General features: G+C 43.5%; 1 protein-coding gene across 3 annotated transcripts; it reads left to right on the top strand.

Annotated features, from left to right (window-relative positions):
• SNX31 (sorting nexin 31) lies at window positions 52,415-135,749 on the top strand. 3 transcript variants are annotated; one of them, XM_018058308.1, is made up of 14 exons: window positions 52,415-52,622; window positions 52,720-52,794; window positions 65,214-65,328; window positions 71,144-71,208; window positions 86,315-86,425; window positions 91,102-91,192; window positions 93,301-93,388; window positions 97,227-97,296; window positions 110,913-111,005; window positions 114,805-115,008; window positions 122,653-122,766; window positions 126,207-126,284; window positions 131,898-131,953; window positions 134,669-135,749. In XM_018058308.1, the coding sequence occupies exons 1-14, from the start codon at window positions 52,557-52,559 to the stop codon at window positions 134,712-134,714; spliced, it is 1,272 nt and encodes a 423-aa protein (XP_017913797.1). In that variant the 5' UTR covers window positions 52,415-52,556; the 3' UTR covers window positions 134,715-135,749. The 3 variants fall into 3 exon arrangements, with proteins under 3 accessions (XP_017913797.1, XP_017913799.1, XP_017913798.1); XM_018058310.1 differs by having other exon boundaries at window positions 131,898-131,957; XM_018058309.1 differs by lacking the exon at window positions 114,805-115,008.

Below are 144,179 nucleotides of genomic sequence, written 5' to 3'. Positions count from 1 at the left end.
TAACTAATTGCTGTACAAATACACAGGATCATGAGAGACTACTATGACAAATGATTTGTCAACCAATTAGACAACCTAGACGTAATGGCTAAACTTCTTTAATTACACAGCCTACTGAGACCAATCAGAAGTAGAAATCTGAACAAATCAATAATGAGTAAAGAGATTGAACTGATAATCAAAACCTCCCAACGCAGAAAACCCCAGAACCAGAGAGCTTCACTGGCAAATTCTACCAAACGTTTAAAGAAGAATTTATGTCAATCATTTTCAAACTCTTTCAAAACATGAAGAGGAGGGATTGCTTCCAAACTCATTCTCCAAGGCCAGCTTTACCCTGACACCAAAGCCAGATAAGAACACTATAAGAAAACTCTTAGGTCAATATTCTTGATAAACATAGATGCAAAAATTCTCAACAAAATAATTTAGCAAACTGATTTCACAAACATATTAAAAGGATTCACATGAGCAAGTAGGATTCATCACTGAGATGCAAGAATGTTTCAACATATGTAAAACAATAAGTAACACTTCATATTAAAAGAATGAAAGATAAAAATCACTTGTTCATCCCCCTAGATAAAGAAAAAAACACTTGAAAAAATATAACATCCTTTCAAGACAAAAATCCCATGACCCAGCAATTCCACTTCTGAGTATATACCCAAAGGAAATGAAACCAGGATATTGAAAAGTATGTGCATTCCATATTTATTAGATCCTTATTTACAAAAGTCAAGATATGGTGACAGCCTTAATGTGCATCAACAGATGAATGGATAGAGAAGACGTGACATAAATATAATGGAGTATTATTCAACCTTAAAAAAAAAAAGAAACTCTGCAATTTGTAACCAAATGTATGGGTTTTGAGGACATTAAGTGAGATAAGTCAGACAGAGAAAGACAAATACTATTATGATCTCACTTTTATGCGGAATCTATAAAAGCCAAACTCATGGGGTTCAAATGGCAATATAGGAATATCCTGAATATTCACCCTCTCCCATGGATACATCAAATCTACAGCTACAAATGGAATAATTTCCTCTGGGAAATTACCCAAAAGTAGGCTGAGCAACTCCTACACATCAGGTAAATGAGGGAAAAAACCCACACTGAAGCAGGAAGGTTAAGACATTATCTTACCATAAGCCCCACCCCTTACACAGAGAACCCTGAATTGGGAGGAAACTCAAAATTTGGAGGTTCTTCTTAATACTAATTCTTTTCCTAATATCTTCATTTGGGGCTTCCATCATAGCTCAGTCGGTAAAAATCTGCCTGCAATGCAGGAGACCCGGCTTCGACTCCTGGGCTGGGGAGATCCCCTGGAAAAGGAAACAGCAACCCACTCCAGTATTCTCACCTGGAGAATCCCATGGACAGAGGAGCCTGGTGGGCTACAGTCCATGGGGTCGCAAGAGTCGGACATGACTTAGCGACTAAACCACCACCACCCCCCCGAAGAATGAAGGGTTTGAACGCCATAATGAGCACCCCAGTTTTAAGATCTGCATCTTACAGATGAGCCCCCAAATATCTAGCTTTGAGAAACCAAAGGGGCTCACGTCTGTGATAAATACAAGGAGTTAGTGAACAGAGAAATGACTCTTAAGAGGCATGTGTATTCAGACTCACCCAGAGAACAGCGCAGGCCACCAGCTGAGAGGCGCTGAGATGTCCTGTGATAAAGCTTTATTTGCTTACCTTGAAACACTGACCTGAGGGGCAGGCACCTGTTGGGGTTCTCTCTGAGAATGGACACGGGCGGGTGTCATCTTTGCTGTCTTCTTCTGGCTCACATCAGCTTGCTGGGATCCCTGGGAAAGGAGCTTGTCCCCTCCTTGAATGTTGCTTTTTATGGCTGCCACCAGGGACACCTTTGAGGCTGACTGGCTTTGGTGACCTGTCAGCTTACACTGGCAGGTCCCATAGGCATGTAACCAGTGGAGAAGATGTTCTTAATTGGCTGCCACTCCCTGGGCACAAGAAGCAACAGACTGAGGCGCCGAGTCCTACTATGAAAGCAGCCTACTAGCTTATCTTACTGCTAGGTGACCTAAAGGGCAGGCTTCCAATGAAACGCACACATGTAAGGGTCCACTGTAATCCTCTGCAGAGACCCCCAGGTGTGGGCACCGTCTTCGTGCTGTCCCTCTGCCATGCTCCTGAGTGCCAGGATCTCCCAGAGAGGCAGGTGCACATGCATCTGGTGCCCTGGCTTTTTGTGGCTGCTGCCCAGGGGCTGCCATTGATCGCCGAGCTCTGATGGCCAGTGGGGCTTGGGTTCCTCGTCCCCTGGGACTGTAACAAGTGGCGAGAGAGTTCTGGGTGGCTACCATGCCCAGGGCACTAAGCAGAGAAGCAGTCTGAAACACACTCCCACACTTTCTGTGAAAAAGACCTATTGCTTATTCTGGAGCTTCAACCTTACGGGCAGGCTTCTAGTTTGACACACATTTAGGATCCTGCTCAGGCTCTAAGGATGAGGTCAGTGGATAGCATTTTTCATGCTCTTTACCTTGCTCCAGGCTACCAGTATGTCCAAGGAACTAGTATACTCCTCTGTTGCATCGGTTTTTGTGACTACCACCCAGAGAACATCTCCAGATCACCTGGATCTGGTGGCCAGGGGGACTTATGTTTGCAGTTCCACAGGTCTGTATATGTCTGCTTACTTTAGAAGCTGCTACTTGGGGGTCTAGCTTTCAATCATCCTGAATCTAGGTGCCGAATGAGACCTGTCCCCTTGGAGTACTGACAGGTCTTGACATACCCTCAACTACTGGGAGCTACAAAAAATAAAATAGGCTGCTTGGACAATCACAAAGTTTTGAGAGACAACTAAAAGAGGCCAAGGTCAAATGATAAGGCTCATCCACTACACAAGATTACTCCAAGACAAAGAGATGTGGGTCTCTTATCTAATACATAGAAACTAACACAGAATGTCAAGGAAAATGAAAAACCAGAAATAAGTTCCAAAAGAAAGAACCATATGAAACCTCAGAAAAAGCCATTAATGAAATAAGAATAAGTGATTTATCTCATAAAGAGTTCAAAATAATGATCATAAAGGTGCTCACCAAATTCTTGAGAAGAATGGATGAACGCAGTGAGAATGTCAACAAAGATAGAAAATATAGCTTCAGCTCTAGAGTCATAAGAACTAAGTGGAAGAAGAAGCAAACGTGCAGGCTGAAATGCCAAGAAGAAAGAGGCGGAGGTTCAAGTAAATGTGAACACCTATGGAAGACACAGGAGCAGCCGCGAGGGTAGCCAGAGGCCAGGGCTGCTGGTACAGACTGTTGGACTGCAGTGCCTACTGTCTAGAATTTGTCTTAAAGGATCTAAAACACCTATGGCCACCCTGATCACCTAGACCACCTTTGAGAGACCCACCTTGCTCATATCAAAATGGCTCAAATCAAAGGACATTTTGGTCCTTTGTCCTGGACCTGTGACATTCTGGACTAGTTCTGTTCTCAGCTGTGGCTGAATGTACCATGTGTATAATAAGTCATCTCTTTTGAAAACACAAAAAAATCAGTTTTTTTAAAGGATATGTAATATAGAACAAATATAAATTATGGGGCTGAAGAATGTAATAACTGGACTGAAAAATACACTAGAGGTGGAGGTGTTCAACAGCAGACTAGATGAAGAATCAGCTAACTCAAAGACAAGTGGAACTTACCCAAGCAAGGAGGAAAAAAAGATAGCGTAAGATTAAGAGACAATATCAATCAGACCAAAGTTTATATTATAGGGATCCCAGAAGAAGGGGAGGGAAAAGGGGGAAGAAAACTTATTTGAAGAAATAATAGCTGAAAACTTCCCATGCCTGGAAAAGGAAACAGAAATCCAGCTTTAGGAAGCTCAGAGAGTTCCAAAAAGGATGAGCCCTAGAGAGCAACACCAAGATGTATTATAATTAAATGATCAAAGTTAAACAAAGAAACAAAGATAGAGTCTTAAAACAAACAAGAGAAAAACAACTTGTCATATTCGAGGGAACCCCTACAAGATCATCAGTAGATTTTAACAGAAGCTGCAGGGCCAAAAAGAATGACCTAATATATTTAAGTGCTGAAAGAGAATAAAAAAAAAAAAAGAACTTGCCAACTAGTAATACTTTACTTGGCAGAGTTGTCACTCAGAACTAAAGGAAAAGTAAAGATTCCTCCAGGAAAGCAAAACCTAAAGGAACTTACCATCCCTAGAAAGTCCTTCATCTTCATCATTAAGATGAAACAAATGGTGCTAAAGAGCAACAGGAAAATACATGAAGGTGCACATCTCGCTGGTGAAGGTAAACAGTAATATTCAGAATAATCGAATGTTGTAAAGGTGGTAGATTAGTTACTAACAAAGCTAGTATGAAGGTTGAAAGACAAAAGTAGTAAAAATTACTGTAACTACAATATTTTTTAAAGGGAAATACAAGATAAACAATGTAAAATGCGACATCAAAAGCAAAAGATGGGGAGGAGAGGTACAGAATAAGAATGTAGACCTCCAGAATGTGTTCAAACTTCAGTGGCTATCAGCTTAAAAAAGACTGTTGCAAGTTGTTATTTGTAAGCATAACAGTAGTCACAAAGCAAAAACTTATAGTAAATACACGAAGGAGAAAGAATCTAAGCATACCACTACAGAAAAACCTTCAAATCACAAAAGAAAGCAAGAGAAGAAAGGAACAGCATCAAAACAGGTAATAAAATGGAAATAAGTACATACCTGTCAATAGTTAAATGTAAATGATTAAAGTCTCCAGTCATAAAACAGAGTGGCTGAATGGACAATTTACAATTGCTTCAAAAATAATAAAATAACTAGGAATAAATTTAGCTAAGGTCGTGAAAGACACGTACACCAAAAACTATAAGACACTGAGAAAAAAGTTGAAGAAGACACAAATAATTATCCTTTTAAGATGTCTATACTACTCGAAGCAACCTACAGATTCAATGCAATCCCTATAAAATTTCTAATGGCATTTTTCACAGAAATAGAAGAAACAATTCAAAAACTTTTATGGAGCTAAAACACACACACACGCACCAAATAGCCAAAGCAATCTCGAGAAAGAACAGCAAAACCAGCGATAGCCTGTGCTCTGATTTCAAAGTATCTAACAAAGACCTATAATCAACACATCATGTGTCTATCTTTATGCCAAAATCAAAGATCAACAGAACAGAATTGCGAGCCCAGTAATAAGCCCAGGTGTATATGGCCAATTTATTTAGGACAATGGAGACCAGAATATACAGTGCGGGAAAGGACAGTGTCTTCAACAAATAGTATTGGGAAAACTGAACCGTTTCACGCAAAAGAATAAAGCTGGGCCACTATGTTACAGCATACTGCCAAATTAACTCAAACTGAATTAAAGACTTAAACCATAAAATTCCTAAAGGAAAACAGGAGGGAGGTAAGCTCCTCGACTTTGGTCTTCCTTCGATACGGCAAAGGAAACAATGAACAAGGTGAAAAGGAAACCTATAAAATGGGAGAAAATATTTGTAAATCATATCTGATAAGAGGTTACCACTCAAAATATATAAAGAATTCATATATGTATACATGTGGAAATTTTCACATGTATATAAAAATACAGAAAATATTATAATAAATCAAATGTTCCTATCATCCACTTTCAACACTTACTGACACTTAGACAATTTTGTTTCATCTACCTTTCCCTGAAACCACATGCCTTCAGATTATTTTGAAGCAAACTTTTTCTACTTTTTAATATTTATTTTTAATTGGAGGATAATTGCTTTACAGTATTGTGTTGGTTTCTGCCATATATCAACATGAATCAGCCATAGGCATATATATTTGAAGCATACTTGTAACAGTATATCACATTACCTATAATTATTTCAGATGGTATCTATAAAAAAGACTCTTAAAATAACCACAATGCCATCACTCCAGCTAAAAGAAATGAACAGTAATTCTTTAATACATAAAATATCCAGTCAGTATTCTTGTTTCTCCAATTGTTGAACTTTTATTTGTGTGTGTGTGTGTGTGGGTTGAGTTTGCTTTTGTTTGTCTTTCGGTAACAGCTTGTCTGTCTGAATCAGGATTTAAATAAGTTTAATTTATTTGTCTTGGTTGACATGTCTCTGACACAGCTCTCACTCTCCTTAGTTGCTCAGCCATGTCTGACTCTTTGTGATCCATGGACTATAGCCCACTAGGCTGCTCAGTCCATGGGGATTCTCCAGGCAAGAATATGGGAGTGGGTTGCCATGCCCTCCTACAGCGGATCTTCCCAACCCTGGGGTCGAACCCATGTCTCCTGCATTGCAGGCGGATTCTTTACCAAATAAGTCACCAGCGAAGCCCAGCACGTCTCTTAGCGAAAGTCGCTCAGTCATGTCTGACTCTTTGCGACCCCATGGACTATGCAGTCCCATGGAATTCCCCAGGCCAGTATACTGGAGTAGGTAGCCTACCCCTTCTCCAGTGGATCTTTCAGACCCAGGATTTGCATCTCTTAAGCCCCTCTGAATTTAAAGTTTCCTACTACTGTGACACTGGGCACTTTTTCCTTGCTTATTCACCACTCGTATGTTTATCTTATTTTGTGAAATATCTGTTCAAGTCCTTTGCCCAATTTTTTAAAAACTGGGTTTCTCACCTTTTTATTGAGATATAGAAGTTCCTTATATTCTGAACACAAGGCCTGTGTATATGCGTGTGAAATATTTTCTCCCGTTCTGTGACTTATCTATTCATTCTCTTGAAAGTGAAAGTGAAGTCGCTCAGTCGTGTCCGACTCTTTGGGACCCCCTGGACTGCAGCCTATTAGGCTCCTCCATCCATGAGATTTTCCAGGAAAGAGTACTGAGTGGGTTGCCATTTCCTTCTCCAGGGCATCTTCCTGACCTAGGGATCGAACCCGGGTATCCTGCATTGTAGGCAGATGCTTTTACCGTCTGAGCCACCCTGAAGTCCATGAAGTTCAATGTATCAAGTTTTTCTTTCTTCATGCTATCTGGGTCCTTCTCTGTACTCAGTAAAGGTACTATACTTAATATTATCAAATTCCTTTATGATTGTTGGAGCAGGGTGATGAGGGTCACTGATTAGTAAAATCATAGAGGCTAAGATGGTAAGTTATGGCACTTAAAAAAATCGAGGTGTAGTTAACACATTAGTTTTAAGTGTACAATGATTCAATATTTGTATATACTGAGAATTGAGCACAATTGTTGCTAGTTAACATCCATCACCACAGGTAGTTATAATTTTTCTTGTGTCAAGAACCTTAAGATCTTCTCTCTTACCAACTTTCAAGTATATAATACACTGTTGTTAACTGTGGTCACTATTCTATACACTACATCTCCATGACTTATAACTGGAAGTTTGTACCTTCTGATTCTGTTCACTCATCTTGCCTGTGGCATGTTTTCAAAATATGTCTGTATTATTTTGTCCTTTCACTTATTCTAAAAATAGCAGCTCCTCTTAAAAATGATTCAAAATAAAGCAGAAAGTAAAAGCCCTTCTTTAAAACAAGACCAGAAGCTGACTGTGGCTCAGATCATGAACTCCTTATTGCCAAATTCAGACTGAAAATTGAAGAAAGTAGGGAAAACCACTAGACCATTCAGGTATGACCTAAATCAAATCCCTTATGATTATACAGTGGAAGTGAGAAATAGGTTTAAGGGCCTAGATCTGATAGAGGGCCTGATGAACTATGGAATGAGGTTCGTGACATTGTACAGGAGACAGGGATCAAGACCATCCCCGTGGAAAAGAAATGCAAAAAAGCAAAATGGCTGTCTGGGGAGGCCTTACAAATAGCTGTGAAAAGAAGAGAAGCAAAAAGCAAAGGAGAAAAGGAAAGATATGAGCATCTGAATGCAGAATTCCAAAGAATAGCAAGAAGAGATAAGAAAGCCTTCTTCAGCGATCAATGCAAAGAAATAGAGGAAAACAGCAGAATGGGAAAGACTAGAGATCTCTTCAAGAAAGTTAGAGATACCAAGGGAACATTTCATGCAAAGATGGGCTCACTAAGGGACAGAAATGGTATGGACCTAACAGAAGCAGAAGATATTAAGAAGAGGTGGCAAGAATACACGGAAGAACTGTACAAAAAAGATCTTCACGACCCAGATAATCATGATGATGTGATCACTAATCTAGAGCCAGACATCTTGGAATGTGAAGTCAAGTGGGCCTTTGAAAGCATCACTACGAACAAAGCTAGTGGAGGTGATGGCATTCCAGTCGAGCTGTTTCAAATCCTGAAAAATGATGCTGTGAAAGTGCTGCACTCAATATGCCAGCAAATTTGGAAAACTCAGCAGTGACCACAGGACTGGAAAAGGTCAGTTTTCATTCCAATTCCAAAGAAAGGCAATGCCAAAGAATGCTCAAACTACCACACAATTGCACTCATCTCACATGCTAGTAAAGTAATGCTCAAAATTCTCCAAGGCAGGCTTCAGCAATACGTGAACCGTGAACTTCCTGATGTTCAAGCTGGTTTTAGAAAAGGCGGAGGAACCAGAGATCAAATTGCCAACATCTGCTGGATCATGGAAAAAGCAAGAGAGTTCCAGAAAAACATCTATTTCTGCTTTCTTGACTATGCCAAAGCCTTTGACAGTGTGGATCACAATAAACTGTAGAAAATTCTGAAAGAGATGGGAATACCAGACCACCTAACCTGCCTCTTGAGAAATCTGTATGCAGGTCAGGAAGCAACAGTTAGAACTGGACATGGACCAACAGACTGGTTCCAAATAGGAAAAGGAGTATGTCAAGGCTGTATATTGTCACCCTGCTTATTTAACTTCTATGCAGAGTACATCATGAGAAACGCTGGGCTGGAAGAAACACAAGCTGGAATCAAGATTGCCGGGAGAAATATCAATAACCTCAGATATGCAGATGACACCACCCTTATGGCAGAAAGGGAAGAGGAGCTAAAAAGCCTCTTGATGAAAGTAAAAGAGGAGAGTGAAAAAGTTTGCTTAAAGCTCAACATTCAGAAAATGAAGATCATGGCATCTGGTCCCATCACTTCATGGCAAATAGATAGGGAAACAGTAGAAACAGTGTCAGACTTTATTTTTCCGGGCTCCAAAATCACTGCAGATGGTGACTGCAGCCATGAATTTAAAAGACACTTACTCCTTGGAAGAAAAGTTATGACCAATCTAGATAGCATATTCAAAAGCAGAGACATTACCTTGCCAACTAAGGTCCGTCTAGTCAAGGCTATGGTTTTTCCAGTAGTCATGTATGGATGGGAGAGTTGGACTGTGAAGAAGGCTGAGGGCCAAAGAATTGATGCTTTTGAACTGTGGTGTTGGAGAAGACTCTTGAGAGTCCCTGGGACTGCAAGGAGATCCAACCAGTCCATTCGAAGGAGATCAACCCTGGGATTTCTTTGGAAGGAATGATGCTGAAGCTGAAGCTCCAGTACTTTGGCCACCTCATGAGAAGAGCTGACTCATTGGAAAAGACTCTGATGCTGGGAGGGATTGGGGGCAGGAGGAGAAGGGGACAACCGAGGATGAGATGGCTGGATAGCATCACTATGGACTCGATCGATGTGAGTCTGAGTGAACTCTGGGAGATGGTGATGGACAGGGAGGCCTGGCGTGCTGCTATTCATGGGGTCGCAAAGAGTCGGACACAACTGAGCGACTGAACTGAACTGAACTGGGTGTATGTGGGGGCTGGTATTGGGGATGAGGAGCTATGAACTAAAACTTAGAAATGTCTATTACATCCTAAAAGGATGTTTTTTACACTTTCAAGCAAACAATCTTGACCTGACCAAATCAAAACAATCACGCCCATGTTCAAGGTTCCAAATCAAAATATGTCCTACTGTGGAGCAGCTAGATGGAAAAGTCCTGTTACTCTGCTGAGTGTACTCGTTTTTAAGCTTTTTGCTTGGAAACAATCAAAAGTTAAAGAAAAGTTAGAAATGTAATATAAAGAAAAAAATTTTCTGAACCATGTGTGAGTTGGTTGCCAATCTGATTGCCCCTTTCCGTAAAGCAGTTCCTCTTGTCTATGAAAGGACATTTTCCTACAGAACTGTAATATCACTGTCTGTAGTCCTGATGCATTATGGCCATCCAGCCCTCAGATCCCGTGTAAGTTTCTCCAATTGTTTCATTGATGTCCTTTATAGCAGAGGGTCTAGTTTAAAAGCTTGTGTTACATTGAGTTGTCATGCCCTTTTGTCTTCTTCAGCTTGGGGCAGTTTCTCAGTCTGTTCTCAGCTTTCCTGACCTGGATGCTTTGGGACCCAACAGCATGTCCCTCAATTCAGGTGTATCTGATGTCTCCTTTCTGCGAGATTGAGAGTGTATATATTTTTGGTGGGAATGTCACAGAACTGGTGTTGCTTTCTTCCCAGCACATCCTGCCACTTGGCCCCAGTTTCCATTTGTCCCAACACTGATGATATGCAGTTTGAACAGCTAAGTTGGTATCTGACTCTGTAAAGTTGCTATTTTTCCTTTTGTATTTAATAATATTTTCTAAGAAGTACTTTGAAACTATGTACATACCCAATTTCTCCTCACACATTCCATTTATTCACTGATTCATTCATATCTGTGTGCAGACATGGTTCCCTACTTTATTCAACAGGTTGTAATCTGTTACTCTTATTATTAATTATTATATGCCAACTGTCCATCATGTGGGGCTTCCCCTGGTGGCTCAGAGGTTAAAGCGTCTGCCTCTAATGCGGGAGACCTGGGTTTGATCCCTGGGTCGGGAAGATCCCCTGGAGAAGGAAATGGCAACCCACTCCAGTATTCTTGCCTGGAGAATCCCATGGACAGAGGAGCCCACGGTGGGCTACAGTCCACGGGGTCGCAAATGTGACCAGTGGCAGTCCCTTCAAGCTGGCTTATGTATCCTTTTGTTCCCATTATTTTTTGAGCAGTCTCTTGGTTGGGGAAGGTTTTTTTACCTTTCTTCTGTTCCAGCCCTAAATTGAGTCTTTTTCTCTAAAGAGCCCTGGTTTCTTTTAGTGGAAAACAGCATTTATAAGATGAGATTTGTGTATATATATTGCATATATGCTTGTATATTTTAAGAGGGTTTCTGCTCTTAAGCTGTCTCAGTGAAAAGTGCGAGGGAATATACCGAAGGCCTGTGAATTAGAGTGTGCATTTTTACAAACCCCCTGGCTGATTCATGCATGCATGAAAGTTTCAGGAGCACTGCCCACCTACTGAGTAATGACTGCCGTGTCCTAACCAGCTGTTGGCGTGCCAGCTGTCGCAGCTCCATCTAAGGCATCAGGAAGGAGGAAGAAGGCAGAAGGACTCACCCCCTGTTGCCTCACTTTCCTTTAATCCCAGAAAACCGTCATGGCAATGCTGCTAACATCTTGCTTAGAACTCATTCACATGGTTGCATGCAAGGGAGCAGGAAAATCTAGTTTTTCAATTGAGCCCATCGTCACCTGGGATAAAACTAGTGATCTATTTCTAGGGATGAAAGGGAAGGATGGATATTGGGGAGGTTACAGGAACCTGCCCCTCTGGCTTATTCGGTTCTCTCTCTGTGTCCTCTCAGCATGAGGGGAAGGCGTTGGTAGCAGAAGTTGACACTGGGCACAGCTGCCCATCACCCACGTGTGGACAGCAAGGAGGTCATCATGGCCAACTCAGAGATGCAGCACAAAGGTAAAATCAGTCTCTTATTTAGGCTCGGCTTCCCCAGTGGCTCAGTGGTAAAGTATCTGCCTGCAATGCAGGAGACACAGGTTTGATCCCTGGGTCAGGAAGATCCCCTGAAGAAGGAAATGGCAACCCACTCCAGTATTCCTGCCTGGGAAATCCCATGGACAGAGGAGCCTGGTGGGCTACAGTCCAGGGGGTTGTAAGAGTCAGACATGACTTAGTGACTAAACAGTAAGAATAACAACCATCACGTCTGCCCACCTCACCTTCTGCCCGGCCCCAGAATGGAGCGAGGGCCAGATTTCAAGGACCAGAAAGCATGGGCTGCAGAGTTTAGCACAGAGTCTTACCTGGGAGACTCTAGAAACCAACCCCCCCTAGATTCAAACTCCATCAACAGCACTTACCAGCTGTTGGGCTTTCAGTAAGTTACGTCTCCTTGCTAGACCTCAATGGCCTCCTCTTAAAAGGAAGGAGAACAGACCAACCTCACAGGTTCCTGTAACAATGTAATGGAAAAACCCATAATAATAATGATGATGATGTTTATGCACAGCTCTTAGAGTGCCTGGCCCACATGAACTCTACACGAACAGAAGTTATTATGACTGAGCAGAACTACCACAAGGAAAGACATGACCTCCGTGAAGACAGCTAGCAAGTCTGACGGTGGATTTGGGTCCAGAGGCCCGTCGCACAGGAAGTATGAAAACCACCAACTTGGAAGTGCTAGTTATTTACTTAATACTGTCATCCAATATTCCCACCAGCTTAGAGAAGGCAACCAGCTTCACTATTTAACACCCTTGTGACAAATCCCCAGGACTTTCCTGCTTGTTGTTATTTTATGGCGCAGTATCTTTTCTTTCCATGAGCTTGGTTTCCCTTCTTGACTATTAGGACTGCATTTTTTTTTTTTTTTTTTGGAACAACACTTAAGCAAACAAAAACCCAACATGCTAGATAGAGTGTTTGACCTTACACTCATCTTTTCCACAGTAAAGCCTGCAGCCACCACTGTCCCTTCACAGGGACTTAGCGAACGCTGGCAAACCCACATTTGTCACTGGGTACATGAAAAGGGACACTATCATTTTCTTAGACAAACATCCTGGGCAATCTGGTTTCTTTTACTTTGTCATTAACAACCGGTTTTGCTGAGGGCCTTAGGGGACCTTGAATGACCAGTTCTTATTATTTCAACCTCCTCATTAGCTTATCATTTGGATTTGTCATCCTAACATATTTGCCAATGGCTTCCAGGTATCATTGAAAGAAATTCCTAAGATAAACAAAGAGCATTTTTTTTTCTTTTCTTTTCTGAGACCTGCGTCTCCATAATAGGCAGTTGAAGAATGTCAACAAGTGTGTGAGCAGGTGTTTATGCAAAGCTAGGACTCAATGTCCCCGGCAGCCTCTGTTGAGCCCTTTTGGCCACTTCCCAGTTTGGCTGAAACAGTTGCAAGTAATCCCTTTGCCTCTTTAATCTATGATTTATTTAAACTGAGACCTAAATGACACCTGGTTGGCCACCTCATGGACCAGAGAAGTGAGAAGAGTAACAGCGCCCCCTACAGGTGTGTGCCCGTGACAGGGAACTGCGGCTGCTGCTAAGTCGCTTCAGCGGTGTCCGACTCTGTGCAACCCCATAGACGGCAGCCCACCAGGCTCCTCTGTCCCTGGGATTCTCCAGGCAAGAACGCTGGAGTGGGTTGCCAGTTCCTTCTCCGTGACAGTGATCTTGACCATCGGGAACCTCTCCTAGGGCCCCTTGAAGCTACAGGATTCTGTCCCCTGGTATCTGGCCTGACGGCAAGGGCAGACTGGTGATTAATGGCGACAGTAAGTGTGGGACTGATTGCCAGCGTCTCCAGGAGCCGGGAGACTGGGCGCTCTGTGCTGTCTCTGTGGTGGGCTGTGGCAGCTACAGCTGGGGTCTTTCAGCCAGTTTTCCCCCTCCTCTTTCCCGTTCCCTTCTCCTCCACTGCAGATGAATCTAGTGCATTTAACAAGCCACCATGTTCCACCCTGTCCACAGGGTAGGTTATGACCCAGCCAGGGCAGCCTTGGATCTGCCTGCCTTTGGACATGGTTGAGCAAGCTGGAGATCTGTATGTCATCCATGATACCAACTGCCCACTCACCAGCTGTATCAAAGCTGTCAAGGCCTGCCAGTCTCACTGCCAACATTTCTTTCTTGCCCACTCTCTGGTCATCCTAATCCCAGCTGTCATCGTCTTCTAACTGAAGTTCCCACATCCATCTGGGCCACCTCCATCTAGTCTACTGCAGCTAGAGTCTTTCAAAGGACAAATATGGGACTTCCCAGGTGGTCCAGAGGTTAAGAACTCACCTGCCGATGCAGGGGACATGGGTTTGATCCCTGGTCCAGGAAGATGCCACATGCTGCCGGGTGAGTAAGCTTGGGCACCACAATTACTGAGCCCATGTGCTGTTGAGCCCCACAATAAGAGGAACCACCGTAAGGAGCAGGCCACACCCCACAGCTAGAGAGTAGCCCCTGCTCAGCAAGGAAGACCCAGGAAAACAAAAATAAAACATGTAAACAAAGAAAAGGACAAATACAATTGTGTCACTCCACCCATATCCTGTGTCTATCCTGGCTTCCCATGGCTTTAGAACAGAGACAAAAAAAATGTTTTTTTAAATATTTATTTGGCTACATCAGGTCTTAGTTGTAGCATGCGGGGTCTTCTTGGAACATGCATGATATTTTTTGTTGCAGCACACAGACTCTCTAGTTATGGTACGGGGGCTCCAGACCTCACAGGCTCCAGTAGTTGCTGTGTGCAAGCCTAGTTGCTCCACAGCACGTGAGATCTTCCCCTAACAAGGACTGAACCTGAGTCCTCTGCATTGCAAGGCAGATTCTTAACCACTGGACCACCAGGGAAGTTCTGACAAAAATCTTCCTAATGTCACCCACAAGGTATTCCACGGACCGCTCCCTCCTGTTTTTCCTGTCTTTCTTGAACTGCTCTCTGCAGGGTATTGTTGTTCCAGCCACTCAGGCCTTCCTGCAGCCCCAGGCCTTTGTATTAAAACGCTGCTTTGTATTAACAGCAGTATTAACAAGCTGCTCCTTCTACCCTACATACCCTTCAACCTAACTCTTCACCTAGGCTATTCATCCTTTTGATCTTAGCTCAAACATCTTTACTTAGGAAAGCTTTCCCTGACCTCCAAGGTCAAGGCCTCTTGTACAATCTCATAATACCACCTCTCTCTTCCTCAACTCACTGGCCACAGTGCCATCTTGCCCTGTGGCCGTTGATTTATATTTGTCTCTTCCTACTGGTGTTGGAGAAGACTCTTGAGAGACCCTTGGACTGCAAAGAGATCCAACCAGTCCATCCTAAAGGAAATCAGTCCTGAATATTATTGGAAGAACTTGGCCACCTGATGTGAGGAACTGACTCATTGGAAAAGACCCTGATGCTGGGCAAGATTGAAGGCGGGAGAAGGGGGTGACAGAGGATGAGATGATTGGATGGCATCTCTATGGATGAGTTTGAGTAAACTCTGGGAGTCGGTGATGGACAGGGAGGCCTGGCATGCTGCAGTCCTTGGGGTTGCAAGGAGTTGGACACGACTGAGTGACTGAAGTGAACTGACTGATTTTGAGCTTCATGACTATGGTGTCATTTTATTCATATTTATTGAATGACTTACAATAAATTGGTCCAAGTGGTGAGCACCCAGGATAGGCCAGGCTTTTCCCTAGCTTTCCCAAGTCAAAGGTGGAGGAGAATGGTTCTCTTTTATTTTGGGCTCAGGAGGCAGGCTCTAGGTTGCAGATGACCATCTTCCCTACCTTACCTGTCTGCAAGATGAAACTTGGCAAGTGGAGAGGAGACACGGTCCTGCCAGCACGGCACCCCTCGCTCCATCCTCAGGCCCCAAGCTCAGAACTCTCCCCCTAGTTCTTCAAGCCTCCCCAAGTCATTCCCAGCAGTGAGAGCCAGGAAAACCCCAGGTTGTAAAAGCTGGTTGGGGTTTTGTGATTTGCAACAGAAAGATCTTTGGCTCAGGCAAGTTAACCTGGTGGTGTGAGCCAAGAGACTGGGGAGACATTAAATTAGGACTTTAACAATCAGCCTAAAGGCAAGCTAGAATTGTATTCGACATGGCAAATATTGCCTGCTACAGTTAGACGGCCTGAATCCTCACAGTCATCTGCCATAGGGAAGGTGGCCCTAACCTGCCATCAAGCTTTTGGGGAGCAGTTCAAGTATGTCATCCAAAAGCTGAGTCCATCTCTACAGCAAGTGAGCAGCCAATCTAACCAGCCATCTGCTCCTGCAACACACATGTATTGCGTACCTACTATGTGCACCAGAGATTCCACAGGGAACACAGGATGGATAGGATCCAACCTTCTTGAGAGACTTACAGTGTGGTTTGTTAGGGGTTGGAGCACGGATGTGGACAGGATAGAAAGTTCTCGGAACTACGGTCACGTAGCCAGCTTCTGACAGGCGGCATGACGGGTGGGGCAGCAGCATGCCGGTTAGAATCAGAAAGCACGGGCTGTGGATTTTGGCTCTTCTGCTCACTGACACAGAGCCTCACTTAGCTTCCCCTGCTGTCAATAGGGATAATAATACCGCTGCAGGTTATAAGGAGGATTAAAACAGAAAATAAGAAGTGCCAAGCTGAAAGGCTTTCAGCAAATTGGAGTTAATGTTGTTATGTGTCCAGATGTCACCAGGGAAGAGCCCCTGCCCAAATTACTCCTCCACACATCAGCCAAACACCTGAAATCCTAGCATGAGGGATTCGGGTTTTGAGTTCACGGTTTGATTGCTATAAGGTCCCTGTGAAAATGTACCTCTACTGCTTGAAAGTGTTAACACAATGAGTCAATGGAAGGGATGAACTACATCAGCAAAGAACAGGCTAAAACTGGAGAATAAGGCAAAGGATACTATGACCCAGCTACATGCAGGCGCTGTGCAGCCTGTGTTTTCATACCCAATTTCCCTCAGATAATTGACCTAAGCTCCTGGTGGCTCAGCGTCCTCATCTGAAGACCCTAATAATAACAGCATCTCTCTCATAGGATTGTTTTGACAGGTAATTAAGATATTATAGGAAAAGCACAGCCACCATGCCTGGGCACGCCATAACTAGGGGCCCAAGCCTGTCTGAATGGTTAGGAAGCATGTGGAACCTCAGTCCATCTAGTCGGAAGGGAGACAGCAAAAGGGGAGGGGGGAACACTCAAGTTCATCTGCGGCCAGGGCACTTACGATGCCGTAGTAACATGACCACAGAGCACGGCTTCACCGACTATCTTCCCTGGATGCAGGCCCAGAGGTGAGATCACTGGATCATATGGTAGTTCCAGCTTTTGAGGAACCTTCACATAGTTTTTCTGTAATGACTTGACCAACTAACACTCTCATCAATGATGTTATAAGGGTTCCCTTCCCTCCATATCCTCACCAACATTTGTTACCACCAACTGAAAATGGTCAGTGAAGGGATGAGGAAAGGCTGATGCAGCTGGATCCTTCCGTGATGGCAACAAGAAAGACGAGATCGTTACCAGATCTCTCTGACCTTGAGAAAATCTGTTCCTGAAATTCCACCAGTTTTGTAAATTCCACCGTTTAAGGTGCGTTCTCTCTTGTATTTCTAAGGACTAAAATGTGCTCCATGTGTAATATTTTAAGACGGGGGAACTGATAATAAGATGGTGTTGGCTAAAAGATCTCAAAGTAATGTAAACACTGAGATTTCTTGTTGCAATAGTCCACAGGGGGGCATTGCATGACAATTCATAATTTATGGAATTTTCTATTCCACCACTAGACACATGAAGATCACAAACTCCTACACATAAATGAATGACAACTCTCTTATTATCTCATTGGGAATTGATTCTCTCTTGTCTTTATTAACTCACACTCTTCTTCTAGTGGGAAGGGTTGATTTTTTTCAAAAAAGGTCAAAGGCAACAAAAGCCAAAAAAAAAAAAAAACACAAAAGGTGGGACTACATTAAACTAAAAAGCTTCTGCACAGCACAGGAAAACCATGAATAAAGTGAAAAGGCAACCTGACCATGGGAGAAAATATTTGCAAATCATATATCTGATAAGGGGTTATATTCAAAATATAGAAAGAACTCATACAGCTCAATGCTTTCCTGATAGCTCAGTTGGTAAAGAATTAGCCTGCAATGCAGGAGACCCTGGTTCAATTCCTGGGTTGGGAAGATCCCCTGAAGAAGGGATAGGCTACCCACTCCAGTATTCTTGGGCCTCTTTTGTGGCTCAGGTGGTAAAGAATCCACCTGCAATTCAGGAGAACTGGGTTCGATCCCTGGGTTGGGAAGATCCCCTGGAGAAGGAAAAGGCTACCCACTCCAGTATTCTGGCCTGGAGAATTTCATGGACTGTATAGTTCATGGGGTCGCAAAGAGTCAGACAGGACTGAGTGACTTTCACCTTCACTCCCCTACAACTCAATAGGAACAAATCAAACAATCTGATATTTTTAAATGGGCAGAGGATTTGAATAAACATTTTCCCAAAGAAGACATACAGATGGCTAACAGGTATATCAGAAAGTAATCAACATCTATCACTAACTGACAGGGAAATGCAAATCAAAACCACAGTGAAGTTCCAGCCACAACCAGGTTCCCAGTAGACAATCATAACTTAGATTTTGTGGAATTTCTAAAAAAAAAAAAAACAAAGCATACTAATTAAACAAAAAATTGACCTCACGGGTACAGAGAACAAATTGACAGTTAACAGAAGTAGGGGGATAGGGAGTGGGGAAAATGGGTCAAGGGGGTTAAAAAGTACAAACTATTAGTTCTAAAATAAATGAGTCTCGGGCATGTGATATACAGCACAGTGACCATAGTTAATAATGTGTGTGTGTGTGTGTGTGTGTGTGCGCATGCGCACGCTCAGTCGTGTCTGATTCTTTGTGACCCCTTGGACTGTAGCCTGCCAGCCTCCTTTGTCCATAGAATTTTCCAGGCTAGAATACAGGAGTTGGGTGCCATTTCCTCCTCTGGAAGATCTTCCCGACCCAGAGACTGTACCCATATCTCTTGTGTCTCCTGCGTTGACAGGCAGATTTTTTTTTTTTTTTTTACCGCTGTGCCACCTGGGAAGCCCCCATAATTAATAAGACTGCATCCTGTTTCTGAAACTTGCTAAGTGATTAGATCTTAAAAGTTCTCTTTACAAAGAAAAAAACATTGTAACTATGTGTGGTCATGGATGTTCACTAGCCTTATGGTGATCCTTTCAAGACACGTATGTATACTGAATCATTATGTCGATACCTGGAATTAATGAAAGGCTCTGTGTCGGTTAAATCTTGATATAAAAATATGTATCAACTTTGGAAACAGAAAAGATGGGGGAGAGATCAATATGGCAGAGTAGAAGAACGTGGAGCTCACCTCCCCCCAACGAACACATCAAAAATACATCTAATGTGTGGGACAGTTCTCACAGAGTACCAACTGAAAGCTGGCAGAAGATCTCCTATACAACCAAAGCGGCAAGAAAGATCCCCGCATAACCGGGTAGGATGAAAAAGAAAAGAAAAAAGAAAAATCAGGGTGGGACCTAAGCCCCTGGGAGGAAGCGGTGAAAGAAGAAAGTTTCCATGGCCCCAGGAAGCTCCTTTGCAGCAGCTGGGTGCTGAAACTCGGGCTACAGCTAGCAGAACTGGGGAGAGGACTCTGGCTGTGCCTGGGCTGCCACTATGAGTACAAGCAGGACAGAGCAAGGGTCCACCAGAGAAGCGCCTTTATGCCTACCTGAAGGGCGGGGTACAGGTCTGCCATTACACGCCTCACCGGCAGCATGATCATGGCCCAGCTGGGTTCCAGCCACTGGGGCTTTGGGAGGGCTTGGGCCCGAGGGGGAGCTGACCTCAGGGCCCATTAGAGGCATGCCCACAGCAGGCGGGCTTCAGCGGCCTTGAGGACCTCAGGCTGGCCAGAGGTGAGACTGATGTCTGAGCTGATTACCAGCGCCCCTCCGGAGGGTGGGTCTGGGAGCAGTCCCAGCAGCAGCACACTTTGGGGACACGCACACCAGGCGGTGGGGGCTGCCACAGACTCACACCTGGTGGACAGCTAAAGGAAGTAAGAAAGACTGTGGACAGAAATGCAGATGACTGTAACAAGGAATTAGAAACTAGGAAGAGGAAGCAATCAGAATTAGACAACTCAGTTGCCAGGAAAAAAACTGAGGTAAAGGCAACAACTAGCAGATGAGACAGTACAGAAGAATGAATACGTGACATGGAAAACAGAGTAATGGACTCACCCAATCAGAGCAGCAGATAGACAAATGGAAAAATCAAAGCAACAGACGAGATCTCTGGGGTAATATTAACAAAAAGCATGCCAACCTACACATAATAGGGGTTCCAGAAAGGGGAGAAAGAGAAAAGGGGGTGGGAAGTATATCTGAAGACTTTATGGCTGTAGACTTTCCAAGTGTTAAAAAGGTAAAGAAAACAGAGAGCCCACAACAAGATGAACATACACAGACCCGTACCAAGGCATATTGTAAGTAAAACGGCAGAAGTTAAAGAGAGGATTCTAAGGCAGCAAGAGAAAAACAAAAGAGTCAGTTACTAGGGAACCCCCATAATGCTATCAGCTGATTTCTCTACAGAACTTGGTAGGCCAGAAGGGAGTGGCAAGACATAAAGTCCTGAAAGGGAAAAATATGCAACCTAGGATACTCTACCCAGAAAGACCATCATTTAGAATAGAAGGAGATAAATAATTTCTCAGACAAGCAAAAACTAAAACAATACAGCAATATTAAACCTAAACTATAAGAAATTAAAAAGTCTTCTTTAAATAGAAGAGAAACAAGAATCTATAGGAAAGGGAAAAACAACAAAGGAAAGGCAAATTTATAAAAAGATTGAAGATCACAGTATATAGATTAAAAGATTGAAGATCACAGTATATAGATTAAAAAACAGTTTTCCTGAAAGCGATCATAATTATAACAAGCAGCAAAATGATAGATATGAAGATATAAAACAGAACATCCAAACCACAAAATGTGAGGGTGGGGAGTAAGAAAATGTAGATCATTTAAAATGTGTCCAGACTTACATGGCTATCAGTCTAGAAGTAGATAGAATTATTAGGTTAGCATACTTGAAAACCAGGGTAACCCCAAAGCAAGAGTATGTTGTGAATTCACAAAAATCTAGAGGAAAGGAACTCAAGCATAACACAGAAGAAATCCATCAAATCACAAAAGGAAAAAGAAGAAGAAAGGAAAAAAGAACTACAAAATCAACCCGAAAGCAAGAATTGAAGTGGCAACAAACACGTACTTATAATTATTTTAAATGTCAATAGACTAAGCGCACTAATTAAAAGACATAGAATGGCAGATTGATTGGAAAACAAAACAAGAACCTACTACAAATAATAAATGCTGGAAAGGGTATGGAGAAAAGGGAACCCTGGTGGGAATGCAAATTGTTGCAACCACTATGGAGAATAGGTTCCTTCAAAAACTAAAAATAGAGTTACCATATGATCCTGCAATCCCACTCATGGGCCTAAATCTGGAAAAGATGAAAACTCTAATTTGAAAAGATATAGTCACCCCAATGTTCACAGCTGCGCTATTTACAACAGCCAAGACATGGAAGCAAGCTAAATGTCCCCGAACAGATAAACAGATAAAGAACATGTGGTATACACACACACAAGAATATCACTCAGCTATAAAAAGTGACATTGGCAGGAACATGGATGGACCCAGAGATGTGAAGTAAGTCAGACAAAGACAGACAAATATCATGTGAGATCACTTGTATGTGGAATCTGAAAACTTGCACACCAGGGTGCATTTGGCAAAGTGGGGAGGCATTTCTGGTTGTCACGCCTGGAGGAACATGGAGTGGGGGAGATCAGAGCTGCTGCTGCTGCTGCTGCTGCTGCTGCTGCTGCTGCTGCTGCTGCTGCTGCTGCTGCTGCTGCTAAGTCGCTCCAGTCGTGTCCAACTCTGTGCCACCCCATGGACGGCAGCCCACCAGGTTCCCCCGTCCCTGGGATTCTCCAGGCAAGAACACTGGAGTGGGTTGCCATTTCCTTCTCCAACACATGAAAGGGAAAAGTGAAAGTGAAGTCGCTCAGTCATATCCAACTCTTAGTGACCCCATGGACGGCAGTCCACCAGGCTCCTCCACCCATGGAACTTTCTAAGCAAAGGTACTGGAGTGGGTTGCCTTTTCCTTCTCCAGGGGATCTTCCCCTCCCAGGGATCGAACCCAGGTCTCCCACATTGCAGGCAAACGCTTTACCCTCTGAGCCACCAGGGAAGCGCTACAAACCAAGAGAGTAGCGCCGACATATATCCACTGCCACGTGCAGGATAGCTAGCCAGCGGGAAGCTGCCGTAGAGCACAGAGAGCGCAGCTCTGCGCTGTGAGGACCCAGAGGAGTGGGAGGCTCAAGAGGGGATATAAACAAGCAAAGAAATATACACATATGGCTGATTCATGATACTGTACAGCAAAAACTAACATTATACAGCAGCAATTATTACTTTTTTTAAAGTGTGTGCATGTCAATTTTTCTGGGAAAAGTGTCATTTCTAAGTGGGTTCATGAGCCAAATCCTTTAGATCTTCTAACCTATTTTTCCTCCTAGTCAGTTTCCTGTGGTATCTCTTCATAGGCAGAAAATTCTGTTCTCTGATGCCAATTAAGACAGAATTGAGAAGAAGCCATGGTGCAAACAGGGAGGAGGTTAAGCCGTTTGTCCAAGGACACTGTTTGCTCGTGGCAGAGACAAGTCTAGACCTTCCCTCGGCGCCTCACGGAGAAAGGCTTTGCAAAAATATTCTAGCAAAAAGGCCAAGAGCACTGGCCTTGGAGCCAGGTGGCCTGGCTTGGAATTCCTGCTCTGCCACCTCTGGTTGTACAATTTTAGAGATTTTTAACCATTTTGTGCTTCAACTTCCTCATCTGAAAAATGGGGTAGTAATACAATCATCTCACACGGTAAGAATTAAGAGGTTAACATGCTTTGAATGATCCTAGCAGGAGGTAAACATTTCTTTCTTTCATATTTGTTATTTACACAGTACTGCTCTATATTTTTAAACAAATGAATATAGTAATCAATGTTTTTGACATGTCAGCATGAGGGTTTTTGGTTTTTTTTATTGTATCCTTGAAGGCAAATTTTTGTGTGCAAAATTAAAAACAAAAATCAACGTAATATCCAACATATAATCTGCCGGATAGTGTTGGTTAGTGCTATGAAGACAGATAATGAAGCAGGATGAGGGGGACAGAGGGTGAAGGGGTGAGCAGAGGGCATGGAGAATTTTGCACAGGGATGGTCAAGGAAGACATCTCTGAGAAGGTGACATCTGAGTGCAAGAAGGCAAGAGATGACCCATGTTGCCACCAGGGAAAAGAGCATTTCTGGCAGAAGAAACAGAAGTGCAAAGGCCCCCGAGCTGGGACGCTTGTCTCAGCCATGAACCTGAAGCAGGCAAAGGAGAGAGTGGTAGGAGATGTTGGGAAAGTCGGGGCAGTCAGTGGGTGGGAGTTAGCATCTTGAGTGAGAAAGGAAGTGCCAAAAGTTGGAAAAGTGTCATGACCTGGCTAGTAGAGGATGGGGTAGAAATAGGGACCACTTTGGAGCCTGTTTTTTTTTTTTTTTTTTTTAGCCCAGGAGAGAGACAGCGGTGGCTAGATCACAGTGGGTGTAGGAGTAAAGCTAAGTAGGGAGGAGGACTCTGGATATTTTTTAAAGGAAGTGCAAACAGGCTTTGCTGATCAGAATGGGATGTGAGAGAAAGGAATCAAAGTAAATTACTATTTCTAAAGTAAACACAAGCCCCTTCTGAAACTTAGTAAACATCTTAAGCTGTGTTTATACATTTCACATTTTCAGTTTAAAGCATCTCAAATGCTAGATTAACAAGGATAACCATCCAGTACTTAACACAACCATAGACAAATCTAATGAACTAGATGACTGATGGAAGAATTTGCTAGTTATCTTGAACACTAGACTATTGTTAACATATTTGGATAAATTCTATTATATTTTAACTTAAAATCTAAAGTCCACAATTGATTACTCAATTACACATTTCACACTGGAACCACAGGGCTAATATATTACAATCCCTTTAAACATTACAAACACTGCAGGCACCAACTGACCTACGTTACACAGACCATTTTCAAATTTAATGCAAAAATATTAATACAATTGCTTTAACTTCATCATCTCTAAGATGATGAAAGTAAAGATGATGTAAAGTCTAAGATTTTACAGGGTTAAATTTGCACACATTCAGTAAGGAAACAGTTTCCCCTCAGTTCACCTGGGGTAACATCTCCTCACTGACTAGTCTGAGATTAGTGGTGAATCAGATAGTATTGGCCAGGAAACGAGTTCTGAAAATGCAGAGATCCAGGGAGAGATGTGCGTTTGTTTTTTTAATAAGAAAGGGCAAGTGGAACTTAGATGGGAAGGACTCCTTGCCCTCCCCAGAGGCTTTGGAGGGGTGGGAATTTAATGGCCCACCTCCCCTGGACTCAAACTACTCAGTGCCTAAGTCTTTTGTGATTTCCTTCTATTTTATCTCCAGATTTGATGGGACCATAACCTTCCCTCCAATTATTTCACCACTTGATCAGACTCAATCTTGGGTGTGGCTCTCAAACTTGGCTGCCCAATGGATTCCTCTGTGGGGCTTTATCAACAGTGAGTCCAGGGTCCCATGCAGAGACTCTGATGTAATGGGCCTGGGATAAGACCCAGGTCTTGGAATTTTGACAGCTCTCAGGTGACTGCACTGCGCAGCCAGGGTTGAGATCCATTGCTGATGCTCATCAAATGTGGGTACAGGCTAAAATCTCCCAAGTCTTTCTAATCTTGTGGTGATTCAGAAGTTCTTTTTAAGTTTTGGGGTACTCAGGGACCAGGGTGGGAATACTCAGCAGCAGCAGATTTTTCCTCCAGTGTTTGTTGAGTGCTTATCCTGTACAAGCCATTCCTTAGGCCCTGGAGGTAGGTACACAGTGCTGGCTCAGACACATCTCTGCCCTCCTGGCACTTAACAGTCCAGAAGGGAGACAGCTGACAGCCAAATAAGGAAGAAAATCAGTCAACGACAGTGTGGAGAGCAGCTATATGGCCTAGTGGTTAAGAACATGGGCTTGAACTAGCTGGAATCTAAGTCACAGTTTGGTGTGACCTTGGACAAGTTCCCAGGTGGTGCCAGTGGTAGAGAGCCTGCCTGCCAATGCAGGAGACATAAGAGACAGATCCCTGGGTTGTGAAGATGCCCTGGAGGAGGGCATGGCAACCTACTCCAATATTCTTGCCTGGAGAATACCATGGATAGAGGAGCATGGTGGGCTATGATTCATGGGGTCACAAAGAATCAGACATGACTGAGCGACTTAGCACACACGCACATGGACAAGTTACTTACCCTCTCTTGCTTGTATTTCCTCATGTGTGAAAAAGGAATTGTAGGACTTTTCTGGTGGCTCAGTGACTAAGACTCCACACTCCCAATGCAAGTTGCCTGGGTTCAATTCCTGCTCAGGGAACTATATCCCACACTCTGCAGCTAAGAATTCGTATGCCGCAACTAAAGATTCTGTGTGGCAGAACTAAAAGATCAAAGCTCCTGCATGCTGCCACTAAGACCTGGTGCAGCCAAATAAATTAATGAATTTTTTTAATGTTAGAAAAATTGTAATAGCTAGGTCAGTACCAACTCATAAAGTTGTTAGAAGAATGAAAAGAGTTAATATATGTAAAATATTTAGACTAATTTCAGATGAATAGAGAACAGGGGAAATTAACCATTATTTTAACCTCAGAAACTGATCATTTTATAACAAATCAAAGTGAGTTAGGGAATAAAAATGGTGGGAGAAAGAGAACAAAAGTCTGGGAAGGAAAAGGAGGATTGTTATTTTAGCTAAGGTGGTCAGAAAAGGGCTCCCTGAGGAGGTGCCATTTATGCAGAGAACTAAGTGCAGAGAAACAGTGTCAGACTTTATTTTGGGGGTCTCCAAAATCACTGCAGATGCTGACTGCAGCCATGAAATTAAAAGACGCTTACTCCTTGGAAGGAAGGTTATGACCAACCTAGATAGCGTATTCAAAAGCAGAGCCATTACTTTGTCCACAAAGGTCCATCTAGTCAAGGCTATGGTTTTTCCAGTGGTCATGTATGGATGTGAGAGTTGGACTGTGAAGAAGGCTGAGCGCCGAAGAATTGACACTTTTGAACTGTATTGTTGGAGAAGACTCTTGATAGTCCTTTGGACTGCAGGGAGATCCAACCAGTCCATCCTAAAGGAGATCAGTCCTGGGTGTTCATTGGAAGGACTGATGCTGAAGCTGAAACTCCAATACTTTGACCACCTGTTGTGAAGAGCTGACTCACTGGAAAAGACCCTGATGCTGGGATGGATTGAGGGCAGGAGGAGAAGGGGATGACAGAGGATGAGATGGCTGGATGGCATCACCAACTCGATGGCCTTGAGTTTGGGTGAACTCCAGGAGTTGGTGATGGACAGGGAGGCCTGGTGTGTTGCGATTCATGGGGTCACAAAGAGTCAGACACAACTGAGCAACTGAACTAAAGTGCACAGAGGAAAGAGTGAAAGAAAAAGTGTTAGTGGCTCAGTTGTGTCCGACTCTTTGTGACCCCATGGACTGGATAGCCCATTGGGCCCCTCTGTGTGATTCTCTAGGCAAAAACACTTGAGTGGGTAGCCATTCCCTTCTCCAGCGATCTTCCTGACCCAGGGGTCAAACCTGGGTCTCCTGCAATTGCAGGCAGATTCTTTACCATCTGAGGTCTGACCCACCAATAAAGAGGATGGGATACCTCAAATATTCTGGGCTGAGAAAATAGCAAAACACAAGACCCTGAGGCAGAAGACAGCTAGTGGGGCCAGAAGCAAAACAGGAATGGAAACTATGGGGTGGAGTGAGGAGGAGGCGGGAGCAGGGGTGGGGAAGGGCCCATTGTGTTGTAGATCTGTCTGTAGACATGATCGCCAACTAGACTGTGAGTCTCAAGTCTTTGTATCACTAGATACTGTGCCAGGCCATGCAATATGTTCAATATATGTTTACTGAATAAAGGAAAATCAATTAGTAACCAGATAAAGCCCCCTCCATCAGCAAATTAGAATATCAGTATTCCAGGCTGTTGTTCACTCCCAAGTTCCATGCAAAACCCAACTGGGAGGTGTGACATTTATAGGTCTCCCAAGGCCTTCTTTTATAAGAGAGAGTCAGCAGCCCATGAGGAGGGACGTCAGATGGGCCACCAGTTGATAAGAACAATGCAGTCCTTTCCTTGGTACCTACAAGTGAGTGGATACAGTTCCCTAGAGGGCCATTATTATGTACAGTTGCTTCTGTGCAGCCAAGGGTTACCAAAATTAGTGCTTTCCTAGTGTTTCCTGGGGACCGATTTAACATTCAACGGAGGAGCTGAGCTGCCAAGTCTGGCTCTAGGTGGTCGCCATCTCCCGCTGTGTGTGCTCAGCATAGCTGGAATTCCTGCCAATTTTGGATGAAAGCTTTGTTACTATTGCACCATCAGTGCAGTTTAGACAGGGACCGTGGCTTTCTCTTGCAGTTTTTCTTGCATTTTAAGGGTAACTCTCTGTTCCTCTTTATCCTTAGGAATCTGGTTTGTTGTGGGTTGGTGTGGTAAGCTCTAGAGGCTGCGGCAGAGAATGTCCCATCAATGTTTTTCCATCACTTAGGTTCTAAGTCATGGGTAAACTGGTTTGTGAGCATAGCTGTCACCTTAGCCTAACCAGCTTCACTTCTGCTTTCATGCAGAAGCAGCACTCCAGCTTTATTCTGGGCACTCCTCCTCAATTCCACATGTCTCTGGTGGGGTGTTTAACTTGGAGTCTCGCTTCTCCTGCCTCTTTCCTGCCCCCTGCTCCAAGCATGTTCAGCTACCCAGACTAGCCAAGAAGAGCCCTTTCTTCTAGCCACAGTGAGTCTGGACTCAGGGGTGGGATCTGACCTATTCTAGATGATCAAGGTCCTCCTTGTGAAGTTGGCAAATTGATGCTCATTAGGCAGGAGAAGGCTTTGTCCTTTTCCTCTAGGACAGTGGTTCTTAAAGCCAACACTTCCTTTTTCAAAACAAATATTGTTATTATCCCTTTTACATACCAAAGAGAATTCATAGATAATCAGTTCAGTTCAGTTGCTCAGTCGTGTCTGACTCTTTGCGACCCCATGAATCGCAGCACGCCAAGCCTCCATTAAAAATAAAACAATGTTGCCCTAATTCTAATATGAAAGAGAAAAATTAAAAATAAAATTAAAAGACACATTAAAAATAACATAATAAAAATAGCTTGTAAAAAGTTTACAATGAAACAATGATGCATCAGTACGTACAAGCATGAGCACGCCTACTCTAGAAGACGACTACTAATATGATGACAAAAAAGAGGTAGGCAAGGGTTAACAAAAAGGCTCATCTCTAACATGAATTTACTCCTTTAAGGACGGACTTTTTGCCACTGACTCCTTGTGACACCATGGGCTGTAGCCTGCCAGGGTCCTCTGTCCACGGACTCTTTCCAGGCAAGAATACTGGAGTGGGTTGCCATTTCCTACTCCAGGGGATCTTCCCAATGCAGGGATCAAACCCACATATCTTGTGTCTCCTACATTGGCAGGCAGATTCTTTACCACTGTGCATCCTGGGAAGCCCTAAGACTGGGCGAGGTGGTTGTTTTATCTAATGTACAGAAATCAACTTCCCTCGTGGGTCAGATAATAAAGAATCTGCCTTCAATGCAGGAGACCCATGTTCAAGCTCTGGATCGGGAAGATTCCCTGGAGAAGGAAATGCTACCCACTCCAGTATTCTTGCCTGGCAAATCCCATGGACAGAGGAGTCTGGCAGGCTACATGGAGCTGCAAAGAGTCGGACACAACTTAGTGACTAAACAACAACAACAATGTATAAATCCTCTACATATGAATGAGCTCCGTTCAAAGAGTACATTTATAAGTCCAATTTGTATGTGGGGTGCTAAGTCGCTTCAGTTATATCCTATTCTTTTTGACCTTTTGGACTGTAGCCCACCAGGCTCCTCTGTCCATGGGATTCTCCAGGCAAGAACACTGCAGTAGGTTGACATTTTCTCCTCCAGGGGATCTTCCTGGGCCAGGGATCAAACCTGTGTCTCTTATGTCCCCTGCACTGGCAGTGGGTTCTTTACCCCAAGTGTCACTGGGGAAGCCTGAAATTAACCTAGGTACCCAACTAACACAATTGGCTATATAGTACTCTAATAGTTGTATAATAGTTTTCACCCAATAATACCTAAAAAACAAGCACAAAAAGAACACATTTAAAATCTTATAGTACAGTATCTTGAAAAGTGCAGTAGTACTGCAGTACGGTACAACACCTGGCATATAGGGGCTGGAATCGAGCAAGAAGAGTTATGAGCAGAGGAAGGAGAGAAGGTGGGAGACGGTAGAGCTGAAGAACCATCAGCAATAGGAGACAGAGGGGAAGCTGCAATTTCACTCATGCATGATGTTGACAACACACTTTCTGCTCCCTTGCTGGAACCAGATGCATGTTCACATCTTTGAAAGTTTGCACACTGAAGGTTTGGATGTAGGGGACTTATAGTATAATAATAGTAGAGAACTTTAATACTTCACTTTCATCAATGGATAGATCCATACAGAAAATCAATAAGGAAACATTGATCATAAACAACATGGTAGGCTAGATAGAATGAAACACTTCAGAACAAGTAACAGAATAAACATTCTTCTCAAGTATATGTGGAACATTCTCCAGGACAGATCATACGTTAGGCCACAAACAAGTCTTAATAAATTTAAAGACTGAAATCACATCAGCATCTTTTCCAACCACAATGGTATGAAACTAGAAGTCAATTATAAGAAAAAAACTGAAAAATTCACTAATATGTAGAGATTTACAACATACGACTGGACAACCAATGGTCAAAGAAATAAAAAATTACCTTGAGATAAATGCAAATGAAAATACAACATACCAAGACTATGGGGTGCAGCAAAAGCAGTTCTAAGAGGGAAGTTCACAGCAATAAACATCTACAGAAAGAAACAAGAAAAATGTTTCATCTTAAGGAACCAGAAAAAGAATAAACGAAGCCCAAAGTTAGTAAAACTAAGGAAAAAGCAAGAATCAGAGTGGAAATTAATGAACTAAAACCTAAAAAGATGATAGGAAAGATTTTTTTTTTAAACTAGGTGTTATGAAAAGAGAAAATTGAGAAAACATTCACTACATTCATCAAGAAAAGTAGGACTCAAGATCAGAAACGAAAGAGGAGATGGTACTATTGATACCAAAAATTATGAAGGATCATAATTACTATGAACAATCATATACCAAATTGGGCATCCCAGAATAAATTCCCAGAAACTTACAAGACTGAATGGAGAAGAAATGGAGAATCTAAGCAGACCAACTAGTAGTAAGGGGACTGAGTCAGGAATCTAAACCTTCCTAATAAAAGTCCAGGACCAGGTGGCCTAACTAGTGAGTTCAACCAAATATTTAAGGGAGAATACCAAACCTTATCATTTATTCTAAAAAACAGAAGGTACGCTTCCAAACTCATTCTATGAGACCAGCATTACTGACACCAGAATGAGATAAGAATACCACAAGAAAAGAAATTTACAGGTCTATATCCCTCATGAATACAGATGTAAAAATCCTCAACGAAATATTAGCAAACTGAACTTAACAATATATTAAAAGATCATACCCAATGATAAAGTAGGATTTATTCTAGGAATGTAAGGATGGTTCAGTATCCACAAATTGTTTATGGGATTCTCCAGGCAAGAATACTGGAGTGGGTTGCCATTTCCTTCTCCAGGGATTGAACTCGGGTTTCCTGTATTGGAGGCAGACACTTTGACATCTGAGCCACCAAGGAAGCTCATAAAATAAAGGATAAATTAATATAATCATCTCTAGATACAGAAAAACACTTGACAAAGTTCAACATCTATTTACAATAAGAAGCCTCAATGAAGAGGCTATAGAGGAATATACCTCAACATAATAAAGCTAAATGACAAGCCCATAGCTAACATCATATTCAACAGTAAAACAAACCAACAAAAAAACCACAGTGAAAACTTTTCACCTAAAATAAGGAACTGAACTTTCCCCCTAAAATCAGGGACAAAGCAAGAATGCCCACTCTTTCTATTTCTATTCAACATAATGTTGGAAGTCCTAGCTAGAGCAATTAGCCAAGAAGAAATAAAAGTCATCCAAATCAGAAAGGAATAAGTAAACTGTGGTTATTTGCAGATGACATGACATTATGTATAGGAAATCTTAAAGGTACCATCCAAAAACTTGTTGGAACTAAATAAACAAATTCAGTAAAGTTGCAAGATCTACACACTAGTAATGAATTATCAGAAAGAGAAATTAAGAAAAATTCCATTTAAAATAACATCAAAAAGAACAGGAATAAATTAAACTAATGAAGTGAAAGACTGATATACTGAAAACTGTCAGATATTGATAAAAGAAACTGAAGACACAACTAGTTGCAAAGATATTCTGTAAGAATGGATTAGAAGGCTAAATATTGTTAAAATGTCCCCATACACAAAGTAATCTGTAGATTCAACATCAGTTCAGTTCAGTCAGTCGTGTCTGACCCCTATCAAAATTCCAATGGCATTTTTCACAGAAATAGAGAAACTTCTAAAATTTACTTTGACCCACAAACTCCAAATAGCCAGTGCTATCTTAGAACAACAAAGCTGGAGGCATCATGTACTCTGACTTCAAACTATATTATAAAATTCTAATAATCAAAATAGTATGGTATTGGCATAAAAACACACATAGATCAATGGAACAGAAGAGTGAAGCCCTAAATAAACCCACATTTATATGGTCAATTAATTATGGCAAAGAAGCCAAGGACATCCAATGGGGAAAGGATAGTCTCTTCAATACATCATGCTAGGAAGACTGGACAGCCGTGTGCAGAAGAATGAAACTGGACCACTAACTTACACCACCCTCCAAATTAACCAAAAATGGATTAAAACCTTAAAAGACCTGAAACCATAAAACTCCTAGAAGAAGACATAGGCTGTAAGCTCCCTGACATTGATCTTGGCAATTAGTTTCTGGATGAGATACCCAAAGCAGGTAAGTCAGTGGGCTGCTGCTGCTAAGTTGCTTCAGTCGTGTCCGACTCTGTGCGACCCCAGAGACGGCAGCCCACCAGGCTCCCCGTCCCTGGGACTCTCCAGGCAAGAACACTGGAGTGGGTTGCCATTGTCTTCTCCAATGCATGAAAGTGAAAAGTGAAAGTGAAGTCGCTCAGTCATGTCTGACTCTCAGCGACCCCATGGGCTGCAGCCCACCAGGCTCCTCCATCCATGGGATTTTCCCGGCAAGAGTACTAAAAAGCTTCTGTGCAGCAAAGTATCAACAAAATGAAAGGCAACTTACCAAATGGGAGAAAATAATTGCAAATCATATGTCTGCTACGGGGTTCACACTGCAGTTATATAAAGAATTCATACAACTTAAGAGTAAGAAATAATCTGATTTTAAAAATGGGCAGAGGACCTTCTTTTCCAAAGAAGACACACAGATGGTCAACAGGTACATGAAGACATCTTCAATATCACTAATCAGGGAAATGCAAACCCACAATGAGAGATTGCCTCACTTCTGTTAGGATGCTTATTATCAGAGAGACAATAGTGTTCATGACGATGTGGAGAAGAGAAGCCTTGTGAACTGTTGGTGAGGCTCTAAACTTGTTCAGCCACTATGGAAAATAGTATGAAGTTTCCTCAAAAATTAAAAACAGAGCTACCTTATAAATGTGGCAATTCTACTTCTGGGCATTTATCCAAAGGAAACAAAAAACTAATTTGAAAAGATACGCACCCCCATACTCACTGCAGCATTATTTACAATAGCCAAAATATGGAAGTGTCCTTCAGGGGATGTACAGATAAACAGATGTGGTAAAAACAGAGCTATAATGTGAAAGTGAAAGTCACTCAGTCGTGTCCGACTCTTCACGACCCCATGGACTGTGCAGTCCATGGAATTCTCCAGGCCAGAATCCTGGAGTGGGTACTCTTTCCCTTCTCCAGGGGATCTTCCCAACAAGAGCAATAATATTCAGCCTTAAAAAAAGAAGGGTATCTTGTCATTGTGGCAACATGGATGGACCTTGAGGGCAATGTGCCCTCAGTGAGATAAGTCAGAGAAAGACAGATACCATACGCTTTCACTTATTTATGAAATTTAAAGAAAAATTAAAAACAACACTAAACACATAGATGGGCTTCCCAGGTGCCTCAGATGGTAAAGAACCCACCTGCAACGCAGGAAACCTGTTTGATCCCTGGATTGGGAAGCTCCTCTGAAGGAGGGAATGGCAACCCATTGCAATGTTTTTGACTGGAGAATTCCCATGGACAGAGAAGGTTGACAGGCTATAGTCCATGGGGTGGCAAAGAGTAGGACCCGACTGAGCAACTAAGCACAGCCCAGCAAGTGCATAGATACAGAACAGGTGGTGGTTGTCAGAGGCAGGGCTTGGACAGTGGACAAAATGCATGAAAGAGGTCAAAAGATAACAGCTTCCAGTTATCAAATAAATCATGGGAATGTAATAAAATGGTGACTATAGTTAATAATACTATATTGTATACTTGAAAGTGGCTAAGAACATAGATCTTAAAAGTTCTTATTACAAGGAAAAAAATATGTAACTCGGTGTGGTGATAGAACTTAGCTAGACATTGTGGTGATCGTTTCACAATGTATGTAGGTATTGAAACATTATACTGTATGCCTGACACTAAAGTTATGTCATTATGTATATCTCAATTAAAGATGACTGTGCAAATGGCTTTATATATAAAACAGGGTTAAGTCTAGGCTCAGTTCATTGTAAATAGGCTTTCTACCTACAGGAATGTCCAGTGGGACGTTAGAAACTGGCATAGAACATAAGAATTCTTCTTTGTATAGGAGTGGCCCATGCTCCGTAGGATGTCTAGCGTGAAATTCAAACAGTAGCTCCCCACCATCATCGTGACAACCCCAACCATCCCCACAAATTTCCAAGATGCTTTCTAGGGGGTACCCCCTCCTTCCCACTCCTCTCGAAGAGCACTATTCCAGGATGGTGAGCTTCATGCGGGGGCTGCTTGCAGTCACCTCACCCAGCTTCATGGACACAGTCATTTGTGGAAGATACATATGAAGCCAATGTGGAGAGGATGGTAGAATGGAGAGAGAAAGGCAGAGTCCAAGATATCTTTTGAGCTCCTGGATCCCAATATGCCTGACGTTAGATCTAACATCTGTACTTCCCTCTTTACATGAGCATAAAATTTCCTCTGAGTTTGGTTTCTGACATGTGCAACTAGAAAAATTTGGTCCAACATATGCTTTAAGAGGCAGCTGTAGACATAACTTATTTTCTTTTTTGCTTATTCAATGATATTTAATCATCACAACTTTTTTTTTCTTCTGCAAAGTAGGAATATAAGGGAAGTCTATTCTAACATGTCATGAACTCTAAGGTGTTATGTTCCAATAGGTCAGACTTACTAATGCCTGTGAGCAAACTGACTCTTCTCTTTTTCTCATGGAATTTATCTACACCTAGACACTCACACGCACATTCTAGCAGGCATATTCGTATACTTTGGTCATGCTTTCCAGGTATAGCTGATTGGACAATGGATGTTCATCGTTGTTCAGTCATTAAGTCATGTCCAACTCTTTGCGACCTCATGAACTGCAGCACACCAGGCTACCCTGTCCTCCACTATGTCCCGGAGTTTGCGCAAGTTCATGTTCATTGAGTCGGTGATGCTATCTAACCATCTCATCCTCTGGACCACTCATGGTGGACCACTCAAATTCTCTTTCCCTGGAATTTCAGCCCTAGGCTTAGTGAACTGAAGCTCTCTCCCTAGGGCTGGAGCTGTTACAGGTAACATGAACGCTGCTGCTAAGTCGCTTCAGTCGTGTCTGACTCTGTGTGACCCCATAGATGGCAGCCCACTAGGCTCACCCGTCCCTGGGATTCTCCAGGCAAGAACACTGGAGTGGGTTGCCATTTCCTTCTCCAATGCATGAAAGTGAAAAGTGAAAGTGAAGTTGCTCAGTCGTGTCCGACTCTTAGCGACCCCATGGACTGCAGCCCACCAGGCTCCTCCATCCATGGGATTTGCCAACATGAACGCTAGGGAGGGGCAAAAGGAGAGCTGCAAGGCGCTTTATTCTGTCAGATGATTTTAAAGAGGGAAACTGACTAGCAGAGGTGCAGAAAGAAAAGAAACAGTTTCAGAAGCATTCTAGTTCCAAGACCCATCCCTTCCCAAGATTCAACTATATTCTGCTCGTGGGCTGTTCCAGAAGCCTTATATCTTTAAATGAATTTCCACCCTTTATTTACATCTCCAGTGAGTTTCTATTACTTGTCCCTAAAGAATTCTAACACTTTATTCCTCTAGGTATTTTAAGTTCTCTCCTCACATCAAATCAGATCACTAGGAAGCCACGCTGTGTGGTGAGGGTAAGAGGGTGGGTCATCCCTGCAGAACGGGGGAGGGGGTTGGGAGAGTTGATGGGGAGGTTTAAGTGTTGCCCTTAGCTTTAATCAAACATCAACTCAATGTATGGCAAAACCAATACAATATTATAAAGTAATTAGCCTCCAATTAAAAAATAAATTTATATTAAAAAAATTAAAAATCTCAAAAAAAAGAAAAAAACCCCAACAACCACCAACAACCAGAGGCTTTCACAACCAAATCTGGAAATCCAGGCTCTGAGCCTCATCAGCTGTGTCTCTTTGGGTAAGTTACTTAACTCCCCTGATCTCTAAACTTGAGACAATAACAATAACCCACTTCCTAGGGTTGCAATGGACAGCTCAGTGAGATGAAGACAGAAATGTGCTCAGCACAGTCATCCAAGTTCAATAAATATTTCTCCTACATTCTCCCCTGTCCTCTTTGCCACCTTGCTCTTAGCAGCTGACCAGTCCCTCAGTATCAGCACGAGTAATGCCTCTCTTGCACTTGAATTTTAATCTGAAATTCTGACGAAGCACAGAACGATAGAGGAGGATTGGGTCTTCAAAGTTATCTGGTCCAACCTCCCCACCCCTCTTTATTTTTAAAACAATTAAAAAATAATTGTATTTGTTTTTGGCTGTGCAGGCGTTTCTCTGGCTGCGGTGCAGGGGCGCTGCTCTCTCGTTGCAGAGCATGGGCTCTAGGGCGCTCCGGTTCCAGCAGTTGTGGCTCCGGACTCTGGAGCTCAGGGTTAACAGCTGTGGCCCACGGGGGCTTAGCTGGTCCAAGGCATGTGGGACCCTCTCAGATCAGGGATCGAACTCGTGTCTCCTATATTGGCAGGCGGGTTCTTTACCACTGAGCCACCAGGGAAGCCCCTTTTTAAATTTTTAAAAGTTCACAGAGTTGCATATAGGTTAAAGAGTCAACTAATCCTATAAAGTTTATGAAGACAAGCAGCAGTCTCTAGACCTCATCCCCGTCTCACCCTCCAGAGAGGCAATCTCTCCTTGTATCTGACTGATGATAACCTCCACGTCACCAAATGTCACCCTTGCAATGCCACTTATTTTTCAGGATCAGGCCTCATCTATTGACCTCTCACAATAGAAAGTGAGGATCTGCTCCCTTATTTTGCAGATCAGGAAGCTGAAGTGGTTCAAGATCAGTGACTTTCCCAAGGCCTCACTCAGATAATCTAGGTGTGAGGTCAGAGTTTTGCATTTTTTTTTTTAAAGCTTCTCAGCATTTTCTCACATTCATGCGAGTTTGAGAGCCACTGCCAAGGCAGTGAGAGCTTTGGAGGCAGAACTTCAGCAAGACTTCAACTTCAGAAGTCTTGACTCTGATGCTATTGGCTATGTCACCTTGAGAAAACCTTTTCTGAGCCTCAGTTTCTTAGTCTATAAAATGGGCACATTTTAAAGGCCTTATAGGAATAAAGGGGATCAAATGCTGTATGAAGATGTGTGATGACTGACAGTTCCAGCTACAACAGCATGGGCATATCAGTGAGCTTCCCTGAGTCTCTTTTTCCTCATCAGTACAGTGGGCCTCACCCGACCCCATCTTACCTCTTCCTCCTCCATTCCAATTCAATAGCCTCAGTCCTATTTTTCTAAGAGAGCTAAGGGCTTCCTCACCCTTGCCCATTTTTCTACCTTAAACACTTCTCACTTTCATCTCTTCATCAGACTAATCCTGACATACTTAAGGTCTCAGTTAACTGTGCCTTGTCCAGAGAAGCCTTACCTCTGCCCGTGACTCAGGGTTAACACACTCCCACTCCAGCCCCATGCATGCGCCATGTTCTATGCTTGTCCCTGCGTGGAACAGATTGTGCTTGGAGACTATTGTGTTTTTTCTTGCTGAATGTCTGGCTTCCCCATGAGCCAGTGTGAGCACAGAAGAACTTCTGTATAGTCACTGCAGTACCCTCAGCCCAGGCACAGGGCCAGACACATCGTGGAAGTGGAAGTGTCGGTCCCTCAACTGTGTCTCTTTGTGACCCAATGACTACAGCCCACCAGGCTCCTCTATCCATGGGATTCTACAGGCAAGAGCCCTCCTCCAGGGGATCTTCCCAATCCAGGGATTGAACCCAGGTCTCTTTGCATTGCAGGCCTGTTCTTTACCCTCTGAGCCACCAGGAAGACACGTGGTAGATCTCCACTAAACATGCTCTTCTCTTGGCTAATATTAGTCCATCTGCCTGGCCTGGCTCACTGCTGGAACCACCAGCTCAACCTTGCTCCTACAACTCCCTGACTAGAGATGCAGAAAATCTGGTTGTCCTCAAGTTCACAATATCAAAGTCTGACAGCTGAACAGTAAGACAGGCTCAGCAGGTGGGGCATACTCAGGCATGTTATTGTTGACAGAGTGTCCCGGCTTGGCTGGTAAGGTTCTGTCTTCATTGCCAGCCTTGAAGTTCTGGCTGTGGTTTCTGTTAAACAAACACATTTTTTTCTTAAAAAATTTTTTTTAACCTGCCTCAGTTTTTATTTTTAAAATATTTTTATTAAACTTTTTTTTTTCCTGGCTATGTTACATGGCATGTGGGATCTTGGTTCTCCAACCAGGAATCAGACCCAAGTGCCCTGGAGTCTTAACCACTGGACCGCCTGGGATGTCCCTAAATCTTTATATGAACCCTTAAATAAGAGTTTCAAGTGACAGGGAACATCCTGCTCTATTCCTGAACTGTGGGGCATCACATGGTATCCATGGTATCCTCACAAGCGAGGAAGAGGAACCAAAAGAATCAAAAGGAGAAAGCAAGATTTTCCCAAAAGGCATTCCCTATGACCTCAGAAAAGCGCAACTTGGGTCATTTCCAGACATACTGTTGGGAAAGAGTTCTCTTTTTAAACTTTCAAATACAAAGGTTTTTGTTCAGTGGCAATCTTATGTTACCCATTTCTGTCGATTTTCAAAAGCCAAAAGTATTCTTTAAAAAAGAGTAAGGCCAACTGTGTTATGATACTTTATCACTGGAACAGAAATTTCTAGTGCTAAACAAATTCACACCTAGAAATGTTTTCCATTCAATGAATAAACACCTGAAATGGATGTTGCAAGGGGACTTCAGCAAGGGGTAGGATCGTTCAGATGGCAAATGATGGAGCCTGGGCACTGCAAATACAAGGTGTTTTGGAAACAGTTAGGTGGGGCAGTGAAGAATGTGGTCTCTAGAATCATGCTGTCTAGGTTTGAATCCTAGTTCTTTCTTTTAACAGCTGCATGGCTGTGGGCAGTTTACTCGGCCACATGGTGCTTCAGTTGCTCATCAACAAGGAGGGGGAGTGCCTGACTCATGCTTGTGTACTCACTCACTCAGTCGTGTCTGACTCTTTGTGACCCCATGGGCTCTAGCCCCCAGCCTCCTCTGTCCGTGGGATTCTCCAGGCAAGATTACTGCAGTGGGTCACCATGCCCTCCTCCAGGCGATCTTCCCGACCCAGGGATCGAACCTGCTTCTGTTTATCTCACCTGCGTTGCAGGTGGGTTCTTTACTACCAGTGCCGCTTAGAAGGGTGTTTGGCCCAAAGTAAGAACTCAAAAAACATATTAAGCTCTTAAGCCACAAAGTAGACACAACCCAAGTAACCACAGCAAGCCAATGGATAAACTGTGGTCTATCTGTACACTGAAATACTACTCAACAATGAAAAGAAAAGCTATCAACTAACACCCAGAAGAACCTGGGTGAATCTCCAGATAACTACCCTGAAGGAAAGAACCCAGGCCAGAAACACTACGATTCAATTTACACAGGACCTGTGAAAAAAACAAAACAAATTTATAGAAACAGCACATTAGAGGTTCCTTGGGAATTGGGGGTGCAGGGAGAGGCGGGAGGGAAGAAAAAAGGGCACAAAGAAACTTTTGATGGTGATGAATGAATACGTTTACTATCTTGACTGTGGTGATGGTCTCATGAATATATGCATATGTCAAACTTATTACACATTTTAAGTATGTCAATAAAACTGCTTAAGAAATGTCAGCCATTACCAATTTCACACTAATCCACTCTTGTTAACAACGTCCCGGGTGGTCATTACTGGATCAGACTCATTCAATTCTAGTCCTATTGGTTATCCCTGGTTTAAATAAATGTTTCTGATTTTCCCCCACTTTTGAGAATTCATGATTCTGTAACTTACTAGTCCTCTGACCTTAGACAAGTCACAAGCTCTCTGAGCCTCCATGTTTTCCATCAGTAAGACATGGAAATTTTATCTATCTGCCTTTCTGGATGGTTGTGAAGATAGAATGTGGAAATGTTCAAAGTGCTCCAAAATACTGTGCGGTGTTACGTGTACACGAGGGAGGGACGTGTGCTGCGTTCCTCTGAACACGTACTGTGTTTGCCAAGACTTGGTCTGCCAGCAGAACTTGATACCAAGCACCTCTTAAAATAGCCCTTCTGCAAATACTACTCGGGTTTATGGTTTTTGTATGAATACCTTTGTTAGCTCATTTTTACGGTTACTCATCAGGCTGTGAAGAGCAGGGGTCCAGAGACGTCAAGAGTCTGAGGGACCCAGGCGAGGCCACTCGGAGAGCCATGCCAGTGTTGGCGGGATCACCTCATATAGGAATTTTCCAGGTGGAGATGCCACCACCTGTCAAAGCTGGTTCCTTCTGGCCCAGGGCCTCTGCCCTTTGATGAGTTAAAGCCTGCTGCTGATTAGCATAGCAGGACCTAGGTTTTATCTCTTGTCATAAACAAAACAAAACCAAAACAGTCGTTTAACATCACTCCAGAGAAGCTGTCAGGTTGTTCGCTGGAAACAGCGCTTGTTAGAAGACCTCATTTTAGTGGTGAGAGGGAGTTTATCAGCTCAAAAAAAAAAAAAAAAAAAAAAAGACCCCACTGGAAAGACAACTAAAAGCGTACTAAGTAGGTGCTGAGAGGTATAAACCAAAACACTAAGAGTGGTTCAGGCTTCCCAGGTGGCGCAAGTGGTAAAGAACTCACCTGCCAACACAGGAGCTGTGAGAGACCACGGGTTCGATCCCTGGGTTGGGAAGATCCCTTGGTAGGAAGCAGCAACCCACTCCGGTATTCTTGTCTGGAGAATCCCATGGTCAGAGGAGCCTGGCGGGCTAATAGTACGTAGGGTTGCAAAGGCACAACGGAAGCAACTTAGCACGTACAACAGTGATTACCTTTAGACTCAGGGTGAAGATTTTTACTTTTCTCTTGGCTTTCCTGCATTTTCTAAGTTTTCTATGAGTGGATGTCACTTTTACAATAAGAAACTTAAAAAAAAAAAACACAAAAACCAAGGTATGTCTGGCATAGAATTGCCACCTTTGCCCAGAAAGGCAAAGACATTCTTATTACCTCTAACCGATAAAGATGACCATCAGCTGTAAACAGAAACAGAATTAAAATGCCTTTAAGTATGATCTGCCAGCTCAGGCATCCATCTCTGAGGGCTGTGGCACTGGGTAGTTTCAGGAAGAGCTTGCTATGCCCCTTGACACCGAAACAAAAATGATAGTGCTGTCCCCAAGCCTGCTTAAGTCCCTTAACGCTAGCTCTTGTTCTGGAATCCACACATCTCAATTCTTCTTGAATCAACATGTTTTCTGTCTATTTGACTTAGCTTGAGACTAATCATACCCGGAATTCCCCCCAAGCCTGTCAGTCACTGCTACTGCTACTGCTAAGTCACTTCAGTCGTGTCCGACTCTGTGCGACTCCATAGATGGCAGCCCACCAAGCTCCCTCGTCCCTGGGATTCTCCAGGCAAGAACACTGGAATGGGTTGCCATTTCCTTCTCCAATGCATGAAAGTGAAAAGTGAAAGTGAAGTCGCTCAGTCGTGTCCGACTCTTAGCAACCCCATGGACTGCAGCCCACCAGGCTCCTCCACCCATGGGATTTTCCAGGCGAGAGTACTGGAATGGGGTGCCATCAGTCACTGGATCCCACCAAGAGCCATGAAATAGCCATCATTGGTTCACATCCATCACGGCTCAAACTGAAACCAAGAGCTACCACAAGAAACCTTCTAAAAAGTACCATGATCCCAGGAGCATCTCATGTATCCCCTCCGGCCATGCCCCACAACTGTCTTTCTGTCTTAGACTTTCCTGCAATGCCCAAACAGTCCAATTTCAAATCTTGGGGTTTACCAGCTGGGTAATCTTGGATGAGACAATTTCTCTGTATTTCAGTTTCCTTATCAGTAAAGTGAGCTCAGTAAAATCTCGTTCTTGGAACTGGTGTGAGAATGAAGTGATTGATATGGCAAAGTTATTCCAAGTAGCACCTGGCACATGGTACCTACTCATACACATGAACTATTTTTATTCCTGCCCAACGCCTCTGCTCAGCTTTTGAGCTGCTCACCTCAGTAGGTCCCTAGCAGCGTGCTAAACAAATCTTCATTCTGCAAATGAATGTAAAATGTGGAATAAATCCCAGGCAATGCTTCACAGACTTCATTTTATCCCAAAAAGAGCGTGGGTGAAGTCTTAAATGCAGCCAGCCTCCTAGGGAGCCATCTCTCTGAGATTAGACGCTGTCTCACACAGAGCAAGGTGGGGCCAAACTCCAAACTTCAGAATCCGAAAGAGCTAGGAAGGGCTCGGACCATAATGGCTTTTATTACCTTCCCATATGCCTCACACCTGACAAGTTTTCACCCCTGAGCCCTGTTGCTCAGGATGTATCCCCAAACAAACGAAATCAAGATCCCTGAAGGTGGGACTCGGGCTTCGGTATCACATGCTCCCCAGATGATTCCAATAAGCAGTCATGGCTGAGAAGCGTTGCCTGGGCCTAAATCGAAGGTCATGAGTGGGTGAATGTTTTCACAGTAGGGATGGGTGACAGGTGGTGGCTAATGCACACTGCTATTTAAAGATATGAGATACTGATAAATTGGCAAGATGGGAGGCAGAAAAGGGTCAGGAATGGGGCCCTTCATGAGACAGGCTGGGACTTGGGACCCTTTGCTGCAGTGCTCACATCTGGACAAATGTCTCCTCCAGTAACAAAATAAAAGAAACTGTAAGGGACCAAAAGCGACTGTGTGCATGTGCGGTTGGGGGCAAATTATGAACAAGAAGATACAAAAAGGCCAAAACTGCAACTTCCACTTTTGAAGTGCCGGAGCAAAAGCAGGGAATCTGCGCGTGACTCTGTACATGGCACCACCAAGAGGGCCAGCATACCACGTGCGCCACCCCTCCTGGCCGACCCATCAGTCCGCTCCCGTCCTCACCCCATCTTGCATTACCTTGGGGAGCTAGCGGGGAAACCTGTTACTGGTTTTCACTTCCTTGTGCAGCAGCGGGTGTCCCAGTGAAGTTTTGCCTGAATTCCATGCCTGGCCACTTATCAATTTTTGCTGGTCAAAGAGTCCAAGAACATGGGTCAGTAACATTACGATGTTCAAGCTCCATGTACTTGATCTTGACAAAAGATGCTTGACTTTGCAGGGATGCTCAGGTAGTACTGCTTGTGTTCTTGTAATGTACAGAGCTTTAGGGGAACATCTCCCTCTCGTTGGCTAACACCTGTCGCACGCTCAGAACTTCCCACAAGAACCCAAAGGCAGGGCTGGGCAAAGGCACATTTGAGCCTCACACTTCTGGAATGGAGGCACTCAGGGTCTCACGGAGGAGAGTTGAGGGAAAGAGGAAATGACCAGCCCTTCCGCATATGCTGAGGGTGTGATGGGAGCTGAGCCCGGAAGCATAGAGAAGGGGGCTATGAAGAGTCTCTGAAGAGATGAGACGCAGTCAGAGGAGGCCACAAGGGAGGGACAAGGGCTATGTGTCCTTAAGAAAGTTTCTCACCCTCACAGTGCCTGTTCTTCAAAGGTCAAATGAGGATAACAGTACCTATCTCAGGGTCACTGTAAAGGCTGAGTTAGTACCATTTAGATAGTCCTTGGTGCTGAGAAAACCCTTACAGGGTAGGTGTGTTTTCATCTTCATCACCATCAGTATTAAGCAGCAATGATTATTTAGACTCTTCTACAACCTAGATTAAGCTTTCCTCAATAATATGCCCATCACTTTTGAGAGGTGATAGACTTCTTTCCATTGCAGCTTTTGGGTAATGCTTTGGGTGGTCTTTGAATTCTGATATTCAAGGTCTGTGCTGCTGTTAAAATTGTGATTGACATCTACACCATCTATAATAATTTAATAACACTCTTACACTTCAGGAGGCTTCCCTGGTGGCTCAGATGGTAAAGCATCCACCTGTAATGTGGGAGACCTGGGTTCGATCCCTGGGTCAGGAAGATTCCCCTGGGTTCGATCCCTGGGTCAGGAAGAGAAGGAAATGGCTACCTACTCCGTATTACTTGCCTGGGAAATTCCATGGGCAGAGGAGCCTGGTAGGCTATAGTCCATGGGGTCGCAAAGGATCAATGCAACTGAGTGACTTCACTTTCACTTTTCACTCTATATCCCATTTCTCTACAAAAGGTCATTTGTTCTTCATCCCTCTCATGAAAACCATGAGAGGTTTTCCCCAAAAGCAATGCTGCCCTTAGAGACAGTTGCCAAAGTGGGTGCTTGTGGCCCACTGGGCTTCACACAGTGTTATGACAATTGTCTCCTGTGGTCTCCATGGGCCAACCTGGGTACCTAGAATTGGTCAGGCTCACAAAGGACGTATGATCTAGGCTTACAGGAGGCTGATATACTGGCCAGCCTCTGATTTATTGAACTACTAGGGGGGAGGGCAATTCTCTATGACAGGGTATTGCTGGCTGGGGTCTCCAGGACACCACTCCTTTGCCAGTCTTCCCAGAAATTCAAATTACTAGTCAGAAGTTTGTGTGGAGGACACTGGATGGCCTTGAGTGGCACCGCGTCCTGGCTGTGCAGAAGCCTGAAGCTCACCCTCAGTCTCACAGCTCCATGGCCGTAGGTACAGGACGGATAAGTCACTTCCTCCTCTAGACAGAACTTGGGGAGGGGCAGAAGGAGGAGCCTGGGCTGGTTGGCTGCCCTTCCACCAACCAGAGACCTTAGGGTTCTATATCCTTCCTTGGACACAGTTCAGTAAAATTGATTTCATTCATTCAGAGGAAGTCTTCTAGTTGTCCTAACTGCCCTTCAGAGGCTTTTACGAAGTTCCCACAACATAAGCCCACGCCACACCCTCTGTGCCTTTGCCAGATGACCAGATCCTCTCCTGCAATGTCGGCCTCCACTTGTATTCCCATTCATGGTCTCATCCTTCCTCTCCAGCCTGAATTGAAACCTCCAGCTGACTCTCTCCAGCACATCCAGCTCAGCCCATCCAAACTCGTCTTGGGCTTCTCGCATCCCCTACCTGCTGTCTCCCCAGATGGAAGCCCCAGTATCCATCGAGCCTCTCCAACCCAAATCCTGAGGCAGCCATGGGTCTTCTTTATCTTCTTTTTTTACCTCCATGCTCATCATTTTGAGCCCTGCAACCTTCTCTCTTTTTTTCCCCTACAATTTAAGTGCATTGAATCTACTGCAAGATATGATGATATGAAGGACAGGGAAGGCTGGCTTGCTGCAATCTGTGAGGTTGCAAAGAGTAAGACATGACTGAGAGACTGAACAACAACAATGATGTACAGTGCCAGGCCATCCTTTTGTCTGGGGAAAGTGAAAGTCGCTCAGTCGTGTCCAACTCTTTGTGACCCCATGGACTTACATAGTCCATGGAGTGCTCCAGGCCAGAATACTGGTGTGGGTAGCCTTTCCCTTCTCCAGCGGATCTTCCTGGCCCAGGAATCGAACTGGGGTCTGTCTAGGAGTCATCACTAATAATAAAGTTAGATGTAGATGTTTGATGTTTGCTCTTGCACCCTTGTATCTTCAAAAGTCAATCCCTAGTTCATTGCTTCCCATACACCTGGCTACCAGACCAGAACACAGCGGTCACATCAGCAGACAGTTGTTAGGAGCAACCATTACACATGGAGAGAGGAGCCAAGAGAAAGGAAATAGAGCCCACAAATTACTCTAGAGTTTGGATCAGGTATAACTAGTCAGACTTTGCAACATTTTGTGCAAGGATTACAGAGCGGCTTAGAGTCAAATAAAAGTTATCAGTGCCTTCAGCCGATATCCCTTGGCTGCTTGAGAACAAGAACCATTGCTAATCATCTAGTTCGTGCTGTGTGTGTGTGCTCAGTCACTTCAGTCGTGTCTGACTCTTTGCGACCTTATGGACTGTAGTCCACCAGGCTCTTTGTCCGTGGGATTCACCAGGCAAGAATACTGGAGTGGGTTGCCGTTCCTTTCTCCAGGGGATCTTCCCGACCCAGGGATCAAAACTGGGTGTCCCGCATTGCAGGCAGATTCGTCACTGTCTGAGCCACCAGGGAAGCCCAGTTTGTTCTGGACTCCTTCAGATTTTAAATCTATCCCTCTGAACACTGCCCTGTCTTCTCTGGAACAAGGACAGCATTTCCTGGGACGCCACTCCTCAGAGTGTGAACAGGAAGACCTCAAACAGCTCCAGGTTCCTCTGCTGCAGACTTCTTAAACTGTGTCGACAGCCCAGGAGGGGACTGTCACAAGCAGCTTCACCCCAAACTCTTAGAGCAGGTTTTGAGGAGCACTTCACAGGAATCTAGAATCTCTTTTGGCCAAAGACTTCCTTGCTGGTCTGACTGCCTCTGGTGGTGCAGTCACCAGTGACCCATCTAAAACGCGGCCACCACACCCTCTCTCTGTTTACAAAACTTCAGTGGCTCTTCATCTACCAGACAGACTCCAAGCTCCTTGGCCCAGCAGCTATGTCTTTCAAATCCTGCCTGCCTCCCTTGCCAGTCTCAACATGTTCCTCTTTGAGCCTCCTTATAATAATAAACTTCTTGTTTTGTTTTGGTTTAGTTGCTTGATTTGTTTGTTTTCCCCAATCATCCTGGGTCTTTGCTGCCTCCTTCCTGGAATGTTCTCACCAGTTAACTTCTCCTTGTCCTGAAAGGGGGCTCCCCTGGTGGTTCAGGCGGTAAGTAATCTGGCTGCAATATGGAAGACCCGGGTTCGATCCCTGGGTCAGGAAGATCCCTTCCAGAAGGGAATGGCTACCCACTCCAGCATCCCATGGGGTCGCAAAGAGTTGGACACAACTGATGCTTTGACTTTGACTTTGTCCTGGAAGGCTCCCCAAAAGAGGCAAAGCTCCCCTCCTCTAGGAAGTCTGCTCTGCCTCCCGCCTCTCTCTGTGCTGGTTGGGTCAGGGTCCCCTCTTTGTGCTGCTGCTGTGCACCAGGCATCTCTCTGTCCTTGAACTCATTGCATGCTGGTATTTCAGAGTCTGCGTGCCTGCCTCCCCCAACCAGGCATCAAGGCCCCCCCTGCAGTCAGTCCTTTGTCCCTCCCTCCTTCCCAGCCCCTGATGTGGCGTTGGGAGGCACTGGGGCACAGCTGAACTTGTTGGCAGCCTGTTCACAGGCCCCCCTGATGGGCTTGCTTCCACAACGCCCTATTCCCAGCAGTTTCATATCCACAGTGTAATCAATTCCTAATGTCAGTGCCCCAAATCTGAAGGCCCTTGACTTTCTAGAGTTCCTTCCATGAGCAAGTACCACCTGAAAAGTTATTTTTGTTTGGAGAAGTGATGGGGAGCAAGGGCTCTAGACACAGGGGTTTCATCCTCACTCTCCTCTTACAAGCTGTGTAACTCCGGACCAGGGTTCCACTCCGTGCACTCAGTTTGGTCTCCTGTAAACAGGAGTGACAAGTGCACCCAGCTCATGCAGTTGTAACAGGGGTTAAGTGGGTTTGTATGTGTAAACATGTAGAGTCACGCCTGGCCCAGAGTGAGCACTGCATAACGTTAGCCTGTCTTGTTATTTTCATGGGGAAACACTTCCTTGCTTCTTCCAGTTTCCAGTGACCCCAGGCATTCTTTGATTTGTGGCAGCAAAACTCTACTCTCGGCCTGTCTCCCCACAAGACTTTCTGTGTGCACGTCGATGTGGCCTTTTCCATGCCTTGTAAGGACACTTCAACTGGATAAACCATCTTAATCCAGCAGGATCTCATCTCGACTCTTACCTTAAATGCATCCGCATGGATCCTACTTCCAAACAAGGTCCCATCTGAGGTTCCAGGTATACATGAATTTTGCGAGGACACTATTCAACTGATTACAATCAGTCTCTGGGTTTAGGGGTTCCAGATCAGAAAATCACCTAGGAGCCCTGGATGTTTCATAATGACTCAGTATAACTTTGCAGCTTTTACGTTTTCTATAGTTCTGTGGTCCTCTCAAGTTCTCAACGCAGCTCAATACGGGCAGAGTCAAGACAGAAAGAGACACACAGCCCAAGCTCTCCAGTTCTCCTTTATAGCTCACCTGTTTGAACCTCAAGGGGCTAAAGAGAATGCTGACAAATGAAGAAAAATAAGATGGGAAGACTTAATTTTACACCCCTCATCTTATGCCTTTTATATATTTGCTTAGTATATTTGCTCAAAAACATGCCCATCAACCCAGAAACTCTTTGCATGCTTGCTCAAGTGCCTTTGTTCATATGGCCCATGGCTTTGACCATTGGTGCCCAAAGACTGAGCTATAAGACAAGAGGAAAGGGCACATATGTACAGATGGGTTCCCGCAGCATACGTCAGAGCACCAGTCATTGTGAACCACCCAGCTGGCTCTCTGATGGAGCCCACTGCACTGCCCATCTCAGAGGCCCAAGGGTGTGGACTCAGGAGAGGCAGGAAACTCAATCTCATTAGTCATACCCTCAGAAAGAGTGTGGGTACCATACATAAAAGGACCAAAAAGATTACAAACAGGATAAGGAACTATAAGCAAATAACATTTTAAAAGCTTAAAAAGCAGTAAATGTGTTCTTGTTTGGTAATACTATAGAAGTTGCCTTAAAAAAAATAATCTATAAACTAGCCTGTAGGGTCTGTGAAGTTAGGATACTGAAACCTGTCACTGTAATGCCCAGCCCATAGGAGGCATTCAATAAGTCATCCTTGACTGAATGAATGTTAAGCTTTTGTTAAATGCCTACCACGTTCCAGGCACAGAGTAAATTAAAATACCCCTTAGAAACAATATAGAATTGATTCAGAATGAGCAGAATAAAATTTCTTTACTTAAAAACATGCATTGAGTTAAGAATTATAAAGGTCATGGGGGTAAAGAAATGGCATAGATTTCACAAGGCACCCTTGAAAAGTAGCCATCTGGTCTCTTCAATAAAGAGTGCTGGGATAGCTTGACCACTGTCTAACACAATATCCCTCCCAATTAAATATAGATTAAAGACTTGAATGTAAGACCCCAAACCTTAAACTTTCTAGAAGAAAATGTCAGTGGTAAGCTCCTTGACACCAGTATTGGCAATGAATTTTGGGATGTGACTCCAAAAGCAAAGACCACAAAAGCAGAAATAAATGAGGGGATGCATCAAACTAAAAGCTTCTGCAGAGCAAAGCAAACCATCAATAAAATGAAAAGGCAGCCTACCAAATGGGAGAAAATATTTGCAAGTCATATATCTGACAAGGGCTTAATACCCCAAATCAAGGACTTACACAACTCATTAGCAAAAAAAAAAAAAAAAAAAAAGCACTATGATTTAAAAATGGGCAAAAGGGACTTTCCTGTTGGTACAGTGGTTAGAAGTCTGTCTGCTAGTGCACGTGACGTGAGTTCCATCCCTGGCCCAGGAAGATGCCGCATGCTGCAGAGCAAATAGACTGACGGTCGCCGTGGGCTAGGGGTGGAGGAATGGGTGATGGTGGTCAAAGGCACAAATTTCCAGTTTATAAGATGAAAAATTTCTGGTAATCTAATATACAGTATGGTGGCTATAGTTAACAATACTATTCTATATAATTTAACATTGCTAACAGAGTAAATCTTATATGTTCTCACTAAAAAAAAAAAACTAAGTGAAGCGATAGATATATTAACTTTATCATGGTAATATTTTACAATATATATGTGTATCAAGTCATCACATTGTACACCTTAAACTTACACAATGTTAGATGTCAAGTGTATCTCAATAAAGTTGGGAATAAAATACTCCAGCAAAAAAAAGTTCATTGACAATGAGTGATTAAGACCTGATTGTCAACTTAGAGGGGTGGGATGAGGTGGGAAGTGGGAAGGAGGTTCAAGAGGGAGGGTATGTACGTGTACCTATGGCTGATTTATTTGACATATGGTAGAAACCAACACAATATCATAAAGCAATTATCCTTCAATTAAAAGAAAGACCTGTCAGGGGCAGAGATCAGGGATGGAGGAGGGCAGGGACTTACAGAGAAGCCAGTCCTGTTCTCAGATTCAGGTGTGACGTAAGTTAAAGGGAGGAAGTGGCTTGTTTGGACTTTGCTGGGGGTTGAGCCAGTACCCAAGCCCCTTACAGGTAGAAGCAAGTCCCCAGGAGGAGGAACCTGACCAGGGCGCTCCACATTGCTGCCTGAAGACTGGACCAGATCCCAGAGTGTACACCTAGCCTCTAGTCAAGGGGACGCTCAGGGACACCCCTGGCCTTGCTGTAGAGTGGCCCTCCACGTTAGACAGGGCCCACAGGCAAAGGAAAAACCCTGAGCCCCATCTGTCCTGGAAGGAAAGTCCTCTTGAAGTGGGTAGCGTAGTTAACATGATTTCAGAGAAGGAAAGTACACGCTTTAATAATCCAGGGACTTCTCTGGCAGTCCAGTGATTAAGAACCTGCCTTCCAAAACTGGGGTTTGATCCCTGGGGACGTGGGTTTGATTCCTGGTTGGGAAATAAGATCCTACATGCGGGGCAACTGACGAGCCCGCATGTCACAACTAGAGAGAAGCCCGCATGCCACAAGGCAAGATCCCACGCACGGCAACTAAGACCCGACACAGCCAAAAATAAATGAATAAACACTTTTACAAAGAATCCACTCACATGCGAAGACCTCTGAGTGAGAGGCTGCTGAGCTGGGATATAAATTCCTACTGCCACGCTCTTAGCCACACTGCCTTCTACAGCCTCCCTAACTCCAGGGTTCTAAATCTCAATTCCCTTTTCTGAAAAAGCAGAACAGGTTCCTAGCTCCAAGTTACTGGGGCTATTGAAGGGCGTGATGTACATCACAGCCCAGCATCCAGCAAGCCGGTGGGAACCAACGGGGGTTCAGCGGTGCTGTGCTCCTTCCGTCTCGGCTTCTCACGTCAGGCCGTCAGTTCTCACCCAGTGATAACCATCTTAAAGGGCTTTCCGTGGTTCTGCTGAAGTTCTAGAATAAACTATTTGGACCTATGAAAAAGTGATCTGTGACTTGGAAAAGCTACCTCATTCTCTGGCCTGTTGCGGGTAGGATGTTACTCTTCATGTTTACCTGGAAGACTTAATGGGAGGATAAAGGACAGGATGAAGCCCAATGTCCACCTTGGGCTTCCCAGCTGGTGCTAGTGGTAAAGAATCTGACTGCCAGTACAGGAGAACTGAGAGATGCTGGTACAATCCCTGGGTCGGGAAGGTCCCCTGGAGGAGGAAATGGCAACCCACTCCAGTATTCTTGCCTGGAAAATCCCATGAACAGAGAAGCCTGGGCGGGCTACAGTCCCTGGGGTCCCCAAAAGTCAGACACGACTAAAATTGACTTAACATACAACACACAAAGGACAGGAAGTGAGGAGAGAGCCCAGGGCCCACCTATGACAGACACGCATGGAACTTCTTCATCCCTCCACCCTCCACCCTGATGAGCAGGCAGCAGGAATGTTATTTTGGTTTAACTAAAATAAGAGAATTAGGAGGATTACTTTCCAACTAAAATGAGAGACTGCTGAAAGAACTTAAGATGATTAGACCAGAGACCAAAGAGTTTAGGGGAACCCGGCTAACTGGGTGCTGGCACCTGTTTGAAATCAGGGCTTCTTGGGGATCAAGAGTTGCCCAAACCACTTCCATTTGATTAGGTTTCTAGTGTATTAAAGGAAAAAAAAGTTTTTTTTTTTCTTTTTAAGGAAAAATATTTAGTATTTAAAAAAATACTAAAGTGATGTTGCAAATACTATGGCATATCTTAAGTATTACCTTTAACAAATGTTAATACAAAATACTGAATGTAATACAGATGTTCTAGTCATAGGGTAATTACTTGTTTAGTCACTAAGTCACGCCCTACTCTTTTGTGACCCCCGTGGATTGTAGGCCACCAGGCTCCTCTGCCCATGGAATTTTTGTACTCTCACAGGAGTACTGGAATGGGTGGCCATTTCCTCCTCCAGGGGACCTTCCCCATCCAGGGATCAAACCCACCTCTCTTGAGTCTCCTGCGTTGGTAGGCAGATTCTTTACCACTGGGAAGCCCAGGGTAATTACTAGATGTAGGCATATGTTGAAAATCTTAATTCACAGTGTACTGCAGGCAATGTTGGCTTGCAATGGGACACAGTGTTTTTCAATCCTATCAGAACACTGACTTGCAAAAAAAATGTCAACATTTGGAGTCTGAAGGTGGATCTGAGTGTGATCTGTCTGTCATGATGGACCCATTGGAAGGGAGCCTGGACATTCTGCTGGCCACAGAGATCAGAATGCGGCCCTGGAGCCCACACTTGGAGAAGACAGGGCTCTCCTGGGCTGTGCATCCCCCACCGCCTAACGCCCAGCAAGGAGCCTGAGATGCCGGGGCGGGGTGGGGAGTAGTTAGTGAGTTGCGCGGTTGGCAGGTACACCCGACATCCGTGCCGCCAGAGCAACTATTTGTAACTTTCGTGGGTCCAAGGAACCCTCTGAAAGTCTGATGGAACCCAGGACCTTCTCAGAATTCCATCGCCCCAGCCATCCACGTACATTTTTCCCTAAAGAGCCCCCCGGCAGTCCACAGACCCCAGGGTGAAGCCTCTGGCCCAAGGCGGGCACTGGCACTTTCTAGCGTCTATTTGAATTCCGTCCCTGGCCCCGCGGAGCACCTGGAGCCCCGCCTGGGGAGCAGGCTGGCTGTGGGGCGTGGACGGTGGCCGCGCTTCGCCTCCTTCCCTTCCGGGGATCCGAGTGGTCCAGTCGGAGCGGGGCGGGGACCAGGAGGCGGGCCGCACCTGAGGACACCCGAGGCGAGCGGATCGCGGAGCCCGCCGCTGCACCCACCGCCGCGGGGCTCAGAGTCGAGGACCGCGCCGCCACAGGCCGGGTCCCCAGCGCCGCCCCGGTCCGCCGCCCGAGCCATGAAGATGCATTTCTGCATCCCGGTGTCCCAGCAGCGGCCCGACGCGCTGGGGGGCCGCTACGTGGTGGGTCAGGGGGCTCGGGGTGAGAGCGGGCAGGGACAAGGCGGGGGCAGGGGTTCACTCCCTCGGCTGATTCGGACTCTGATGTCTCTGTTTCCAGCTGTATTCCGTGTTCCTGGACGGGTTTCTGTTCTGCAAGGTGCGTTACAGCCAGCTGCATCGTTGGAACGAACAGGTGAGAGGATCCAGGCGGGCCCCAGCCCGCCCTCCCGACTCCAGTGTGGCCCCTGGGCTCTGGGTGCTTGACTGTGACAAGACACCGCACTTCCTGAGGGCTTTGGGCTCCTAATCCGGGTCGTGGTAACGGTTAATCGTGAATTGTTTGGCATATAGCTCAATGAATACATGTTACCTGGTCTAATCACCTAGGGCTGTGAGGTGAGGCGGGATGCCCTCTAGGTAATTAATTATCCAACCCACCCCAGGCGGGTGATCCTCACCAGCCCAACCTGGGCTCCATTTCAATGCCAGTTGTTTTCCCAAGACAATATCCTCCTGCAAAATGAGCAAACCAAGTCTAGATCAAGGAGGTGTAGTCTTCAGTCTCTGGGATGTGAGTACTGGGCTTCCCTGGTGGCTCAGATGGCAAAGACTCTGCCTGAAATGCAGGAGAACCAGGTTCAGTCCCTGGGTTGAGAAGATCCCATGGAGAAGGGAATGGCAACCCATACCAGTACTCTTGCCTGGAGATTTCCATGGACAGAGGAGCCTGGCCGGCTACAATCCATGGGGTTGCAAAGAGTTGGACACGACTGAGTGACTAACACTTTCTCCCAGAGTTTAATTTTCCGCCCTTTGAAAAGGTGTGTCTCTATTTTTGTTTTCAAAGGAAGGTATTCATAGGCTTTAAATATGGGCAGACTGGAAAGCCAGGAAACAGAGGAATTATTAAACTAAAAGGCCATTTTCCACTCTAGTTTCTCACTCTGATGTCCTGATGACACTATCTTCCAGCATGCAGACTGATTTATTAACCAGGCCTAATGGGTTTTGTTTTCCTAACAAGGAAGTGTTGCAAATCATCAGAGTGAGTTAGAGGAGTACATGGAAGTTTGGAAATGAACTTCGCCTTTCCCCTACCTTTATGCAGTTTTTTTTTTTTTTTTTTTAAGATTTTGTATCCCGATTATAAAGAACACATACCTAAAGTTAGAAAGAAAAAAGCTTGCCTCGGCAATAGATATTAACATTTTGGGGAGAGTCCTTTCAGATAATCTCTGGTTTCTAGTGAGTAAATAGATCATATTTTCTTTCAAGACCGTTTTCTGTTGATGAACAGCTCAGCTCCTTTATTATATTATTATAAAAGCATCACTGAAGCGAGCCTTCTTCCTCATACATTCCAGTTTGTTGGAAAAGCCCATTTTCAAGGTGTGACTAAGAATCTCTGGATTCAGGGAAAACAGGTGTAATGTGGTTGTGACTTTTTGTGGTCATTTTTGAATTGCTAGCACCTAACACAGTGCCTGTGACCCAGCAGGTCCTCAGGAATGACTGTCAGTGGCTGAATAAAAAGGGCATGGATTCAGACTTTTGAAGGATAACAAGCTACTTGTGACTGAAACCTGCCTGGGGAGTCGGGAGGACTACAGATGGGGAACTCAAAGGAAGAGACAGTATAGTTGGTTTAGGCGGGTGTAGGATGAACATGAGGGTCACCTCCCACCCTCATCTGCCTCCCTGTGTGTGAGGTCAGGTTGGCGAGGTGGCCATCACAGGTGAAAAGCGGGAGTCGGCAGAGAGGAGAAGGGAGAGATGGGCTGACCACTTCCTGGCTGGACACCTCACCTCTTCTCTGACCTTCAATTTCTTCCTCAGAAATGATCAGGTAGGTGGTTGTGGATGTCAGCTTCACAAGGCTCTTGTGAAGATTAGAATCCAGGTTCTCAGAAAACCTGGCACATAGTTATGTGCTCGGTAAGTATTTACTGACGCAGAGGCTTGTCGAGCCCTCCTCAACCAACTCAAAAAGATGCTTGTTTTCAGAAAAATTCAGACCTATCAAATCCTAGCAGGCCCTGAAGCAGAAACATAAAGCCAATTCTTCTGATCTCCACAAAAATCTGCCTTTTGTAGAATATACAATGGATACTGATGAATACTTTGTATTTGTTTTTCAAAATTCTAAAGTGAGGATTTCTTTAGCCATTTTCCAATCATCTTACATGTATCATTGTTTCCCTTTCCTGTAGGAACAGTTCCTTTTAAATAAACTAGTTAGATCTTAGGAGGTGGCTGAGCGCCGAAGAATTGATGCTTTTGAACTGCAGTGTTGGAGAAGACTCTTGAGAGTCCCTTGGACTGCAAGGAGATCCAACCAGTCCATTCTGAAGGAGATCAACCCTGGGATTTCTTTGGAAGGAATGATGCTAAAGCTGAAGCTCCAGTACTTTGGCCACCTCATGCGAAGAGTTGACTCATTGGAAAAGACTCTGATGCTGGGAGGGATTGGGGGCAGGAGGAGAAAGGGACGACCGAGGATGAGATGGCTGGATGGCATCACTGACTCGATGGACATGAGTCTGAGTGAACTCCAGGAGTTGGTGATGGACAGGGAGGCCTGGCGTGCTGCGATTCATGGGGTCACAAAGAGTCGGACATGATTGAGTGACTGAACTGAACTGAACTGAACTGATTGGTATTATTAATTTAGAACAATAACTAACAGTTACTCTGTGCTAAGGTTTGGTGCCAAGAGCTTTATATGTAATATTGTGTTTAATTTTTATAACAGTCTTATGAGCTTAGATTATAATTAGCCCCATTTAACAGATGAGAAAACTGAGGTACAACTTGCCCAAGGTCATACCACTCCAAGTGTTGGAGCCAAGATTTGATCTCTGGAACCTGCTCTAACCATTTTGTGGTTCCTTATCAAAGCTGGCAAAATATCAGACAAACAGACTATCAGAAAAACAACTGCATCCTAAGCTAATATTATTTTTTACTTTATTTAAGCATAGTATAATAAAATTCCCCAACTGTATGTGTCTAGTGTGATGAATTACAAATATATTTAATCTACCACCACCATAATCAAGACAGAGAACAGTTTCCACACTCATAATGTTTTCTTGTCCCCTTTGCCCTTGGTCCCCTCCCTCTACCTCAAGTCCCAGACAACAAGATCAGCTTTCTGTCCTTAGAGTTCCTGGCATAAGATTTTATTCCACCTGCCCAAGAAGCCCCTATAAGGTTGGCATTGCAGTCGTTATCATTACTCCCATTTTATAGATGAAAAGTCCAAGTAAGTTTGCTAGATTTAGCAAATAAAAATACAGGATCCTCAGTTAAATGTGAATTTCAGATAAATAACAAACATTTGTCTAGTATCAGTCAGTTCAGTCGCTCAGTCTTGTCCGACTCTTTGTGACCCCATGAATCGCAGCATGCCAGGCCTCCCTGTCCATCACCAACTCCTGGAGTCCACCCAAACCCATGTCCATTGAGTCGGTGATGCCATCCAACTATCTCATTGTCCATCGTCCCCTTCTCCTCCTGCCCTCAATCTTTCCCAGCATCAGGGTCTTTTCAAATGAGTCAGCTCTTCGCATCAGGTGGCCAAAGTATTGGAGTTTCAGCTTCAACATCAGTCCTTCCAATGAACACCCAGGACTGATCTCCTTTAGGATGGACTGATTGGATCTCCTTGCAGTCCAAGGGGCTCTCAAGAGTCTTCTCCAACACCACAGTTCAAAAGCATCAATTCTTTGGCGCTCAGCTTTCTTTATAGTCCAACTCTCACATCCATACATGACCACTGGAAAAACCATAGCCTTGACTAGGTGGACCTTTGCTGGCAAAGTGCTAGAATACCTCCTGCAATATTTGACATACTCTTAACTGGGCATCCTCTAATTTATCTGGCAACCCTAACTCAGAGACCAAAAGGTTGGCTGACTTCCCTTAGCCTCTTCTCAGCAGTTTTTATTCTTCTACTCCATGGAAGATGTGAAATGGCTAAGAATTCTTAATCTGATTTAATATTAATACTGAGCACAATAAAAAAGGAGACAATATAAAGTCCCCATCTGTGTTTATGAATGTGTGTGTCATGTGTATGTTTGGTAAGTAGAAGTTTATTTCCAATTGATTTGGAAGTTCTGCATCACAATAGAACAGGAATTTCATCTTAATAGGATTAACTGATTACTCATTTACTTAAGAATATTTACTAAGTACCTATTAAATGGCAAAGCACTATGTTAAATTAAGTGAAGACTATGACTTTTAGCACATGTGATTTTTGGATTTATGAATTGGATTTCTATTTTGTATATTGGTGGAGTGGAAGTCGCTCAGTTATGTCAGACTCTTTGTGACACCATGGACGGTAGCCCACCGGGCTCCTCTGTCTGTAGAATTCTCCAGGAAGAATACTGGAGTGGGTAACCATTCCCTTCTCCAGGGGATCTTCCCAACCCAGGGATGAAACCCAGGTCTCCTACATTGCAGGCAGATTCCTTATCATCTGAACCACCAGGGAAGCCCTCTGCAATTAAGAAGGAGAACCTGACCGAGGTGATGTGGCCCCTGCCCCTTCTGTGGGAGGCTAATGCGTATAAGACTGACCTGAGGAAAGATGGCTGTTTCCCAGAGGTCAGCTGTGACCCGTGCTCTCTGAAGTCGTGGCTGGCAGCCCGGTTCCCACGGAGGCTCTCAAGTTCTGGCAGCTTCCCTTCCACTGCTGAGTGTTATCCGTCTCTCTGCCACAGGAACTCCCTGACCTGACTGCTTTCTGTGCCTCTAAATGAATAAAATCGGTTTGATCTATGCCCTTGCCTGTACCATCTCCCTCAAGGGGAGTTAAATCTGTGAAAGAAACCTTTAATTGGCTCATTTTGGCCATCCTGTGTAAATGAGGCTGGACTCTGGTGAGGATGCTTGCCTCTTTGGAAACACCCTGCTGGCATCAGCCATAGCAATGCTGACAAGCCTTGCAAAGGATCCTCCGTGCGAGAGGAGGGCTCCGCACTGGCTCAGCCTTCTTCCCTGCCAGGTGCTGACTCAGTCTGGCTTCTACCTGATATTTCTTCTTTCCCCGACTCAGACCGTCTGCTCTCATGAGCTGGCCAGTTGCCACTCCCTGGCTCACTTCCCCCTCCTGAGAAGGCCTCTGCCTGCTGGGCCGTGGGTTAGAGACCAGCCTTTCTCAAGGGTCACCTCAAGCTCCACCTCGTCTGGGAAGGCCCCCTTAATTGCACAAGATGCCATTCTCTGATTCCCGTGCCACTTTGTGTTTAAACCTTGTTGCTTTCGCCTCCTTTGTGTGAAGATTTGGTTTCCCCTCTTTATTTAGTTGAGAAGCCCAAATTCTTAAATGAAGGAATGAATGAAGGCTGTAGGCATAGCATATCCAGCACAGAATCCTGTTTTAGTAGAGGCCCAGTAGAGATTTGATGGAGGAGGAGGAGGGGATGGAAAGAGGGCAAGGAGAAGGAAAAAGTGGTGAAAAGACTGTGTACAAGTTCTGCTGCTCACTGATTTTGGTTTAAGTCACTTCAGCGGCCTGAGTTACTCATTGTCAACTACTCTTGTCCAGGTGGGAGGATGTAGTCAGATTGCCCTCGTTACCAAGGTAGGAGGGCGACAGGGCTCATGACCATGATGACCGCCTACTTCACAGGACTGTACTGAGGAAGAAATGGGAGAACACCCAAGACTGATGTTCTTTGGTACAAAATCCTACAGTCCAGGTTGATTTGAGCTTGTGACCCTTTATCTGGACCATCTGAGATTTTTAATACAAGGGGCCTTGGAAGGTGGGATGACTGAGTCAACATCAGAAACAGAGGCTATCAAGAGGACAGGGTTGTGACTGTAATTCCACTTGTCCCAGGTCACTGCCGAGGGATAGAAATAGGGGGCTGCAAGCACATGTGGCATCTCCAGATAAAAGGTCGCAGCTCAAATCAACCTGGACCATGGGATTTTGTACCAAAGAACATCAGTCTTGTGTATTTTCCCATGTCTTCCTTAATACAGTCCTGTGAAGTAGGTGGTCATCATGGCCATGAGCCCTGTCATCCTCCCACCTTGATAACAAAGGCAATCTGACCACATCCTCCCACCTTGACGTCAAGGTTCAATTGGCCAGTAGAGTTCTCTTCAAGTTAAGAGGCAGAACTGTGCGATGGAGAAAGTGGAGCAGGAGCCTGTGCTGGAATTTAAAAAAATAATGTTACCTGAACATGATTTTTCAAAGCAAGCAAACAAAAACACCTCTTACTAAAGGAACACAAGAAGTGCGTTTTCCTTCTGATCTCTAGAAACAGTTTTTGAAAGAGTGTTGGGGCTAACTCTGCTGCTGCTGCTGCTGCTAAGTCATTTCATTCGTGTCCGACTCTTAGCGACCCCATGGACTGCAGCCCACCAGGCCCCTCCTCCCATGGGATTTTCCAGGCAAGAGTGCTGGAGTGGGGGGCCACTGCCATCTCCGTGGGCTAACTCTAATAACAGATAATTCTCAGTATGTGACTGCGTTTAATAAGTAAACTCTGTACTATTTGAGACCGATAGAAAAGACTACTTTGGTAGCGTTGAAGACTTTGTGCGGTTGGGATTGACTTTCGGTGGACTTTACTGCTCAGCCTGTTATGTCCATCTTCCCCCTTAGACCAGTGCTGGAGAAAGGAGGGGAAAGATTCCTTGAGAAGTCAGCTCTGGTTGTAAAGCCTGCCGGGAGAGTTTTGGCTCTGGGGTGGGTATTAGGACCTTAATCCTTGTTGACTTTTCGTCCAGCTCTTGGCTGTAGGGCTCCTCCCAGAACACCCCTAGGTAACCCAGACAGCCCTGCTGGTTCAAGGATACTGAGATCCCCACTCATTTGGGAGCATCTGTGACGTTTATGTGGAGAAGGCAATGGCAGCCCGGCTCCAGTACTCTTGCCTGGAAAATCCCATGGATGGAGGAGCCCGGTGGGCTGCAGTCCATGGGGTCGCTAAGAGTCGGACATGACTGAGGGACTTCACTTTCCTTTTCACTTTCATGCATTGGAGAAGGAAATGGCAACCCACTCCAGTGTTCTTGCCTTATGGGGTCGCACAGAGTCGGACACGACTGAAGCGACTTAGCAGCAGCAGCAGCAGCAGTGATGTTTGTGAACACTTGACAAGAAGATTGCCTTTTAAAGATCACTCAATCAGTTAATCAGGAAATAAGTGCATGCAAAGAAGACCAAGTCCTGCTTTTACTTAATGGAATTAGCAGAGAGGGGTGCATGAATCCCTTGCCTGGGATGATGTAATGACTGAGGGGCCTGTGGATCCTCTCTGGCACGGCAGGAAGATTTTCTCAAATTTAAAAAAAAACAGAATTGTTGCTCTAATATTTTATACTGCTAGATTTAAAGAAAAAATGACAAATAACTACTGGAATCTGGCAGGTAATTTATTGTTTCCATTTCATAAAATTTCTTTTCAGCTGGAGGATAATTGCTTTACAATGTCGTGTTGGTTTCTGCCGTAAAACAACGTGAATCAGTCACAAGTACATACGTGTCTCCTCCCTCTTGAACCTCCCACGCCATCCCATCCTCCAAGCACCAGGTTGAGCTCCCTGTTTATGCAGCAACTTCCCAGCAGTGATCTGTTTTCTGTCTGGTACTGTGTATGTTTCAGCGCTGCTCTCTCAGTTCAGGCCACCCTCTCCTTCCACCCCCCCCCCCCCCCCCCCCCGCTGTGTCCATGCGTCTCTTCTCTGTGTCTGCATCTCTTTCGGGCAGGTAATTTAAATAAGAGGCAGTAGGGGTGGTAGGAACAGCCTGAGGGAATATAAACTCAAGTGAATCTAGACCCTCTTGTTTTTTAAAGAGAGGCCAGAGCATCGGGTTTCCTTTTTTTAAAAAAATAAACATTTTTTTTGTGGACCAATCTCAGATTTCTTATTATTTTTTTAAGTGCAAAGATGGTACAGAGTTCTCATCTCCCTTGCACCCTGTTTTCCACAGGTATGGTACTTCGATTACAGCGGCTTCCCAGGCAGCACCAGTGATAAAGAACCCACCTGCCAATGCAGGAGAACTAAGAGATGCCAGTTCAATCCCTGGGTCAGGAAGGTCCCCTGGAGGAGGAAATGGCACCCCACTCCAGTAATCTTGCCTGGAAAATCCCATGGACAGAGAAGCCTGGGTGGGCTGCAGTCCATGGGGTCCCCAAAGGTCAGACACAACTAAAAGTGACTTAGCACAATGAATCTGCATTGATGCAGAATTACAAACTACAGTCTATTGTTTATTTGAACTTCTTTGGTCTTTACTTAATGTCCTTCTGTTCCAAGGCCACATCCAGGCCCCACATTAAACTGTCAAGTCTCTTTAGGCTCCTCCTGACTGTGACAGTTCCTCAGGCTTTCCTTGTTGTTCATGACTTTGACAATTTTGAGGAGTATTGGGCAGGTAGTTTGTGGAATGTCCCTCTATCGGACTTGGTCTGATGTTATTCAGATGACCAGACTGGGTTTATGGTTTTGAGAGAAAGACCCTGGGGGACAAGTGCTTCTAATCGCATCTTGTCTGGGGCAGTTGCTATCGATCTAACATTCTTGATAGTGCCCTTGGTTACCTGGCTGAGGGGGTGTTGGTCAGGTTTCTCCATATAAAGTTACTTCTTTCCCTGCCTTTCCACACTGTGCTCCTAGGAGGGAGGTCACCATGCACAGACCACTTTTAAAGACTGAGGATTTATGTTCCATCTCCTGGTGGGATGAAGTATCTACATACATTATTTGGGATTCTTCTGCACCAGGATTTGTCTATTCTCTCTGATTTATTTAGTTAATAATTTTTATCTGGACTATAAATTATTATAGACGTGTGGATATAATACTCCTGGAGTGGACCCTTGGATACTTACTGTATACTTTGGGCTGTACTTCAATTAGACCTTATTTTATTGTTCAAATTGTTCCAGCTTGGCCTGTGGGAGCTCTTCCCCTATTGTTGACTTTTGTTTTCTTTGCACAGTTTCTTATTTTCTGGCACTACACAATTCCCAGACTCATCTTTTCTTTTTTTTGGCCCCACTGTGTGGCGGGTGGGATTTTTGTTCCCCGACAAGGGATTGAACCCATACCCTCTGCATTTGAGGCGTAAAGTCTTAACCACTGGACCTTAGGGAAGTCCCAGTCCCAGACTCATCTTGTGTGTTTCCTGCCTCAGTCCTAGAATCAACCATTCCTTCATGGAGTCCTAGTTGCTTTTATTGGAGAATAACATTAGAAACCAATATCTGGCACTAGGTGTGTTCTCCACTGCCTTTAGACCCTCTCAGCTGAAAGAGCAAGAAAATATATGTGCATATATGCATGTCTTTAAATAATTACCTCTGCATGTAGCCATTTGTGTCTAAATTAAGTTAAATGTGAGTTCATACTGATGTCTTCAACGGTAACCCATCACCACATGGCTCACTCTAGCCTGTTCCCTTATCTGAAAACTCTCATTACAACAGTGAGAAACCACTCACACCACCTGCCATCCGTTGACTTGATTGTTCCATTCTGTGGGCACATATAGAGGTACCAGAATGGTTAACCTGTATCCACGTAGGAAACAATTTCATCAGCTGGAGCTCAGTGCTTCTGTGCAGCTACTTTTGCCTTTAATTTTACAGACACCACTCATTTGCAGAGTAACTTAGGTCAGCACCTTTTCCCTCATCCCCTTCACTGCAGTTGTTTCCTGTATTTATAGTATAGTTAAATTGTTTACTCACATTCTGCATTCCATTCTGGGTTTCCCTCCACTTCCTAAATGATTCTTTAAATATTTGCACACATTAAAGTTGTGTCGTAAAGTTCAGTAGGTTTGCAAATACCTAGTATCATGTATCATAGTATCATACAGACTAGTTTCACCACCCTGAAGGATTCCCCGTGCTTCACCAGTTCAACACCCCCTTTTTCCAAGCTCCTGGTGACCATAGATGTTTTTACTCTCTCTATCATTTTGCTTTTCCCCCAAGAATATCATAGAATTGAAGTCATACAGTGTGTTTTTTCAGATTGACTTTTTATTCATCAATGTGTATCTCAGTTTCCTCCATGTCTTTTTGTGGCTTGACAACTCATTTCTTTTTATTGCTGGGGAATATTCCATTGTAGGGATAGACCAGAGTTTGTTTATCCATTCACCTATTGAAGGATATCTCGGTTGCTTTCAGGTTTTGGTGATTACGAGTAAAGCACCTCTAAATATTTGTATGCTGTTTTTCTGTGGCCTCAGTTTTCAAATCTGTTGGGTGAATAACTAGGAGTGTAGTTGCTGAATTATGTGATAAAACTATGTTTACCTTGTAAGAAATGGCCAAAATATCTTCCAAAGTGGCTGTGCCATTTTATATTCTCTCCAGAGTATAATTTGAATATTTTTTAATTGCAAAAATAAATGTTGGCATCAAATTTAGATTCCCTAGAAATCAAACAAACAGCCTAGCAGACCAAATGAAACATAAGGGAGCTGTGTCTTCCCTACAGGTGGGCAGGCAATGGCCTTTCTAAGCGTTAGGTCAACACCGTCCAGTAGAAATGTATGTGCTGGTGGAAATGCTCTGTATCTTCTTTGTCCAGTTCAGTAGGAACTTGCCATGTTTCCAGTGGCTATTGAGTATTTGAAATGTGGTTAGTGAGATGGAGGAGTTGAATTTTAAATTTTAAGTTTAAATTTAAGTAGTCATGGGTGGCTAATGGACATCTTATCAGGTGGCCCAATTCTGGGCCACCCTAAGGATTTTGGCTCATACTTTCGTGAGATGGGCTGCTAAGAAGGATTTTGTGCAGGGCAGAGGAATGATCTGACTTATAGTTTTAAGTAACTTTAGATTCTGTATTGGAGAAGGCAATGGCAACCCACTCCAGTACTCTTGCCTGGAAAATCCCATGGACAGAGGAGCCTGGTGGGCTGCAGTCCATGGGGTCGCAAAGAGTCGAGCATGACTGAGAGACTTCCCTTTCACTTTTCACTTTCATGCATTGGAGAAGGAAGTGGCAACCCTCTCCAGTGTTCTTGCCTGGAGAATCCGGGGACAGGGGAGCCTGGTGGGCTGCCGTCTATGGGGTCACACGAGTCGGACACGACTGAAGTGACTTAGCAGCAGCAGCAGCAGCAGATTCTGTATTAGGAATAGACGGAAGGGGAGCAAGGGCGGAGGCAGAGAGATCTGTTAGAAAGTTACTGCAATAACCTGGAACAAGAGATGACAGGGATGTGGACAAGAGTGATGGCAGTCGGGGAGGAAGAAGTGGCCAGATTTGGGATCTATTTTGAAGTTAGGGCTGGTGCAAGGTAAATAATTGCCAAACACACACTGTATTTTTGACAAAGGTCATGGAATTTTAGTTCGTTCTTGTTTGCAGTCTCATTTCTCTTAGATCTGCTCTCATTTTCTTTAAGCCAGTGAAATTTCCTGTTCCAGAGGTACCATGTTAAAATCTTACTAGTTTCCTTTCTTCTACTTTAAAGAGAATGATACGATGTCTTATTTTCAAGCTTTTACTGTAAATGTGAGTCTGGAATGAAGGTCAGTTTTGATTACTTAATTTAAAAATTATTTTTGATGCATCACTATGAGCTTGCATAAAGATAGTTTCCAACATGGTCATAGTCTTGGGTCATAAATGAGTGGGGAAGAGGGAGGGGTCTGGCAGGGTTTCTATTGGGATCATATGTCAGCCTTGCAGGACTTTTAGAAACCAACATTGTCCACTAGCAATAGAATGTGAGCTACATATGGAACACTGCAAAATTTGTGTTAAAATCTTAACATGTTAAAAAAGATTTTAAAAACAGGTGGAATTAATTTTAATGATATATTTTATTTAATCTGATACATCTAAAATATTATGATTTCAGTAGGTAATCAATATAAAAAGTTATTGAGGATGGTATGGTAACTCACTTCTGTATTCTTGCTTGGAGAATCCCACGGACAGAGGAGCCTGGCAGTCTATAGTCCAAAGAGTCGGACATGACCGAAGCTGCTTAGCATGCACATTCCTAAAAAGTTATTAGCAAAATGTTTTACATTCTCTTCCCTTTGTATGAAGTCTTCCCTTAAAATTAGAGTGTATTTTACACTTACCACCCATCTCAGTTTGGACTAGCTGTGTTGCCAGAGGCTACCAAATTATACTGCACAACTCTGAGCATCTGCTGTTCTGTTCAAATTGGGGGGGTGTGGGGAGGGGGAATTAAATTCCTAACTCTCATCATTGATGTCACGAATCGGAATGAATTAAAGGAATATTGTATGATGGGACTGATGGGCAGTTGTGTAAAAACAAATGAAAGATTAAAATATACCCCAAATCTACCAAACTCAGACTGGAGTTGTCAGTCTGAGATACATCTAACAGTGTTCTAGAAACCTATACTAAAATAAAATCCTCTTTAAGAAAATCAAGGTATCACCTTTTCCTCCTTTTGACCGTCAGTTCAGTTCAGTCGCTCAGTCGTGTCCGACTCTTTGCCACCATCAGGAAGTGTTAATTTTAGATAAAGTGCTGGAGAGAGACTTGCCCCAAGTCGGGGCTTAGGTGTCTCACCAACCTTGAACGGTAGGTGCTTTGCCTTAACCTTGTGTTTTCTGGATCTTTCAGCTGAAGAGGGTGTTTGGAAATTGCCTGCCACCCTTTCCACCAAAGTACTATCTTGCAATGACCACATCTATGGCTGATGAGAGAAGGGACCAGTTAGAACAATATTTGCAAAATGGTATGTATGGAATCATACAATACGTGGCCTTTGTATTTGGTATAAAAATGCTTTATTTAGAGTCACCCCTCCCCCAGCTGCTCTGTGTTGGTTTTGATTGTAGAAGTCAAAGAAATGTCATTTGGATTAAGACTGAACAAAAGGATAGAATGATCTGCTTTTATGTGAAAGCTTTCAGGAGATATCAGAAATGTTTAGTAGCAGCGCTGGAGATGGCAGTTTCATCTCCGGCCTCCCTAGGAGCAGAGCTGAGGCACCAGGGATGCTTGGAGATCTGCTCTGGACCCATGGGGCTAGTGATACAGAGTCTTGGCGCATTATTGGGCTTCTGCAAAGTCCTATATGCACAGCAGGATGAGCTCTCTCGTAAGAGAGGACGGTGGGGGGAAATAGAATCACTGGCATTCAAACAGTTAAAGCTTTAAAAGGGGGAAATGGTCTAGACATAAAATGTTTTAAAAATAAAACCTGGCCAAAGAGTTTAAGATGAAAGACATGTTCCCTTCCACCTCAGATTCCCATGCCTTTAAAAGAAAATACTATTATTAATACAAGAGGCTTGTGTATTTCTCAGAAACCATCCTGTGTATTCTAGTGTGTGTGTATATCTTTGTGGGTTAAAGACAACTCGAAGCTTACTCTATACATTTTTCTGTATATGAGTTTTGTTTTAAATTAATTAATTCACTTATTTTGGCTGCTGTGGGGCTTCCTTGCTGCACGTGGGCTTTCTTTAGTGGGGGCTGCTATTCGTTGTGGAGGGTGGGCTTCTCACCGCAAGCGGGCCTCTTGTTGCAGAGCACGGGCTCTAGGACACGTGGGTTCAGGAGCTGCTGCTCTTGGCTCAGTAGTTGTGGCCCAAGGGCCCAGTGGCTCCATGGCATGTGGAATCCGTGCTGGCCAGGGCCCGAACCTGTGTCCTCGGTATTGGCAGCCAGATTTCTACTGGCTGCACCACCAGGGATGTCCTGAATCTGAGTTTTTAAAACTTTTTAGTCTGAAAGAATTTCTAACTTACAGTGAAGTTGCAAAATTAATGCAAAAGTTTCTGTATATTCTACCCAGATTTCCCAGATGTTAACACTTTACATTTGCTTTATCACTCTCTCTCACTTTCCCATGTCTGTGTTGGTGTTATGAATGTATGCATAATATATATTCTATATAATTTTTGAGACACTTGTTTTGCATATATAAACCACTTTATCGTTAAGTACATCTATGTGTATTTCCTGAGATCAAGGACTTTCTCTTCAGTAATTACAGTGTAGTTATAAAAATTGGGCAATTAACACTGATATAGTAATGGTATCTAGTATAGAGACGTTATTCAAACATCGCCAACTACCCCGCTAATGTCCTTCACTACTAAAGAAAAAAAAAACTTTTTCTTCTGTATGTTGATTTTGCTCCTCTTAAAATATTTATCTTATGGATCTTTCTTATTGTTGTTCAGTTGCTCAGTAGTGTCCGACTCTTTGCAACCCCACTGACTGCAGCACGCCAGGCTTCCCTGTCCATCACCATCTCCCAGAGCTTGCGCAAACGCATGTCAATTGAGTTGGTGATGCCATCCAACCTTCTTGTCTTCTGTCCTCCCCTTCTCCTCCTGCCATCAATCTTTCCCAGCATCAGGGTCTTTTTTAATGGGTCAGCTCTTCACATCAGGTGGCCAAAGTATTGGAGCTTCATCTTCAGCATCAGTCCTTCCAGTGAATAAACAGGACTGATTTCCTTTAAGATTGATTGGTTTGATCTCCTTATAGTCCAAGGGGCTCTCAAGAGTCTTCTCCAAAACTGCAGTTCAAAAGCATCAATTCTTCAACACTCAGCCTTCTTTATGGTCCAGCTCTCACATCCATACACGACTACTGGAAAAACCATAGCTTTGACTAGATGGATCTTTATTGGCAAAGTAATGTCTCTGCTTTCTAATATGCTGCCTAGGTTTCTCATAGCTTTTCTTCCAAGGAGCAAGCATCTTTTGATTTCGTGGCTGCTGTCACAATCTGCAGTGATTTTGGAGCCCCCCAAAATAAAGTCTGTCATTGTTTTCATTGTTTCCCCATCTGTTTGCCTTGAAATGATGGGACTGTATGCCTTAATCTTAGTTTTTTGAATGCTGAGTTTTAAGCCAGCTTTTTCACTCTCCTCTTTCACTTTCACCAAGAGGCTTTTTAGCTCCTCTTCACTTTCTGCCATAAGGGTGGTGTCATCTGCATATCTGAGGTTATTGATATTTCTCCTGCCAATCTTGATTCCAGCTTGTGTTTCTTCCAGTCCAGCGTTTCTCATGATGTACTCTGCATATAATTTAAATAAGCAGGGTGACAATATATAGCCTTGATGTACTCCTTTTCCTATTTGAAACCAGTCTGTTGTTCCATGTTCAGTTCTAACTGTTGCTTCCTGACCTGCATACAGATTTCTCAACAGGCAGGTCAGGTGGTCTGGTATTCCCATCTCTCTCAGAATTTTCCACAGTTTATTGTGATCCACACTGTCAAAGGCTTTGGCATAGTCAAGAAAGCAGAAGTAGATGTTTTTCTGGAACTCTCTTGCTTTTTCCATGATCCAGCGGATGTTGGCAATTTGATCTCTGGTTCCTCTGCCTTTTCTAAAACCAGCTTGAACATCAGGGAGTTCACGGTTCACGTATTGCTGAAGCCTGCCTTGGAGAATTTTGAGCACTACTTTACCAGCATGTGAGATGAGTACAATTGTGTGGTAGTTTGAGCATTCTTTGGCATTGCCTTTCTTTGGGATTGGAATGAAAACTGACATTTTCCAGTCCTGTGGCCACTGCTGAGTTTTCCAAATTTGCTGGCATATTGAGTGCAGCACTTTCACAGCATCATCTTTCAGGATTTGAAACAGTTCAACTGGAATGCCATCACCTCCACTAGCTTTGTTCATAATCATGATTTCTAAGGCCCACTTGACTTCACATTCCAGGATGTCTGGCTCTAGATGAATGATCACACCATCGTGTTTATCTGGGTCCTGAAGATCTTTTTTGTACAGTTCTTCCGTGTATTCTTGCCACCTCTTCTTAATACCTTCTGCTTCTGTTAGGTCCATACCATTTCTGTCCTTTAGTGAGCCCATCTTTGCATGAAATGTTCCCTTGGTATCTCTAATTTTCTTGAAGAGATCTCTAGTCTTTCCCATTCTGTTCTTTTCCTCGATTTCTTTGCATTGATCGCTGAAGAAGTCTTTCTTATCTCTTCTTGCTATTCTTTGGAACTCTGCATTCAGATGCTTATATCTTTCCTTTTCTCCTTGGCTTTTCACTTCTCTTCTTTTCACAGCTATTTGTAAGGCCTCCTCAGACAGCCATTTTGCTTTTTTGCATTTCTTTTCCATGGGGATGGTCTTGATCCCTGTCTCCTGTACAATGTCACGAACCTCATTACATAGTTCATCAGGCACTCTGTCTATCAGATCTAGTCCCTTAAATCTATTTCTCACTTCCATGTATAATCATAAGGGATTTGATTTAGGTCATACCTGAATGGTCTAGCGATTTTCCCTGCCTTCTTCGATTTAAGTCTGAATTTGGTAATAAGGATTTCATGATCTGAGCCACAGTCAGCTCCTGGTCTTGTTTTTGTTGACTGTATAGAGTTTCTCCATCTTTGGCTGCAGAGAATATAATCAATCTGATTTTGGTGTTGACCATCTGGTGATGTCCATGTGTAGAGTCTTCTCTTGTGTTGTTGAAAGAGAGTGTTTGCTATGACCAGTGTGTTTTCTTGGCAAAACTCTATTAGCCTTTGCCCTGCTTCATTCCGCATTCCAAGGCCAAATTTGCCGGTTACTCCAGGTGTTTCTTGACTTCTTACTTTTGCATTCCAGTCCCCTATAATGAAAAGGACATCTTTTTTGGGTGTTAGTTCTAAAAGGTCTTGTAGGTCTTCATAGAACCATTCAGCTTCAGCTTCTTCAGCATTACTGGTTGGGGCATAGACTTGGATTACTGTGATATTGAATGGTTTGCCTTGGAAACGAACAGAGATCATTCTGTCATTTTTGAGACTGCATCCAAATACTGCATTTAGGACTCTTTTGTTGACCATGATGACTACTCCATTTCTCTTGAGGGATTCCTGCCCACAGTAGTAGATATAATGGTCATCTGAGTTAAATTCACCCATTCCAGTCCATTTTAGTTCGCTGATTCCTAGAATGTCGACGTTCACCCTTGCCATCTCTTGTTTGACTGCTTCCAATTTGCCTTGATTCATTCATTCCAGGTTGCTATGCAATATTGCTCTTTACAGCATCAGACCTTGCTTCTATCACCAGTCACATCCACAGCTGGGTATTGTTTTTGCTTTGGCTCCATCCCTTCATTCTTTCTGGAGTTATTTCTCCACTGATCTCCAGTAGCATGTTGGGCACCTACTGACCTGGGGAGTTCCTCTTTCAGTATCCTATCATTTTGCCTTTTCCTACTGTTCGTGGGGTTCTCAATGCAAGAATACTGAAGTGGTTTGCCATTCCCTTCTCTGTATAGTTGTCCAGTAAATACTAATTTATTGAACACTTCTTCAACAGTGTTCCCCATCCCAAGGATCCATGGTACTGATTGTCAGGATTAATTCGCATACATGCCACCTATGGGCTTCCCAGGTAACACTAGTGGTAAAGGACCTGCCTGCCAACGCAGGAGGTGTGTGCCACGTGGGTTCGATCCCTGGGTCAGGAAGATCCTCTGGAGAGAGCATTGACGACCTACTCTGGTATTCTTGCCTAGAGACTCCCATGAACAGAGGAGCCTGGTAGGCTACAGTTGACAGGGTCACACAGAGTCGAACATGACTGAAGTGACTTAGCACACATGCCACATATGTTCCAGAAAACAAGACATGAGCTTGCCCCCCACCCCCACCCCCGCACTGAAATTACCTCTTTAAAAGAGAGGGGAAAAAGTTTTTGCTCTTACAGAGACTCTCTCTCTTAGTTATTTTATCTTGAAAACCTTGGCATCATTTGGGAAGCACAACCCGAAATGACCTCAGTCAGTGCTAGTCTGGAATGCTGGTGGAAGTGATTGGACAAGATCAGTAAAAGAGCAACAAAAAGAAAGACATTTAATATAGATTTAGAGGGTGGGTAGGTTCAGCTCCAGTGTGGGAGAGGACTCATGGGGAGGAAGATAAGAACTGAGAAAGCTGCAGGGAAGCCCCTCACATGTGACTGTGGGGTCCTCAGGGGGCCAGTCCCGGCCCCATGTACTCAGCCACAGCTGTGGGTATTGGTATCTGGAGCTTTAAATCTAAGGGGGTAAACATCTTACAAGTACAGAAGAAACTTTAAATCTCTGGCAGCCTTATTATTGCTTTTTTTTTTTTTTTTTTTTTAGAACCTCTTGAGAGCTCCCATTGTGAAAAGAAGTCCTCTCCATCCTTGTTTCTTGGCTGATTTAAAATTTTCAAATGACCAAGCATCTCGCTAAAGTGGGAGTCTAGATCCACAGTTTTAGGTCTTACTGCTTCTCCGTATCAACTTCATCATGTTTCTAGCAGAAGCAGCAAGATGGCTATTGAGCGGTGGATGCATATGAGTGGAAAAGGGCTCCTGGAAATAGTCACCTGGGACTGGTGTGACGGGTTCACGTTGTCAGTCCAGGCTGCCTGGAGGAGGAGGGCTTTGTAGGTTTTTGTGGATTTGAGAAGTCACAGGCTCCACTGCCTTTAAGGAGGCAGCAGTGCACTGTCAAGGCCTGGAGGGCTCCCTGGAGGACAGAGCAGTTTAACAGAACAGTCAACCCAGCCCCGTGCTAACCTGGCTTGCTGTCCCTGTTTTTCAGTAACCATGGACCCAAACATGTTGAGAAGTGATGTCTTCGTTGATTTTTTAAAACTGGTGCAGCTGGTAAGCTTACTTTTCTTGACTAACATCATGATTTCACTACAGAATATGTCTCCATGGGTGTGTTTCTGACCATCAGCCCTACAGAGCCTGGATTCAGATAAAATACATTCACTTGGAGGACACAGGAAGATGGTTCTTATTAATATTTTCTTCTTTTGGAGGCTTAGATTCTAGGTGGAACATTAAGTGCATCACTTGGCCTTTCGCCCATTTTAATTAAGTTGATACCTTTCATCTGTTGCATAAGCACTGACATCTCAAAACTAGCCATGGAAAAGAGAACACATTGTTATTAAGGGCCCCCATGACAACTCTGGGACCCCGCTTCTGTAGCTGGGACTTCCAAGTTTGCCACAGTGAAGACCTCAGGACAGCTGAAAGAGCCATGCCAGATTATATTTGTGTATTCTCTGCTTAGAACTTTATTGTGAATGAATTATGGAGAAAATGCAGTCTCACAGAAGGACAGACAGGAACTCCCTTTCCTTTGTTGGTCTAAAGAACCACTGGCCACTTGTCCCCAGAGGCTGCAGCTTGGCCAAATACATTTATTTAGTACAGGATCCGTTCGGGTGGTACCCTGGGAACATCTTTATGCCTCCTTGTGCATTCTTGACTGAATGGAAGAACTTTGAAAGCACTGAAGTTGTCCAACGATATGATATTACTGAACTGGTTCCCTGGTTCAGGGAGGAGTGATACCTTGATCAGACTTGTAAGAAACGGGAGCAAAGTGCATTTATTCAGTGGCTCAAGTGTGTTGATAAACTTACTGGTCCACCCAACTGAGAAATGCCGCTGGAGCCTCCCATTGTATGACTGCCCGTACTCTCACATATATTTAATGTTTGGTGTGTGTGTGTGTATGTGTGTGTGCACAGGTGTGTGTATGTACACATACATGTGTATTTTATTCGAAAAGTTTGTTGTTGTGGCGGTGATGGTGGTAACATTCAAACAGCACAAAACAGTACATGATAAAAGTAACCTCAAAGTGGTGGCGAATGTGCCTGCCAATGTAGGAGACACAAGAGACATGGGTTCAATCCCTGGGTTGGGAAGATCCCCTGGAGGAGGAAATGGCAACGCACTCCTGGAAAATTCCATGTGGACAGATGAGCCTGGTGGGCTACATTCCAGGGGTCGCAAAGAGTTGGATGCGACCGAGCACACACCCACGCAACCTCACTCCCACCACAGAGACACTTGTTTACAGTTTAACACGTGTCCCTGCTACGCATTTTTGTGCAGATACAAGCATTCACACATATGCATACCCTCTTCTGTCTCCTGAATAAGCACTTACTCTACCCACTTTCTGAACCTTGTTTTTCACAGTTTGCGTCTTGCAAATCGTTCTGTGTGAATGCACAGAGGTACAATCAGCCTTGGTCCTGCCGTCTTTGTGCGCATTGTGGTTTTGTTTTCAATGCTTTCTAAAAGTCGTTCGGAGGATGGCAGCGTTTTGGAGCTTTTTTTGAGTGTTTTAGTCCTCTTTGTATTTTTTTATCTGTATAACTGCGTGGAAGCCTTTTGCCCCAGCTACATTTTGCAGCATCTCTTCTTTCTTCTTATGATGGAGTTTTCACTTTTGCAGTGGCTTCCTTTTTCTCTTCTGTTGCTTCTGTGAATTTGGCCGGCTTCCTTTTATGCTCTTTTGTTTGCTTATCTCCTTGTTGAGGTCTTTATTTGTTCTTTGAGGTTTGAGTTCAGAGAAGTCTTGTTTTGGTTAACACAGTCATCATGTTCATTTCCTTAGCTGCATCATTTTGCCTTTTTTTTTCTTTTTTAATTGAGAGCTTTCTGGACCAGGGAGCAAACCCGTGTCTCCCGCATCGGATTCTTTACCACTGAGCCACCAGGGAAGCCCAGTGGCATCATTTTGGGGGCATATATTTTTCACCCACATTTGGTCACATTTCTTTCCTCCTTTCCTGAGGGATTTTTGCCTCTGGCTCTTCCCAGGAGACCCTCAATTTTGAAAGAGTTTATGTTCCCAGAGCCAGTTGTTTGCTGACCCACAATGCTGGGAGTTGCCAGAGCTGAGTTGGTGGAACCCGTCTGCTGGATCTTGCCTCTCATTTCTGGGCACTTTCTCACTAACACTGTGCACCAGAGGGGAGTGGCATGTCTGCCGTGAAGCCCTAACCACACAGTTCCTCTTCTCAAGATCATGGCTTCCACCTTCTTGCTGATGAATCGGCCCCAGGACTGACTTAGTAGTTGGGAGTGCAGGCTTGGAGGGAGAGGCCCAAGATTCATAATTTGGCAGCTGCCCTACTTTCAACTTGCGTGGCTTGAGGCCATTTACTTAGTCTCTTTGTGTCTCAGTCTCCTCTCTAGAATGAGCAGAGTAGCTCTTCTCTGAGGGTTGTTGGGAGGATGAAGTGAGCCGGCATTCCTAAGGCACATAAATGTCACCTGGCCGATGTTGACACCTAGGAGGTCCTCCTGCCATCACCAACACCAATCCTTTTGCCTCTTCCCCCGCTGCTGAGAGATTGCTTTGGGCAAAGACGGCAGGCCTGTGCATCTCTCCCTGGACACTTGGTGTCATCAGAGGGGCCCAGATTTGTGCTCCCAGACCCTCCTGGTGCCTCCTGAGGAGCTGTGTTAAGACAGCGTCAACGTGGCCTAAGTCCTGCCTGCTGCCCCTTTATCCTTCTGCTTCCCTCCTCCTCGCACAGGTCCAGTGTTCACCAGGCTTGGCAGCTCCTCTGCAAACCCAGCGTTTCAGGCCTGGGACAATTTTAAACTTCTTCAAAAAGTATTTTCCTTCCACTTGTTTTCTGTTTGCCTCCAAAACAAAATGAGGACAACTCCTGAAGATGTTTATGAAAGAGGCTACAGTATGATTTTGAAAAGGATACTGAGTTTGAGTCAGGAAGGTGGTTCTGTGTTCATCAGGCCCCTGCCCTGCCTGCTGCCGTCCTTGACTGTTCATGTTGCTGTTTAGTCCCTTGGTTGCATCCGACTTGGTTGCGTCCGACTCTTTGCTACCCTATGGTCTGTAGCCTGCCAGGCGCCTCTGTCCATGGGATTCTCCAGGCAAGAATTCTGCAGTGGGTTACCATGCCCTCCTCCAGGGGGGTCTTCCCAACTCAGGGATCAAACTCACATCTCTTAAGTCTCTGCATTGGCAGGCAGATTCTTGACCACTAGCGCCACCTGGGAGGCCCCGTGACTGTTTATCGTGGAACAAATATGTGTTGAATGGTTGCTGGGACTTGATAATGCTCCAGAGGAGAGGGAGGCACCAGGGAATCACACCTAGTCCAGATCATGGAGTTTCCAGCCTTGTTGTGGAGACAGAAAAGTCACCGTGTAAGACCAGAGATGTAATGAGCCCAGTGACACAGGAATGAGACCGTGATACAGGACTACACCCTATGGTACAGGACTGAGTGCTCTTATACAGGACCGAGTGCTGTGATACAGGGTCATGACGCAGGATTAGGGATATGTCGAGATCTCCGCCCTGATGAAGCATCTGTGGGCCCACCCACCTACAGCGGCTCCATGCCCACTTTCCCTGTACGCAGTACAAACAGTATTATTTTCTCCATGTGACTTGGTGAGAAAAGGGCTCAGAAGCACTGCCACAGGGTGAATGAGTGTCCAAGGGACATGATAGAGGGCACCTTGGTTAATGACCTGAAGAAGGACCTTGAAGTTAGCATTGGGTGATTTCTGGGGTAAGCAGGGAGATAAGATTATACTCTAGCTTTTTCTTCCCATTCAGGGAAATGCTAGCAAATCACATTAATATCTGATGGTCTGGGAGACTCAGGACAGATATTGGTAAAAGGGAAGCAGTAGCCGCTTATTATTGGGGGTGAGGAGCCCATCCCCTGACCACCTTCCAGGGCCAGAGTTATTCCTCAGCAGTGACTAGATGCGGTTGGTGCAGGGGAGACTCGACCAGCCGAGCCTGCAGTGAGATGGCTCGTGGAGGACTGGTGAGTGCCGGGAGGACTGGGATGAGCACAGGAGATGTGTGGGTCTGCCAGACCATCAGAGGAGCCCAGGTAGCAAGGGTTGGGAAGTTTCCCCACCTCAATATTATACAGACATGCCCCCCTCTGCCGAATATTTTCACAGCCTCTAATAAGTGCTTGGCCTGCCGCTTCCTGGTGGTCATTACCCAGTAGTCACACACTTGCAGGCCTGGCTCTCCAGGACTCGGCAGGTACGTGCACACCTTCCTGTCTCTGGACAAGGACACTACGTGTTAGAAATGTGAATACATGTGACCATGTAGGAGCCTCCCGAGGAGCCTCTACCCAGGGGGAGCCTCAGTCATCGGAGGAGGCTGCTTCTATAGGAAATTAGATCTGGGCTGGACCCGACACTTTCGGTGCAGTATCTCATTGACCCTTGCGACTTGTTGAGGGTGGTGCTCCTCTTTTTCAGTAAGTACGTTGATCAAAGATACACATCTTAATAAGTGGAAGCCCGAGGAGCCTGGATCCACTGATGTCATGAAGTGTTTCTAGAGCGGTGGCAGCCCCCTCTAGCCCCATCCCTCACCAGGTCCCGCTTGTTTTGTATCCAGACCCCTCCTGCCCACCCACTTACCATGCTCCCTGCCTTTGGCCTGCAATTGCCTCTGAGATGAAGTGGGTTTTGAAAGGCAAAACCAGTCTTTAGACTAAGGCCTGTATGTTCCTGGTTCTTAATCTATATAGTGTGAACAGCATGTATGAGAAGAAAGAGACTAAGAAGGTATTTGTTGTGGCTTTTTTGTACTTGGGGAGTTAGGGGCAATGTATATATTTGGGGAGTGTTGCCCACCATGGGTCTAGGGGCTCTGGGAAGTGACTCTTTCCCCGTTTCCTCTTAAGCATGTTTCCTGTTTTTCTTGTAGTGAAATGATTAGGACTGATTAGTAAGTGTGATGGAAATTTAGAGGTTGGCACATCCAAATATGGATTTTCTGGATAATAAAGATCAGGGTAAGTGCTATGGCTACCAGACATTCTTTGGCCTCAGAGGAGAACATCAATAAAGCCCACTGATGGAGCTTCTTTGAAATATTACACAATTTCTCAGGGTATTAAATGTGATTTGAAAATGTGTTAAAATTAAAACAGTTTAAATGTTTTAAAGTATGTTAAGGCAGCCCATGTGTCCTCAGTCACTAAGGCGTGTCCAACTCTTTGTGACCCAATGGACTGTAGCCTGCCAGGCTTCTCTGTCCATGGGATTTCCCAGGCAAGAATATTGGAGTGGGTTGCCATTCTCTTCTCCAAAGGCAGCCCATGGTAACGGAGGATTTAGAGGTTTCTTAAAGATAAATGCATTTGGTTTACTAGTGTGAATTGTGTGTTTTAATTCCTGGTCCCCCCTAAATCAAGATGGCTTAGTTAAGTTTTGTTTTTGTACAGTCTGAACCCACCATGTTGGCTTTTTTCCTCTAATTGCATTATTGTGTCTTTTATATTTTATAAATTATATGTATATATACAAGTAAAATTCAAATATCACAAATAGAGCCAAATTCCTCCTCGATCACAACTCCCAACACAGAATGTTTCATCTGTTGTGCATTTGCTTTTATCTCATTAAAGGTTTTCAATTCTATCATTTCTCCTCTTCACCATATTGTCCTAAAATTTTTCATTTTTTAAAACCAAACAAAATGTGCTGATATTTTTAAAAGTAAAATAGGGTTAAAAAGTATTATAATATAACCATCTCCTGCTTTCCAGAGGCAATGGCTTTCAAATCTTTTAGCTTTTTCTTCAGATATTTAAATATCTGGAGATTAATCATATTCATCTCTTTCTCCTGCTCTTCAATTTGTAGATATTATCTATTGACTCCCTGTATGAGGGATGAGGAGATTCCCTGGTGGCTCAGACAATAAAGGATCTGCCCGCAATGAGGCAGACCTGGGTTCAAACCCTGGGTTAGGAAGATCCCCTGGAGAAGGGCATGACAACCCACACCAGTATTCTTGCCTGGAGAATCTCATGGACAGAGGAGCCTGGCAAGCCACAGTCCATAGGGTCATAGAGAGCTGGACACAACTGAGTGACTTTTACACACACACATGCACACACATGAGGGGTGTGGATTCAGCTTTCTTGTATCATCACCTTCTTTCATTCCATTCTTCTCCCCAGTTTTATCTCATCATTAAAAACATTAAGTCCCTAGTCAATATTTTGATCTTTATAACAGGTAAATATTTCTTACTACTGAACAAATAATGTTTATGACTATGATTACCTTTACTTTCACGAGTAACTTTTGTTTTTCTTAGAGTTAAAAATGATATCATTTAAAAGGAAAAAAAAAAAGATGCTTCGTTGTTTTTAAACATATGATTGGAGGGTTGCAACTTTGAGCCCCACCCGCTGGCCTCCGGGTTTGAGAGGGGCTGGGGACTGAGTTAATCACTGGTCACGTCTACATGCTGAAACCTCCATCGAAATCCCTGAACTGCGGGGTTCAGAGAGCTTCTGTGCGGGCAAACACGTAGAGGTGCCGCATTCCTTCCGTCTAGCTCTTCCTGAGTTGTATCCTTAGTAATAAATGGGTTATAGTAAGAAAAGAGCTTTCCTGAGTCCTATGAGCTATTCTAGGAAATCATCAAACTCCAGTAAGGGGTCGTGGGGATCCCAGATTTATAGCGAGTTGATCAGAAATATGGGCGGCCTGGACTTGCAGTTGGCTTCTGAAGTGGGGGAGGGGCCGTCCTGTGGGACTGGGTCCTTAATCTGTGTTGTATGTGCTGACTCCAGGTAATCAGTGTCAGAAGTGTTGATGTGAGTGGAGTGGAGAAAAACAGTGCTTTTCTTTTAGTGTCCCTTGAACAGTGCAGGGCATTAGAGAGTTTTAAGCTAGAGGAGTACATTTTCAGCTTTGCATGAAAAAAGTATTCTCTGGCTACTGTGCGGAGAGTGCCTTGCAAGGAGGGCAAGAACGGAAGCAAGGTAACCAGTGAGGAGGCCATGGCAGAGGTCAAGGAGGGGAGAACGTATCAGGTAGGACTCAAGGGCAGGTGGTGACGATGAAAAGAAGTAGATGGATTGAAGAGATTGTCTAAGATGTGAATATACAAGACTCGACACTTGACTGGATGTGAGTGTGGAAAACGTCTTCCTGAATCTTTTCTGGACCCCTTTATTTCTTACCTGTTGCCACTAAGTCAGATCAAAGGTATGTAATGACCTCCTCATTCCTGTGCTAACAAGAGTGTTTGCAGGGGGTGCCCTCCCGGAGCTGCCATCCTTACTTTAGAGCTGAAGTAATGCAGAGCACAGAGGGGAGGCACCTGTCCAGGTTTCCACAGGGTCCCGCGCAGTGTGGGCGGAACTAGGCTTGGGACCAGGCAGTCTGCTCCATGGATCATGCATTTCCTAATCCCACAGTCTAGCCCCGTCCCTTGGTACCTTGTGCATGAGTGACCGCCACCCACTTCTCAGGTCTCCCACATCCTTCAGTCTTCCCTCTAGTTCGTTTCCACTTACAGTGCCAGACACATCTTTCCCTAACTCCATTTCCACCCTTCCATGTGCCTGATCCAGAACCACCGTGACCCGCTCTTGCCTTTTTAATAAAACCCTCAAGTGTCTGATTTTAGGGTCATCTATGATCTGACCCACTCTACCAATGCAATCTACTTCCTCACTTTTCTTTTGCAGAAGAATTTAAGAGGGGCATGCATTTGTATCATTTTAACTGTTTATATAATTTAGATATCTCATTGGTCTGCAGCATAGTTTGAGTCAAGAGTTGCACTGAAGTAACAGATTAATGGTAGGCTTTCCCTCAATCATATCAAAATGTAATGGCATCTTTCCATTCATTTCAAGAGTGTTTTTCCTCTGAGGTAAGAGATGTTTGTGAGTCTAGGCCAAATACCTTTAAGAACCCAAGACCTAAGCAGAGGTGTGTACCTGGAAAGGGACTATTTGCAACAGTTGCTCTGGAGAAGCCCCTGACCCTTGACTACTCAGCTAAATATGTTATCAGTTATCATAACTGCAGGGGAACTTGAGAAATCAGACAGAATTCCCCTGGGAAGTTAGAAGTGAAGAAAGTGTGACTGAGGTTGTATGTGGGGAGCTCAGGGCGCGTGCTGGGGAGGAGGGAAACAAGTGGCCCGGACCTGCTGAGGAGGGGCTTGGCGTGATTCTCAAAGGTTCCCGGGAGGTGGGTTGTCCTAGCGCTGGATGCTTAAAGGGAAAAGCTGGCAGATGGCTGGGTCAGCATTTGCTGATGTGGAGGCCAGTACTGAGAGAGGGAAGCCACAGGACTGTTTGAAAAGTGACCAACATGGTGACTGATAAGTGTGCAGATTCACTCAGGCAGGTGGACACTTGTTGTATGTGGAGGGGCGATCACGGTACCTTACCCTGGTATTATGGTGGCAACATGATGGCCACATCATTTATCCAGGTGAAGTGAAGTGGGAGTCGCTGTCGTGTCCAACTCTTTGTGACCCCATGGACTCCAGGCCAGAATACTGGAGTGGGTAGCCTATCCCTTCTCCAGTGGATCTTCCCGACCCAGGAATCGAACCAAGGTCTCCTGCATTGCAGGCAGATTCTTTACCAGCTGAGCTACCAGGGAAGCCCAATTTATCCAAACTTAGACACTAAAAAAAAAAAAGAAACCCTATGATGATCTTTCATTTTTCCATATGTATGTGTGTATTTTTGGCCGCCCTGGGTCTTCGTTGCTGCACATGGGCTTTCTCTAGTTGCAGCAAGTGGGGGTTACTCTCTAGCTGCAATGTGCGGGCTTCTCATTACAGTGGTTTCTCTTGCTGCAGAGCAGGGGGTCTAGGCATGCGGGCTTCAGTAGTGGAGGTTCTCTGGCCCTAGAGAACAGGCTCAGTACTTGTGCTGCCTGGGCTTGCCCCGTGGCATGTGGAATCTTCCCAGACTAGGGATCGAATCCATGTCCCCTGCACTGGCAGGCGGATTCTTAGCCACTGGACCACCAGGGAAGTCCCCTTAGACACTTAGAAAGGAGAGCTATAACTGTTATGCTTACATTTGTCTGATCGGGCTGCTGTAACCGGTAGCTTAAAGAACTGAAATTCCAAAAACTGTGAGAAATCAATTTCTTCTTTGTGCACATGTACAGAGAGCAAACTTTCTGGTGTCTCTTCTTACAAGAACGCTAATCCCATCATAAGGACAGGACCTCGCTTAACCCTGCTGCTGCTGTTGCTGCTGCTAAGTCACTTCAGTTGTGTCCAACTCTGGGCGACCCCATAGACGGCAGCCCACCAGGTTCCACTTCCCTGGGATTATCCAGGCAAGAATACTGGAGTGGGTTGCCATTTCCTTCTCCAATGCATGAAAGTGAAAAATGAAAGTGAAGTCGCTCAGTCGTGTCTGACTCGTATTGACGCCATGGACTGCAGCCTGCCAGGCTCCTCCATCCACGGGATTCTCCAGGCAAAAGAGTACTGGAGTGGGGTGCCATTGCCTTCTCTGCACTTAACCCTAGTCACTTCCTAAGGCCCCATCTGTAACAGCGTCACACTAGAGGTTAGGGCTCCATATGAATGGGGGCGTGGGGCACCAGAGACACAAACATTCACTCCAGAGCAATGCAGGAGCAACCTTCCTGGGCCAGCCAGGAGAAAAGTCCACCCTATTTCAGCCCAGGCCCTGGATCATGCAGAGCTGGCCTTGAGTCCTGCCTCTGCTACCAAATGGCAGTATGTCCTAGAGGGGAGTTACTTAACCTTTGTGAACTTTTACTACATCTGAAAAAGGGGGCTTTACAATTTTTATTTTATTGAATTATAGCTGATTTACAGCATTGTGTTAATTTCTGTTGCGTATCAAAGTGCCCATCTTCGCATGAAATGTTCCCTTGGTATCTCTAATTTTCTTGAAAAGTTCTCTAGTCTTTCCCTTTCCATTGTTTTCCTCTATTTCTTTGTGTTGATCACTGAGGAAGGCCTTCTTATCTCTCCTTGCTATTCTTCAGAACTCTGCATTCAAGTGGGTATATCTTTCCTTTTCTCCTTTGCCTTTCACTTCTCGTCTTTTCTCAGCTATTTGTAAGGCCTCCTCAGACAGCCATTTTGCCTCTTTGCATTTCTTTTTCTTGAAGATGGTCTTGATCCCGCCTCCTGTACAATGTCATGAACCTCTGTCCATAGTTCTTCAGGCACTCTTTCTGTCAGATCTAATCCCTTGAATCTATTTCTCACTTCCACTGTATAATCATAAGGGATTTGGTTTAGGTCATACCTGAATGGTCTAGTGCTTTTCCCTACTTTCTTCAATTTAAGTCTGAATTTGGCAATAAGGAATTCATGATCTGAGCCGCATTCAGCTCCTGGTCTTGTTTTTGCTGACTGTATAGAGCTTCTCTATCTTTGGCTGCAAAGAATATAATCAATGTGATTTCAGTATTGACCATCTGGTGATGTCCACATGTAGAGTCTTCTCTTGTGTTGTTGGAAGAGGGTGTTTGCTATGACCAGTGCATTTTCTTGGCAAAACTGTTAGCGTTTGCCCTGCTTCATTTTGCACTCCAAGGCCAAACTTGCCTGTTATACAAAGATCATTCTGTGGTTTTTGAGATTGCACCAAGTACTGCATTTTGGACTCTTTTGTTGACTATGAGGGCTACTCCATTTCTTCTAAGGGATTCTTGCCCACAGTAGTAGATATAATGGTCATCTGAATTAAATTCGCCCATTCTAGTCCATTTTAGTTCACTGATTCCTAAAATATCAATGTTCACTCTTGCCATCTCCTGTTTGACCAATTCCAATTTGCCTTGATTCATGGACCTAACATCCCAGGTTCCTATGCAATATTGCTTTTACAGCATCAGACTTTACTTTCATCACCAGTCACATCCACAACTAGGCCTTGTTTTTGCTTGGGCTCCATCTCTTCATTCTTTCTGAGTTATTTCTCCACTCTTCTCCATTAGCATATTGGGCAGCTACTGACCTGGGAGTTTATCTTTCAGTGTCCTATCTTTTGCCTTTTCATACTGTTCATGGGGTCCTCAAGGCAAAAAAGGGGAACATTTCATGCAAAGATCAGCACAATAAAGGACAGAAAGATATTAACAGAAGCAGAAGATATTAAGAAGAGGTGGCAAGAATACACAGAAGAACTATACAAAAAAGATCTTCATGACCCAGATAATCATGATGGTATGATCACTCACCTAGAGCCAGACATCCTGGAATGCAAAGCCAAGTGGGCCTTAGGAAGCATCACTATGAACTGTGATGTAGAGGTAATGAAATTCCAGTTGAGCTATTTCAAATCCTAAAAGATGATGCTGTGAAAGTGCTGCACGCAATATGCCAGCAAATTTGGAAAACCCAGCAGTGGCCACAGGACTGAAAAAGGTCAGTTGTTTTCAATCCAATCCCAAAGAAAGGCAATGCCAAAAAATGTCCAAACTACTATGCAATTGCACTCATCTCACACACTAGCAAAGTAATGCTCAAAATTCTCCAAGCCAGGCTTCAACAGTACATGAACTGTGAACTTTCAAATGTTCAGGCTGGATTTAGAAAAGCCAGAAGAACCAGAGATCAAATTGCCAACATCCGTTGGATCATAGGAAAAGCAAGAGAATTCCAGAAAAACATCTACTTCTGCTTTATTGACTACACCAAAGATTTTGACTGTGTGGATCACAACAAACTGTGGAAAATACTTAAAGAGATGGGAATACCAAACCACCTGACCTGCCTCCTGAGAAATCTGTATGCAGGTCAAGAAGCAACAGTTAGAACCAGACATGGAACAACAGACTGTTTCCAAATTGGGAAAGGAGTACGTCAAGGCTGTATATTGTTATCCTGCTTATTTAACTTCTATGAAGAGTACATCATGCGAAATGCTGGGCTGGATGAAGTATAAGCTGGAATCAAGATTGCCAGGAGAAATATCAACAACCTCAGATATGCAGATGACACCACCCTTATGGCAGAAAGTGAAGAGGAACTAAAGAGCCTCTTGATGAAAGTGAGAGGAGAGTGAAAAAGCTGGCTTAAAACTCAACATTAAGAAAGCGAAGATCAAGGCATCTGGTCCCATCACTTCATGCAAATAGGTAGGGAAACAATGAAAGTAGTGACAGACTTTATTTTCTCGGGCTCCAGATGGTGACTGCAGCCATGAAATTAAAAGATGCTTGCTTCTTGGAAGAAAAGCTATGACCAACCTAGACAGCACATTAAAAAGCAGAGACATTACTTTGCCGACAATGGTCCATCTAGTGAAAGCTATGGTTTTTCCAGTGGTCATGTATGGATGTGACAATTGGACTATAGAGAAAGCTGAGCATTGAAGAACTGATGCTTTTGAACTGTGGTGTTGGAGAAGACTCTTGAGTCCCTTGGACAACAAGATCAAACCAGTCAATCCTAAAGGAAATCAGTCCTGAATATTCATTGGAAGGACTGATGCTGAAGCTGAAACTCCAATACTGATGTGAAGAACTGACCCATTGGAAAAGACCCTGATGCTGGGAAGGATTGAAGGCAGGAGGAGAAAGGGACAACAGAGGATGAGATGGTTGGATGGCATCACTGACTCAATGGAGATGAGTTTGAGCAAGCTCCGGGAGCTGGTGATGGACAGGGAAGCCTGGCGTGCTGCAGTCCAGGGGGTTGCAAAGAGTGGGATATGACTGAATGACTGAAGTAGGCTGGATAGCAAAGTGACTCAGTTGTGCACATCTATATCTTTCTCATGTCCTTCTCCATAATGGTTTATCGTGGAATATTGCGTATAGTGCCTTGTGCTGTACAGTAGGGCATTGCTATTTACCCATTCTCCATTTACTGCTAGTCCCAAACTCCTAATCCTTCCTTCTGCCTTCTTTCTGCTACCCTCTCCCTCAGCAACCACATGTCTGTGAGTCTGTTTCTGTTTCATAGACATGTTCATTTGTGTTGTATTTTAGATTCCACATATAAGTGATATCCTATAGTATTTGTCTTTCTCTGTGTGACTTATGTCTCTTTTCATAATCTCCAGGTTCTTCTATGTTGCTGCAAATGGCATTATTTCATTCCTTTTATGGCTGAGTAGCGTTCCATTGTATATTTGTACCATATCTTTATCCATTCATCTGTTGATGAACATTTAGGTTGCTTCCATGTCTTGGCTATTGTAGGTAGTGCTGCAGTGAAATAATGGTATAAGTATCTCTAAAAAGGGGGCTTAATAAGTGTATATTCCTCATGGAATTGTATGAGAATTGCATTAACTACTATATCTGAAGCAGCACAGAGCACAGTTATCAATATTGTGATCTAACAATAGATTTATATGTAATAAATACACAGATATTATATTCACTCATAAATAAGATGCTATCTCTGCATGCTGACTGTATATATAAATATAACACATTCACAAACATACACTGTTTTGTGGACCAACCCTTTGAATTTGGAAAACAGCAGCCTTTCTCTTCTAAAGTACTCGAGTTCGGAATCATAGCCATTTAGTAATTGTAAGCAGGTGGGCTCAGGGTGGGGGTGGTTAAAATTTAACCATTATTCAAGGCTTGCCCTTGGATAATAAAATTGGGAGAAAATAAGCCTGTCACTAAGGTGATGAGCCTTTTGAGGTACCTGGCAGTGTGGCTGGCTTCCCTGGCGGCTCAGCTGATGAAGAACCCACCTGCCTGTGCAGGAGACATAAAAGACCGGTTCAGTCCCTGGGTGGGGAAGATCCCCTGGAGAAGGAAATGACAACTCACTCCAGTATTCTTGCCTGGGAAATCCCATGGACAGAGGAGCCTGGCAGGCTACAGTCCTTGGGGTCACAAGATTCCCCTGTTCCCTACAAAGCCTGGTGCCTAATCCACTGTGTCTGTGAACTACAGGGGATGGTCAGGAAGACTAAGGAAGGGAAGGGGCTGCCTGTTGAGGGGAAGGGGTCTCAGCGGTCAGCTGACCTGAGCCCCAACCCCATGATCCCCAAGAATCTGCTGATCGGTCATTTGGATCTTCCTTTCCGCAAACTGATTCCAGGAAGGAGGTGACCTGGCTGGAAATTTTCTGGTCACTCGAAAGAGGTACCTCCTCTCGCCTTCCCCCTCCCACCTCCATCCCCACCCACTGTATTGCTAACCACTAATATTCCAGCTTATATAGTAGGCTCAGAACACAGAAGATGGTTTGAGTGGCTCTTTTCTCAGTTCTCCCACGGATGTCACATCACTGGTGCCATTCTAAATGCCCAGAAGGGAAGTGAACGTATCGCACACAATGGCTGCGTGAGTCCATGGTGGAACCTGGGATGAGAAGGGCTGTGACCAGGATCAGCCTCCCAGAGAGGAAGCAGTTCTGTGAACTGACAGGAACCTGTTTGGGAGGTGCTGAGAACAGCCACCCCCAGACACAGCTGCACTGGGAGGCCCACATGGTCAGCCACTGACCCTTGTCCCTGCCTTGCCCGAGGTCCCTCTTGCTGAGCACCAACCTCAGCGTCATGCTTCCCTCAGTTCTGATGGGCTTCCCATGTCATTGGCATGTCTCTGACCTTCTAGAACACTCTATCCGAGAGGTTCACAAGTCCCTGGATTCCCAGTCACCTCTGGCACTCACAGGTCCCTGGATTCCCAGTCACCTCTGGCACACGCAGGTCCCCTGAAGAAGGCTGGAATGCGTGTGTGTAGGCACGGCTGCGCTGAGCTGGGGTGTGGGCCCTCAGATGGTGCCATTCAACCAGATGGAGATGATTCCCCACACGAGCCTCATGATTTGCAACTTCAGAGTTTTGTTTAGCAGGAGCTTAAATTACCACCTATCACAAACTTGTAGAGATGCCTGGAAATATTCAAAATGAGAGTTAAAATCTGAGATGACCAAGAGTTACATGGATGATTTTTATCAAAAGCTTTTTTCCTAAAATGGATGCCTTGTTTATCTGGAAATTATTCAAGTTGCATGTCATTGCTTTGCCTGGACTCCTCCCCACCCCCTCTTCACTCCCACCTCACCCCCTTAAACCAATCCCCTCAGTCTCTGCACTCGGCTTTCGTGTGCTTTGGACACTGTGTGCCCTGAGGGCCCAGAGAGGGAGCCGACTGCCCCCCACAGAAGGGTGCCAAAGCTTATTGTGCTTCTTTCTGCTTACAGGACACATTCAGCATTGCCACCAAGAAAGTGTCTCTGGATATATTTCTGCCTGATGGAAGGAGCACTAAAGTCAAAATTCTAACATCAGACACTGCCGAAAGAGTCCTGGAGGTAAATTCAATTTAAGTTCCAGTCCCAGACCTGAATTTAGGAATCATTCTGTTTGAAGGCAGGGACAGTTACCTTCTGGAAGCTTCCTGCCTGTCATTTTATTCTGGATGACTCGTTTGTAGAGACAAGAGACTGATGAAGAAATTATCTGAGCGACTGATGGAGGAATCTCAGCTACAGCCAATCTCTGGGATCTCTTCGATTTTCCCCACTGCCCGTGGGCTGGTGTTGGTTCCCTGGAACTCAGCTAGGGATGTGCCTCCTGCAAAAACTCAAAGTCCTTTATTATGGGATGTCCATGGTTGGGAGCAGGATGGAGGATGGAGCCCAGATGAGTCTATCCAGGGAGACTGATGTCAGGTTCTGGCAGAGAATGACAGTGGGGTTATCAAAGCCAGAAAGACTGCTCCCTTCTCTGATGCAGGGAAAACCCCTGAAACCAACGCCCAGCATTTCTAATCATGGGTCCACAGGGCCAGCCCCGTGTTCCACTCAGTTCTCTAAGGACCCAGAGGATGGGACCCAGAAAGCATTCTTCTTTGTCCAGATGCAGCCATAACTAACCTGGTCCCTGTGGCTCTCCTCCCTCAACTGGGCTGGGAGGGTTGGCTCCCAGATCCCTCTCCTATGGAGGGTTTTAGTTGGTCAACTTAAATATGAAGGTAAAATCAAGCATCTCAAGATTGTCAAGAAGATGCATGTAATCGGGAAATAGCAGAGGAATTGGCAACTGGGGACATACAAACTGGAGAGGTTGCTGGCGTGTCCGCTGAGGGCTTGGAAGAGACTGTATTTCCAGGCTGGGAACGTAAAGAGGGAGAGTTCAGTTAAAGACTGCTGAAACCAAAACAAACAGAGACCGGATTTGAAAATTCCCTGAGCAGACAAAACCAGTCCAGTCACACAAACAAAGCTCCATTCCACTTATTTCATGAGACCAGCCTGACCTGGGTCATATCGTGTTTGGATCTCTGGAAACCATGAGCAAAATTTCCCAAGGTTGATGTGAGGCAACCCTGGACCAGCTCCCTAGCATTTAAAAATAATTCCAATATTATCAGTTTTCTGTGAATCAGGCATTTGTGAGAAATCAGCCTCTCAGTCCTTAGGGCTTGTCTTTTTGAGGGCACACTTGTGGGGTTTTCCATTTTATATCCTCCAGTTGCATTTTAGATTGCAATGCTTTCACCAATTCTAACCTTCCAGAGAAACATTCAATGGAGAATAAGAAGTTATGAACAGGAGGGGGTCAGAAAGTTTCTAGGACCTTTCCAAGGACGGGAATTCCCTGTGCTGAAGTCCTGGTGTCGGCTGGCTTCTGAGCTGGTGCTCCCTGCTGGACTCCCAGCCCTTGAGCCTGCCTTGCCCTGAGGCCCTGGGTGCTTCCTGTTGCATCCTGGCTCCCCTTCCCAGCTTGGAGGTTTGAGCTCACCTGTGCCCTTTTGTTTGCACCCTCAGATTAGGAAATACCCCTTCTCTAGGTCTTGCTGTGCTCAAGAATGATAATTTTATAACTTCCTTCCTAACTGAAGTCACCACATACAGCCTTTTCTTGGCTGCTGGATTGTAACCCGTTTGCATGGTATCGGCAGCCACCTAGCTGCTAAAGCCATTCATTGAGAAGTTACTATGGTTCCTCCTCCACCTCCTCCTTAGCCCCCCAGATCCTACTTCCACTACATCCCATCTCTCTGCTATTCATTCACCCTCCCTGTTTCCTCCTTTCCATCCCCATGCCCCTAACAGCCCCCCAAACTAGTTTCCCTCCTTCCAGTCTGGCTCATCTGTACTGGTTACTAGAATGATCTTTCTAAAATGCATCAAGGGCTCTTGATGTTGAACACTTGAGGGGTTTTATACCGAGAGACCCCAGAACATAGGTCCCTGAATTACCCTCCCAGGACGAACAAAGTGGGAGACAGACACACAACAGAAGAAGACAGTGATAGCTGGCGTAGGGAACACAGACTCAGAGAAAGACAGGGATGTAGCTGCAGGGTGTAAGCTAATTTGCAGATGGTTGGACCTGTAGAGACCCGGAGAGCAGCCGCCCTGCCTGAAGACACCATTATTGACATGTTTTTCACACACTGGGCTCACTGGCCAAATTAGACATAACTGCAGCTGGAGTCGGCTGCTGCTGGGAATATGGGGCCTTCTATCTTCTGGGGTTAGGTCAAGTCCCAGGTTTAAATTACAGAGCTGCCCCGTCCTAGCTGTTTGAGTCTGGGTAAGTTATTTAATTTTTTGAATTGATGTCTCAGCAATTATAGGAATAGCTTGTGATCCATCAGCAGTGGCGGTTACCGTTCTTCGTCAATATTGGTATTGGTACTAATATTAGAGGGAGTGCTGAATAAACATCGAGCAGGGCAGTAAGTCTGGAGGGCTTCCCTTGTAGCTCAGATGGTAAACTGTCTGTCTGCAATGCCGGAGACCTGGGTTCAATTCCTGGGTCAGGAAGATTCCCTGGAGAAGGAAATGGCTACCCACTCCAGTATTCTTGCCTGGAAAATCCCATGGACAGAGGAGCCTGGCGGGCTACAGTCCACGGGGTTGCAAGAGTCGGACACGACTGAGCGACTAAGCACACACACAGGGCAGTAAGCCTGGGGTTCCACGACGCCTCCTGTCTTGGCCCGTTTCCCTTTGTAACTAATAGCATAAGTTGAATGAGGTACTTTAACCTCAGAAAAATGAACTTCCCCTCTCCCATCACATTGGCTGGTGAGAAACTCAAACCCACGGCATGGACATCCTTGGCACTGGAAGTAAAACAAAGTAAAGGAGTTTCCCTAAAAGGTAAATCGAACACTTGTGCTGTGTTGGGCATAGTCACTCGGTCATGTCTGACTCTTTGTGACCCCACGGACAGAGGAGCCTGCCAGGCGATTCTCCGGGTGAGAATACTGGAGTGGGTTGCCACGCCCTCTTCCAGGGGATCTTCCAACCCAGGGATCAAACCCAGGTCTCCCACACTGCAGGCAGATTCTTTACCATCTGAGCCACCAGAGAAGTCCAAAAGCAAACACTTGGTCAGGCACTGGTGTGAATTCTCTTCCAGGGAAATTCCATAGCTGGTATAAAATGTAATTTGCATTTTGTAATCAAAAATTATCATCCGTATCTTTTCAAGCCTACTTGTTACCGCTCTCACTTCACCACTCTCATTCCATTTCTCCAGCTATCCTGCTGGGTTCTTTTAAGGACCAGCAACAAAGTAAAATCTCTTTTTATTTTGTATGCGTCTGTGCTAATGTAGTTGTACTAGCCGTATTTGAGTTTTGAAGCATCATTAACTTTTGCTAAGAAGGAAATACTATCGTGTCTCTTTTTGTACTGATTTCTCCTCTTGAAAGAAGGTGTTTATCTATGTCTTTATACATTGTAGAAAGCATCTCTGTCCTCTTTCTTCTCACTCCACTATCTTCCTTGGCATGTAAGCTTGCTGTTTTCACTGAATGAGTCAGAGAAGAGAGGAATCTAATTTGAGTGGATGTGGGTCATATTTACTTTAGGAAAGGATGACTTTGCAATCTATTACTACTGGTGCACACTCAGCCCCACGCACAGAGGTGCCCTGTGGTTTGGTTTGGACTTTTTGTTTGTTTGCTTATTTTTGCAAGGGCCTAGGGAAAAGAGTAAGGTAGAAAGAAGGAAAATGGGGATAAACATTGAGTAAAAGCTGTGAAAAGTTCCTAAGCTCATCTTTATTTTCAGAGCTATATTAAGAAGACTCACTCATACCATCCACCTCTTTAGACTGTCTCTCAAGGCAATTTACACACCTCAGGCAGGAAAAGTACCACTTTGAGTCTAGCATTTATACAACTGCCACCTTGAGAACTTGGAGCCCTGGTTAAAAGGTCAGCTCATGAACAGAGCTGTATAGGTGGACCCTTACATGTTGCAGAGGTGGTCCAGCGAATTCAGACTAGGTGTGCAAAGAAATCACCCAGGAACCCTGCCTTAAAGAGGGGTGGGCTGGCTAAGTGGAGAGGGAAAGGGCCAATGGAACAGGAACCTTGGTGAGGGAGGGTGAATGGACGTGAAATGTTACAAGGTTACGGCCTCATGACCAGTGGATACGAATGAAATCATCTGTGTTGAAATGAAAACTGTTTGAGGTAAAGGTCAAAGAGGAATATGAAATAAAGGCAGCCTGTGCCCAGGATCAGAGGTTTTACTGAGCAAAAGCCACATGAGTTAGACTTGACCATCACAGCAGACAGCAGAGAGAAGGAAGCGGGGTATCACAGGTGGACATTATCCTGTATACTTTCATATGCCACCCAAGTGGTGGAGAACATCCCTTTTCCCAGGATCTGGTAATCCAGCCCCTGGGGCAGGCAAGTTGGACAAATGATAGTGGTGAATGGCTACTGCCCCCAGGGGACAATAAAGACCAAAACCATCTGGGAAGACACCCCGCATGTGAGATGGGACAAACCAGTCTCAGCTGGGACCAGTGCATGTCCGCTGCAGGGGGACCAATTTTTATTTTCTTTACTGTGATTTTTGTTTTTTCATTTCTAAATTTTCTAAAATGAGTTTGAACCATTTTTAGATTTGGGAAAGAGTTCTCTTAGTGTCTACTGCCCGCCTAAAGCTCTTTTTTATTGGCATTTACAGGTGGCCACTCCTAACTTTTCCCTGTTTCTTGTCTTTGGTTAAAGGTGGTGTCACAGAACATTGGACTGTGTCAGGAGCTGCTGGGCTACTTCGGCCTGTTTCTCATTCAGTTTTGCAAAGAGGGCAGGCTGTCTGGTAAGAAGGACAGGAGGAGGGGCAGGCAGCCTGAGATGGCGTGGGCTGGTGTGGGCAAGCGCTCAGCCAGGAGACGAAGGATCGCCACTGAGGGGCCGGTTACAGTCCTCTCAAGAGGAACTCCCCGGTGTGCGGTCCCTACTATGACTCTTGGCTGCTGGACTGGACATCTGTGTGGGGGGTTGAGGTTGCTGCTTTGGGCTTCCCAGGTGGCTCAGACGGTAAAGAATCTGCCTGCAGTGCAGGAGACCTGGGTTCGATTCATGGGTCGGGAAGATCCACTGGAGAAAGCAATGGCAACCCACTCTAGTATTCTTGCCTGGAGAATCCCATGGACAGAGAGTCTGATGGGCTCCAGTCCGTGGTGTCGCAGAGAGCTGGACATGACTGAGGGACTAACGCTTTCACTTTCACTGTGCCTTGGAGCTGGGGGTGAGCTGGGGGTGAGCAGCTCCAGAGAGGCAGTACAGTCAGGAGCAAGATGTCAGTTCTTTCCAGTAGCTACACTTCCTCTGGGGGCTCTTGAACCCAGTCCTGCTATCTAGGCACACCTTCATCTCTGCCCTGGCTGCTGGCCACCAGCCATGCCACAGCCCCCTTGTGCTGGAGTGCTGGACTCTGGGCATCAGCAGATCCCATCAGACCATCATGTCTCCTTGTTAAGGAATGTTTGCTTTAAAGTGTGGATGATATAACTCAGTTCTTAGATCCTTTAAAAAACTATACTTGCAGTGAGATAGTGACCAATGACATTATGTTTCATATCAGTCAGTTCAGGTGCTCAGTCATGTCGGACTCTTTGCGACCCCATGGACTGCAGCACGCCAGGCTTTCCTGTCCATCACCAACTCCCAGAGTTTACTCAAACTCATGTCCATCGCATCGGTGATGCCATCCAACCCTCTCATCCTCTGTCATCCCCTCCTCCCGTCTTTGATCTTTCCTAGCATCAGGGTCTTATCCCATACATTTTGCTTTTCTCCGCAGTGCATTTTTAGAAATTACAAGTTGTTGTTGTTGTGAAATGGTATGTTACCTCTTAGTAGTTTACATATGTTCTCAGGTGTTTTGTGGAGGTGATTTGGAGGTGGAAGTTAGGAAAACCTCTTAACTAGGCCACCAGTAGCTGTGGTGTGCTGGTGAAGGCATTGGATCTCTGTGGACCTCAGTTTCTTCATCCATATCACAATGAAAATGTTCCCTACTCAATGCACTGGTCCTTTTTTTTTTTTTTTAATACCTGTGAAGTTTTTTTTTTTTAATTTATTTATTAGCTGCACTGAATCTTCGTTGCTGCACGGACTTTCTCTAGTTCTGGCGAGTGGAGGCTGTCCTGTAGTTGTGATATATGGACTTCACTGCGGTGGCTTAAGTGGCTTCTCTTGTTGCTGAGCACAGGCTCCAGGGCATGCAGGCTTCAGTAGCTGTGGCGGGGGTGGGGGGGTGGGGGGGGGGCTCCGTAGTTGCAGTTCCCAGGCTCCCGAGCACAGGCTCAGTAGTTGTAGCGCACAGGCTTAGTTGCTTTGTTTGCAGCATCTGGGATCTTCCTGGACCAGGATTCGAACCCGTGTGTCCTGCACTGGCAGGCGGATTCTTAACCACTGAGCCACCAGGGAAGCCCAAGGCACTGGTCTTTTATGAGGATCAAAGGCTACTCATTTTTTGAATGAATTTTGCTGCTGTTGCTGCTAAGTCACTTCAGTCGTGTCTGACTCTGTGTGACCCCATAGACGGCAGCCCACCAGGCTCCCCCGTCCCTGGGATTCTCCAGGCAAGAACACTGGAATGGGTTGCCATTTCCTTCTCCAATGTATGCAAGTGAAAAGTGAAAGTGAAGTCGCTCAGTCGTGTCCATGGACTGCAGCCTACCAGGCTCCTCCGTCCATGGGATTTTCCAGGCAAGAGTACTGGAGTAGGGTGCCATTGCCTTCTCCAGAATGCATTTTAGAAAGTTAAAAATTGTATACAAATGCAAGAGAATATTATTAATGTGATTTTATTCCTTCCAATATTAATGCTCTATTTTATCACTTTAAAGCACTGTATGTAAACACTGTGTGTAAATATGTATATATTTCAACCAGGAGGACTCTTTCTTCTTTCTCTAGTCGTGAAAAAATTGGCAGACTTTGAACTCCCATATGTTAGCCTTCGAAGTTCTGAAGTGGAAAACTGCAAGGTTGGACTCAGGAAGTGGTGAGTAAGCGTTTATTATGACAGAGTGTTTCGGGATATCTTAGCTTTGCTAATAAGAACTTGTCTGAATCTCACCGCATCCGGCTTACAGTCTAACAGCTGGACAGAGCTCAGGGGCTTGGGGAAGGTCAAGAGGAAAGCAGTGAAGGAGGGCGGGGAGAGGAAATGAACCAGAACATTTGTCCTGAAGAATAGGCTGTTGAGGATGACTTTCACTGGCTCAGATTAAAAACCTGAGGGATATTATCATAAGGATGGCAACCATGAAGATTAGGCTGGGGGTGGGGGGCTGGGGATTGAAGCAGGTAATGGAAAGGAATAGCAGGGTTTGCTTTGGAATATATGACTGACTATTTAATTGAAGGAGTTTGTTGATGATTACAAGCAGGTCTGATTTATCTGTTGAACTGTGGTATTTTCTGAAGGCAAAGAGTGGGCTCAGCCAATTTGCAGTGAACTTGAACTCTATGTGTTCGGCTTACCTTTCTAATGGATTCCAATTATACATGCTTATTTACCAGAGCCAGACATATTTTCCTAGATTGAGATGAAAACTAGGGGGGGAAAATCTGCTGTATTTTTGCAGAAAACACTTTTATTTCCCCCAGACACAAGGGATCCTATGGAGAACAAGTGAGCGAAAGAACAGTGAGAAGCAGGACACTCTCCCTCGGCACGGGGGGCGGATTAGTCTGTATTTCCCAGTGTATGTCACTGTGGCTGTATTGGATTGCTTCTTTGGTTTACTCCCTCCTGGCCCAGTTATTCTGTAATCTGAACACAGAAGCTCTAAAGAAAGGCATTTGAAATCAAGGAATAGTAATAATCTTATCCTTGAGGTGCCTTGTTAGAGCTCCAGGCTGTGGCTTTGAATTTTGGAAAGGGATTCCCAGCAAGGCTAAAAGTTCACGTACTACTATTCGAAAGTATTCTGAGAAATAGTTGCAATATGTGGCAGAGAGCCCTGACAAGGCAAAAAGGATGCAGTTTTGTCTGAGATTTTAGAGAATAACAGGTGGCTAAGCACAGTTGTTCCTGGGATCTGAATATGTGTGTCTCGGGGTTTAGCTCAATAACTCTAGCCATGTTATTGAAGCTCTCTAAGTCTCAATTTCTTTATCTGTAAAATGAGAGTATTAATGATAGAGTCTATCTCAGGATTATAGTGCGAGTTAAATGGAGTAATCGTATGTGCTCAATAAGTTTTGGTCATGTTTTTTATTGTTATAGTGATAATAATCATGATGAAAATGGTAATTAAAAAACAAACCCTCTGGATTAGACTGTTTTGTCCACGAACTCTCTAAGAGATGAGGATTCTGTCCCTCATCTTAAACTTGAATTAGAAATTGGGCTTTGCCTGTGTCTACATCAAATAGATAAATTCTAGATCATAAGTACAAGATAAAACGTCTATCCCATCACCAGCCTGTATTTCAGATCCAGGCAGATTGCCTTTGCTTGTGGGGACCAAGAGGAAAGGAGGGCCTAGTTCAGCTTTTAGAGCTGAGGACGAGGTTACTGAAAGGGGCGAGTCTGGGGGTAGGATCCTGCAGCTTCTGGCCCTCTGTCCTGAGGGAGCCCTCACCAGGTGGGAGCAGAGAGGCTAGGTCGACTATCACTCGCTGTGGAATCCCCAGCAGGTGAGAGCTGGCGGTGAGACCAAGTCGAGTTTTAGGGATTTTTCTGTCAATTCCCTGATGCTTCTTGCCAAAGATGGTATAGTTCCTTCTAGACCAGAGGGTGGCCTGCCCTGACCTCTCAGAGCTCCAGTCTGGGGTGAGTCTGAGGGCTCTCCATCTCTGGTGTAACGGTTGTTATCTCTGCCACATAGGGCACCTGGGGTGCAGGGGTGAAATAGCTAAATGGAATATACATAGGAATGTTTCCGTTGCTTCTCCCAGCCGCTAGAATGAAGTTGATCTTCAAGCGTCTGTATTTTCATCCTTTTCCTGGTCTGTGACAATCCCATCATCTTCTCCCCCTCCCCTGCTGAGCTCCATGATTCTGCTCGCTCTGCCTTCAGACTGGTGATAGACCAACCCTGGCGTACCCTCTCCTGACTATTTCGGTCCAGTCTTGGCTGGCTACTGCACTCACATAGTACGTGTAACTTCACTTCATCCTGGCAATCCTGGATCTGCTAGACAAACATGAAGCTCTGCTATTTGCAAGTCCCTTTGCCAAGGTCCAGAGAGGCAAGCGGTCTGAATAGGAGCCAGCCCCTGGGCCCAGGGATCTTCACACCTGGTGTACTATCAGCCTTATCAGAGCAGAGATCAGGGTAAATTCAGGGAGCTGAGGAAGCCCAGGGGACTGGTTGCTAATACAGCCTTGGGGAGTAGGGACCAGAAGAGGAGACACGAGGGTGAGGCTTGAGGGAGAGGCCGATACGTCCAGGAAGAAGGCAGGTGAGGGGAGTGGTCTTTTGAATGGAGGGAGAAGAGAGAAGACAAGGTTGGAATGTACAGAGTGTGGGCCAGGGGAGAGAGGTCAGAGATAGAACTGAGAATGAAGCAGGATCTCCTATGAAGGGCCTTGGCAGTCAACAGGATAAATGCTCTAACCCCTGGGACTATGAGCATCTGAAAGGTTCCTTGGGAAAGACTACTCCAGTTCTAATGTGGAGCGTGGGACTGAGGGACACAACTATGTGGAGTGTGGGACTGAGGGACACAACTGAGGCAGAATGTCTGGTGAGGTCACCTGAGCAGCTCAGGCAAGAGGTGAGGGGGCCTGGGCATAGGACAGTGATACGGATGTGGGTACAGGGCAGATGGCTATGCCAGGATTTGCAGGTGGGAAGGGGGCGTTGAGAGTTGGGGCTTGATTTAAGTGGGATGTGGGCCATTTCCCTAAAGCCTTGTTTTTTGTGCTTGTCTACTCACAGAGGGCACTAAATAGGCTTACAATATGAGTCAGACCCTAAGAATCAGGCAGTGTGTTTTAACAGGCTTCTGTTGTAACAGCTGCAAAATCCTTGTATCTCCAGGGTTGGGTTATTTTTATTCAGATGAAATCAACCTTAATTTTGTTGTTGTTCATTCTGTTTATAGTCAAGAATAAGTGAGTGTAACTATATTATGGCTGACTTTTATAATTCACCAAGAACAGAGATAATGAAACATTGAGCAGAACTGAGTATGTATCAACATTATTTGAGCACCTTATTATTCTGGGTCTTGTTTTCTTGCTTTAATTTACCAGTTATTTAAATGGTCTCATTTGTTTACCCATTTAGTGCATACCACTCTCTTTTTCCCCTCAAATAAAATATAAGTTGAGCATGGACTTTGCTCTGCCTACTGATGTGTTTCAGGGTTTGGAATATAATAGTTGCTCAATAAATATTGGTTAAATAAGAAGATATTGGAGAAGGCAATGGCAACCCACTCCAGTACTCTTGCCTGGAAAATTCCATGAATGGAGGAGCCTGGTAGGCTGCAGTCCATGGGGTCGCTAAGAGTCAGACATGACTGAGCGACTTCACTTTCACTGTTCGCTTTCATGCATTGGAGAAGGACATGGCAACCCACTCCAGTGTTCTTGCCTGGAGAATCCCAGGGACGGGGGAGCCTGGTGGGCTGCTGTCTCTGGGGTCGCACAGAGTCGGACACGACTGAAGCCTCATAGCAGCAGCAGCAGCAGCAGCATAAAGACAATGGGAAACAGAAGAGGTCAGAGGTCACCGGAAGACTAGGCAGGCAGAAGACTGTGGCTGTGCTGGAAAAGGGGCCTTGGTTCAAGGCACTGAGGGCCACCAGTTGAGAGAGCATGCCCACCCAGGTATGCCCATCAACTGTGTCATAAATTAACTGAACACTCCTGAATCACGCAGGTACCTGGACCCATCCCTCGACGCCAGGCTGATGGACTGCAGAACAGCTGTAGATCTGATCCACATGCAGGTGAGGGGAACCAAGGGCTATCAGAACACCGGATATTATAGGCCTTTTGAGTTTGAAACAGAGAACGTGTGTGTGGCAGTTCAGAATTCTATGGCGACACCTAGATGAGGCAAATTCCTATAAACTGAAACTAGAACAGAGGTTACCAGGGGCTGGTGTTGGGGGAGGAGTTATTGTTTAATGGGGATAGATGTTTTGCTCGGGATAATGAAAAAGCTTTAGGTATAAAGAGAGGTGATGGTTATATAACACTTGTCAGTGTTTCAGTGCCAGTGAATTGTACACCTCTAGATGGTTAAAATGTTATGCATATTTTAATCACAATAAATAAACAAATATTTTAAGAGAAGTAGGGTTTGAAGGAAAAGAATTCTACCCTGATTCTAACCATCTCACTGGCAGCTGACACTCCGTCATCTAGGCTAATTTAATAGCCAAGAAAGGACATCCCTGCTAATCTAAAGTCACAGAAAAACTGAAAGTGAAAGTCATTCAATCGTGTCTGACTCTTTGAGACCCCATGAACTTTACAGTTCATGAAATTCTCCAGGCCAGAATACTGGAGTGGGTAGCCTTTTCCTTCTCCAGGGGATCTCCCCAACCCAGGGATCGAACCCAGGTCTCCTGCACTGCAGGTGGATTCTTTACCATTTGAACCACCAGGGAAGCCAGTTTAAAGTCACACATGGTCCCTAAATCTCACTTTAGCATAATCTTTTTTTCCTAAACCAGCAAGTAGCTTGCCTGTCTCCAGGGCCAGCTTCGTAGGCAGGTGGCCTGTGAGACTGCACTGCCCCTTCCCTCTGTGCCCAGAGGGGCCCTAGGCTTGTCTCACTCTCTGCTGTCACATCTTAAATTCTTAAGGTTTTATAAAAGGACCCCACATTTTCATTTTGTACTAAGTCCTGCAAATGATGTAATTGGTCTTGTCTTACCCCTGCCCCTCAACCCCCAGAAAAGCACATTTAGAATTTGGCCTCCTTTCTTTTCCCGACTCAATATGGTGAAGGTTCTGCCCATCTGTCTGGAGGTCAGCAGATGCTGCCCCTGTGATGTATTGCTGGCCACCCCCACCTCAGCTGCCCACCTCAATCCCCACACCTCAGCCCCCCCACCTCAGCACCCCCACCTCAGCCGCTCACCTCAGCTGCCCACCTCAGTCCCCACACCTCAGCCCCCCTACCTCAGCACTCCCACCTCAGCCCCCCTATCTCAGCACCCCCACCTCAGCCCCCCACTCAGCACCCCCACCTCAGCCACTCACCTCAGCCCCCATACCTTAGTCCCCTCACCTTAGCCCCCACCTCAGTCCCCCCACCTCAGTCCCCTCACCTCAGCCCCCCTACCTCAGCACTCCACCTCATCCCCACCTCAGCCCCACACCTCAGCACTCCACTTCAGCCCCACCTCAGCCCTCACACCTCAGCACCCCCACCTCAGCACCCCCACCTTGGCCCCCCACCTCAGCTCCCCACTTCAGCCCCCTCACCTCAGCCACCCACCTCAGCCGCTCACCTCAGCTCCTACTTCTTCCCCAACTCCCTGCCACTGTTCAGCTTCACAGGGCAGCATCTTTGGTGGCCCATCCTTTCCCAGGCCTGGCTTAGACAGTTCTGGAGGGAAATTTGGAAGCTTCTTTTAAGGACTTCCTTGAAATTACCCAACAGTTTATTCTTAAGCCCAGAACAGTGGGTCAAATTCCTGGCCTATTCAAATCCTCCCAAGGTTTGAATTAAGTAAATTATTTATTATTTAATAAATAAATAAATCCTACCTCAGAATAAACCTCACATCCTGACACAAATACTTGTTTTATTTTCTCCTTAGCATTTCTACCATTTCACTATGTAAAAATTTTGAGTTACTCTGTCTCTCCCTGCTAGAATGATTTCTCCATGAAATTGGGGATTTGTTTGTTTACTGCTATTATCTCCAGAAACTAGAACTATTCCTGACATGACCTTAGCCTTAAGCCTTTTGGGGGATCCTACATTGTACTAATTGTATGAAATGCATTGCTTTATTTAAGCCTCATAGTAACTCTGTCAGGCAGTTGGTGCTATCTACTTTTTTAAAATTAAGTTTATTTATTTGTTTTAATTAGAGGTTAATTACCTTACAGCATTGTGACGGTTTTTGTCATACATCAGTGTGAATCGCCCATAGGTATACATGTGTCCCCTCCATCCTGGTCATCTTTGTTTTTAAGAAGAAGAAATAAAGTTTGCTGACAAAGGATTGAGTAGGCTTAGACATGGAAGATTAGGAAAAGGGATTTAAAAACACATTTGCAGGTGGCTTTTATGTAGCGTGGTTCTAAACTGCTGTACTCTGTAGCTTTTCATAAGCTAAGGCAGAATTGAAGAGAGGGGAGAAGTTTCAGATGTTACTTTTTAAAAAAAACAGGTATAACCCTTTTTAAATTTTAACGTTCATTTATTTATTTATTCTTGGTTGCGCCGAGTCTTCATTGCTGTGTGCAGGCTTTCTCTTAACTGCAGGAGCAGAGTCACTCTCTAGTTGTGGTGCATGGACTTCTCATTCTTCTGGCTTTTCTTGTTGCAGAGCTTGGGCCCTAGGCAACAGTCGTTGGGGCTTCAGTAGTTAGAGCTCGTGGGCTCAGCAGTTTCAGATCGCAGGCTCTAGAGCGTGGGCTCAGTAGTTGTGATGCATGGGCTTAGTTGCCTGTTGGCATTTGGAATCTTCCCAGATCAGGGACCGAACCAGAGTCCCCTGCATTGGCAGGTAGATTCTTAACCACTGGACCACCAGGGAAGTCCCAGACATTGCTTTCAATGAGCTTTGCTAGGACACAAGGAGGGCTTCCCAGATGGGCTAGTGGTAAAGAACCCGTCTGCCAGTGCCGGAGACAAAAGAGACGAGGGTTCGATCCCTGGGTCAGGAAGATCCCCTGGGGGAGGGAATGACAACCCACTCCAGTATTCTTGCCTGGAGAATTCCATGGACAGAAGAGCCTGGAGGGCCACAGTCCATGGGGTCTCAAAGAGTCGGACACAACTGAGTGACTGACGCTTTCACTTTCTTTCAGGAGACAAGAAAACATTAATAGAACCTCCTGCAGTAGTTTGGTTATAGCAAAAAAAGGTGAAAGGATGGATTTTGATGCTCTGGTTTGCTAAAGAGCATAAAAGAGGAAAAACACATACTTCCTTAGGTGACTTGTGGTCTTGTTTTCAGCAATTCCATTGCTTTAATTAGATTATTTTTAGGAAGTCTTCATTTTTGGGGTGGTTTGTTATGTAGCAACTGATAAAGAGTCGTTCCCTTTAGTAGGATTAGGTGTGTTGTTGATATATGTGTTGAGTCTAATTGTCATTTAAAATCACTTCAAAAAGTATGATTCTGGATGGAAGGGGAGTTATTGCTTACGCAGAGAGGCAAAGACAGAGTGGCAGGGTTCCCTTTTTATACCAGGAAAGCAAATGTTCATCTTTGAAGACATGACCACGGTTCCATGTTTCACATTTTCTTGCAAAGTGACAACCAAGTGCTTTATGTTCACACAGAGAGGAAACTGCTCTGTTTTAAACTAAGATTAAGCAAAAGGGCTGCCTAGCACAGGCTGAGCAGTGCCTCTGCAGGCGAGAAAAATCGCCAGATGCCTCAGAAGAAATGAAAGCAATTACCCGCTGGGAGGGATATGCTGCACAGGACTGCCTCGTGGTTCTGTGTCATAATTTATTTGGCAGTCTTTTTCCTTAGTGTCACACAAGATCATGGTATCATAAAATCAGCAGAGTTTTCAGTGTGACAAAATAGAGCATCATTTGTGTAGAGATCTCCCCCGGTAGACCACCAGCCCCACCAGGGACCTTGGCTTTTTCGGCACAGGGCAGAGAAGCTGGGTGTGTGGCTGAGCGGTCACAGCGGACCCAGCAGCCAGAATGTCACTGGAGGAGTCACAACCTTCACACCCATTTCTCCTTAGGGGACTTTTTAAGAGACCAAGACCATCTAGTAAATGATTTCCATGAAACTCTAAGAAGGCAAATCAGAATATCACTTATTACAAGTTTAATGTTCACTATTGTGCTTTTATGGCTAGTATATAGTTTTCAGCTCATTTTACGTCTTGCTTTGATCCATGCATAATCATGTTCAACGTACCTTTACTCCTGTTACAGGAGTTGGAATGTGATTTACCATTTTAAATAAAGTTCCCTGAGGCTTAGCACCACTGTATCCTTGCTGTTACAATACCTTGTTAGTTACGTCTGGTTTGTTTGCCAGCACATCCTTGGTTGACAATGCATCACCTAATTCTAGTATTGTTTCTGTGGGATGGTTTCCAGGGATACAGGGTAACAAGAATTGGGAACTACTAGCATCATACAACAGAGAAAGCAATGGCACCCCACTCCAGCACTCTTGCCTGGAAAATCCCATGGACGGAGGAGCCTGGTGGGCCGCAGGCCATGGGGTCGCTAAGAGTCGGACACGATTGAGTGACTTCACTTTCACTTTTCACTTTCATGCATTGGAGAAGGAAATGGCAACCCACTCCAGTGTTCTTGCCTGGAGAATCCCAGGGACGGGGGAGCCTGGTGGGCTGCGGTCTCTGGGGTCGCACAGAGTCGGACACGACTGAAGCGACTTAGCAGCAGCAGCAGCAGCAGCAGCAGCAGCATACAGTGTTTATCAATCTTCATTAAGGAGTTGTAAACCAGAGAGAAACTGATGGTGTTTTCTTCTCTTATGGCTTGGGAAAAGATGGTTTCTTGAAAAGCACACTGAACGGTAGTTTCAAAAATGCCTTCTGTCCCCTGCTCTGTCAGTGGCTGTCTCCTCTGGGTGACCTTGGACTGGTCACTTCTTCCTTCTGGAACTGGAACTACAATGTCTCCCTGTGAAGCAAGGAGACTGAACTAACAGTCTCTAGGTGTTCTTCCAGCTTTAACAGACTGATATTCAAACCTTAGCTCTTTGCCTGGTAAAGTTTTCAAGAAACTATATAGCTGATGTCATAACAGCCCCTGCCCTCTATCATTTCTCAAATTCGAGTGAAGCTCCTGAGAAATGGAAAGGGGGCCCAAGGCCAGCAGGAGGGAGGGACCCACAACTGCTGCCTCCTTCGGGAAGTCCTCTCTGTCCCCTCCCTCTCTGCCCCCTTGGCATTTTGTTCTGCCCTCCATCATGGGACTCCCACCCAGTGTTGTGAATGCGGGTTCACATCTGCGTCTCTCTAATTAGACTCTGAATGGCCAAGGGCACAGACTGTGTCCTGGGCACTTAGGAGATATGAATGAGTGAGAAGCAATCATCCTTTTAAAAAGTGAATGGAAGAAGTCTGGGGAGTTCCTCTGATAAATAATGGTGCCATCATAATTAACCATTAAGAAATACTCTCAATTTTTTTTAAAGCTAGTGTGTCTAGTGAAGTCCCAGGAGCCAAGTGGATTCCCACAAGGTGTTTACTTCCTTCTTTTCAAAATTTTGAGTGACATTAAACAAAGTGGGGGCTTCCCTCGTAGCTCAGTTGGTAAAGAATATGCCTGTAATGCAGGAGACCTGGGTTCAATTCCTGGGCTAGGAAGATGCCCTGGAAAAGGAAATGGCAACCCACTCCGGTATTCTTGCCTGGAGAATCCCACGGACAGAGGAGCATGGCAGGCTACAGTCCATGGGGTCACAAGAGTCCGATATGACTTAACAACTAAACCACAGACAAAGTGGAAGATTGCCTATGAAAATAGAAGTTTATGGATTTTCTAAAAAATACCGAAGGCTCTGTCCAGTCTGGGCCTACATTTCAGCAGGGCCACCACTGGCCTGGTTACAATTTGTGCAAATTAGAAAAAGGTGCCCCTTCCGCTAGGCAAGTCAAGCCCTGCATCAGGGCATGTGGTGTGGTGAGGGGAGTGTGGGCTGACCACTACCCTCCTAATACCCCCATGACCCAACATGCTCCCTGGCCTTGATCTGTTCTGCCTCAACCACCCGGAGCCAAGTGGCTGCTGCCTTGTCTCACTACTGTAGACTCTGCAGAGAGCACTAGAGTGTGTGTGATTGAAGCTCATGAAAACCGTGACTTATGTGATTTCATGCAATTTTTAAAATTAGGTTCCACATGAGTCTCCGTCAGCCAGTCTTTGGGGAACCATATAACTGAGTAGAGACATTTATCTAAACTTGACTCTCTCACTGTCTGGAGTGAGGCACTGTATATAATATATCTGAGTGATGACTTGTGAAATCATAATCAGGGTCAAAGGTTTTCAAGGGCAGTAAAACAAAAACATTTATCTTACCTCTCCTGTAGGCTATTTGAAGCTCTACATTTGAGAGTCCCAGGTCCTCTAATGATGAATGATGTATCTTTAGTTAGTACTTACCTACTTACCACCACGAATGCTGTTTACCTTGTATATTTAGTCAGGTTTCTCTCTGACATCATTGCCAGGTTCTAATAGTCCTTACAGGGCTCTAAGATCAAGTGAATTCAGGAAAGAAAAGGTGTTCCATTCTTCACACCCATGCTAATTCCATTCTTGGCTTAGGTATGGTATCTAAGTTCAGTTTTGAGAACAGTTGACAATAAGGAGAAAGCCTTGGGATGTGTAGCTGCCTATGTGGTCAAAATTCAGTGTCTTGGGCATTAGGAGGAGGGCTTGGTAGAGTAGTCAGATCCGAGTTTTAATCCAACTGTTGCCGCTTACTTACTGGATTGTCTTGAAAGTTATAACATCTCTGGATCTTGATTTTACCCATCTCTAAAATGGGGGTAAATGTTCCTAACCAATAGAACCATTTGGAAAAAGTCAATGAGAAAACTTACCTTTAAAAGTTCTCAATAAATAGTAATTATTTTTCTTCTCCTCTTTAAATCCGTCTCCTTTTCCCCAACTTCAATAGTAATATCAAAATGTATTCAGCTTTTCTTTCTCCTCTTGGAGCTAAGGCATACCCTGTCCCTCAGTGATATGAGGGACATAACATATAGACTTACATTCAGACTAAGGTATATACTATCACACACTGTATTATATTCGTATACTATGTTCAGTATATTCATATACTATATTCAGACTATCATATACTAAGGTATAAAGTACCTGATAGCAAAGAATTGTTTGTGGGTTTGCACAAATTCTTGTAAGACGTTGCACGAGATACACTGGGGTAAAGGGCTCTGGTTCTTCTCTAACAGTTTGAGGACCAGTGGAAAACTCCATTAAATAAAGCATGATGTCAGCTAGTGATAAAGATCCCACCTGCCAGCGCAGGAGACATAAGAGATGTAGATGTGATCCCTGGCTCGGGAAGATGCCCTGGAGAAGGGCATGGTAACCCACTCCAGTATTCTTGCCTGGAGAAGCCCATGGACAGAGGAGCCTGGAAGGCTACAGACCACAGGGTCGCAAAGAGTTGGACAGGACTTAAGCGACTTAGCACAGCACTCACTGTCAGCATAGCACAGGCTAAGTGTATGCCGCTGATGAGATGAAAGCTGATCTCAGGGCCTGTCCTGGGGCCAGGAAGGATAAAGGGGAAGGGAGGCTGCGTGCCAGGAGAAGAGGGGAAGAGCACAGGAGAGGTTGCCGAGGGCTTCAGGAGATCCAAGAGGCATCCGTCTTCAGTGAGCTCTGGTATTGAGACCAGTGTTGTTCAGCTTGAGCCTGCAGTGCACATTAGGACAGAGGACTGAGCAGCCCGTCAGGGAGTCAGAGTGTGGAAACATTTGCTGGTCCAGTTGCTCAAAGCCCAGCCAACAGGGCCTAATAGTGTATTCACTACTCATTGTTTTTCAGTTATAAAATTTGTTTTCATTTTATAAAAACGTGCAGATATGGAAGGACTCAAAAACAAAAGTAAACATCATCCCAAATCTTATATCAGCCATACATATAGACTCTTAACTTTCGGTGTTTTTACTGTGTATACTATTAATTCATTTCACTCATGTGCACATCCATTCTTCTTGACTGCTAAGTGTACATACAAGGTCTTTGTGGCTTGGTTTATATTTATTTTTTTGTTTTATAAAAATCAAGACCTGATTACTATGCCCTTATTTTGTAACTAGACATGTTTTCATGTACCAATGCCTCATAGACTTTCCCCGTGTTGTTAAATAGTTTATATAATTTTAAATAGTAGCATAACCTATTATTTGATTATGCCTAAACTCTATCACCTATTTTGGGGCATTTATTAATAGTACCTACTTCATAAGGTGCTGTAAGGATTGACCTTTTTCTTTATGGGGGAGGACCTCTAAAATAATAAAAATTTATTTTCTCACAGTTCCATAGGTCAGAAGTCTGAAATCAAGGTATTGGCAGGGCCACGTTCCCTCTGGAGGTGCTAGGGGAGTTTCTGTTCCTTGTCTCTTTCATCTACCTGGTGGCTTCAAGCATTCCTTGGGTGGAATACTACTCAGCCATGAAAAAGATGAAATTGTGCCATTTGTGACAACACCGATGGACCTTGAGGGTATTTTGCTAAAATAAGTTAGATGGAGAAAGACAAATGCTGTATGATTTCATCAAAATATAAATAAAATAATAAATAAATAGTATAATTAAGTTAATGAACAAACCCAACCAAACCAAAGCAAACAAGTAGATACCGAGAACAAATTAGTAGCTACCAGAGAGGGGAGGGGCTGGGGTTGATTTTGGTTTTAGAGCAAATAGAACATTGCCTGACACACAGTAAGCATTAAGCATATGTTTGCCACAATTTATAGTTGAAAATTTTTCAATATTAAAAATGGTAGTAGTAATAGCCTTCAGTTCAGTTCAGTTCATTTCAGTCGTTCAGTCGTGTCCAACTCTTTGCGACCCCATGAATCGCAGCACACCAGGCCTCCCTGTCCATTACCATTGCCCGGAGTTCACTCAGACTCATGTCCATCGAGTCTGTGATGCCATCCAGCCATCTCATCCTTGGTCGTCCCTTTCTCCTACTGCCCCCAATCCTTTCCAGCATCAGGGTCTTCTCCAATGAGTCAACTCTTCGCATGAGGTGGCCAAAGTACTGGAGTTTCAGCTTCAGCATCATTCCCTCCAAAGAAATCCCAGGGTTGATCTCCTTCAGAATGGACTGGTTGAATCTCCTTGCAGTCCAAGGGACACTCCAAGAGTCTTCTCCAACACCACAGTTCAAAAGCATCAATTCTTCAGCGCTCAGCCTTCTTCACAGTCCAACTCTCACATCCATACATGACTACTAGAAAAACCATAGCCATGACTAGATGGACCTTAGTCGAAAAGTAATGTCTCTGCTCTTGAATATGCTATCTCAGTTGGTCATAACTTTTCTTCCAAGGAGTAAGCGTCTTTTAATTTCATGGCTGCAGTCACCATCTGCAGTGATTTTGGAGCCCCCAAAATAAAGTCTGACACTGTTTCCACTGTTTCCCCATCTATTTCCCATGAAGTGATGGGACCAGGTGCCATGATCTTTGTTTTCTGAATGTTGAGCTTTAAGCCAACTTTTTCCCTCGCCTCTTTCACTTTCATCAAGAGGCTTTTTAGCTCCTCTTCAATTTCTGCCATAAGGGTGGTGTCATCTGCATATCTGAGGTTATTGATATTTCTCCCGGCAATCTTGATTCCAGCTTCTGTTTCTTCCAGTCCAGCGTTTCTCATGATGTACTCTGCATAGAAGTTAAATAAGCAGGGTGACAATATACAGCCTTGACATACTCCTTTTCCTATTTGGAACCAGTCTGTTGTTCCATGTCTAGTTCTAACTGTTGCTTCCTGACCTGCATACAGATTTCTCAACAGGCAGGTCAGGTGGTCTGGTATTCCCATCTCTCTCAGAATTTTCCACAGTTTATTGTGATCCACACAGTCAAAGGCTTTGGCATAGTCAATAAAGCAGAAATAGATGTTTTTCTGGAACGCTCTTGCTTTTTCCGTGATCCAGAGGATGTTGGCAATTTGATCTCTGGTTCCTCTGCCTTTTCTAAAACCAGCTGAACATCAGGGAGTTCACGGTTCACGTATTGCTGAAGCCTGGCTTGGAGAATTTTGAGCATTACTTTACTAGCATGTGAGATGAGTGCAATTGTGCAGTAGTTTGAGCATTCTTTGGCATTGCCTTTCTTTAGGATTGGAATGAAGACTGACCTTTTCCAGTCCTGTGGCCACTGCTGAGTTTTCCAAATTTGCTGGCGTATTAAGTGCAGCACTTTCACAGCATCATCTTTCAGGATTTGAAAGAGCTCAGCTAGAATTCCATCACCTCCACTAGCTTTGTTCGTAGTGATGCTTTCTAAGGCTCACTTGACTTCACATTCCAGGATGTCTGGCTCTAGATGAATGATCACATCATCATGATTATCTGGGTCGTGAAGATCTTTTTTGTACAGTTCTTCCATGTATTCTTGCCACCTCTTCTTAATATCTTCTGTTTCTGTTAGTTCCATACCATTTCTGTCCTTTATCGAGCCCATCTTTGCATGAAATGTTCCCTTGGTATCTCTAATTTTCTTGAAGAGATTTCTAGTCTTTCCCATTCTGTTGTTTTCCTCAATCTCTTTGCATTGATCGCTGAAGAAGGCTTTCTTATCTCTTCTTGCTATTCTTTGGAACTCTGCATTCAGATGCTTATATCTTTCCTTTTCTCCTTTGCTTTTTGCCTCTCTCCTTTTCACAGCTATTTGTAAGGCCTCCTCAGACAGCCATTGTGCTTTTTTGCATTTCTTTTCCATGGGGATGGTCTTGATCCCTGTCTCCTTTACAATGTCATGAACCTCATTCCATAGTTCATCAGGCACTCTGTCTATGAGATCTAGGCCCTTAAATCTATTTCTCACTTCTACTGTATAATCATAAGGGATTTGATTTAGGTCATATCTGAATGGTCTAGCGGTTTTCCCTACTTTCTTCAATTTAAGTCTGAATTTGGTAATAAGGAGTTCATGATCTGAGCCACAGTCAGCTCCTGGTCTTGTTTTTGTTGACTGTATAGAGCTTCTCCATCTTTGGCTGCAAAGAATATAATCAATCTGATTTCGGTGTTGACCATCTGGTGATGTCCATGTGTAGAGTCTTCTCTTGTGTTGTTGGAAGAGGGTGTTTGCTATGACCAGTGTGTTTTCTTGGCAAAACTCTATTAGTCTTTGCCCTGCTTCATTCTGCATTCCAAGGCCAAATTTGCCTGTTACTCCAGGTGTTTCTTGACTTCCTACTTTTGCATTCCAGTCCCCTATAATGAAAAGGACATCTTTTTTGGACCTTATTAATACACTTTTCTTACATCCATATTTATCATTCCTGTAGATGGTTTTAGATTTAAATACCAAACTATCTCCATAAAGTTGTACCAGGTTAAATTGTGTCAGATCTATATGAGCTTCCTATTTCTTCAAACCCTTGCTAACTCTGAACATTATATATATATTTGTCTTCACATTGCCATTCTTTGGCATTGCCTTTCTTTGGGGATTGGAATGAAATTGACATTTTTCCAGTCCTGTGGCCATTGCTGGGTTTTCCAAATTTGATGGCATATTGAGTACAGCACTTTCACAGCATCATCTTTTAGGATTTGAAATAAATCAACTGGAATTCCATCACCTGCACTAGCTTTGTAGTGATGCTTCCTAAGACCCACTTGACTCCACATTCCAGGATGTCTCGTTCTAGGTAAGAGATCACACCATCATGGTTATCTGATCACACCATTCTTTAAGTCAAAGAATTCTCTAACTATTGCATAATTGCACTCATCTCACATGCTAGCAAAGTAATGCTCAAAATTCTCCAAGCCAGGCATCAACAGTATGTGAACCATGAACTTCCAGATGTTCAAACTGTATTTAGAAAAGGCAGAGGAGAGATCAAATTGCCAACATTCACTGGATCATAGAGAAAGCAAGAGAGTTCCAGAAGAACATCTGCTTTACTGACTATGCCAATGCCTTTGACTGGGTGGATCACAACAAACTGTGGAAAACTCTTAAAGAGATGGGAATACCAGACCACCTGACCTGCTTTCTGAAAAAGCTGTAAGTAGGTCAAGAAGCAACAATTAGAACTGGACATGGAACAACAGACTGGTTCCAAATAGGGCAAGGAGTATGTCAAGGCTGTATATTGTCACCCTGCTTATTCAACTTCTATGCAGAGTACATCATGAGAAACGCTGGGCTGGAGGAAGCACATGCTGGAATCAAGATTGCCAGGAGAAATATCGGTAACTTCAGATATGCAGATGACACCACCCTTATGGCAGAAAGCAAAGAACAACTAAAGAGCCTCTTGATGAAAGTGAAAAAAGAGAGTGAAAAAGTTGGCTTAAAACTCAACATTCAGAAAACTAAGATCATGGCATATGGTCCCATCACTTCATGGCAAATAGATGAGGAAACAATGGAAACAGTGAGAGACTTTATTTTCTTGGGCTCCAAAATCACTGCAGATGGTAATTGCAGCCGTGAAATTAAAAGATGTTTACTCCTTGGAAGAAAAATTATGACCAACCTAGACAGCATATTAAAAAGCAGAGGCATTACTTTGCCAACAAAGGTCTGTCTAGTCAAAGCTATGGTTTTTCCAGTAGTCATGTATGGATGTGCAAACTGGACTATAAAGAAAGCTGAGTGCTGAAGAATTGATGCTTTTGAACTGTGGTGTTGTAAAGACTCTTGAGAGTCCCTTGGACTGCAAGGAGATCCAACTGGTCCATTCTAAAGGGGATCAGTCCTGGGTGTTCCTTGGAAGGAATGATGCTAAAGCTGAAACTCCAGTACTTTGGCCACCTCATGCAAAGAGTTGACTCATTGGAAAAGACTCTGATGCTGGGAGGGATTGAGGGCAGGAAGAAAAGGGGATGACAGAGGATGAGAAGGCTGGATGGCATCACCGACTCGATGGACGTGAGTCTGAGTGAACTCTGGGAGATGGTGATGGACAGGGAGGCCTGGTGTGCTGCGATTCATGGGGTCGCAAAGGCTTGGATGAAACTGAGCAACTGAACTGAACTGAACTGACCTGAGTGACTGAAATGAACTGATGGGTCTTTGCCAATTTGAGAGGCAAACGGATTCTTTGATTACTAGTGAGGTTCAATCTGCACTTGTCATTTGGAATCCCTTTTTATTAATTGCTGATATATAGCATTTCTTCATTTTCCTATTAGAGGTATTTATATTTTTACTATTGCTTTATGTAATTAAGATTAACTCTTGGCCACATATGATGCAGTTTTGCCTTGGTTTGCCATTTTCTTCTTAGTTTTATTCTTGGTGGCTTTCATATTTTTATGTAATTACATATTCATTTGTATGTTATTTGTCTTTGTAGCTTAGAAAGGTTATTTCCTATTGATCAGATAAGAATATTCACTTTCTTCTGGTTCTTTTATGGTTTTTACATTCGAATCTTTAACCTATCTGTGTTTATCTGATTGGGTGGTGTGGGGAAAGAGAAAATTTTATTTTCTCTTCCAAATGCTATTAGTTGTACCCAAACCATTGTACCTACACCCAATTAATTTTAAATGTAATCTTTATAACCTGCTATATCCTTATATATGCCCACTTGGGTCTGTTTTTATAGCATTTCATACACGAGTATATTTTTGTAAGGTTAATTCATTTCTGTTAAGTTTGCTAATTTTACAACTTATATTGTTTTAAGGCAATACAAGACATTGAAAAAGAATGGGCCAAACCCACAGAGGTGCAGAGGCAGAAATTAGAGGCTCTCCAGAAAGAAGACAACCAAACAAAGGTGAGTGAAATATTGCACCAAGAGAAATCTCTTGGAAGAGAGTTAGAGAAACATATTGGAATTGAGCTGTTTCTGTAATTTATAAACCCATCAAGCACTAAAAATGGGGCTCTTTTTAAAAATGAGAATACCTTCGTTGATTTTCCTTATTATAAAATTAATAAAGTCTTATTGTTTAAAAATTCTAAAAAATACAATATGGTGTGCGTCCTTTGCCAAGTTAATTAATATAGACCCTCAACATTATTTTTAATGATGCAGAGTATTCCATTTTATGATTATGTTATCATTTAGCTAACCAATTTCCTATTATTGGAAGTCAGATTGTTTCCAGGATTTGTTTCTATAAATCATTGTGGCAGCGAGCACCACGAGGCCCAGGACTGAGTCTATCTAATTTATATAATACATACTTTATGTTCCCAACACCTGGTATGGTTCCTGGCTGAAGGTCCCTGAACACAGCAGCCAATATCGTCTGTCTTAAATATACGTTCTATTATTCTTTACATTATTTCTAAAGGTTCATTTTTTAAACTTCCATAAAGATGGTACAGTACCAATGGACATACCCCCCAAGAAGTATATGAGTCTGAAAAGTCATATTTTAACAGAAGAAATGGTCTTTGCTTCATTGTATTATCTTTTTAAAAAATCCTTTGTACTTTACCAGTGCTCATCACAAAAGCACTGATTTTGAAGAAAATGCAAATAAAATTTAGATGATTCATTTATACTTAGGTTGATATAGAAAGCCATCCTTCAAAGTCACCATATTTTGAGAATTTTATTGATGAGTTGCAAAAAAAAAAAAAAGAGTGAAAAAGCATATACTGCCATGATTTAGTATTTTCCTCCTTGGTATACTGAGAATTTGGAGAAGGAAATGACAACCCACTTCAGTATTCTTGCCTGGAGAATCCCAGGGACAGAAGAGCCTGGTGGGCTGCCGTCGATGGGGTCTCACAGAGTCGGACATGACTGAAGCGACTTAGCAGCAGCAGCAGCATACTGAGAAATCTTTCCGGGTAGCTCAGATGGTAAATAATCTTCCCTGGGTTGGGAAGATCCCCTTGAGTAAGGAATGGAAACCCACCCCAGTATTCTTGCCTGGAGATTCCCATGGACAGAGGAGTCTGGAGGGCTACAGTCCATAGGGTTGCAAAGAGTCTGACACGACTGAGCGACTAACACTTTCCCACTTTCCCATTGGTATTCCATTAAAGCTTTGTCTCCGAAATTTTGGAGTTCAGTTTCTCTGCCTGTTTGCAAATTTTTATACTTACAGCTTTTATTTAGATGAATATCATGTTGCTATTGCTTTGGACAGTTACCAATTCTAAGGACATTGCTGATCTATAAACTTCTTAGTTTAGTAAGAATATTGTTTTTAACCGTGCTGCTATGCTCTAACAAAAGTTGTGGTTTTGCCATAAAACAAAGTTTGTTTTCTATGGTTGAATGTTTTACATCATTTTATCATACTATTTTAATAGTGATCTTTAAAAACTCTCACTTTGAGTGCATGAATTTAGTCCTCTAAATTTTCTTTGCATTTTGTTTGAAGTCAATGCTTTAGTAGTTGGCTAAATATAAAGAATAAAAAAGATAACACAATGAAGGAGAGGCCATTTATTTTGTTAAAATATGTCTTATTTGTCAGATTCACATGTACTGCTTCAGGACAGGGTATGTGTGAGGGTTTTTTTTTTTTTTCCACTTGAAAAAAACTGAACCATTATTCAAGTTAACAAATGATTTTTCTCTTGAAGCATCGAAGAATACTGTTATTAAAACCAACGTTGTTTAAGTGTTTGTAAAAGTTCTCCTGCTAATGGAGTCAACACATTAACAACTGTTGCTTTACTTTATGTACATGTACAAGAAAACTTGGAATCAAAAATGAGTGAAATTAACTTAAAGGAGCAGTTATTTGATCTAAATCAGAAAGAGACTGCACTATGGTCCCTGGGCCACTGTTTGTGTAAATAAAGCTTTATTGGCACATAGCCACACTCACTCATGTATGTATTGTCAAATGCTGATTTTGTGCTAGAGCAGTAGAGGTGGGTACTGGCAACAGTGCTCCTATGCCCACAGAATTGAAGATAGTTACTACACGGCTCTGCAGGTAAGTTTGCCAAATGCTAATATATCTTCTTTTTCAGGTCCTTCTTAAAAGAACAAATTTCAGAAATTCCATGGTGGTCCCCTCATTAGGACTTGGCACTTTCACTGCCATGGCGTGGGTTCAACCAGGGGAACTTAGATCCTGCAAGCTGTTAAGAAAATAAAACTCATTTTCAAGTAGATAATCCTTTTAGATTTCTGTCCTCTGCTTTTCACACAGGCAGTAATACCAGTACTCCTCCCCCCGCCCCCCCGCCCCGACTTTGCATGCTAGGTGCCAGCTAGCATTTTGAGCAAGTTACTTATTCATCACCAACTTCTTAGAGAAATGGAGCTTAGCTTTTAATTAAAAACACTTTCACCTCTTTTAGAGCTCTGCAGCCAAGAGTGTATTACAGTTTATTACAAATGTTTTGTGTTACCGAAGAGTAAAATAAACAATTAAGGATTTATACCATATAATACAAAAGAGGTTTCGTAGCAAGAGGCATGAAACTACTCTAAACGCTCAGCGGCGGGATTACTCAGCCCCTGTCCCCACCACGCAGGTAACATCTGCCCACAGCCTGTCGTTTCTGATGTCTCCCCCGACCCAAAGGGAGGTCCGGCAGCTGAACGCACCTCCTAAGTTGAGTGCATGGGCCTCAGTGCAATGAGCTGGTCCGACACGTGGCCGGGAGGGACTGGAATCCTTCCGCCACCTGGTACCGAGAGTTGCCCGTCCCTCACGGCGTTTCCCTTTATCAGAGAGCGCTCAGGTAGCCCTCAAAAGGGAGGTGTAAGTTACCTTGCTTCAGGAAAGGATTGGGAAAGAGCCAGGTTGTTGCTGAGTGGCCTTCTTTCTGATTTAACCATGTGGTAAAGTGAGAACTACCTTCTCTGAACACACACCTTCCACCCCATCAGATAGGACCACGGTGTAGGCTGGCAGAACAAAGTGGAGGTCGCTAAACTGATAGCAGGCTACTTGCAGGCAGTCGCCAATGATCACTTTGTCGAAAGGTCCTCAACAGACATTAGCAGGACAGGATGCCAGGACCACAGGTGTGACCTGCAGCTGTCCTCTGTTCTTCCGTAACAACAGAAGCAGAGGGAAAAGCTAAACCTTAAACGTCATCAACATTCAACATTCCGTTGGCACTTTGGGGCCGTGAAACTCGACTTAGCAGACTCACTCTCGCCCTCACTTCATTACCGTTTCCAACGCCTCTGTCTCTGACCGTGAATACCACCAGCATATAAAGCAGCCTGTAAAAATTTGATCTCAGCTTAGTTGTTTTTCTTTTTAAACACAGCATCTTAAGCATTCACTTTTTGTTTATTCTGCTGCTCTAATCTACTGAGATAGAATTATAACCACTCATTTGATTACATCCTACTCTTTTCTTCCTTCATCGTTCACACACTGAATATTTTATTTCCACTATGTCTGAACACTGTAAAAAGAGCAGGGACATGATGGTCAACAAGGACGCACACACCAGGAACTCGGGCAGCCCTGTCAGCACACGGGGCCGTTGTCTTCATCTGCGTCACCGGGAAGAAAAAGGTGCTTTCACTGTGACTCCATCCCAGGTGTTGTGTTAGAACGGCAGTAGCTTCTGACGAGATTTTTCATCCGCTTCAAGCAGTCTTTTGCTTCCTCCATCCCCACCCCACTTTGGAGCAGTTTTTGGAGCTCGCCCGGGAGGTCCGGCACTATGGATACGTGCAGCTGGAACCCTGCACCTGTGACCACCCAGAACCGGGCTGCCAGGCCCTTCTTTCTGTCGGCAGTAATGAGATCAGCTGCTGCATAACTCTGCCTGATAACCAGACCCTGGACGTTACTTTCCAGATGGACAGAGTGAAGTGCTGGCAGGTCACTTTCCTTGTGAGTATCTTGGCACCTTGCCTTTCCCATCATTTAAAGCCTTCATCCATGATTTTAAAAATCCTAGTGTTTTTGGATGACCGTGTTGGTATCAGGGAGACAAGTTTGCCATTTGAATCAGTACCTTGAGTGGATTGGCATCTAAGCCACAGTAAGCATCATAAAATCCCATGGACGGAGAAGCCGGGTGGGCTACAGTCCATGGGGGTCGCAAAGAGTCGGACACGACTGAGCATGCGCAAAGCATCACCTAGTAAAACCTACCTACTATCTGGTACAAGTTCCTCACTCTCGCTATAGAGACACTCCTCTTCTCACCTTCCAACAGCAGACTTCTCTACTGCTTGAAGGGTATCTAAAGTAATAACAACACGTAGAAATAACAGCTACCATTTACTGAACACTTAACCATGCTCAGTACCAATAAGAGCTCTATGCTTGGAAACTGGATGCTGCCCAGCAGAGCTATTCTTTTTTTTTTAATTAAAAAATATTAATTTATTTATTTTAATTGGGAATAATTACTTTACAATATTGTGATGGTTTTTGCCATATGTCAACACTAATCAGCCACGGGTATACATGTGTCCCCCCATCCTGAACCCCCCTCCCACCTCCCTCCCCACCCTATCCCTCTAGGTTGTCCCAGAGCACTAGCTTTGTGTGCCCTGCTTCATGCATCAAGCTGGTCGTGTATTTTACATATGGTAATATACATGTTTCAATGCCACTCTTTCAGATCATCCCACCCTCGCCTTCTCCCACAGAGTCCAAAATTCTGTTCTTTACACCTTTGCTCCCCTGCCTGTAGGATCATCATTAGCGTCTTTCTAAAATTCCACATTTATGCATTAATATACAGTATTTGTCTTTCTCTTTCTGACTTACTTCACTGTGTATAATAAGCTCTGGTTTCATCCACCTCATTAGAACTGACTCAAATGTGTTCTTTTTTTTTATATAACTGAGTAATATTTCATTGTGTATATGTAACACAACTTTCTTATCCATTCATCTGCCAGTGGACATCTAGGTTGCTTCCGTGTCCTAGCTATTATAAATAGTCCAGTGGAGCTATTCGTAAGGATCTCTGGCATCACACTTGCATTGCCATGTCCTCCCAAGAGAGAGCTTTCTGACCAGACTTACTGAGTGCTTACTTTGTACCAGCTATGCTAGACAATGACACATATGCTATTTAATTCTTTTTTTTTTTCATAAGAGAAAACAAAGGTCAATATTTATAAAAAGTAATTAGCATTTCTTAATTAAGTTCTTAAATATAACCCAGTGAGCTAAGAGGCATTATCCCATTCACACAGGAAATGGAGATTAACTAGTAGAGAAAACGCTACTAAAGCAACCACGACACCCAGCTACTAAATCCATGAAACCCATGGGGATTTTTTTAGCTGGCTCAGTACTGTGAGGGCAGAGAGACAGGCCTGTCTGCAGCATTTGATATGTCAATCATGTCTTCCTTTTCACAACTCCCCCTGCTTCCTCCTCTAATTTTGTGGGTTGCCTCTCCCTCTGACCACTCCTGAAATGCTGGTGTTTCCCAGGGTTCCATTTCTAGGATCTCTCTTCTACTTATCTCCCAAAGTCAGTTTCCCAGATGACCTGTCAACAGGTCCAATATTTCCTACCGCATTCTTGACATTTTCACCAAGTTTCACAGACACCTGAAGCTCAACCTTTCCCCAAACCGGACTCATCCTTTTCCGTATGCCCAACCTAGGGTTCTTCCTCCTGTGTCCCCTATCTTGATAAATAGGATTTTCACCACCACCCCTAGTTGCCAAATCAGCAATCTTGAAATTACCCCTGACTTTTCTCTTATGTTACATTTTTAATTGCTGATGCAGACAGACCTATCTGTTCTATGACACTGGTGGTGGTGTTCAGTTGCTAAGTCATGTCCAACTCTTTGCAACCCCATGGACTGCAGCACGCCAGGCTTCCCTGTCCTTCACTGTCTCCTGGAGTTTGCTCACATTCGTGTCCATTGAGTCGATGATGCCATCCAACCATCTCATCCTCTGCCGGCCCCTTCTCCTTTTGCCTTCAGTCTTTCCCAGCATCCGGGGCCTCTCCAGTGAGTCAGCTCTTCGCACCATCCTATGGCGCTGCTGTCCTTCAAGACTCTCCTTTTCTTTCTGCCCTCATGTCTTGATCTCAACATTTGCTGCCTCCTAACCCTTCTCACTGCCCCACTCTTACCCTCTTGGGGTCAGAAGAATAAAACACATCATATGATTTCAGTCCCGTTAAACCATGGGAACTTCTTTTGTGGCCAACGTTTGGTATATCTTGAAATGTCCGGTGTGCACTCAAGAAGAATGTATATGCTGCCACTGTTGAGAATGCATATGTTGCCCTAACTCTAACCCTACAAATATCAGTTCCATCAAGTGGTTAATGACGTTGAAGTCTCCTCTATCCTTACACATTTCTCTCTACGTGTTCTATCAGCTATTGTCAGGCATGTTAAAATCTTCAAATATAATTGTAGACTTGTCCATTTCTGTAAATTTTGTTAGTTTTTTCCTTCTTGTCTTTTATAGATTATTTTATTATTTAGACATTCGTTTGCTCCTTGTTTTTTTATCCACGCCTGTAAAATTTATGGTTACTTGAGTCTTTAATATACATCTGTTTAACTTATTATAGTCTATTTTCAAATATTACATCATTTCACAAAAAGTTTAAAAACCTTACAACAGTGTACCTCTGTTTGCCGCTTCTGTCCTTTGTGGTATTTGTTGCCATACATTATTCCTACATATATTATAGACCTCATACTGTGTTATAATTATTTTTGCTTTCAACAGTTAATTATTTTTTAATTAAAAGATAAACTTTTAATTTTGATATAATTATAGATTCATATGTAGTTGAAAGAAATGGTACAGAGGTTTTGCATACACTTTACCCACTTTTCTTCAATTATTACATCTTTCGAAACTAGAGTACAGTATCACCACCCATGCTACTGACGTTGATACAATGAAAAGTTGAGACGTTTCCATCATTACAAGGATCTTTCATGTTAGCTTTTTCTAGCTGCATCCACTTACTCCCACTCTCATCCCTCTTGAACCCCTGGCAACCCTAACCTGTTTGCCATTTTCATATTGTGTCATTTCAAGAATATTTTATAAAGCTTTTGGAAATAATGGATTACCTATGACTTGACTGTGGTGATCATTTCGTGGATACATGCATATGTCCAAACTCTTCAAATTGTGTAAATTAAATATGTGCAGTTTTTTTGCACATCAATTATGACCTCAGTTAGAAAAAACAAACACTCACACACATAGGGCAAGGTTATGCACCAGTCAATTGATGCAGATATTGTGACCAGAGGTTCACAAGAACCTAAACCTATATTTCCCCTTGGACTGTGTATCAGAACTCACTAAAGCAGTGCTTGCGGTGACTATAGAACATAGCTAGTGTGAACAACAAGAACTGACTGTATTTAGGAGGTAAACATAAAATAAAAGCAAGGAATTTGTTACTTTAAAAAATAAAAGAATGTTACATGAACATATCACACAGTATGTAGTCTTTGGGAATTTTTTTACTCAGCATAATTCTTTGGAAATTCATTCAGCTCGCTGTGTATACATCAGTAGTTTGTTTCTTTTGGCAGCTGAGCAGTGTTCCATGATATAGAATAGCCACAATTTTTTAAAACACTCACCCAAAGAAAGATACCTGGTTGTTTCCAGTTATTAGCTATTATGAATAAAGCTTCTATAAATATGGATTCATAGGTTTTTGTCTGAGCACAAGTTTTCATTTCTCTGGGATAAATGCCTAGGAGTGCAATTGTTGGAAGTTGTGTGTTAAATTTTTTAAGAAACTGCCAAATTATTTTCAAGGGGGCTGTGCCAATTTATTATACATTCCCACCAGCGATGTATGAGCAAGCCAGTCTCTCCACTTTCTCATCAGCATTTGGCATTGTCATTATTTTTTATTTAGTCATCCTGGTAAGTGTGTATTGGTATTTAATTGGGATTTTAATTTGCCTTTCCCTCATGGCTAACGATGTTGAACAGCTTTTCATGTGCTTATTTACCATCTGGGTATCTTCTTAGGTGATATGTCTTCATAATCTCTCCCATTTTCCAATTGGATTTTTTGTTTACTATTGAGTTTTGAGAGCACTTACATTCTAGATATTAGTCCTTTTTCGATATGTGGCTTGCTAGTACTTTCTCTCACTTCGTAGTTTTTCATTCTCTTCACAGGGTCTTTTGCAAAGCAAAAGACTTTAATTTTGATGGAGTTGTTTTTCTTTATTGTGTTTTCAGTGTCAAGTCTAAATTCTTTGCCAAAGTTCCCTTTTTTGCCTATGGAAGTCCAACTGCTCTAGGACCATTTGTTGCAGAGGCTATCTTTCTTCAATTGAATTGCTGTCATACCTTTGTAAAAAATCCGTTGGGCACATTTGTGTGGGTCTAGTTCTGTCCCATGGATCTTTGTGTAGACACACAGAGGGAGGCATAGATCCCTCTACCAATACCACATCATCATTCTCTTCTTCTGTAACAGCTTTATCAAGATATTATTCACATTCCACACAATATAAAGTGTACAACTCAGTAGCATTCAGTATATTCAGAGTTGTGTAACTATCATCAAGGTCAATTTTAGAAGACCTCAAAAAGAAGCTCCATACCTTTTATTTGTTACTTCCTTGTCACCAGGCCTAGGAAACCACTAATTTACTTTCTGCCTCTATAGATTTGCCTATTCTGAAAGTAGCATATTAATGGAATCATACATGGTGCTTGTGAATGTTTTTTGAGAGGGAAACCCAAACAGAGACCAGAGGTCTTGCTAAGTTGAGGAGAAAGAGATAAACATCTGTGAAGTGGTGGTTAAAACTTATGGGATAAAAGACTAAAGACAAGGGTTTTACATAGAGCAAGAGCTTCAGAGAGCACCTTTCAAATCTTTTGGCTAAATAATGATTTGTGCATGTGTGGGCAATGCACAAATTTGCATCTGAGAAGTCTGGGGAAAGAACCACTGAAAAGCAACCAGTTGAACAATTCCAAAAGCAGGTTGAACAATTCAAAAACAACATACTAGTGTTTTTACTTAATGTTTCCAGGGCTCATTCTTGTTGTAGCATATATCAGTATTTATTCCTTTTTATGGTCAAATAATATTCCATTGTATAGATATATCCACTTGTCCATTGATGGCTGTTTCTACCTTTTGACTGTTATGAATTATGCTACTATGAACATTTGTGCACAAGTTTTTTTATGTGGATATAGGTTTTCGTTTCTCTTGGGTATATACCAAGGAGTGGAATTGCTGGTAATTCACCATAGTGGTTAACTTTTATGGTTAATTTTTTGAGGAAAGTCCGGACTGTCATTTACAGTGTCTTCTCCAGTTTACATCCCTACCAGCAACATAAGAGGATTCCAATTTCCCCATATCCTTGCCTGTTCTTGTTTTTATCTAATTTTTTTTAAAATATGGCCATTCTAATGGATGTAAAGTAGTATCTCATTGTGGTTTTATTTCAGTCTTTTTTTTCTCTCTGTGCTTAATTTTGGGTTGTTTCTCTTGTCATAATTTCAAAGTCATCAATCTTCTGTAGCATATAATGTGTGTCTTTCCCATTTGTTATACTTTTATTTCTACAATTATACTTTATTTTTCATCTCTAGAAGGCCATTAAGGTCTTTTTTATATCTTCCATTTCTCTCCTTATCATGCTATTTTTTCTAAATTTTTGAGTGTGTGGAGCATATTTAAAATAACTTTTTATATTATGGTCTACTAATTCCATCAGCTCTGACATGTCTATTGATTGATTTTTCTCCTATTTGCAGAGTACACTTATCTCATACTTTGCACACCAGGTAATTTATTATGGTATGCCAAACACTGTGAATTTTACGTTGTTGAATGCTGGATTTTATTGTATTCCTTTAAAGAAGATTGGATTTTGTTCTGTCACACAATTAAATTACTTGGAATTAGTTTTATTTTTTTGAAACTTGCTTTTAAGCTTTCTTAAGGCAGATCAAGAGAAGTTTGGAGGACTAATTTAGTACTTTACTTAATAGCTGCCATTCTTAGAACTCTCTCTGTCTTGTTTATTATGCTATCTCTACTCAGGTTGATAGAAACTATTTCCAGGCTGGTTTAAGAGCTTTTGGAATTGTTCAACCTGTTGCTTTTCAGTGGTTCTTTCCCCAGACTTCCCAGATGCAAATCTGTGCATCTCCCATCCATGCACAAATCATTATTTAGCAAAGAGATTTGAAAGGTGCTCTCTGGAGCTCTTGCTCTATGTAAAACCTTTGTCTTTCATCTATCCCATAAATTCTAACCACCACTTCACAGATTTTTGTCTCTTTCTCACCAACTTAGCAAGACCTCTGGACTCTGGGTTTCCCTCCCTGTGCTGAGTCTTGGAAACTCCTCCAGGCAGTAAACTGGGTAACTACAAGGCTCACCTTACTTGTTTTCTGCTTCTCAGGGTTGACAGTTCTGCATTCTCTGCTGTTCTATGTCTGAAAACAGCTGTTTCTCAGTTCAGTTTTTTATATTGATGCTGCCAGACCCATAGTTCTAAAATACAAATTTGTGTTATTATTCAGCTTTTAAAATCTTTTAACAAAATGGCCTGTTGCCCTTAAGATAAAGTTCAGACTCCTTCACTTAGCTTGTAAAACCTGTAACAGCCAGGGCTCTTTTGGTAGCAAATAGTAGAAACCAATACTTCTGGCTCTTGTGGGGAAACAAACAAAAAAAAAAGGATTTATTAGAGGGGTATGAGGTAATCCACTGATTTCAAGGAAAGGGAGGGGAAAAAAAAAAAAGACTGAAATAGAGGCTCAGGATAACCAAGAACCAGCGGAGCTCAAGATTTCTAGAAAACAGGGATTCTTTCTCAGGACCTGCTCTTTGGATCCTTCTGCCCTGGAATCAAATGAGAGACCCAGAGTATTTATCCAGTTGGCTTGGGCTTGGGTCACGTGCCACCCTCCAAGAGGGCAGCATTTCCTGACTGTCCTAGCTTGAGAGCCACAGTGAAAAGTTTTTCCCAAGGGAATTTGAAACTCTAGTACCAGAAGAACAAGCGATCGATGCTGTAAAGCAAAAATCACAGGTGCTTCCTACCAGGCTTCCAGACTCTGGCCCTGCCCTTCCTCTCTCAGGCCCCCATCCATCACAGCGAATGATTCAGCCACACTCTAGTGTGCCAGGCTCCCTCGTGCCTCAATGCATCTGTGCTTATTTTGTCTTCTACTGGGAACCACTTGTTACCACCACACCCCTCCCTCAAAAACACACACAGCAAACTTGGATAATTTATTCTTCTGCTCAGATAACACTCTCTCTCCACTCTCACCCCGCCAGAGCTTCTTACCTCCTGTCTGGATTAGACGTCCATCCTGTTCACTTCCATAGACCTGTGTTTGCTTCGCTTATAATACTTCTATCAAACTATGAAGATTTATTGTATGTTCATGGCTCCCCAAAAGGCTGATGGCCTCTTGGGTATAGGGATCTTCTCACTTGTTTTGATATTTTGTGCAGTACATAATAGCCATTTAAATTCCTGCTGAATGTCAAGTAACATCTTTTCCTTTGTAGGGGACTCTGCTGGATACGGATGGGCCACAGCAAACTCTCAACCAGAACTTAGAGCTCAGATTTCAGTATTGTGAGGATAGTCACTGGCGGTGGTTTGTTATTTACACCAAACAGGTAAGGTCTCAGGGCAGAGTAGGAAAACCTTCAGTGCTAAATGCTCTCTTGCATGCTGGGGTGGATAAAGCACCTTGCCCTAACCCAAGTGGAGCAGAATATTAGAGTATGCCACGCCTGCACTTTTAGGCCTGTAATACCATTTGTTTTGGTTTTGTTTTATTTTGTGGTTGTTCAGTTGCTAAGTCAGGTCCTACTTGTTGTGGCCCCGTAGACTGCAGCATGCCCGTCTTCCCTGTACTTCACTATCTCCCAGAGTTTGCTCAAACTCGTGTCCATTGAGTCGGTGATGCTATCTAACCAACTCATCCTCCACTGCCCTCTTCTCCTTTTGCCTTCAGTCTTTCCCAGCATGTGGGTATTTTCCAGTGAGCCAGCTCTCAGACTTGTTTTGTTTTACTCATCACCAAAGCTTTCATATAAATTAGAAATAAATTTAAAAGACTCAACTATCAATGACTTAGACCATGGATTAGTTATCTTCTCGAGGAATCAATGATGGTAAACATTTTAGGTTTTTAGGCTCATATGGTCTCTGTTGCAACTACTTAACTCTATTGCTGTAGCACAAAAGAAGCCACAGACAATATATAAACAAATGGGTATAGCTGTGTTCCAATAAAACTTTATTTATAAACACAAGCGGCTAGGGCGAGATTTGTTTGCCAACCCCTGGCTTATACAATACAAATTTTTATCATCTCACTTAGTAAGAATACTAGAGGGAAATGTTGGCATCCCTATAATTCTTTTGGCCTTTTCCAAGTAGAAAAAAGCAAAAGTCATACCCCAGAATCACTCCCCCCACCACCCCCCAGTAGACTTTCCATTTTGTCTTACTGGCCAGAGCTAGGTCACATGAGCACTCCTAGCTTCAAGGGAGTCTGGCTTCAAGGGAATCTGGGAATCAAGCATTTATCATAGAGGAACAGGATTCATAATCAGCTTAAGATAAGCATGAGTCATTGCCTAGAGCTGGGTACTTCGTCATTCCCAAATCAGGGTTCTATTGCTAGGGAAGGAGGGACAATGGCTTTTGGGTAGCAGTAGTTAAATCTGAAGTAAAAGTGAACTACTTTAAATTAAAAATCCATTAAAAGTCTAATTTTCTATATGCCAAATCCAATTGGAAATTCTTTTTACTTAGCTAACTTAAACTATTTCAATTTGGAGTCAAAACTACAAGTGTTCTAAAACAAAACCAAAATAGCAGAGTAATCTTTGCATCAACATCATATTCAGCTTGAGTACTTGGTGTGTGTGCTCAGGCTCACTTGCTCAGACTCCTCTGACCATGGGATTTCCCAGGCAATAATACTGGAGCAGGTTGCCATGCCCTCCTCCAGGGGATCTTCCTGACCCAGGGATTGAACCCACGTCTCCTGCAATGGCAGGCAAATTCTTTACTACTGCACCTGGTGATCACATTCAGTTCTGTGTTCCATGCAGCATTCCAGTTTTAGGCAACCAAAGCTCAGTTTTAACACTCCACTAGTACAGTTCTGATCAAGAGATAATAGATATCCATGTCCTCTGAAAAACAAAGTACTAAATCAAAATCCCAGGTTAAAGAAATGGTCCCCCAGGTTCACCTTAAATATAAAACATCCTTAGGGAAGTGGTAGGATGGTTTGCTGAGGCAAGATCTGCAGTCACGTGGAAACACACAGAGAGATTTTGGCAGCGAAACCACCCCTTTAGCGGTAGTTAAATTTTATTATGGTCTTTTAATCTAGTCTGTACAAATGAGTTTAAGCCACTAAGGAGAGGTGCAATAAACATCCTTTGAAAAGAGTCCTAGTAAGGCCTTATTTCCTTTGGAGTACGGATTTATCGATGTGCACCCAAGGGCTACTTCTGCAAAAGGCAGAAATGTGGTTTGTGTGCCTCGCAAATACAGAAAGAAGACTTGGCCCAACTCTTTCCTGGGCCCTTTAAATGGAAGCCTAGTCTTCATATATAGAGAGTGAGATTTATTGATTTGCTTATGTTTTATTTTTGGCTGTGGGGGTCTCTGTTGCTGCACTTGGGCTTTCTCTTGTTGCAGGGAGCAGGGGCTACTCTTTGTTGCGGTGCTCTGGATTCTCACTGCGGCGGCTTCTCTTGTTGCTGAGCACAGACTCTAGGCACCTGGGCTTCAGTTGTATAGGCAGATGGAAGGTCTACACCCTGTGAGACACCATTAAACACCCCTCCTAGCTGCATCAGCTCAGGGTTTGCTGTCGTTTACCTGTTTCATACCCTGATGTTTCATGGGTGACATATATGCACAGATAAACAGGGTTCATTCTTATCTAAAGCAGGAAGGCAAGCTTTGTGTCTGCGTATAAACCCCACATCCATGACTCTTTTCCTTATTGGTGGCAGCCCTTTCTTTCCCCTCTTTTCTCTCCGCTTAAATAAAATGCAACCCATCTCTGTAAAACTCTGAAACGCCCCCTCCGTGTAGCCCCTTCACCCTCTAGTTCCACTTTGTGTGTCCTGTCCTCCAAAAGCTCTCTACATCGGCTGCCATAACCCGAGCTTTCCCTCCCTCTCCCCTCTCCTCCTCTCTGTCATCCTCTCACCCCCAAGTTCAGGGACCATCCTTGAGCACAATTTATACTAAATTTCTCTAGCCTCAAGCTTTGAGCTTCTGTTGTCTGAAACCTCAGTGGGGCCAAATGAGAAATGAGCAGTCCAAGAGCTGAGAGCAGAAAAATGAGCGGGAATAAAAGAATCTGTGGGAAAGGAGCAAAAGGGAAAATCACAGGGGAACCTTAAGTTTGGCACATGGTATAAAGTTCCTAGAGAAAGGAAAGCCCCAGCTTTTGTGCAGCAAGATGTATATGACGTGTGTCTTGCCACTAGCAGTGATGAGCCGTCGATAAGCCACAGTGGTGTTTGGGGCAATGGTCAGTCTTGACAGTGAATGACTAAAAATACCAGGAAAATTTAAAAAGGAAGAAAAACGACTAATTTTGTCTTCAGCAAGAGCCATAAGGTGCTAATATAGCCTTCCAAACAGGTTAATATGTATGCCTACTTATAGGTCTCTCAATAATTATATATAGTTAAATAGAAGATTGACTATCATCATTTGATTTGATTGTGATTAGAACCGGTTTTTATTATTTGTTGCTCATAAAACACGAGCTGTTTACAAAGTAATGGAAAAAAATGGGATGTAAGGGAGCAGTTTTGAAAAAGATTAGTAATGAGATCCTGGTCATTTTTAATCTATCTTTTAAAAAATGTACTGCAAGTATATCCCTGTAATTGAGAAACCTTATGGTTACTTGCTGGCTACATCTTACGAAATTAATGAAAGTCAAAGAACTCTAAATTCTTAAAAGCATACTTTTGGAGGACAGGGCACAAAACCTGCTTCTCAGTACGAAGAGGGAAGGAAGAGAATGAAGTCTTTAACTGAGAGAGTTCTTTATTTCTGGGTTTCTTAGGCTTTTTTGCTGAGTAGCTGCTTGAAAAAAATGATCTCAGAAAAGATGGTAAAGCAAGCTGCAGAGAATCCAGAAATGGTAAGTGCTTTTATCTGTGTCTGTTTCAGTTTGTTTCCACCATCAGCTGGCACTAAACTACACTGATGAATTTTCCTGGGCACAGCGAGTCTGGTCTTCCAGTTCAGTTCAGTTTAGTCGCTCACTCGTGTCTGACTCTTTGCAACCCCATGGACTGCAGCACACCAGGCTTCCCTGTCCATCACCAACTCCCAGAGCTTGCTCAATCTCATGTCCATCAAATCAGTGATGCCATTGAACCATCTCATCCTCTGTCGTTCCCTTCTCCTCCCACCTTCAATCTTTCCCAGCATCAGGGTCTTTCAAATCCAGGGACAAACCCAACTGCCCAGAAGTGAGCTTCTCAGCTCTCTGGGAGCTCAGTCTTCAGAATTCAAGCCAATTTCCCAGGGAGAAGTCAGTTGTCCTTGGATTGCTGAGAACTTGCTAACCCTCTACTCTGTATCCTTGTATTTCTGCCTTCTCCCAAATGGAAGATTCCAGATTTACCATAAAAGCAACAACATGGACAGAATCAGCATGGCAGGTAAGAGCTTAAATAAGCTCTGAAGTTTTGTCTCTAGATAGAACTCACAGCCTCTTGATACTTCCACTGTACCAAATTAAAATGCCTTTAGCAGTTGGGAGAAGCCATCGAGTAAAAGAAGCTCTCAGGGCTATAATTTTTTCTCAGTGTAAAATTTATTTTTCTTGTCTCTATCTCTTCAATAAAGGCCTAGTTACTCACTGTAAGTGTTGGTGCTGGGGCTGTAAAGAGAGTTCCTGAGATTCTAAACTTTCTACTTGCCTTGTCACCATCAGGATACAAGCTTGTCCCAAGTAAGACAGTACAGTTTGATTTTTTTTAATGACATTTTTAAACATAATTTGTAGGATAACACACTGGGCTTTAAAAATACAACAAAAAATATTTGAAAACTTTTCCTAATGTTTTAATTTTAGTGTATTATAAGAGGGCAGATTATACCTTTATTTTAACACTGATCTTTACTTGACTTTGCAGCTTTTTTTCCTCAGAAAAATGTTGCATTTTATACTTACTTTTCTTTCTTCTAGAACTCAAAATATTTTCCCAGGGAAGATAAAATTCACTGCCCCTTGGAGTTTGAACACTTCAAAATGTGCTAGAGAATAGCAAATCACACCTATAAAACAATCAAGGATGCTTTTTTTTTTAAAGCATAATAAAATCTAACCTCCTAAGAAGGATGGACCCGTTTAGGCCTCAATTTAAATATATGTATATGATAAATATGTATAAACATAAATATATCATGTATCATTTTATATATGTATGTGTATATACAGAGAGAAAAGCAATTAATGTACCCCCATTAAAAGGGAGAAGTGCTCTCAAATGTGGTTTGATAAAGTGTAAGCTACTTGATGCAGGAAATACTTGTACAATGAATATCTAAGAGTTTTCTCTACAATAAGAGGAAGTAGTAACCTATTTAAAGTTTTCAAGAAAAACAACCACACCATCATATTCCATAGATTTGCATGCAAATTAAAATCTATAATTTATCTTGGTGACTGATAGCAAAAGCAGCATGGTAGTCAATAAAACTTGTATTGCCTTACCCAAATACTCATCAAGTTTTATTTTCACAAACTCTTTATTTCTTTCCTTATGTTGGTTCTTAGAAAGAAGTTGAGATTTTTCCTCTGAAAATTGGATGGTGTTGGAATAGTTCACATTTCAAGAGAATGTTGTAGGAATAGCCCACATTTTAGTCTGGAGTTTCATCTATTAATACAAACCCTTGGGTAGAATGGGACCCTGGAAAGGAGATAGAAAAGACAGATCATCTCTTTGAACTTTGACTGGATCTCCTCGCAAAGTACAGTTGATAAGAACAAGTCACTTTATGGAGCTTAAAGTAACCATATAAATGTTAGACTGTGCCATTTACTCATTTTCTAGGCAAAACATATAAAGCCTGAATTGACACCTATCACTTATAGAAGTCTCATGGACCAAAATTTGCAAGGCAGAATAAATTAAAAGATTTTATAACTGTGAAGAATCTGGGGAGGGAAAGAAAAACTGAGAAAACTGTAACCAACTGAACCCCATAAATAAAGCAGATGGTCCCCTGAGAGATTAAATAGTACTCTTTTATCCTGGTAAGAAGGAAGAAGTGAAAGAAGAAATTCAGTGCTAACTAACTTAGAGTTAATTAGCTTAGTTAGCTTTAGGCAATGGTTTCAAAGGTTAAGACTTGAACCACTTATGAAGAGATGATTAAGATTTGAAGTCAAATGAATGCGCTAAAGAAAAATATAAACATGCAGCCAAAAAAGTGTTAAATTCTTAAGACAGTATTAATTGAAAAACCAGAAAGGAGAAAAATGTATAACATTATTCTTAGAACTGTGCTCTTATACAAAAACCTAAATTGATTTTTTTCAATATTTGCTACTTTTAACTAGAACAAAATTAAAGGATTATTTTATTTGAAAATAAACTATATTAGTTAGGAGTAATTTTGACTGCCAATAACAAAAAACAAAACAAGACAAAATAAGTGTTTGGGGCAAGATAAAAGTCTGTTTCTATCTCATCTAAAAGCCCAGAAGCAGGCAGAATGGGGCTGTGATAGTGATTTCATGGTGTCACCAGAGACTTTCCTGCTCTTCCATCTTCAGGGTGTGGCTTTTACCTCATGCCCAGGATGGCTGCTGGAGATCCAGCCATTACATGCACATTCCAGACAACAAGTATAAGGAAAGCATGCAGAAGCACTCACCTTTTTTCTTTAATGAGGAGTCTCAGAGGTCCCACATAGAATTTCTGCTTATAGCTCATTGTCCAAGAGTTAGTCATATCGCAGGCCCCCCACCCCCAGCTGTAAGGAAGTCTGGTAAACGTAGTCTTTTTGCAGAGTGTGTTGTCTTTCCAAATAAATGTGGGTGTTACTACTAAGAAACAACAGAATGAATAATGGAGTAGGCTAACAGCAATCTCTGCTGTGTAAAGAAATCTATAAGACACCAAGAAAAGAAAGCAGGTGGATTTTATGTAGTACATGTATTCCCTGCATACAGGATATAAGGGCTTCCCTGATAGCTCAGTTGGTAAAGAATTGCCTGCAATGTAGGAGACTCTGGTTCGATTCCTGGATTGGGAAGATCCCATGGAGAAGGGAAAGACTACCCACTCCAGTATTCTGGCCTGGAGAATCCCATGGACTGTATAGTTCATGGGGTCACAAAGAGTTGGACAGGACTGAGTGACTTTCACTTCCATTCCTAAGGAGCTTCTGAAAGTGTATTATCATCATTATAATTATCATTATTTATATATTGAACCATAATCTGAATACATGAGAGTTATCAGAAATATGCTAGTAAATATTTTCTGAATTGAAAAACTATTTTTAAAATAGTCTATACCTAGTTTGTTTTTATTAGTTTATATAACTTTTCCTTAGGTTTACTTAACAGTGGGTCTGAATCTCTAAATTGGTCTTCTGAAAAATGGCAAAGAACAAGGTGGCCTTCTGACTCCAGCTTGCCTCATACCTCCCCTCCCCTCCCCAGTTACCATAACCATATATATTTCTCTCTCCACTTCTCTTTCATTGGGGGAGAGATCAGACGGTATAAAAGGCCATTGGGTGCTTTGAAGTGTGTTCCTGTTATATGAGGAGAAGGGGAAACACCAAGGCCAGTGCTATCTGATGTTGTAGGATTGGCAGCCTCTGCATAGTTGGTCCAGTTCAGAAAACAGAAAAGGTACTGACATTACAGCCATCACAAGAATGGTCCAAGCATAGCAGGAAGACAGTTTCAGAGAGCCAGAGGCGAAGGAATGAAGGGTTATGCTATCAACAGAAACTCTCTGTTGAGAGAGAGAGTGCAGGAATCCTGCATTATGAAAAAAGGATTAACTCCCCCCCTCCAACTTGATCACCCTGGTATATAAAATATAAAAAGCCTACTGAAATGAGTCAAGGGAACAAGCTATATCAGAAATTGCTGAACAATTCTAGTGTGTTTCATTTTTACATAGGGAGAAGGAAGGGAAGGAGACTAGGAGAGAGGAAAATTCCAAGAAGTTTCCCCCAACTTCTGTATTTCATTGCACAAGACTACTTACACACAATCATGTAATGCTGTAAAATTATAAAATAACAAAACACAAGGCATCGGAACATTACTTTCTCATTTATCAAGACCTAATAATGATTTTTTAAAACTATTGAGATAGGCTGCAAATATATGGACATCTCTATGGAGAATACTAACCTAAAGGAAGTCCTATGTATCCTTCAAAGCGATATATTTTACAGAAAAAATTAAGTTAATCATAGTTAAAAATTAATCCTCTTTTGCAGTACCGTGTTATTTATCTCACTTATTTTGTAATGTCCCGCTGTATATAGGGGGACATGATCTCATGAATAATAAGCAACTTAGTTAATTCACCCCGTCATTCTATCATTTGCCGATGCCTATATTCACCATATATAGTGGCTAGAAACTGAGAATCCAGAGTCAAGGAGTTTATTTGTTGGAAAACAAAAGCAATTAGTAAAGAGACATTTAGGGTGATAGAGTGATAAGCTGAGATACACGCCGAAAGCATAGTTCTTCAACAGTGTTCTTTTCTTTTTCTGTTGGGCTGGCTAAAAAATTCTTTCAGGTTTTTCAGTACGCTTGGATAAACCGGAATGACCTTTTTGGCCAACCCAATATAAGAAAAGTCTAAGAGTTCTTCCCCCTAAACCCTGGCTAGGAGACTGACCTTGGTGTGCTATGACTTTACCCTCTGACTTCCAGCTTCCAGCCGGGGTCACCCATGGGGAAAGCCAGTGAGGTGGGAGGAAATGGAGACCAGGGTATTTATTTCTCTGACTCCGTCCCTGCTGGGTCTCTACGGTTGGCCCGGTCCTCGACTGGGTGCCACAGCTCCTGAAGCGACCTCTCCTACCTGCTGCTTCGGCTGCTCTGGTTCCAGTACCAGCTGCTCCCCTCACCCCTTCAGACCCAGAAGTGGTGAGAACCCACACCCACCCCAGCCCCTCGCTACTCGCTACATCCTTTCACTGGTGCACTTTAATCCTTCCCACACCTCCATTAAGCAGTTCCTTGTAGAAAACTCCCTCAGTTACCCTGGGAGTAAGCCATCTGCTTTCTGCTGGGCCCCTCACTGTTATATTAAGGTTACCTTATGTGCATGAGGTATATTCAAGTGTCTTAAACTTCAGTTTGATTCTTCTCTTGATTAATGATGCCTTTTGATTAATCAGAGCCCCATTTGGCTTTGGTTCAGCATATGGATTGGAGCTCTGTGGATTATTTCTGGATTTAGGAGTTCATTTTGTGTGAAGTCCTTTTAAAAGCTGTGTTAAATCACAAAATCCATAGCAGCCACCAAAGTTAAACATTAAGCTTCACTTCACTTTCAGGGACTCAGTTTCTGAAACGCTGAGGTACTTGCAAACGAAGGGGGACTGTGCAGATGACAAGCAGGTGTCCTGCTGACTGGCAGCCTTCGGGACCATTAAGAGGATTATTGTGGAAGGAGAAATGTGCTGGTTAAATAGATTATTTGTGTGCTCGCTTCTCTGGCTGTGCTGACTGACATTTCACTAATCTATTTAGCAGATTGAAGTTCCAGAACAAGGCAAAAGTAAAAATACCACATTCAACAAAACCAGGTCTGTGAGTAAAATTATGTAATGGGTATATTATAATCTTGATAAATCTGCCTGTTTTTCCCCTTTTAAGTAACCAAAGTCATTCTACTTTTAAGATTAAGCCAGAATTCTCTTTCTCAGAAGCTCCTCCATGCAGACTGGTCCAATTGGACAACCATCACAGAAACATAGTGTTTTTACTGTAGAACCCAGTTGGGCTAGGAGAAATGCTTTCTTGAATTTATATATACAAACGTTCCAAGAAGAACACAAAACTCTAGTGATTTTCTTCTTTACTCCATGCAGGTTTTTTTTTTTTAATGTTCTTTCTCGTATGTATGTTTTAGTTTCATAGACTTTCTGCAGTGTATTCTGTATAAAACAGCCTTTAAATGGATAAAGTGCTTTTTCAAGCGTTTAGGTCTGCTGTGCAGAAAACAGTAGCCGTAAATATCGTAATAGAAAGCATGAATACACTCATGGCCAGACACCATGTCAAAGTACTTTTCTGTGGATTAACACATTTATCCTCACCATGATCTTGTATCATTCGTACTGTATCACTATTCCTCAAATCAGCTGAGGAAACTGGGACACAGAGAAGTTAGGTGATTTGCTCCAGGTTGCAGTTATCAGTGGTAGAAGGAAGCAGGCAGTCTGATTCCATAGCTGTGTCCTTAACTAACTCTTCCTTTTGAGGTTCGGATCTTAGTGGGTGTGAATGAAATAAAGGTGGCCTCTAAGTAGCATTGAATGGGATTCATTATTGGTTCAGCTCCTGTCACAGAGCCTGCTGTGTATATAAAGGTACTTAGTATGTAAGTACAGTATTTATAAATATATAAGGTCCTTCCTGGAGTGGATAAGCTCAGAGAAAAACTTTAAACACAGACTAAAAGCAGACCTCTCTCTCTTACATAATAACAGCACTTCTGGCTGCTTACATCAGAGACAGGCAGTGAGAACTCCACCAATTACTGGCTGTGTGTCTTCAGGCAGATCAAAAAACTGGATGTGTATAAGGGATGCTTGGGGTGCTTATTAAAATGCAAATTCTCACCCCAAAGGATGGATCCAGCAGATCAGCATTTATAGCAAGAATGCCATTGGGAAACACTGCACCAAACTTCTTCTTCATCTTTAAGATAATTTCATCACTTACATTCATCCATGTCAGCAGCATAGTATGGCATAGAGCTATGGTTCTCAAGGTTGGCTCTATAATGGTATCACCTGAAGAGCTCAAAAAACATGATGGCTGAGCCCCACTCTCAGAGACTCTGATTTATTAATAAATTTTTCTGAGGGGCCTGGCAGTGGGATTTTTTAGCTGCCCAGGTGATCTAAAGTGCAGCCAGGATTGAAACCATTACTCTAAAAGAGTGGTTCTCAGAGTGGGGTCCTTAGACCATCAGGGTCAGCATCCCTTGGGAACTTACTAAAAATTCAAATTCTCAGGCCCCAACCATATTGGACCAGAAGCTCTGGGGCTGGGGCCCAGCAATCATATTGGGCAAGCCCTCCAAATGAGTCTGATGCACGCTTGAGTTCGAGAGCCACTGTCCTAGAACGACAGAGATGCCAGTTAGCGCAGATGAACAGCAGTGCTAAGGAGGTGAGCCTCTGTGATGCTCTGAGCAGGGCCAGCAGGTTGGAAGGGAGCCTGGTGCCCAACTATATTGAATTCCAACTTACTTTAGCCAACCTTTATAGAGAGCTAAACCTGAGCTAGGTGCTGTTATAATTGCTTTCCACATATAACTCACAGCAACCCAGATATTATCATCGTCCTTGGTTTGTAGCCAAGGGAACTGAAAACAGAAGAAAGTAACTTGCCCAAGGTCACCCAGCTGGTAAATGACAGAGTTAGTATCCATGCCCAAACACCCTTTGTTATTTAACAAATTAAATTTTTGTTGCTGTTGTTCCTTTAACTATTCTGCCATGAGGCCTATCAAGACAAATTCCTCATGGGGGGGGGAAGAAATTGTAGCTGCTCTGGTGAGCTGCCACACATTTATGTCACCAGGGCCAAAACCCAGTCTCCGTGACTCTGTCTTAGAGAGTTTATAAACACTGAAAGTCGACTATTCACTCACTGAAGGTCTGCAGCAACCGTAACTTCTTAAAGTATGTTAAAATGTCTATAATCCTTTTTAGTAAAACTTTATGAGTGATGTGCACTAACGATTTTGGTGAAAGTAAAAACAGAAAGTCCTATGTCTTTAACAGATGAGGAAAAGATAAGAGAGGCAGGGTTCGAGTGTTACCTGGAGACACTCCAATGCTTGCAAAGGTGCTCTGGACATGCCTCTTCATACCAGTAGGGGACACCCTCAGCAGTAACAGATGTATACCTACTCCTGAAACACAGCGGCTACAGGATAAAAACCATTTAAAAAAATTATTTATTTACTTGGTTGCACTGTGTCTTCCCTGGTTGTGGTGAGGGGGGCTACTCTTCGTTGCAGTGCAGGGGCTTAGGTGCTCAGCGACACGGTGGAATCTTCCTGGACCAGGGGTCAAACAGGTATCCGCTGCATTGGCAAATGAATTCCTATCCACTCTACCACCAGGAAATCCAGGGTAAAACCATTTAAAACAATCATTGCTTAACAGATATAACCTTTCTGTTGCTTTTTTAATGTTAATCTTTGGCTTTTTAACTATTATTGTTGTTATGGAAATTACTTCCTCTCATATGTATTTCTGACCTCTCTGTTTACTTTGTAACAGAAAGACTATTCTAGTTTTCCGCCAAGAAAAAGCAAGATTAAGATAGTTGAAGTTGACTGTGGTTTTGGGAACGTAAAGGAAGATCTTTGAAGACAAAGTCTAACTTCTTAAAATGGCCTTAAAGGTGATCTTGACCGTGAAAGGGCTTGGCTTCCTATCACCTATAGAAGAAATGTGAGCCGTCCCATCTTTTTCCTGGATGGACCATATTCATCAAGACTACTTCAGAACTCTGTTTGTCTCAAGATCAAAAGAAAATGAAGACTACTTCAGAACTCTGTTTTCTGATTAAAAGAAAATGGAAACCAAAGTTATACAGTTTGTTTTTAATGACTTATAAATGACAAACGGCGAATCTGAATCAATTAGTACAAACCTCCTTCTTTTTTCTTCCCCTAAAATATATATTGACCTGGCTTCATGAAGCCTTTTATATGTTCTGATATTGCATGAATGAAAGACCTAATCTAAAACACTACAAATGCATTTGGGGTTAAGATCTGAAGACATGACTCATCAGCTGTGGCTCTAAGAAATGGAATCATTGAAAAAGAAATCTGGACTTCACTGATCCGTCCAAAGCATCAGAACAAGGAAGTGATGAAACACCAATTTGTTTTCTTATGTAACTCTGAGCCTACCAAGATGGATGTACTCAAAGTAGTAGGCTGCCCTGTCCTCTGTTTCTCCCCAGTTGTAGTTGCATTCTGTCCTTAGTATCCTGAGTTCAGTTCAACAGTCATAAGGCTATTTTGTATATTTTTATTTTGAAAACCAAGGGGACCCTTCACTCAATATCAAATATCTTAGCTTTAAAACTATGCATACTTTTTCACTAGACTTTTCCTCATCCAGTTTCAGTTCATCATGATAACTAATAGAATTATACACAGAATTAATATTGCAATAAGGGTGAGGGACAGAGGAATCAATGTAATCAGATAAAGTGTGATATTCTAATGTTCTTTTCTAACTGTGTTGTATAACTAATTATATAATAAATATGAATATATTCTAGTGAATGTAGAATTTATTGGTGAAAAAATTCTGTGAATGATTTTTTGAAGTGTAGCATCTATTAAAGCCCTATTATATTTATAAAGCAGTGTCTCTAACCATAACTCCTAAGGCCATGAAGTTTCATTTTTACATTTTAGGAGATGGTGGGACATTTTTGCAAAGTGGAATCATCCCAGATCACCCATGGTGAGTGTTTTAATGAGCTAAGATATATTTTCCAATTAAAATAGAAGCTTATTCTCTATTTTGCCAATTTAAGAATAGTCAAAAGTCTATTTCATTTTAATAGCAAATGCCTACACTGTGTAAGGATTTATTGAAGACCTTAGAAATGCAAAGAGAATTTGTATTTGGGGTGAGAAAATGTATATATTAGATGGAACCGTATTTAACTGCTGTGTTGTAGGTCAAAAATAGTTGAATGTTAACCCTTTAATGTGTTGCAACTTGATGCATAGTTGCAAATAATCCAAGACAGCATGGGAGTAGGTGTCCAATGTGTAGTGTGGTCCTATGTGTCATAGGAAGTTGTGGGGGGTGGTCAAGAAGGCCTGAGGTGAAGAGGGACTTTGAAGAAAGAGTAGAGTCAAGCAGAGGCAGAGGTGGGGCACGCGTGTAGGAAGAAGGGATCGACTCTGGTGGGAGAGCAAGTGCATGTCCAGGGAAGGGTAAGCAAACGTGCTCTGCGCTAGCAAAGCCTGAGGTTAAGGGAGTGATGAGGAGCTAAGAGGGACCAGCACCTATGCCCTATAGGACTGCAGCATCCCCGTAATATAAGTAGAGCAATTTACCCCTGTTTGATGATGGCAAAAACAGAAGCATTGAATTTAATAGTTTTTTTCCCCCAAGACATTGAGATCACCATCAATATAAAAATATGAGAATAAAAATACAAGTGATGAAGTGCATTCCACAGTACATACTGTGAAGAATAAATGAACCGAGACAGTGGGAAACAAACTTCCTCAGCAGTTATGCAAGAGAAGAAGGAACTATTAATTAATTAGCTCCTATGGGGGTTACTGGGCCTTCCTTTATCTGGAAGGAATTGGGGGGTTAAATCACTTCTGGATCAAAGCTACTTCATTATTGGGTTAAAAAGCCTGACTTCCAACTGCCAGAGTGAACTTCCCAGGTGCAGGCTCTGAGAGAAGATGGCCAGTGAGACCCCATCACTGCTTGGGGCGAGGTCTTCACCCTCAGATGTGATGCTGAGGTAGGACCTTCCCGACAGCAGAGCCATCTGCCCCGGCAAGACATCCAAAGACATCCTCCTGGGCGTGAGTTATGCAGGTAGGCAACTGCTAAATTCGTTCAAGTAACTCCTAAGCGGTGTGGTGTGGCTTTGGAAATCAGCATATGCTTTAATCTATGGATTTACTCCGCATACATTTACAGTCATCAACATCACTTCTGTCCATGTCGAGACGTACGTATATGTTTCTACCGCTATTCAGACTCCTAAAATAACTGGCACTTTGCCCACAGGCAAACACACTTGAGTCTGAAAATTTCACAAAAATAGTTATGGGGAAAAAGGTCAGAGCTGATTCAGTGGTGGTTCGGCCCTGAAATCTGAGCCCCATTGGGACCCATGGAGGGAAGCACGTGTGGGCTTTGTCTGAAGAGCCGATGGATTCGTCAAAGCCACTGGTGAGTGTCCAGCTTGCACACATCCCCATGAGGACAATTGGGAAGCAAATTTTGTGTGAACTATGTACATTAGAAATTACCTTAAGTTCCCCCTCAGGGTGAATTTAAGAAGAGCTGAGGGATCTTAATTTGTGAAAAACCAAAAAGGTTACAAGCCTCAGTGGGGAAATAATGGCCAAAATGATCCTAAAAGGCAGAACGAAAGCAAACCACACCACAGGGGCAACAACTTCTCCAGATGCTTTATGGTTCTCTCTCCTGCTGCTGTGGGTGGATGGTGGTCCACCAGGCAGGCTGAGGGAGGGGCCCGTGTGGACTCAGGTGGGAGATGGAGCAGAAAGCGCTTCTCTCCTTCAGGAGGAAGCTCTTGACCCTGCCATCTGTGATCCCAGAAAAAAAGTCAAGAGAAAGTTAGGCACTTTTTTCTGGCTCACACCACCCCAAAATAAGACATGCTGAATTAACTTACAAAAAGTGAGGCAAACTAATAATCCCTCATAAGATGGCTTGAAAAGAAAGTGAAAGTTGCTCAGTCGCGTCCGACTCTTTGTGACCCTGTGGACTATAGTCCATCAAATTGTCCAGGCCAGAATACTAGAGTGGGTAGCCTTTCCCGTCTCCAGGGGATCTTCCAACCCAGAGATGGAACCCAGGTTTCCAGCATTGCAGGTGGATTCTTTACCAGCTGAGCCACAGGGGAAGGCCAAGAATACTGGAGTGTGTAGCCTATCCCTTCTCCAGAGGATTTTCCTGACCCAGGAATTGAACCGGGGTCTCCTGCATTGCAGGCAGATTCTTTACCAGCTGAGCTATAAGGGAAGCCATAAGACAGCTTAAGCCTTATAATTGTGCTGCCACCGTATTCACCTATAATTGTTCTGATAAGTTGCTTTGTAATATCTATTTGTTACTATTTTTAAAAAACAAGTCATTTGTATAACAATTTCCCAGACAAGAAAAATTAGTTAGAGCTATAGAAAAAAGCCCTAGCCCATGTACTTTCCTGTAGGGCAGAGCCTTTGGCTAACCATATGGGTTTTGCTTGTGTAATATCTTGGAAGAGATGAGATGTTCAGTTGATTTAAAGGCACTGACCCTAGTGATTTTGCACTGCTCCTGCACTGAATGTGGTTTCTCTCCCGGAAATGTGGGAACACAGAGTTGGCTGTACTTCCTAATGGGTTTTCCATCTGTCCACAAGAGCACATATTTGATGGGGTCTGTGGTACAGCAGTTGTCTGGGGTGGAGGCGCTCAGAGCAGCAGGCTGAAAAGTGTGAGTTGGCTTTTGCTTTGCACATGTGTGTTTTGTTTGCACTAGAAACTGGTCCCTGCAGAATATCTGAAGAGCTCCAGTCCTTTGGAATGGGGTCTGGTGAGCAGAGGAAGAGACGATGGAAATCTACTGCTCCTGGATCCTAATCAAGACAAGGTCAGAACAAAGATGATGAGTGAGACAAGTGACATGGCAGTTATTAAACATACAGATTGCAAAAGCCAACAACTTGAAGTTGTGTTCTGTTCAAAAATCAATTAATCGCAGAGTTGATTCCTGGAGTTTGCTTCACACAAGCTGGTAGAGCTTCATGCTTTCCAGGAGCACTAGGCCAACAAGTACACCTCTTTATGCTCAGAGAAAGCACATATACTCCCATCACCTGTATAGCACCACGTTAAGGAAGAAAACAGGAAGATTGTACATAAGAGTTTATTTTTACGTGTTGACTGAACATGCACCACAGTGGTTAAACCAAAGATGTTTACTTATTACTGAATTTATATCCATCATATATCTAAGTATTAGTTGAAAGTGAAAGTCGCTCAGTCATGTCCGACTCTTTGTGACCCCATGGACTAGTCCATGGAATTCTCCAGGCCAGAATACTGGAATGGGTAGCTTTTCCCTTCTCCAGGGGAATCATCCCAACCCAAGGATCGAACCCAGGTCTCCTGCATTTCAGGCAGACTTTTTACCAGCTGAGCCACAAGCGAAGCCCAAGAATACTGGAGTGGGTATCCCTTCTCCAGGGGATCTTCCTGACCCAGGAATCCAACTGGGGTCTCCTGCGTTGCAAGCAGATTCTTTACCAACTGAGCTATCAGGGAAGCCCAAATATTAGTTAGTCTTTTGCAATTAACCACAGGTTGTTTATGTCATGAAAGCAAAAGTGTTAGTCAGTCAGTCTTGTCAGACTCTGTAACCCCATGGACTGTAGCCCATCAGGCTCCTCTGTTCATGCAATTCTCCAGGCAAAAATATTGGAGTGTGTTGCCATTCCCTTCTCCAGGGGATCTTCCCAGCCCCGGGATCAAACCTGGGTTGCCCTCATTGTAGGCAGATTCTTCACCATCTGAGCCCCCAGGGAAGCCCTGTTTATGCTATGCATGCATGCTAAGTCACTTCAGTCTTGTCTGACTCTCTGCGACCCTGTGGACTGTAGCCCTCCAGACTCCTCTGTTTATGTCATAGATGTTCTTTTTCCCCTTTTATTCTGACCTCATCTTCTCCCTTTTTATGTGTCAAAATTAAAATAGGTAACATGCGGTCTGGTGATTACAATGAAGATAGGCTGAGATCTTAGGCAGTGAATTCACTGAAGAAAAATCCCAAAACCTTTCTGCCCTATTGTCCTTACCTGCGGCTTTAAAATAAAATCCTGCTAGATGACGAACAACCAAAAACAAACACAAAAAGTAACTTACTCCATTTGTCTTTTTAATGGACCTTGTGAGTTTGGAAGATAAACATATGAAATACATTTCTCAGGTTTTAAAAAAATTAAATCGTTTGGAAGTCTTTTCTCATTCTGCTTCCCTTAAAACAAATGCATAGGCTAGAAGCAATTTGTATGACTTATCCACCCTTTTTTTCCCTATAAAAATGTCACAAGTTTCCTTTCTTGTTAGTCAAAGGTGTTAAGATCAAAAGAAGCTTTAGTCCAGTCATATTTGCAGAAAATAATTGTCAGAGTAGAATAGCCTCCGACTTTACCCTAACTTTGGCATCACAGTTTTGTGAAGGGGAAAATGAAACCATGGGATCAGTGTATTAAAGGAGAGTGAAATTGAGGCCAGTTCTGATAAAGGTCACTTCCTGGAGTATATTTCAAGACTAAGAAGGAGATGTTCCTTGCTTCTGTTTGAATGATTACCATTTCTTTCTCACACTAAGATGAGAGTTAATTTCATTCTTCCTTGCCAGTTTCTGAGAAAATTTACAAACCTATTATGAGTTTCTGGTGCTTGTTTTGAAGTATAAAGGAAATCATCAAATATGTGGACATCATAATTTCTTAGGCACTTTCAGTTCAGTTCAGTTCAGTCGTTCAGTCATGTCTGACTCTTCGACCCCATGAACCGTAGCACACCAGGCCTCCCTGTCCATCACCAACTCCCAGAGTCTACCCAAACCCATGTGCATCGAGTCGGTGATGCCATCCAGCCTTCTCATCCTCTGTCGTCCCCTTCTCCTCCTGCCCCCAATCTTTCCCAGCATCAGGGTCTTTTCAAATGAATCAACTCTTCGCATCAGGTGGCCAAAGTATTGGAGTTTCAGCTTCAACATCAGTCCTTCCAATGAACTCCCAGGACTGATCTCTTTTAGGATGGACTGGTTGGATCTCCTTGCAGTCCAAGGGACTCTCAAGGGTCTTCTCCAGCACCACAGTTCAAAAGTATCAATTCTTCGGCGCTCAGCTTTCTTTACAGTCCAACTCTCACATCCATACATGACCACTGGAAAAACCATAGCCTTGACTAGACAGACCTTTGTTGGCAAAGTAATGTCTCTGCTTTTCAATATGCTGTCTAGGTTGGTTATAACTTTCCTTCCGAGGAGCAAGCGTCTTTTAATTTCATGGCTGCAATCACCATCTGCAGTGATTTTGGAGCCCAGAAAAATAAAGTCAGCCACTGTTTCCCCATCTATGTGCCATGAAGTGATGGGACCAGATGCCATGATCTTAGTTTTCTGAATGTTGAGCTTTAAGCCAACTCTTTGACTCTCTTCTTTCACTTTCATCAAGAGGCTTTTTAGTTCTTCTTCACTTTCTGTCATAAGGGTGGTGTCATCTGCATATCTGAGCTTATTGATATTTCTCCCGGCAATCTTGATTCCAGCTTGTGCTTCCTCCAGCCCAGCGCTTCTCATGATGTACTCTGCATATAAGTTAAATAAGCAGGGTGACAATATACAGCCTTGACGTACTCCTTTTCCTATTTGGAACCAGTCTGTTGTTTCATGTCCAGTTCTAACTGTTGCTTCCTGACCTGCATACAGGTTTCTCAAGAGGCAAGTCAGGTGGTCTGGTATTCCCATCACTTTGGAGAGTATTTATTGATGTTTTCTGTGATAAACAAAAGTGCTCCTTGGGCAAGTTCTCACATAATCCTACACCCCAGATAAGATGATCCATCACATGCCTAACAGCTCATATCTCATTACTTAATGATTTTGAGATCTGGTGGTCATAGGCATAACTTCTTATCAAAGAGCCCCAGTAACCCAGGTGCCCAGAAATGGTCTGGGCAAGATAGAGTGATTTAGGCCTAGTGATGGTACACAGGCTACTCAAAGACTCTTAACCTAGGAAAGGAACTCAGAAGTGATGCATGAAATTTTTCTCCTATTTTCTTGAAATCCTTTAGAGTGTTTAAGTACCACAAAGGATGAGCCACATGATAATGGAATAGAAGATGACCCCTCTGACTTGAATTCTGAGCTTGCCTCTGCTTCCAGGTAGTAATGCGAGTGTAGGCGATTTACCTATATATGGCCCTTACTTTTTTCATCTGTAAAATTAGTTATAAGAACTTACATGTGTACTGGTTAAGGGGGAGCTTAACCAAGTGTCCCGGTTCCTATGTGGTTCCAGTTTAAAATTAGCACAGAGAAGGCTTTCCAGGAGACCTGGGAGACAGAGCAAGGCAATGGCTGTTACCTTCTGACAATCAGATACAGTGACATGGAAAGGCTAGTTTCTAGAAGTTTCTGTCCCCCTCCACTCTGTACCAGCTCTTCTTCTTGACCGACAGAGCCCAGGCCCACCACCAATTATTTGGTGGGGGGCTCACAAAGCCATAGCTGGCTTCACAGAAACAGCAAGTCCCGAAGACCCCCTTCATGGGCCCACTTGCAGTGGGCTCCAAGCCCTACTTGGCTTCTAGAATTCTCAGAGAAACTAGTTTGTGACCTTCGATCTAAGCCTCCAACACCTCCTTCCAGACCTTCACTTCCTGGACTCCTGCCCCAATTGTGTGAGACAGAATGCCTGTAATAAATCCATTATCCTCTCACACAGCCGTTCTGCCTCTCTGACCAAACCCACGTCTCCCCAGTCGCATTTAAAGGCTTGCAAAGCAATGCATCTGCTTAAATCTCTGCACAAGGTATTCCCTGGCTAACAATCAGTTACTTTACTTTTGGAAGAGAAGGATAATTGGGGTTAGGCTCTATATACATTCCCATCACATATATTATTCAATCTAATGTACATGTGAAAACCTGTGTGGTTCTGCCACGTGCAGGTTAAGTGCAAAGAAAAATAACAAATTGAGTTTTCAACAAGCAGCCAAGCTCTTTTCTTCTTCCCAGGGGTGTAGCTGTTGTTGTCTTAGTAACTCCGGAAATTCAAGGAGATCTAAGATGTTTACTTTTCAATTAACAAAAGAAGAGAGATACCTCTTCGAAAGATTTGCTTGCTGCTTCATTTCTAATCGCGTTGGCTGCTGAAGGAAAATATCTTCCTAGGTTTCAATTTTTTCCCTTAATTTTGTAAATATAATGCTTGGCACATATACGCTATTTATTTATTTTTCCAGTGGTTTAAATGTGTAAGCTGCTGGAGAACTGAAACGAACGAAACTCTGATGTAGATAAATATATGCTACTTAAGTCTAATTCTGTGACTTGCTCACTCGTTAATTATGCCTTGAGAACTCAGTATTGTTATAATATCCTATTCTCGTTAGCCTGGGTGAGAGACTGGAGACAGGGGAAGTCACGCTTTCTGGGAGCATGTCTCCCCCTTATGGTCATTCATTAGTACTACAAAAACCTGGACCGCCTTCTGGGAAACAGGGCTCAAAACCAAGAAACACCCTTTCCTTTGTAGATACGGTGTGTTTTTAAAACACCTGTCTGTTCCAACACATCTCTTTTCTACAGAGACAACTGGTTACACTGGGATGGTTGCTGGATCACTTGAGTGTCTTCTGATAAGCATTCTATCACAAAGTGGTCTTAAAAAATTTGAGATATAGTTGATGTACGATATCATGTAAGCTACAGATGTACAACATAACGATCCACAAATTTTAAAGGTTATACTACATTTATATTGTAACTGTCATTTGTAAAATATTGGCTATATACCCTGTATTGTACAATATAAACTTGTAGTTTATTTAACAATGTTTTTGAACGCTTTTTCTGCGTCCCTTCTTTTCTTTAAACAGAAGAAAACCTCTTAAGAGAAAATCCTACCCCAAGCAAGTATTTTTTGTCATTCTTTTATTCTGACTCCTGTGGTTGTATCTAACAGAGTGGGTTCTCAGCCCTGTCTGCACATTACTATTCTCTGAGCAACTTTAAAAACTATGGATATTGGGCCATACTTCCAAAGAATTCTGACTCGGTCTTGGCCAGGGTGTTGGTATTTTTAAGGCCCTGCAGTGATTGCAACGTGCTGCCAGGGCTAAGAACTGCTATGTGTCACTCACTGTGGTGGTGCTAAGGATTTGATGGCGGGACACAACTCAGTCACTCTCTGACATCACCATTCCCAGGCCACACATACTGTTCCCTCTCTCTAAATCACCCCCCTTGTTCATCGTATAAT

This window comes from Capra hircus, chromosome 14 (genome assembly GCF_001704415.2).
Source record: "Capra hircus breed San Clemente chromosome 14, ASM170441v1, whole genome shotgun sequence".
NCBI classification, from domain to species: Eukaryota; Metazoa; Chordata; class Mammalia; order Artiodactyla; family Bovidae; genus Capra; species Capra hircus.
This window is presented reverse-complemented; position numbering and strand designations above follow the sequence as displayed.

Coding starts and splice junctions, on each gene's coding strand:
- SNX31 (XM_018058310.1), top strand. CDS start 52,557: ATGAAGATGCATTTCTGCATCCCGGTGTCCCAGCAGCGGCCCGACGCG. Junction 52,623..52,719: donor CGCTGGGGGGCCGCTACGTG/GTGGGTCAGGGG, acceptor CTCTGTTTCCAG/CTGTATTCCGTGTTCCTGGA. Junction 131,958..134,668: donor CATTCAACAAAACCAGGTCT/GTGAGTAAAATT, acceptor ACTTTGTAACAG/AAAGACTATTCTAGTTTTCC.